This window comes from Cnephaeus nilssonii (genome assembly GCF_951640355.1).
Source record: "Cnephaeus nilssonii genome assembly, chromosome: 13".
Taxonomy (NCBI): domain Eukaryota; kingdom Metazoa; phylum Chordata; class Mammalia; order Chiroptera; family Vespertilionidae; genus Cnephaeus; species Cnephaeus nilssonii.
Genome location: NC_137084.1, coordinates 75,459,745 through 75,594,133, shown reverse-complemented (window position 1 = coordinate 75,594,133; position 134,389 = coordinate 75,459,745). Strand labels below are relative to the sequence as shown.

The 134,389-nt window shown below is 50.3% G+C and overlaps 2 protein-coding genes and 1 pseudogene across 3 annotated transcripts; 2 read left to right on the top strand and 1 right to left on the bottom strand.

Annotated features, from left to right (window-relative positions):
• The first annotated feature begins 18,833 nt into the window (after positions 1-18,833).
• Positions 18,834-32,107, top strand: ANKK1 (ankyrin repeat and kinase domain containing 1). Its single transcript, XM_079788644.1, has 8 exons — positions 18,834-19,049; positions 24,254-24,548; positions 26,989-27,140; positions 27,344-27,393; positions 28,065-28,220; positions 28,855-28,973; positions 29,562-29,598; positions 30,136-32,107. The coding sequence occupies exons 1-8, from the start codon at positions 18,868-18,870 to the stop codon at positions 31,437-31,439; spliced, it is 2,295 nt and encodes a 764-aa protein (XP_079644770.1). The 5' UTR covers positions 18,834-18,867; the 3' UTR covers positions 31,440-32,107.
• An 8,025-nt stretch (positions 32,108-40,132) lies between these two features.
• DRD2 (dopamine receptor D2) lies at positions 40,133-100,726 on the bottom strand (the record flags this gene model as incomplete). Its single annotated transcript, XM_079789522.1, has 8 exons — positions 100,488-100,726; positions 51,754-52,073; positions 46,771-46,880; positions 45,634-45,770; positions 44,248-44,438; positions 43,229-43,315; positions 41,476-41,803; positions 40,133-40,326 (listed from the first exon to the last, which is right to left on the bottom strand). Exons 2-8 carry the CDS (start codon positions 52,036-52,038, stop codon positions 40,133-40,135), a joined length of 1,332 nt encoding a protein of 443 aa, XP_079645648.1. The 5' UTR covers positions 52,039-52,073; positions 100,488-100,726.
• Positions 100,727-130,674: 29,948 nt separating this feature from the next.
• LOC307110349 (lysine-rich coiled-coil protein 1-like) lies at positions 130,675-131,592 on the top strand (annotated as a pseudogene). The gene has a single exon. The product of its transcript is annotated as a lysine-rich coiled-coil protein 1-like (transcript).
• Positions 131,593-134,389: the final 2,797 nt, after the last annotated feature.

The following is a 134,389-nucleotide window of genomic DNA, read 5'->3' as shown; positions in this document are numbered from 1 at the left end:
TGTACCTGAGCACTGTAGGGAAGGAGGCGGGACCTGTATGGTACAGTGAACACCAAGAGTCCCGGACCAAAGTCCCAAACACTTATGGTCTTATCCTACTACCTGGCAGCTGTGTGACTTTGGGCAAGTCACTTAACCTCTCTGAACTTTGGTAGCTGCTTCTGTTAAAACTAGAATAATACAGGTCCAACCTATCTCCTGTATTGCTGTGAAGATTAAACGACACTTTAGAAGTAAAGGAACTTTGGGAATCACCAAGTGCTACACAGATAGGACATATTGCCAGGCTCCATCTTGAGGCCAAGGGAGTTGACTGTGGTGTCAGCTGGATTGCATTTGAGTGGCCTGGGAAGGGGGAAAACACCGGTCCTTCAAGGAATCGGAGCTGGACAATTTTTGGACCCTGCTGGAAAGGAAATTTTCCTTCTGGATTTTGTTCATCATACCGAAGAAATGGTTTTTCACAAGTCAGGTGGCTCTTAGCTTATATTAGAAACTTTGCTCCTGAAGCCAAGATAGATCATTGGCACTTTGGGGGGCTGGAGTGAAATCAGTAGCCCCGAGACCCGCACTGTGGGCTCAGGGGACCACGTGGGGCTGGAGCAAGCTCATGGGCTCTGTGATAGTGCTGTCGCCCTGGCCCTGCATGGCAGGCAAGTGACAGGCCACAGGAGAGGCCAGCACCTGCCCACTCAGTCCCCTCACGCAGACACCTCTTGTCGCACTTGAAGAGGGTCCTGAATGGCAAAGGGAGACGGCTTGTTGCTAACAGAGCACAAGTAGGAAATTGGAGGCTGCAAGATGTGCTGTTTGGGGAGATAATCCAGTGGAGCTGTAAAAATGGAAAGGTGCCTGTGCACAACCAGCAGGCTGTCGCCTCGACTGGAAGTCCTGGCCCCGCCTCCCCCTCTTGAGCTGCACTCCTCCTCCCCGGCTCTTGAAAATGGCTATTACACATCTAATCTCTTCCCCGAAGAGTGGGGAATGTCACATTATGTTACTCTTTGCTTCAGAGTGCCCACCGAGAGCAGCAATGTTGTCTGGCTGCACCGGGGAGCTCCCTCCTCGCAGGTGGAAAGATGGTTTACATCCCGCTGTTCGCCTTCTCCAGTGCGGGGCCAGCCCTCCAAGTCTTGTTACCTCTAACACATGGGACACACAGGGCTCCTGGGCAGCATGGAAGAGCCACTTCCACATTGAAGACGGGGCTCACCGCTTTGTGCCAGGAGTCACTGCACCATCCTCCCACCTTTGGGGCCACGGCTTATTCCGGGAAAGCAGTCTACTGGTTCCACAAGCAAAGGAGCTGGGATTGCCCACCCTAAGGAGGCTGTAACTGAGACGAGGCTAACAGCCACCCTGAAGCCCCCGCAGAGGTGTGAAGGAACGGTGGTGACCAGCCACCTAGGCAATGCGGCATGGCAGTTTAGAGGACAGCAGGCAGCACCGAGGGTAGATGTTGGGAGAAAGTAGCAGGAAGGGGCAGGACATGCTACCCTGGGTCAGGACACTGTTGTCAGCCATTTCCCAGGGATCCATCTGTTAGGACAAGGCCAGATGACACTTAATCCTCCACAACATTTTCCAAAATACAGTCCCACTTTCTGAACGCCTTGACAATGCAGGCTCTCCAGAGGGCCCAGCCATTTACTCTCTTAGCCAATTCACTCCCAACTCACCCCTTCCCCAATGCCAGGGGCTCTCGGTCCTCAGGGGCTGCGGCCTGTGGGCTGCGGGCCTGCAGAGAGAGGCTGGGTCCTGCCCACGCCCTGAGCATGTGCTCCGCACGGGGCACAGTCACACATGCCTAGTGATCGTGCCGCACAAAGGCCCTGAAGGTAGGTGTCATCTCAGCTTTACTCGCCCAGTTCACAGGACCAATCCCGGGAAGCCAGGCTGACCCAGCCTGTGTTTAACCTGTAAAACATTCCTCCACTTACTACACGCGGCATTAGGAAGAGAGATCCAACTTCCTGAGCCTCAGTTTCCTTTCTTACGAAGTGGGAGCAATACTCCCTACCTATGGAGTTCTGTGGATTGGACATAACATATGAATCTCCTGGCATCGGTCACTGGAAAATTAGAAGGCATTAACCTAAGTGACTATTATTTTTAGGCAAGAAATTACCATGAACTCACTATCTGCCCCCTCCCACCTTACATTTCTGCTCATCCTCTTAACGCAGGCAAGGGCTTATCTGGCTGTTCCATCTGCCTTTCCCTCTTTCCTGTACCTGGTGGCAAACATGGGGATCCCTCAAGATCCAGCTGCCTGCCACCCAGCTGTCTGCCACCTACCTTCTCCTACTCCCTCTGACGCACCAGACCAGGCAGGTTGAAGTTCTGAGCACACCCAGGGCTCACCAGCGGGTGGCAGTGTGCCTGGCCAGGGGCCCTGTGACTGGCATTTACATCAGCAAGGCCTCGTGTGCAGTGGACTGGGAGCCAAACACTGAAGGGCCGTAGTTGCTAACGTCCATGCCCCAAAGTCCCCTCCCCAAACAGATGTTAGCTGTTTGTCCTCAATTTAAAACCAGGAAAACCTGTTGATTCCTAGGACTGCATCTCCAGTACACATACCTCAGGACATCTGCAGTTCTTTCTCATCAGGCCCCGGGGCAGAGGTTCCCCCCCACCCCCCCCCCAACCCAGTGCCCTGGAAAGGAGGCATATTAACAGCCAGACAGCTGGCAGGCACCTCATCCCCTCGGGCAGCTCCCAGGCCTACCACGGCAGTGAGTCCTGTTGGGGAAGTGCCGCGCTTCTGTCATCGGAAGCCTGCTGGGTGACTTTTTTAAAAACAAGACCTCAAATTTGATCTCAATTTCAAAACAGCAAAATAAAGAGTGGGTTCTCCCTGGAGGCATTCTGCCCCTGGGTCTGGTTTTGCCCTGGGCCAGGCTCAGATTCCTCTGGAGGCTCAGCTCTGGTGGGAGTGGGGAGGGGCCTTGGGTGCCAGCGGTGAGAGCGGCATCTGGGCTCCCGTCGCAGTGGGTTGAAAGGAGGTGCTCCGTGTGAGGTGCCGTCTGCCGGGTGAACCCCTTCAGCTCGGCCTGAGCAGCATGCCCCTCGTCACATGTCTGTCTCTGGCTTCACATTTGCACTTTAATCTTCAGTAGCCCCATCTGCTCACTTAGATCCCTCACTTTCCCTCGAGCCTGAGTCCATGCAGACACACACATGTATTTGCAGATGCATTTCCACGTAAAAACAGGTGAGTTCATGTGCAATGGGAGTTAGGCTAGATCAAAGCACAGATAATGAGAAATACTGGAGTGGGTGTTGAGGACGAAGTCTTCTAGAATGTCCAAGATGAAAATAATTGAGGGACCATCCAATTTCAGTATGTTTTATTGGAATCCATCTGATTTTATTTGCTAAATATAATGCAATGCTCAAAAATATGTAGTCTACACACCCCCACCTCCAATCCTATCTAATAATAGAGTAATATGCAAATTGACTGTCACTACAACACACAAGATGGCCACCCCCATGTGGTCAAAGATGGCTGCCCCCATGTGGTCAAATATGGCTGCCCCCATGTGGACACAAGATGGCTGGCAGGGGAGGGCAGTTGTGGGTGATCAGTCCAGCAGGGGAGGGCAGTTGGGGGACACCAAGCCTGCAGGGGAGGGCAGTTGGAGGGGATCAGGCCTGCAGGGGAGGACAGTTAGGGGCGACCACGCCTGCAGCGAAGGGCATTTGGGGGCTACCAGGCCAGCAGGGGAGGGCAGTTAGGGGCAACCAGGCTGGCAAGGGAGGGCAGTTAGGGGTTACTAGGCCAGCAGGGAGGGCAGTTAGGGGTGACCGGGCCGGCAGGGGAGGGGAGTTGGGGAGAACCAGGCCTAAAGGGGAGGGCAGTTGGGGGCAACCAGGCATGCAGGGGAGGGCAGTTGGGGGCAACCAGGCATGCAGGGGAGGGAAGTTAGGGGGGACCAGGCCTGCAGGAGAGGGCAGTTGGGGAGGGGGGGACCAGGCCTGCAGGGGAGGGCAGTTGGGGGCAATCGGGCTGACAGGGGAGCAGTTAGGCGTCGATCAGGCTGGCATGGGAGTGGTTAGGGTGTGATCAGGCAGGCAGGCAAGTGGTTGGGAACCAGCAGTCGGACATCCCTTGAGGGGTCCCAGATTGGAGTGGGTGCAGGCTGGGCTGAGGGACAGCCCCCCATGCACGAATTTCGTGCACTGGGTCTCTAGTTTATACATAAGGAAATCAAGACTGAAAGGCCAGGCGAGCTGTCTCCCAGGGTCAGAAGCTTCTGAACTAAGGGGGAGGAGAACTAGGGTCAGTTCTCAAGGCAGCCACTGGGAAGCAGTAAGTGCGGGGCTCAAAGCCCAGCTCCACCTCGTATGTCTCTGAGCCCCTTCCTTGCCTGGTCTATAAAAGGTGGGGTGGAGAAAGACAATACTTACTTCATGAGTTTGTCTTAAGGATTAAATGGGATGATTTCTGTGAAGCTCTCAGCTTCCTTCTGGGCACTTGTAGCCCCAGGAGACCGTGGCCACTGTGGTCCTTAGAGTGGAGTCCGCTGCTTCGCCAATGCCCCAGCTGGCCATCCCTGTGTGCTCTTCCCATAGTTCTTAAATATGGGGATTTTTATCAGGATTGGAAGGATCTGACTCTGCCAGAAGGTGGGGGATAGAGAAGTGGGCTCCCAAGTTCAATGCCATCCAGGATATAGACCGCCAGCAGAGGGCTGTGGAGTGTGGCAGGTGGGAGTCCTGGTGTGGTGGGGGGCATGCGCAGGAGAGCATGGAGGATTCAGACCCATGTTCACGGCACTTGGCACTGCGTTATCAATATCAGGGGAAATAAGAAAAAGACAGGCACCGGATTAGGCTAACTTGCATTATAGTAATAGCCTCTGGGCAGATCTCCCTGTCTCGCTCCGAAGTCTAAGCCATCCTGCACACTGAAGCCGGAATAATCCTCTTAGACACCACTTCCATTACGTCTCGCCTCTTCTGGGGCACCTGCTCGCAACTGCCAACAGGATAAAGGGCAGACTCCTCTGCTGGTGCGCATGTAGGTGGTATATTGTGTGTGGGGTGTGTGTGTATGTGTGTGTGTGAATGTGTGGGTGTGTGGTGTCGACGGCTAAAGGCACAGTGAGGGCATAGCGCTTTTTGAATTTTCTAAAATTTTGCTGATCAAACACTCACATTATCTTAAACTGCCATAAGAATTATGTTCATTCCTGGTACTGAGGAGGAGTAAGAGCTACGATCCATAAGTCTTAGGTATAATTTTAAATGAGCATATCTGTTATTACCCCTCAAATGTGAACAAAAGCACACATGCCTTTGCCCATCACCCATCCAGTGTGATCTCCGAGCCTCAGCTTGGGCAGCTTGGTTTCAGGGTCACGTTCTGCCGCACCTGAGCTAGCCAGCCTTCAGCACTGACCCTGGGTCCCCTGTCCTCGGGGGTCACCACAGCGCTCCAGCACCTCACGGAAGCCTGAGGCCCACTTGTGAGTGGTGGCTCCCACTGAGCCCCCTTTTCTAAGGCCAGCGCCCCATGTCTGCATGCGTCTGCTCACTCCCACCTGGTGCTCCGGCGCCTGCTGTCCTTCCTGCCTTCCCTCTCTTCACATCCTGCACATCCTCAGAGCCCCGACACAAGCAATGTGACTGTGCCTTTTATTACAGACTGACTAGGCTTCAGCCCCTGCCAGTGAAGTGGGCACTGCTGTTATTCTCCCTTTACACGAGGAAGCTGAGGAAGGAGGGGGAGCGACTGTGGGAAGATCTGCGCCGAGTCCACCTGGACACTCGTGCCCTCGGCATGAGCCTCTTCACCGCACGGCTCACCCTTCCTCTACGCCCACGCGGTGCCCTGCACTGGGAAACACTTCCTCAGTGTCTTCGTTTCTTCTCCACAACTAGAATTTACGTAGCTGTCCACATGACATCCACAGGACATGGGGTGGCATGGGCCCCTTCAGGCTTCTCCCGAGCAAATGTGGGCCAACGGGTCTCGTTCCAAGGCCCACCAGGCAGTCTGGTGTTTCCGGCACAGCCCTCGCCTTGCAGCCTGCCTCCGGGGGCGAGGTACCAGCCTCCCACAGAAGCCCTTCTTCAAAGGGCTTTCGTGTCAAGCACTCGGTTCCTGAGCACAACGCTGTCAGATCGGCATTATTATTTCCCATCGGAGAGACCCGAGGAACCAGGGCTGAGCCAGGACCAGAATCCAGCCCTTCCCCGCACCCCACTGCCCACTGCCCACTGCCCAGCCCCGTCTCTCCTGCCATTGATATTCTAGCCCAAACAGTGGCCCAGTGAAGTAGCCCGTTCTTCTCACCGGCTCCCTGAGCGTGAAGGGAAAAATGAAACTCTACCCCCTCTAAGGTTTTATCTGAAAGCCTTGCTAATCCAGCGGCAGCCTGTGAGATAACAGCTAAATCCCCCCGCTGCCAAGGATTACCTTCCCATCTGATCGGCAAGGCACATCCGAGGCCTGGTTGGAGGTGAGTGTGCGGACAGGTCATTTTCTCTGTGAAATTGGAGGTGCTCAGATTTCCAGACCCTGCTGTCCTCCCTCGGAATGGAGGGGGAGAGGAGCCCAGGGTCTGTTACATTAAGCAGCTCCTCAGTCAAGGTCACTTCAATGATAGCTTGATCCTAAAAAGCCCCTTATTCATTCAATAAATATTTATCAAGCACCTTCTGTGTGCCAAACACTGTGTTAGACAATATAAAAGGACTGTGGGGCCCTGGTCAGTGCTGCTCAGTGGTTAGAGCACCAGGCCCATGCACCGATGGGTCCCCGGTTCAATTCCTGGTCAAGGGCACTTACCTCGGTTGCAGCGTTCCATCCCTGGTCCCTGTTCAGGGTGCGTGCAGGAGGCAACCAATTGATGTGTCTCTATCACGTTGGTGTTCTCTCTCTCTGCCCTCGCTCCCTTGCACTCTCTCTCTAAAAAGCAATGGAAAAAAATATCCTTGGCTGAGGATTTACACACAAACAAGACTGTGGTGACATGGATACTGCCTCCCCGACTCCTATTATAGCAGTGGTAGGACATGATCAGGGTGAAAAACAAATCGGACACCAGAAAACTTCCACTTGGAGCTCACACGGCCTTAGCCGCTCACCTATGCACCCACATCAGGGATTCAGGAGCATCCACTGAGGCCAGAGGTCCCCGACCCCGGCCCTCGGATTAACGGGGCCATCACTCCGAAGGGCAGGTATGCCGGTGCCTGGTGCCTGCGAGAGCAGGGAAGCGCCTCGGAGTCTTGTCTTCTGTCGGCATTACAGAGTTTGTAAGTGGGGGGATCGGGTCTGAGGACACGGCCTCCCCTAAACGGTCTTCATTCCTACTGAACTCGGCGGGGACTTTCCTCCCAGGGGCAGGTTGGAAGCCACCAGCCTTGTTTGTCCAACCGGCAGAAGCAGCAACCCTCAGCGCACCGGCGCATCGCCTCTGACAACCACAGTTAGCCCTGGGCTCACCTCTCCGGGGGTGTCTGCTGGGGACCCCTGCCTGCGTTAACGTGCTGCCAGAGGCAGGCCCTCGTCCTGGGTGCGCCACACCTCCCTGGCTCCGGAGCAATAAAAAGCAATAAAGAAATATGTGTGTTTTTTCTTTTTCTCAGAACGAGTGAAGTCAAAATAAATTCAGATCAGGAACTGAAATGGGAATCGTGTTTTGAAATAAAGACTTTCAAGTAGCTGGACTGTTAGATGCTGTAGTCACTGATGAAAGTCACTGATGAAAGAAAACCAGTATCTGAGGGCTGACAGGGAAATGTCATTTGTTCCTCCACAGGAGGCTAGAGGACATGGCTCCGCGGGTTCTTTCCGAAGGGCACTCTTCAACCAGCAGGGACCAAGACTGGTCCCAGCCCTGCCCCGCCCTACTACCAACTCAGGCGGACCAGCTCACCCCTCGGGGTCTGGGCCTTTGGTTTCTATTACCTTGTAAACTGGACAATTGGTGTTTGCTTGTCCAGCACCCATTTCCCCTGTTCTAGTTGTGACGCCTCAATTTTTCTTGGGGTTCCCGGTGCAGGAGGCAACCTGCACTCATCCCCCCTGATTAAGATCACGTGATTCAGGTGCAGCTGACTCTACCCCTGGTTCCAGAGAGGAGCGTGAACTCCAAGACATGCCAATCACAGTACCGCCCCTCCCTTTCACCAGGGTGGTTGGCTCAGAGGAGGGCATGTGACCTGACGAGTGCCAGTCTGAGCTCCACCCAGCCTCGTGCCAGAGCGAAGGAGAGGAACCTTTTTTTTCACGGAGATTATCCAGAGGAGAGACATGAATTGGGAGCTGCGCTGGTGACGTTGCCATCTTCGAGGAGGGCTTCACTGAGAACGGAGTCAAAATAGAAAAAAGCAGAACCAACAGATGGAATTAAGGAGCGCCCTGACACCACTGAGCCCCAGATCCAGCTGTGACTCGGGCTGTCACTGGGTTTCCGGTGATGTGAGATGTCACTGGTACCCAAAGAGCCCTTGTCATAGTCCACACCCATTTATCTTGCTTACGTTCTATTCACCCTGAAAGTACCAGTTTAAATGTTAAGTGCGCCTTTCTTTCCACAACATAGTATCATCCTATATAATAAAACCCTAATATGCAATAGACTGAACCATGAAACAACCAGTTGCTATGATACACACTGACCACCAGGGGGCAGACGCTCAATGCAGGAGCTGCCCCCTGGTGGTCAGTGTGCTCCCACAGGGGGAGCGCCCTTCAGCCAGAAGCCAGGCTCTCGGCTGGCGAGCACAGCGGTGGTGGCAGAAGCCTCTCCCAACTCCGCTGCAGGCGAGTGGTAAGGAGGGAAGGGTCCCGGACTTCGAGATCCCTGGACTGCGAGAGGAATGTCTGACTGCAGGCTTGGGCCTGACCCCCAGGGGGATTGGGCCTAAGCTAGTAGGTGAACATCCCCTGAGGGGTCCCAGACTGCAAGAGGGCACAGGCCGGTCTGAGGGACCCCCCAGAGTGCACGAATGTTGTGCACCAAGCCTCTAACATATAATTATACTATATAAGTCAGATACCAGGATATATTGCTTAATGTTTGCATTTCCCAACAACATGTGAACTCTGTGATTTTTGTTTATTCTGATCACTGATTGACCAAGTACCTAGAAAAGTACTGACACAAAATAGGTGTTCAATAAACTTTTGTTGCTTGAATGATTAACATTTAGCAGAGAAAGACATTTAGGGGACTTTCACCTGCTCTAGCCTGGGATGAAGTCTGTTTACTCTCACCCATTTTAAACTCTCCATGCTCCCCACCATTCCTCAGTGATGGTAATGGTTTGGGCTAAAATACAATGAGTAACAGCTTTCATTTATTAAGTGCCCACTATGTGCCAGGCACTGGGGTAAGTGCTGGGCACACACAGAAGACAGTCTCTTCTTTCAAAGTATTCCTGGTCAAGACAGAGGGGCAGACACAGAGTCACTTATCCTTGGGCCCAGCACCATGTTTGCAGGGCAGAGACGGGGCCGCTAGCCCAGCAAGGACACAGGTCAGAGAGGCTGCCCTGGGAGGGCTGGTATCTGAGCTGTCCCTTCCTCACGCTGGAAGGCAGACACAGCAGAGATGGGTATGGGTTGTGGGGAGGGAGGGAGGATGGGGAGAGGTGATTGAAACCCAAGATTACACCAGAGGCTGGGGCAGGAAAGTGCTAATTCCCTCCTTCACGTGTTTTGTCTGGACTGACCTGCAGACAGCTCCATTCTCTGCGACCAGACCAGATTCTCTCTCACAAGGCCAGCAAATCTCTCTCTCTCTCTCTCTCTCTCTCTGTGTGTGTGTGTGTGTCTCTTTCTTCCTCCCTCCCCCCTCTTTTAAGTTTAAAGGCAAAGGACATTCACAGCCTCCGTTGGTTCTCTGTTTCCACATCACTCAATGCCACCATCTGGAAATACCCATAGGCTGTTGTCTGAACCAGTCACACTTTCTAGGAAAATCAGTCCTTGCACTCGATGCCCGCCATCCCCGGATACCTAGAAAGGGGACAAAGCTTCAGTTCTCGTCCGCAGTACCTCACCTCCCTCCACTCCAAATTGTTCCTGATTCAGGTCCCAGAACCAACCATCACTCCTCTCTCTCCAAGGTCATCCCTGAGGAAGTCCTTCAGGAGCGAGCAGACAGCTCAGAGCTGAAAAGGGGCCTCTTTCCCTGGCCTGAAACGCCAGCTGCTGGACACGCTGTGTGTCAAGTTTCCACACTCAGATGCAATGTTACCAGCACATATGGTTCCCCTCCTACTGGTGAAAAGGACTTTTCTTTCCAGCCAAAAAAGCCAAAAAAGAGACATGTCTACTGTGACTAATCTTGAAGTTTCTCCAGAAGTCAAATTTGATTGAGCTAATACGCACTTTCCACAGGCTCAGCCTGGGGCAGAGTCCTGAGGAGGGTAGAATTAGTCAAAGATCCACCTCAGCACCAGCCCACCCACCCTCACACCCACCTGAGGGGTCGATTGAGGGCAGGGAATTTCACCAAACATGTAGGCTGGTCCATAGTCCAGGGGACCCCCCTGCTTCCTTCTAGAGTGGAGGCCCACCACCACACCTGGATGAACCTCACAGTCTGAGGGGCCATATTGCAATGCTGAGAGTTTGTGCCTCAGCAAAAGCCAAGCCAGCTTCGAATCCTGGAGCGTTTAATTACCAGCTAAGTTACTTAGCTCCTCTAGGTCGGTAAAAAAGGGAATAATTATAGTAACTGCCTCCGAGGATTAGATTAAATGGCAGGTTGATCACTGCCAATGGAGTGGGCACAAAGCAGACTCAGCCAATGACAGGCTTATCCCCCAGGGAATATGGGTCTTTGGAAGTCCCTGAAGCTTAACTTTCAGAAAGCTTAACTGTCTAGAGGTCCTAGCAGCCTGGCCCTGGGGTGGAAGCGGGAACTGTAAGGGGAGAAACTCATGGAGACGAAAGAAGACCCTGCAGAAAGGTGGGAGGGACTGCAAAAATCAGCCTCCACCCCTTGAGTTTCACCTTCCCCTTCATTCATTCATTCATTCTTCATTCATTCATTCATTCATTCATACATTATCGAATATGACATGAGCTCCCTTCTACGTGTCAAGTGCTGAGGATGCAGCAATGAACACCACAGACTATGATTCCTGTCCAGGAGCCCACATTTGAGGTTTTTGGACATTTAAGAGCTGGGTCCTATGTTCATGCCTGGGCTCCATTCCCAGGAAGGGAATTGGTCTAGGGTGGGGAATGGGCCCTGATTTTAAAAATGTGGTCTTCACAACCACCAGATGGTGAACCAAAATCTTGTCTTGGTTTCTCTTAGTGTGCCCAAAGTAGTCTGACCAATTCCCCACCCTGAAACATAGACAGGAAGAAAGAACTTGACTAAGCAGTAAGGAAAAAAGAGAAATGAAATACAAGAAGCATGAAACCAGTCACATTGTCGAAGTCTGTTTTGTGTGTGTGTGTGTGTGTGTGTGTGTGTGTGTGTGTGTGTGTGTGTTTTCACACAGCGAGCAGGCTTCCAGTGCCTCCTGTCGCATGACCCAACAAAAATGCCTTTTAGTTTTTAGGTCCTTCCCTGTCCCAGCTGTTCCTGGCTCAGGCCCATCCAGGATGGGCCCAGAGGAAGAGGGAGGCTGGCTTGTCCCTGGTGCACAGCTCTGACCATTCTCAAGGTTGACATATGGGCTATTTTCCTGCCAGGTCCCCACTTAAGGGAGTCACAGCGTATGTCTTCACATCTCTCTTTCTAATGTGTCACTCACTTCAAAGGGATCACATTTACACATGAAAAAAAGTGTCGTTGTCACTTCTAGAGAAGGTGTTGGCCATGAATTCTCTGATTCATTGATGAGCCCTAGGCCTGAGGAGGCCCCCAGTACGACAGGTTCTCTAATGCCCTGCCCATGGCCAAGCTTTTTTTCTAAGCTGCTTGACAAAGAGACATGGAGGGTTCCTGGGACAGTTGGTTCCTATGTTGCTATGGACCCAAAGCCACGTCTGCAAAGCACCTGTGGCCATAATTCTGACGCTGAGAATTGTCTCTCCTGAAATACAGGGCTTCCATCTCTGGCTTCTTGACACTTAAGGTAGATTTTCTCAAAAGCCCTTCAGAGGGGAGCCAGTGCTGTATATCAGAGGGGAAGAATGCATAACCAGTCAAATTCAGAAATGCTCTTACTCCATTCTTGATACACTCCATTTTCACTCCACCTTGACCCTGAAAGGGCCTATTTTTCTGGAGTATTCAGGACCAAGTCCATCTGCCAGGTAGAAACAAATGACTATGCCAGGCACTACCCTCTGGGTGCATCAGCCCAGCAGCAGGCTCCTCAGGGATATCCTGAGGCTGCAGCGAAGCCACACCTCGCACCTCAGCTTTGCAGCTCAGCCCACACCTGTATGCCTGCTCAGCCTACACCTGTATGCCTGACCAGCCCACACCTGTATGCCTGCTCAGCCTACACCTGTATGCCTGTCCAGCCCACACCTGTATGCCTGCTCAGCCTACACCTGTATGCCTGTCCAGCCCACACCTGTATGCCTGCTCAGCCTACACCTGTATGCCTGTCCAGCCCACACCTGTATGCCTGCCCAGCCCACACCTGTATCCTGCTCAACCCACACCTGTATCCTGCTCAGTCTACACCTGTATGCCTGTCCAGCCCACACCTGTATGCCTGCTCAGCCTACACCTGTATGCCTGTCCAGCCCACACCTGTATGCCTGCTCAGCCCACACCTGTATGCCTGCCCAGCCCACACCTGTATCCTGCTCAACCCACACCTGTATCCTGCTCAGTCTACACCTGTATGCCTGTCCAGCCCACACCTGTATGCCTGCTCAGCCTACACCTGTATGCCTGCTCAGCCTACACCTGTATGCCTGTCCAGCCCACACCTGTATGCCTGCTCAGCCTACACCTGTATGCCTGTCCAGCCCACACCTGTATGCCTGCTCAGCCTACACCTGTATGCCTGTCCAGCCCACACCTGTATGCCTGCTCAGCCCACACCTGTATGCCTGTCCAGCCCACACCTGTATGCCTGACCAGCGCACACCTGTATGCCTGCTCAGCCTACACCTGTATGCCTGTCCAGCCCACACCTGTATGCCTGCTCAGCCTACACCTGTATGCCTGTCCAGCCCACACCTGTATGCTTGCCCAGCCCACACCTGTATGCCTGCCCAGCCCACACCTGTATGCCTGCCCAGTCCACATCTGTATGCCTGCCCAGCTCACACCTGTATGCCTGCCCAGCCCACACCTCTATGCCTGCCCAGCCCACACCTCTATGCCTGCCCAGCCCACACCTGTATCCTGCCCAGCCCACACCTCTATGCCTGCCCAGCCCACACCTCTATGCCTGCCCAGCCCACACCTCTATGCCTGCCCAGCCCACACCTGTATGCCTGTCCAGCCCACACCTGTATGCCTGCTCAGCCTACACCTGTATGCCTGTCCAGCCCACACCTGTATCCTGCCCAGCCCACACCTCTATGCCTGCCCAGCCCACACCTCTATGCCTGCCCAGCCCACACCTCTATGCCTGCCCAGCCCACACCTCTATGCCTGCCCAGCCCACACCTGTATGCCTGTCCAGCCCACACCTGTATGCCTGCTCAGCCTACACCTGTATGCCTGTCCAGCCCACACCTGTATGCCTGCCCAGCCCACACCTGTATGCCTGCCCAGCCCACACCTGTATGCCTGCCCAGTCCACATCTGTATGCCTGCCCAGCTCACACCTGTATGCCTGCCCAGCCCACACCTCTATGCCTGCCCAGCCCACACCTGTATCCTGCCCAGCCCACACCTCTATGCCTGCCCAGCCCACACCTCTATGCCTGCCCAGCCCACACCTCTATGCCTGCCCAGCCCACACCTCTATGCCTGCCCAGCCCACACCTCTATGCCTGCCCAGCCCACACCTGTATCCTGCCCAGCCCACACCTCTATGCCTGCCCAGCCCACACCTCTATGCCTGCCCAGCCCACACCTGTATGCCTGCCCAGCCCACACCTCTATGCCTGCCCAGCCCACACCTCTATGCCTGCCCAGCCCACACCTCTATGCCTGCCCAGCCCACACCTCTATGCCTGCCCAGCCCACACCTCTATGCCTGCCCAGCCCACACCTGTATCCTGCCCAGCCCACACCTCTATGCCTGCCCAGCCCACACCTCTATGCCTGCCCAGCCCACACCTGTATGCCTGCCCAGCCCACACCTCTATGCCTGCCCAGCCCACACCTCTATGCCTGCCCAGCCCACACCTGTATGCCTGTCCAGCCCACACCTGTATGCCTGCCCAGCCCACACCTCTATGCTGCCCAGCCAACACCTCTATGCCTGCCCAGCCCACACCTCTATGCCTGCCCAGCCCACACCTCTATGCCTGCCCAGCCCACACCTCTATGCCTGCCCAGCCCACACCTGTATGCCTGTCCAGCCCACACCTGTATGCCTGCACATCTCAGCTGCCAGCACACAATGCCATGAGCCTCAGTGTGGGACACTGGATAGAGAGAGCCCTGAAATGATTCTGAGAAAGGCAAGTTGATCTTTTTTCTGGCTTCCTCTGGATGGGCCAGGCATTCTCCTCAAGGCCTCTGTGCTGTAAGCTAGATTACTCCCTTTCACCTCTTATGGAAAGATTTTGCTTCTAGGAATGCAATATTGCCTGGAAATAACAAAAACAAGAAGGAGAAGAAGGGGAGTGGGGAAGAATACAAAATAGAATTAGGAGGAGGAGGAAGGGGAAGAGCAGGAGGTGGAAAGAAAAGGTGAGAAGAAAATTAGAGGAGGAGAAAGAGGACTTCACATGCATTTTAAAAAACTACTTTTGTTTTGAGCTAATGATAATAAACATGTAATTGTAAGAAATAATACAGAGACACCTGTACCCCTTACCCAGTTTCCCCCAGTGATAACATCACAATATCACAGCCAGGGAGTTGACAGTGATACAATTGGTGAACTTTATTCCTATTTCTCCAGTTTTACATGCACTCCTGTGTGTGTTGGGTAGTTCTATGCAGTTTTATCATGTGTGCATTCCTGTGACCACCACTGCAGAGCAGTTCCATCACGAGTAGCCATGGCCACTACTCACCTCTGGCAAGCACTAATGTGTGCTTCATCTTTATAAACTTGTCATTTCAAGAGGGTCATGTAAATGAAATCACAGAGTCGGTAGAGTCTTGAGGTTGGCTTTTTTCATTCAGTGTAAGTTTCTGGAGATTCATCCGAGTTGTTGCATGAACCTCTCGGAGTAGTGTTTTGTCGTATACATGCCCCACAGCTTGTTTGACCACCTGTTGAGGACATCTAAGCTGCTTTCAGATTTCAATTACAAATAAAATTGCTATGAGCATTGAAGGTAAGGTTTTTGTGTGAACGTAGGTTTTCATTTCATTAGATGCCCAGGAGTGCAGCCACTGGGTTGCATAGTAATGGTATGTTTGGTTTTATAAGAACTGCAGACTGTTTTCTAAAGGGGCTGTGCCAGTTTACATCCCCACCAGCAGTACATGAATAACCCAGTTTCTCTGCATCCTCACCAGCATTTGGCCCTGTCACTATCCTCCGCCCCCCCCCCCCCCCCCGCCCCAGCCATTCTGGTAGGTGTGTAGTGAAATCTCATTGTAGTGTCAATTTGCATTTCCTCAATGGTTAATGCTCTCTAACATCTTTTCCTGCACTCATTTGCTGCTTGTACATCCTCTTCAGTGAACTGTCTACGTAATTTTCTAATTGGATAGTTATTCTTTTTTACCATTGATTTGGTGATGGCTTTAAATATTCTCGAAAACTAGTGTCAAATATGTGGTTTGTGAATATTTTCTCTCTGTCTGAGTTTGGCTTTTCATCCTCTTTACAGGATCTGCCACAGAATAAACAAGTCAGTCATTTTTATCAATTTTTTCCTTACGGACTATGTTTTTGGCATTAAGCCTAAAAACTTTTTCCTAACACTACATCCAGAAGATTTTCTTCCACATTTTCCCCTAAAATTTTTATGGTTTTACATTTTGCATTAAAGTCCATGATTCATCTTGAGTTAATTTTCAGATAATATGTGAGGTTTAGGTTGTTTTTTTTGCTTGTTTATGAGTATTCATTTAGGTGCATTTTTAAAGGTTAATCCCTACAGCAACCTTTTGAAATGGGTATTATATTATCAGCCCATTGTACAGATGGAGACGCCCAGAGAGATTTGGCGATGTGACCAGGCCCCACAGTTAATGAGTGTTAGGGAAAAGCCCAACTGACTCACCTGCTTTGCATTTAGGCCCTGCCCCTCCTGCCCCTCCTGCCCCTCCTGCCCCCTGCCATCCCCTTCCCCCTGGAAGTCTTGCTTCCCAGATGTTCCAGGTTCCTGCACACATTCCTTCCTTCTGAGTCACCTTGTCTTCCCTGTCGGCTACCCGGGACGGAACCTGCCAGGGCTTGTCCAGGTGTCCTGTGACATGTTTGCAGAGAGGAGAATGGAGAGAAATTGGAAACTGTCCTGTGTGCAAAGACTTTGTCATTCTCGTTAGGGGAAAGGCTCACACTGGGTTTCAGCATCTTCCAGAGTATTGCAGAACTGCTTTACCAGCACTGGTCTGGGTGCAGCAGGTTGAAAATTTTAGGGTCCCCCCCCCAAACAATCACACACACGCACACACACATTCACACATGCACACACACTCATTTATTAAGTCTAAGTCCAGAACATTTCCATCCCCCAGCTGCCAAAATAAAATTCATTGATAGAGGTCAATAGGAAAGACTCAGAGCATCTTGAGGCAGAATTCCTGTGGCCAGAGAATATTCCTCGCCCCTCCCGGCAGTTTTGGTTTGTGGTCAGACTGTGCCCACCTCCTTCATTCCCGGTCATCCATACCCGTCCCCATTCACGTGTAGGAGCGGCGGTGGAAGGTGGAGCTCTCCTCTCCAGCTCTCGCCTCTCTACTCACTGGCCGTGGACTTCCCGGCCAGTCAGGACCTAGGAACCTCTGCACTCCCGGCCCTGGAAAGAAATTGGCAGCCTCTGGGTTGATCTCACTCTTCCCCAAATCCCTGAGCATCACGCGCTTATTAACGAGGGATCTAGGAAGCTTTTGCATCTGTGACCTTACACTCGGAAGGTCCCCTCTCCCTACCTCGGAAGGTTCCCTCTCCCTACAACTTCTCCCAGGGCTTGTCCAAAGACTACCAGGCTTTTGTCCTGGGCCACTTAGGAGAGAGAGAGAAAAAGAATGAGTCCAGTCTAATGACTCCAGTTTCTATAGGGATGTGAATATATCTATTTTCCCAGATTCTTCAGAAGCCTCAGGGTTGCTTGAACTCATAGGTGGTCTGTTTTAACAGGTGGACCAACAATAGCACGCCTGGGCCCTGTCTTCCCTCCACCTCTACCGTTGTAGAGTGTACCGCCCCAATCTCCATGCTCACTGCCCACCCCCCACCCCCCCGCAGCAAATCTCTTCGTCTCCCCGTCAGTAAGTGAGTAATGTCCTCTGTCATCTTCCAAACCTCCGAGGGGAGTGGGGAGGGTGAGAACAGTCAGGGCAGGCAGGGCTGCTCGAGGAGCAATAAGTCGCCGTGCCCGCCTTGCTGCAGCCAAAGCAAGCTGGGGGCCTCCCTCTGATATTGTTTGGGGTATGGCTCCTGCTCCAGATTCAGGTTCTATCACCTCCACCCTCTTTCAGGGAGCATGCATCTAACCCCCCTCCCACCCCCTTTCTTAAAAGGCTACCCCTTGCTTCCTATGCCTAACTCTTTCTATAGCAACCAAACAAACCTGGGTTTGAAACTCAACTACCACTTGCTAGCTATGGGGCCATGCACTGCTTACTGTTATCAAGCCCAGTTCCCACATCTGTAAACAGGGAGATCACATCTGTAAAGCATGTGCCATAGGCAAGATAGCTACTGCTTCCGGGACCAAGTTCATGCTCAGTCGTGGCCACATTGGTCCCTTTGACAACGGTCTCTGGGCCAGTCTTTGGTCCTTACTCTCCTTGTCAGAATTCATCCTGGAGGTGCCATGGAACCGCCAGCACACCCACTCCGTGACCTGGGAGCAGGGCAGGAACCGTGCTCCGCTGCTCCCTGAGCCTCATCTCTGGTCCCAGGCAGCCAACCATCCCCACTACCTGGGCCAAGGAGTCCACCTCCCCCATGGTCAACCCCAGACCAGGCACCCATCCCTCTGAGGTTGGGGTTGATAGCAGGGCCAGTTGGGGGAGCTCCCTGCAGACAGGCACCCTGCCTCTCACCCCACTGTTCTTGGTGACCCCTTCTTGGTGATCTTTAACACACCAACTCTGGTTAACAAAAAATAAAAGCCAACAACAGCAAAGAAAGCATTAACCGGTGGGGCCCACAGATTCAGAACAACAAAAGCCCATTGCAACTTTTTTACTCCATACTTGCTGGGGGAGGGGGGAGGGGGGAGGGGCGGGGCAAGCATCCACACTCAGATGGAGACCCCTAGCATAGTCCTGAATCCTCAGTATGCGTTGCCCTTAGAACTGGATCTCAATCAAATGGGCCCAGCTTCTCTGCCAGATTCCTGCTTCCAACTTCAGGACACCTCCTCTTCCAGCGCCCCCTTAACAGGGCGGGGGTGGGGGGTAGGTCTGAGGGAGAGGCAGGGGAATCACAGGTGGAACCTGAGGAAGGGTGCTGGCTGGAAAGGGTCTCTCGGGGTGCTCAGCAGGACATACCCTCTTCCCAGGCCTGGGTCATGCTGCCTGGGGCCTAGGGCTCAGGTTTGGGTTTTCCCCGCCCTTGCAGACAGGCTGGCTCCTCCTCGTGCGGAGGGAGGGAGGGCGGCTCTCCTCCCGGTCCCAGCCTCCGACCGAGCGGCGGGGAGCCCGGCCTGAAGTGCGGAGCGCGGGCCCCATGGCCCTGGGCGTGGAGCAGCGGCTGGGCAGCCTCGCAGTCTTCACCCGCGACGACTTCGAGGGCGACTGGCGCCCGGTGGCCGGCGGGGGTTTCGGCCAGGTGTTCCAGGCGCGGCACAGGCGCTGGCGGACTCAGTATGCCATCAAGTGCTCCCCCTGCCTCCTGCCAGACGCCACCAGGTACCTGTCGGCCGCCCTCCCCTTTCGCAGGAGGAACTGAGGGCAGGGGCGCCAGAGGGAGGGCCCTCTGGGTGAGGGGGGGATTGTCCCCTCGCCTTTCTGAACTCTAGCCAGTGGCCAGGCTCCCCAGGCTCAGCATGCGTTCGTCCTGTGACTGCATGCAGCTGGCACCACACCTGCTGGTGGAATCCAGAGGCCGCAGGGGAGCAGGAATTACCCCCCAAACTGGTCCTGCTCCTTCTTCCTAGCACCTTCTTCCTTCTGGGTGTCAGGGCGGTGAGGGCTGCTCTCAGTGACCTTCCGCCACCCTCCTACCACCCTCACCACCTCGGGGCGGCAGGGCTGGGCTGGCGGGGAGCTGTGCCCCGGCTCCGTGATGCTCAGTGAGGGAGGGAAGCAGTCCCCTCCCATGGCCATGCACCCGCCCAGGAGTGCAGGCTGGAGGAGGCCTGGGGGATGGCGACCCCGCCCAGGCCATTTGCTGGCTCTCACAGGTCCTGCTGGGAGGTCAGCCTGGATGCTGCCATGTCTGTCCTCGCCTTTGTCTCAGGCTCCTCCTCACGCTCACCACCTGCACCTCTTCCCACTGTGTCCACCATCTCTGCCTTCCCCTGAGATGGACTCCAGTCTCATTCCCACCTGACTTGCTGGTCCTGGCTGCGCACTTGTCCCCTGTGCAGCCATGAAAGAGACGCTCGGATGTGAAGTTTGAGCATGAAACCCATGTCTTTCTCCTAAGGCTCCTGGGCCTTCAACTCGAAGGCCTGGGAGGGAGCGCTCTTGTTGGCATCGTATTTGGATGCTCTTTGTTCTGTTCTCTGTACAAGCTCCCAAAACACAGCCTCAGGTCCCACACATTGAAGCCAGTCCCTTCCTAATTCCCAGACCCCCACCTGCTTCAAATGAGGTAGCTCCAGACTCACCCACCTTCTTCCCTTAACACCCGCCTGTTGCTTTGGAGTAGAGATAGATTATTCCAGGGTTTGTCCAAATCATCCTCAGCCTTTGAAGTAAAGACCAAAGGGAAACAGAGGGCATTGGCAGACTGCATTGTTAGACCCTGACAATAGCTTCTGTCACTTTCCTCCCAAGTCCCAGGAACTCCCTGGGTGGAACGGGCTGAGGGATTTGGTGGTAATTAATGCCTGCCATGCATGGAGTGCTATCCCAGGAGTTTTACCTGTATTACTTCACTGGATCCTCCTTTCGTCTCCTCATTCATTCATCCACTTGACGAATGCTTATTGCCCTACCATATGTCAGGCACTGTGCTAGACCCTGAGGTATAATGATGAATACAACAGATACAGCCCAGTTCTCCTAGAGAACAGCCTGGAGGGACAAAGATGTTAATCAGTTAACTGACATGTAAACCTAAGTGTGTGCTGTTGTGAGAAGTATTACAAGGAAGGAGAGATTTATGGTTCTACGAGAGCTTATTAATATAGCACTTGACTGAGATCAGAAAAAGGCTTTCCTGAGAGGCTACACTTGAGCTGATATGTGAAGGATGAGTATGAGTAAGTAGGTAAAGAGGAGAAAACTTTCCAGGAAGAAGTAACAAAGTGTGCAAAGGGCCCAGGGCAGGAGGGGAATACTGAGTAAAGGATGAGAAAGTGGCTGGAGCTGAGAGAGAGGGAGCAGTGGAGAGCTCCGAAAACTTTGCAGTCAGGTGGGGTGGTGGTGACAGGGAGGAACTGATCAGGATTGCAGTATGGAGAATGGATGGGAAGGTTAGAGTGGATGCTGGTCCAGTTAGGACACTGTTCTCATTGTTCAGACAGTGAGACCAACAATAGCATGCCTGGGCTTTGTCTGTTCCTCTGCTGCCACAATTAACACTGGTGTGTTGTGATTGAGTGAAAGGGAGAGATTATGCAATATTTAGGAGGTAAAAATCCACTCAACGTGGTGCTGGGTTGGCTATGGGGGCCCCACGAGGAAGGCAGTGTGAAGGCTAACTTGATGTCTGGCTTACCCAAAGGAACAAGGGTCCACTAGAACGTCTATTCTGTGAGAGAGAGGCTGTGTCTGTCCTGTTCCCCACTCTATCCCCAGTGCCGGGCACATCGTTGGTGTTCAGTCAGTATTTGTTGGACTATATTGTTGACAGTAAACAAGGGAAACATGAAAAGAGGCCCAGGTTTGGAGAGGAAGAGCTTGAGTTCCGTTTTGTACATGTCGAGAAGAATTGTCTTGTAGCCTTCAGTAAAGGTCTGAGCTAACGATATTAAAATGTGTGAGTCATTTGTTTAGCGTAATTGAAGCTAAGGATATGGATAACATTCATTCATGTTAAGCACTAAGTGAAGAAACCAAAATCTCTCCCTTCATGGAGTTTATATTCTAATGGAGGAAGATAATAAATATATAAATAAACAAACAAACATGCAAATAAGCAATAAATATGCAAATAAACAAATCAATGAATAATTTGATCTATAGCGCTTACAACCACCTGATATTATCTTGATTAAAACACCTAAGGAGAGTTGAGTAATCTGATCTTCCAAGAAAACATTTGATCTAGGAATATTAATTTGTTGGCCATCTGTGTATGGGGGATAAGGATTGCCAGAGTTGGGGTAGGGTTGCTATTTTATATAGATTTGGAACCCTTACTAATTAGGTACTATTTGAGTAGAGATTTGAAGCAAAGAAGGAGCAAGCCATGTGGCTTTTAGGGAGAGGTATTCCAGGCAGAGGGAACAGCAAGTGCAAAGGTCCTGAAGTGGGAACATGCTTGACACGGTGGAGGAGCCGCAAGAGGCCAACTTGGCAAGAGCAGAGTCAGGGAGGGATGATTCGTAGGAGATGAGATCAAGGATCTGTGTCTGGGGGCAGAACATATGGGGCTTCGTAGGCCACTTTAAGAACTTTAGCTTTTACTGTTATTGAGAAGAGGCCCCTGGAAGGTCCTGAGCAAAGTAGTGACATGCTCTGACTGACATTTTGAACATATCACTCTGGCTGCTGAGTTGAGAATAGATGGCGGAGGGTAAGGGAGAGAAGCAGAGAGGCCAGTTAGGAGGCTTGGGCCAGGATGCCAATGGGTAGAGGTGGTGAGAAATGATCAGATTCTTGCTATATTTTAAAGGTAGAACTGACAGGATGTGCTGAGGGACTGGTGTGGGATGGAAAGAAAGAGAGGATTCAAAGATGACACCAAGACTTTGAGGACTAGGAGGTGGAGGCCCCATTCACTGAGATGAGGGCGGAGCAAGAGTTCAGGCTCTGGTCACGTTAAGTGTCAAATACTCAATTGGAGATGCTAAGATTGCCTAGAGACAGAGTACAGAGTGAGAAGAAGAAGGGAGAGGGCCTGGGTCTGAGTATAAAAAGAAGCAGGAAGAGGTGACCAGAACAAGAGGCAGAAATCCTGCAGAATATTGGCACACAGCTGAAGTAAGTTAATATTTTGAGAAAAAAGAGTGAGAGATCTGACCCATAAACCAAGAACTGAACATTGTTCATAAGCTAAAATAATGTGGGGTCATTGGTAACCATAGCAACAGCTGTTCAGTGAAGTCCTGAGACCAGAAACAGGATGAAAGAGGGCGGTGGGAGATGAGAAAAAGAGCGAGACCACAGGCAAGGCCAAGGCTTTCAAGAAGCCCGGTGTCCAGGGGGAATTATGCAATTCCTATTGTTCCAGTTCACAGTCCAGTCACTGAGGTGCAGAGCTTGCCTGCTCAAGGCATGCAGAGAGCAAGTGATGGCACTGGGATTTGAATCAGGGCACAGTGCCCTCAGATCCCCAGCCTTTTCCCACTTCATGACAGATGTCTCAGTTCCTGTGAACTCGGAGGACACAAGGAAACAGATAAAAATATCACAGAGGTGAAGGGGAGCTCTCTGGAACCAGAGGGAAGGGGAGAGGAGAACCAGAGAACCACACTGGCCATCCAGCCCAGATTCCAGGAAGAGCAGGTGCCTTTTCCTGGAGATGTTTGGCTGGCTTCCCACGGGGGCCCCGCGAGCACATTGCCAGCAGCTTCCGACTGCAGTGCCAACACAGCTTTGCAAATACGCCACAGCTCTGATGTGAATTGTCTCATTGAAGAAGCAACCAAAATGTCATTTCTCCCTAACCCTCATCTTGCAATCCCCAAACAATTCATAGCAATTTGCATGTTCACTGCTCTGTGGACTCATTCAGTGAAAAGAGCGAGAGGGTTTGCAAATGCTTGTTTTCTAAGGCCTTCCCTTACTTCACTTCTGTTAGATTCAACAATGATGTATTGTGCTGTGCGTGGTAATGCGCTATGGGGAGCACCTACACGCATCATATTATAGTTTCTCCATAACATGGGATACCATGCAGCCATTGAAGTTCTTGCTTCAGTGGCGGCAGACAGAATAACAATGTAGGGAAGTGCTCAGGCTATGAGACCAGCCCACACCATGTGATGGAAAGGGAGAAAGAGGAGGAAGGAGTAAAAGGAGGGAGGAAGGGAAACAGAGACCTTGGAAATGTGTTGTAAAAGAATATACTAGAGTATTGACAGAGGCCAAATTTGGAAGGTTAGAATACTGACAATTTAATTTTTTTTCTTTATAACTCTCTGAATTACCTAGATTTTCTACAGGGTGTATGTATTACTTCCATAGTCAAATGGCAATAAAATATTTTAAAATGGAAGCAGGGGGCATAATATTGGTGCTCCAGGGACTTGCAGTCTACTGGGGGAGATATAAACCAGCGGCCAGAATAAATGGCAGGCTTTTTTGTTGTTAATCCTCACCTGAGGATATTTTTTTCCATTGATTTTTAGAGAGAGTGGAAGGGAGGGAGGAAAGGGGAGAGAAAGGGGAAAGAGAGAGTGAGAAACATTCATGCCAGAGATACACAGCCGGGGCTGGGGATCAAACCTGTAACCCAGGTAGGTGCCCTTGAGCGGGAGTCGAATCCACAACCCTTTGGTGCACATTCTGACGCTGTAATTACTAAGCAACACTGGCCAGGGCTACATTGCAAACTCCTTTACGTCCTGTCTTTTTTCCTGCTGGCCATCTAGAGCCTAATCTGTATGTCCTACTGGGCATCCTTCCAGGTCTCTCCTTCCTCCTATTCGACCTCATGAGCTCCCGAGGCTCCTCTGGGCCTGCACGGGCTGGCATCAAGCCTTGTTTGTGTGTTCTGCTAGCTGTTCTTGTAATTGATAGTCACCTCCTTTCATCTCTCACTCCATCCCCCTCCACAGCTCTGATGTGAATTGCCTCATTGAAGAAGCAACCAAAATGGAGAAGATCAAGTTTCAGCACATCGTGTCCATCTACGGGGTGTGCAAGCAGCCCCTGGGCATTGTGATGGAGTTCATGGCCAACGGATCCCTGGAGAAGATGCTGTGCACCCACAGCATCTCCTGGCAGCTCAAATTCCGCATCATCCATGAGACCAGCCTGGCCATGAACTTCCTCCACAGCATTAAGCCACCTCTGCTCCACCTGGACCTGAAGCCAGGCAATATCCTCCTGGATAGCAGCATGCATGTCAAGGTAATTGCCCTGGTCAACCTCTGCCCCCTTTTACTTTGGCGTCTCCTCCAGATGGGTAGGATGATCTACTTGTCTGACTGGCCTGTCAAGGGTTTTAAGTAGCTTCCTTCATGGATGAATACTGAAAGCAGCAATCACACCTAAACCAGTTGGATGAACAGTGGAACTGGCGCATGAAGCTGGGTATCAGGATGCCCGCAATACCCCTCTTTGGGTCTGTCTTCCAATTCTGATGTGGGAAGAAGAATCTCTGTCCTTCTCATGCTTTACGTCAGGTGGGGGTGTGTGTAAATGAGATGACCCTATAAAAGGTCATGATGGCCATTTTTTTCAGTTCCTAAAATATGCCACTCTTTTTCTGCCCCAGGACTTTTGCATGTTCTGTTCCCATTGTCAGGAACAGCACCCCACCCTCTTCTTTATGTAACAGAGGACTATTCATCTTTCCATTCTCAGCTTAAACATCGCCTCCTAAGGGAGGTTTTCCCTGATCCACCCTGCGGGCCCCTGTAAAATACCCTTATTACACCTCTGTCTCTTCATATTGCTAACCCCCATTGTAAATATACTGTATAATATATGTGACACTACTTCATTAGTGACTATACCCCTTTTCTGAATAGCCACTTGGGATAGTGGTGGGTGTGAGGGTTCTCATCTTTTCTATCTGCTGCCTTGACCTCAGTACCAGCCGAATTGGCACTCAGTGCCTGCTCACTCAACATATGAATGAATTAATGGATGGAAGTACCAGGTGTACCAGTTAATAATACGGAATTTTTTTCAATAGATGGAGTTACCCATATGTTGATATATATGCGATTTGATATGTTTGCTATTTTGTTGTATTGACAGCAAGCTTCAAAACTTTATATATCAAATTTTCTGAAGGTGTTAACATCATAGATATTTTTACACTTAAAAATGTCGAATTTCGTGCCCCCCCCCCCAAAAAAAAGAGCATTTGTGGGAAGTTTTAATTCGTTACTTTATTTTGGGGAAAAAAAAGTTATCGCATACTTCAGGAAGCTTATGGTGATCATGCTCCATCTCAAGATACTACTGAATGCTGGTTTAAACGGTTTAAAAGTGATGATTTCGATGTGAAAGAAAAAGAATGTCCAGGTCAACCAAAAAAGTTTGAAGACCAACAATTACAAGCATTATTGGATGAAGATGCATGTCAAACTCAAAAACAACTTGCAGATAGATTAAATGTTGCTCAGCAAACAATTTCTGATAGTTTACAAGCAATGGGAAAGATTTTAAAGGAAGGAAAATGGGTGCCACCTCAACTGAACGAAAGACAAATGGAAAACCGAAAAGTCATCAGTAAAATGTTGCTTCAATGGCATGAAAGAAAGTCTTTTTTGCATCGAATTGTGACTGGCGATGAAAAGTGGATTTATTTTGAGAATCCCAAATGCACAAAATCATGGGTTGATCCAGGTCAACCATCGACATTGACTGCAAGGCCAAATCGCTTTAGAAAGAAGACAATGCTCTGCTTTTGGTGGGATCAGGAAGGTGTGGTGTATTATGAACTTCTAAAACCAGGTGAAACCATTAATACTGATCTCTCCCGACAACAAATAATCACTTTGAACCACACTTTGATTGTGAAACGACCAGAATGTGCCAGAAGACACGGCAAAGTAATTTTGCTTCATGATGACACACCATCACACACTTCAAAACCAGTTAAAGACACATTAAAAGATCTTGCCTGGGAAGTATTAACCCACCCGCTGTATTCACCAGACCTTGCTCCTTCAGATTACCACTTGTTCTGATCGATGGCACACGCACTTTCTGAGCAGCACTTCAAAACATACGAAGAAGTGGAAAATGGGGTCTCTGAATGGTTTGCCTCAAAACAAGAAAAGTTCTATTGGGACGGTATCCTCAAATTACCTGAAAGATGGGGGACACGTGTAGCTAGCGATGGACATTACTTTGAATAAAGCACTTTCGATGTTTCTCTTGAAATTATCGTGTTTTCTTTGATTACAAAATCAGCATTATTAACCGGTACACCTGGTAAAGAGGGGGTACATATCCATGGTATAAATGCTTCAGGATCCGTGGAGATGGGATGGACAGAAGCTCACCAAAGAGCAACTTGATCCATAGTCCCTCTGGTTAAAGGCAGCACCTCCCAAGTACTTCCTATGGCAGGCGTTGTTCGAAGTGCTTTTTGCTTATGCACTCATTTAATGCTCACAATAGCACGATGAGTTAGTGCTCATATTATCTCAGTCTTATAGATGAGGAAACAGGCTCTGAAAAGATAAGAAACCTGCCTAAGGTCCTCCAGATCACTGTGGGAGAGCTGGGAACGAGCCGGCCCCTAGCCACTGCTCTGTGCTGGGAATTGGGGGAGAAACAGTTCTATGGAGACAAGACTGTTGCCCCTGTCCCCGCCCGGGCTTCCTCCCAGATTTCGGACTTCGGCTTGTCTAAATGGATGGAACAGTCAACCCGGATGCAGTACATCGAGAGGTCGGCTCTGCGGGGCACCCTCAGCTACATGCCCCCTGAGATGTTCCTGCAGAGTAACATGGCCCCAGGGCCCAAATACGATGTGTACAGGTGAGAGGGGGGCTGGCACCATCTCCAAACCCAGGAAGTAGCTTGTCACAGCCTTGCCTGGACCCGGGGCCCAAAGGACAGGGTGGGCCGGGGATGAGGTCTGCCCTCCTTCCCCCCGTGGGAGGGGGATGCATGGAGAGGATTTGCCTGGGATTGTGTGGTCTGTGCAGCCCCCTGACCAGGAACACTTTCCCCATCTGCAGCTTCGGGATTGTCATCTGGGACATCCTCACTCAAAAGAAACCATACTCAGGTAGCAGACGGCAGGGGGACCCTCAGATGGGGTCCTGGCAGGGGTTGTGGGAGGGCTGAGGGTTCATGGGAACAAGACCAGTGGCAGGTTTGTGTTGTGGGGAACTCTTCAGGGGTTCCCATCCACACCCACCTTCCTCCCTCCCCTACTTTCCAGAGCTCACCTTACCGTGAAAGGTGGGGTGAACGTCAGCCCAGTCCAGGCTTTCTGCTCTAATTCCTGTGCTCCTCCCTGCACCCCCCCCCCCCCCACTCCCACCCTGCTGCCGAGAATGTCAGGGAAACAGACTGTCAGGAAACTGGGGTAACCCAGCGGAGTTGAAAGTCAAGTTCACTGTTAGGCCTTTTGGCCAGCCCTGCTATCTTTGGACAGCAAAGGGTGGGGTCATGTCTGGTCTTGGGTGGGAGGTGGCTGAAGCTGGACCAGAGACTTAGAACCTTAAAGGAAGGTCTGGGATACTTAGGGAAACAGGACCCCTGGCACAATGAGGCTGGGTCCCCACTTCCCCCTCAGTGGCCCTGCAATCTAGCTGTTTACTCCCCATGCATTCATAGGGGCCCTGCTGGGTGCACCACCCTGTGGGGATCCTCACAGCCCCCCTCCTGCCCAGCTCCTCTGCTCCCCCAGCCCCCTTCCTTCCAGCACCCACACAGCCTGGGCTCCTCTCGCAGGCCTCAGTATGATGAACATCATCATCCGAGTGGCTGCGGGCATGAGGCCCTCCCTACAGTCTGTCTCCGATGAGTGGCCAGGGGAGGCCCAGCAGATGGGGGACCTGATGAAGCGCTGTTGGGACCAGGACCCCAAGAAGAGACCCTGCTTTCCAGGTTCTCACCTGCCTGGTCTGCCCAGGGAATGGGGAGTAGGGCGGGGCTGGGGCAGGAGGGGGCAGGAGAGGAAGTGGAGCCCCAGGCCACTCTGAAGGCTCTGCAGAGAGGCTTGGGGGGAGGGGGGGAGGGGGGGCGGGGCTGGGCAGCCTGCAGTGCTGGGAGGGGGTGGGGAGGCAGGGCAGCTGAGGACTTGGGGCGTGGGGGGCCTGACCTCTGGGAGCTGCCCTGAGCCTGTGGGAGGTGCGCAGAAGCCCTTGTTGCGGGAAGGCAGCTGGGGCTGGCTCTGCTGCTTCTGAGTTCTCGGGTACTGCTTACTGCCACCATGGTGAATGTTCGCAGACCAGGAGATCACTGAGAAAACGTGCACTTAGTGTGCATCTTCGAGATCACCTAGTCCTCCCCCCATTTTGTGAGAAAGGACTGACCCTCAGAGGGTAGTGACCGGCCACGTGGCCCCGCTGAGCAAGGCCGGGACCGATCTGTTCTGCCTCCGGGTGCACATGTGCGACGTGTGTGAGCCCAGGAACAGATGTGGGGGTGGGGGCACAGGAAACGTAGCGTATCCACAATGGGGGAGGACGACTAGTCTGCCTGTTGCTTCCTTCCTTTCTCTCTCTCCCTTGTGAAGCAGACATCACCGTCGAGACAGACCTGCTGCTGTCACTGCTCCAGAGCCCTGTGACCGACCCCGAGAGCGAGGCCCTGGCCAGGAAGGTGTCCTGCAAACCGTCTCTCCGCCGGCCCCCGGAGGTGGGTGCGGTGGCTGGGCGTGGTCTGCGGCAGGCCCTGGGGGTGCGTGCATAGGTGTGGCCCTCACAAGGCCGCCTGGCTGAGGGGGAAGTGGGGACCCAGCCTCATTGTGCCAGGGGTCCTGTTTCCCTAAGTATACCAAGGTTCTCTAGGGCTAGTGGTGGTCGTGGCTTCTCTCAAATGCGTGGGATGAAGCAGAGGCCTGTCCTGGAGAGGGAGACCTCAGCTCGCCCAGGCTTCCCCACCGTGGACATCAGCACCATCACTGTTCTCCTGTCCATTCCCTGACTTGCGAGCCAGCCATGGTTGGTGTAGGCTCCCGGCTGAACCCACACAGCCACCCTGCTTTCCATGTGGCCCAAGGGGAAGTCCAGGCCCTGGGCCACCTTTTTCCAGCAGGGTCTCCCTGATCAGGTTTTCCTTTAGACACAGCTGGTGTAGGAGTGGCTAGGAAGGATCTCTGAGGACCTGGGGGGATGTGAGTCCTACCCCTAAAGGAGAGTACTGGGGAGAGGGAAGGAGCGGAAGAGGGCCTGGGCCAGAACTGCCCTGCTGATCCACCCTGTGTCTCTGGTTCTCCCTCCCCAGGTCAGTGAGGAGGTCAGCCAGGAGCTCACAGACAGCGGTGAGTCCAGAATGCACATCGGGAGCCAGAGAATTCGCGGGGAGGAGAAAGTGGAATCAAACCACACCCTTTTCCCAGCCTCCCTGGCCCTCTCCCCCTCCCCAGGAATTAGAGAATGAAAAAAAAAAAAATGCCAATGTCTGGGCCACCTAGACTAATGAAATCAGAATCTCAGGGCGGTGGAAGAGGAGGGCCGGGGGTGGGGGGGATCTGTCCTCACAATGGTAGTATGAGGTGGGCATTTTTGTGTCCCCTTTAAGGAGCAGGACCTGGAGGCTCAGAGTCAGAGTTGGCTAAGGTCACGTGATGCTGAGGGGTGGGTCAGGATTTGCACCCAGGCCTTGCTGCCCGTTCTCAGGGGAAGAACTGCCAGAGTCCGTTCTCTAGCGCAGTGGACCCTGCACAGAGACCTGTGGTGTCAGGAAAGCCGCTTCTCCGGCCTCTGTTCCCCGGGCGGTACTTCAGGAGGCAGGGGGTGGCCGCGATGACCTCTGGGCAGGTCAAGGTCCTTTTCAACCCCACCTCTCTCCCCAGCAGACTCGGGAGGCCACTTGCAGCGGGTCCTGCAGCTCTCGGACAGCGGGAGCCTGGTCCCCAGCGATGAGGAGTTGTGCATCTATGAGAACAAGGTCACCCCCCTCCACTTCCTGGTGGCGCAGGGCCGCGTGGAGCAGGTGAGGCTGCTGCTGGCCCATGAGGTCGACGTGGACTGCCAAACGGCCTGCGGCTACACGCCCCTCCTCATCGCCGCCCAGGACCAGCAGCCTGAGCTGTGCGCCCTGCTCCTGGACCACGGGGCCGACGCCAACCTGGCCGATGAGGACGGCTGGACTCCGCTGCACTTCACAGCCCAGAATGGGGACGACCGGACCGCCCGCCTGCTCCTGGACCACGGGGCCCGCGTGGATGCCCAGGAACATGAGGGGTGGACCCCATTCCACCTGGCTGCACAGAACAACTTTGAAAATGTGGCACGACTTCTGGTCTCCCGACAAGCTGACCCCAACCTGCGTGAGGCTGAGGGCAAGACTCCTCTCCACGTGGCCGCCTACTTTGGCCATGTCACCCTGGTCAAGCTGCTGACAGGCCAGGGGGCTGAGTTAGATGCTCAGCAGAGAAACCTGCGGACACCCCTGCACCTGGCCGTGGAGCGAGGCAAAGTGAGGGCCATCCAACACCTGTTGAAGAGTGGGGCGGCCCCTGATGCCCTTGACCGGAATGGCTACAGCCCACTGCACACCGCAGCCGCCAGGGGCAGGTACCTTATCTGCAAGATGCTGCTCAGGTATGGGGCCAGCCTCCAGCTGCCCACCCAGCAGGGCTGGACACCCCTGCATCTGGCAGCCTACAAGGGCCACCTGGAGATCATCCACCTGCTGGCTGAAAGCCATGCAGACTTAGGGGCTCCTGGCAGCATGAACTGGACCCCCCTGCACCTGGCTGCCCGCCACGGGGAGGAGGAGGTAGTGGCAGCGCTGCTGCGCTGCGGGGCTGACCCCAATGCTGCCGAGCAGTCAGGCTGGACGCCCCTCCACCTGGCGGTCCAGAGGGGCACCTTCCTGAGCGTCACCCACCTCCTGGAGCACCACGCAGATGTCCATGCCCGCAGCAAGGGAGGCTGGACCCCCGCCCACCTGGCCGCCCTGAAGGGCAACATGGCTATCCTCAAAGCGCTGGTCAGAGCTGGTGCCCAGCTGGACATCCAGGCTGGGGAGGGCTGCACACCCCGGCAGCTGGCCCTCCGGAGCCAAAAGCAGAGCGTCGCCGCCTTCCTGGAGGGCAAGGAGCCCTCGCTGGCCGTTGTGGGCAGTGCTGAGCCTGGAGACCAGACCGAAGAATAGACCACCTGGGCTCCTCACCGGAAGGACGAGGGGTTGGTGAAGTGCACCGGGCTCTGGCAGGGGCCCTTCCCTGTACTTGCCACCTAGTCGCCTGCGTGATGGAGGGACAGGGAGAGGCACACTGAGGTTGCAGCTGGGAACGGGCCTGGCTTGGAGAAGTCCTTCAACACCTCCCCCAAGTGCGAGTCCAACAGACCCAGCCTCCTCCTCCCCCTGTACCTGGATTCAAGCCCCAAAGTGAATTCCCTTCTCATTCTCAAGGCTCGTGCCACCTTTAGCCAGCTGCCCCTGGGCTCACAGGGCCCTTTGCATCCCAGGAGCCCTCTCTGAGGACGAAGGCACAGGGGAGACAGAAGTGCTCCCCCAGCTCAGGTCTGTGTGACTTGGCCCCTTACCTGGGTGGGGCCAGGAGATCCAGACACCCGCGCTTCGTACAAGGGCGGGAGCTAAAAGCCCAGAGGACATTCTGCTCATCATGTACCGCCCAGCCAGCCCTGCTGCTGCACTGACCACACCTTCGCGGTGGCCTGGCCGCAGTGCCTGCGTCTCCCACACAGGCTCTTGGGGGGAAGGAAGGTGGTGCTCCAACTTCCCACGAGGGATCCTGTGTGGACGCTCGGTCCCTGGTCTCCCTGACCACCCTTCGCTGTGTCCACTTACGTGGCTCAGTTCAAACCCTGAAGTCAATAAAGCTGTGATTTGAGTCCCCCTTAGAGATAGACGGGCCTGTGGAGCCTGGCTGCATAGAGACCAGTAGTGTTAGATGGGGTGTATGTGTGCATGTGTGTAAGATCCATGTGTGTGAGTTCACACAGGGAGGCGCAGGCGGCAGGAGAAGGGGGTGCTGGGGAGGAGGAGGTTATCTGGGTTCCATGGCGCTTGCCGGGCGGGCCTTTCCTGTCCAGCAGCCCCTGAGAGCTCTCCTGTGACCACAGCTTAGCCACCCTCAGCTGGCCGGGCCTGGCCTGCTGGTTATGGGGCAGGTTGGGACGGGGTTGGGGCTGCTCACACCAACCTTGTGTGACCGAACCCTGGCTCAGCGGTCGGCTGGCATCTGCTTCCTCTCTGGCTCTGCCAGGGCTGGCAACCCTTGGAAGGGGGTGGAGGGGGGCTGTGGTGGGGGCAGGACAGGTGACCGAGGGGTCCCACCTGCCCCTCTCGACCTGTCCACACTGCTGGAGCAGCCCCTCCAACTCAAGGGTGTTTCGTGGTTGTCAGAGAAAAGGAACCTTCTGCCCCAACTAATGGCCAGCTCCATCCTCAGCCAGTCGCCAGCCCCACCTTTGCATGCCACCCTCCCCGGCTGCGTGCAGCGCCCTTAGCTGGCAGCCTTACCTCAGTGTGGCGTGAGGGAGACACCTGTTGCCCATGTACATGCCAAGCTCATGAGTCATTTTCAGCAGAGCTGGGAGCATTGTGTCTCCCATCCTGTGGTCCCTGGATTGTGGCGCCAGCTCGTGGGCCCTGGACACTTCACCCCACCATGCTGCAGAGACCCCCGGCAGCTCTGAGCTGGGGTGTACCCTAACACAGTGGTTGTAAATCAAGCCCTAGGGCACTAGAATCTCCCAGGGGAAGAGTGTGAGGGGGTTGTTAGAGCGGCTTATTAAATATCTGGTGCTACCCAGAATCTCCAGGACAGCACCCAGGCGTTAGCGGGAGAGCAGCCAGGGCTGAGAACATCCACCAGGGGGCGTCCTGTGGCTTGTCTCTGTGCCATTCCTTAGGGATCCAGGAAGACAGACACTGGCCAGCAGCGCGGGGCAGCAGCCTTTTCCTCTCCTGGTTGGATGAGTGGGGAGTCCTGAGGATGGGGGCAGGGGGCACTCAGCAGACTGTCCCATCCTCCTGCTCCTTGCTAGCCTCCTGGCCCATTCTTGTTCTCCCTGAGACTAAGCCTTAGGCAAAACTTGTAGTTAAAAATGTCCCGAAAGTTTTGTCTTTCCTAGAACATGCTGGAGTGGAAGAGGGAAGGGGCGGGGGATCAGTGCTGTTTGCTTCTTGTGCCCTGAGGTCTGGGTCTGGCTCCAAGTCTGTGGTTGGGAACGAACCAGAGAAGGGATGTGGGCTCCATATCCACGCCAGGGGAGCCCAGAGCGATAGTGTCTGTCTTATTCTATTGGAAAGAGTTTGAGGAAAAACCTTGAAAAAAGGAGTTAGAAGAGTTAGGTGATCCTTTTGCACCTATTGCCCTATGAATGTTAGGGATCTCACGAGATTCAGACAAGACTCTCTGTAGGAATCATTTCAAGTCTGAGGATCCCAGGGTCCAGGTTGAGGTCCTAAGACCCTGACTTCCTCTACATCCTTCCTCCAAGAGATAACTGAGCTGGGGGTTTTAGACGGGCTCCGGCCAGCACAGCCCTTCATCACCTGCTAGCACCTTCTTGTCTCTTTCGAGCCACCCCTTTCCGGGCAGACCCAGCATCTACCTTGAGTCCAGACACAGACACACAGCATCCACCCTGCACCCACTTCAACAGCTGCCTTCTAGCAGTTTCCTAGGGATGTTTAGAATTGGATGTTAGTGAGGCCCTTGAAATTCCCAATGAGAGGGTATGTAGTTGAATTTCAAACCCCGTTTAGGGAGATTGGGGTTGAGGAGGATAGGAACGCCTCAATTTCCACTTGGATGTGCTATTAACCTTTTAAGCTCTCCGTGTCCCAAACTGAGCATCCCCTTGCCCTCCACCAGCCTGCTCCTCACCCTTCCTCCCTCCCATTAGTGAAGGCTCCTAAACTCGTAGCCTAGGAGTTATTCTAGACCAGCCTGCCCCACAGAACTCCCTGGGAAGATGGAAACGCTCTGTCTGAAGCTGTCCAGAGGACAGCCACCAGGTCCCGGTGCTGTTGTGAGAATTTCTAATGTGGCTGGTGCGACTGAAGGAACATATTTTCCACTTCAGTAGGTTAAATGTAAGCATCCACAGGACAGTCTATACTCTCCAAGGTCCAACGTGCCTGTCCCCACCTGGGAAGCCGTCTCTGACTGCTGGTCACTCTGTATATACGCCCCCCGCAGGGAGGTTCAGAGAGCGCCTTCCTTCTGGGGATGGGCCCATCCCTGCCTGTGTTTATTTCTGCATCCCAGCCCTCTAGGTATGCCATCCGGGCTTACTGAATCCAATTAGGGCTGTGGGTTGTTGCTGTAAAGTAAGGGACAGAGGGTAGTTGCTAAGCTGGCCTGAGGCTGGGGAGGGAAGCTCTGGGAAGTGGGAAGATACAGGCTTTGAAGACCTGGATGCAAATCCTGCTGTGCCACCTGCTAGTGTGACCTCAAGTTGCTGAAACTTTCTGAGCCTGGTGCACAGCCACACCATGTGCTTCTCTCACTGGTGGTGGTCACAGCAGAATCAGATGCCTTGTGGGTCGGAAGGGGGAGCAGTTAGCAAGCACTCAACATATTCGTTTCTTGCAGTTTCTCCCAAGTCAGAGGAATTTTTCTCTTGGAGGGGGGCGCCGACAGGCCAGCTTTTGGGAGCCTTTTGGCGGGTGCTCAGAGGAGCCACTGCTATTTTCCTTTGCTGGCCCACCCAGGGGAGGAAGGGGCAGTGAGCTGCAGGCAGCACTGACACCTCCTGGGGCACACCTAAAGGAGCATCCGGTCAGCTGCAGGGCGGGGAGCCCCACTGTGGGCCGTGCCCGCGGCCACGTAGCCTCAGTGACCATCCATAGATGGGATTACCCTAAGCTCTGAGAGCCAGCCAGTAAGCAAAGCAAGGGAGCCATGTCTGCAGCCACCACGGAGGGAGGGTCCAGGGCTGGTGTTGTCCCTACTCCGCCTTCAGCTGGGCAGAGGCAGTGAGGGCTCAGCCTGCCCGGAGAAGGGCAGGGAGATAATACAGAGGTGGGCACAAACAGGCTTACAATTGTTTGTATGGGAAATAACACAATAATTAATCAATAATAATACAAGAATAAACCCTGTGTTTCAAGTACTCACAACTGTAAACCTACTGTTGTCCACCGCAGTACAGAAGCTGCGGGAGGGGTAGACCTGAGCGTGGATGCGGGGCAGGGCAGGGCCGGGGCAGGTCGGCTTTTCGGGCTCTGGGTCACCGAGCAGCACTAGACCTGGCACGTGTCTCCTCCAGGCAGTGTCCTCCCCTCTTGCCCGCCCCAGGCTTTCCCAGCCCTGGACGAGGCCCGGAGCCCGGCCTCCGCAGACTGCGTTCTCACGGGGCGGACGTGGCGGGATGTTTGGAGTTGAGTCTGGTCAGAAAAACCCAGAAGGTGTGCTGCCCGAGCTTTGTTCCTACAGAATCCCAGCCCCTCCCCGTACCTGACCCGTCCCTCACTTCACCTGCAGCATCTGCCCCCAGGTGCCAGGTAGGCTGCCTCCCTCCCTCCAGCCCCACGCACATCGCCAGGTCTCGGGACAAGCCAGGTGCGGAGGGGGGAGAGCCCACGCCAGGGCCGTGGCCCTGCAGCGCTGCCAGTGGACGGTGGACACAAGGCCCCCCCCCCGCCCCCCCGCCGCCCTCCAGGCCGCATGCTCTGCCCGCAGCTCACACCCAGCTTTACTGCCAAGTGGCAGCTGGGATAGGAGAGGGAGTGGGAAAGTGTTCTTACCACACACACCCTTCTCCCTGACCCCAGAACCCCAAAAAGCCAGGGTGGGACTCACCTCGGAAGATGGTCTTCTCCCTCGCCACCAGCTTCCCCCGGACCCCCCAGGACCAGAGCCAGGGCAGCTGGTTGGCAGAGACCTTCAGGAACAGGTGCCCTGACTCGCCTCTGGCTGCTGAAAACACACTAGACGCTGTGCCCCTGCCAAGCAACCCCCCCCCCACACACACACACACTCATTTGCTCTAGCAGCTAGTCACAGGCACCCCAAGGATGGCGCCCTAAAAGCCTAGTCTGGAATGGGTTTCTTTCTCTACCTCCCTTTTTAAAAATGCTCTGTCCATACAAGCCTCCTCCCACTTTGCTCAGGGCTGGTCAGGAAGTGGGTGGAATGGACAATGTAAGACAATAGTCAGAAGACTGGGTTCAAAGGCCAGCCTGCCACCCAGGCCACCACCCTCTGTCACGGGAGCATATGGACCGTCCCCTGGGGGCGTGAGGAGACGGGTCACGTGGGGCCAGGCCCACCATGGCCCCGCCTAGCTGGGAGTCAAGGCCACAGACACAGCCTGGGCCCTGGGGCTGGAAGGGCAGGCGGCGGTGGGCCACAGGCTGGGCCATGGCCTCCCTGGGACAGGGATGGTGTGGGAAGGGATCAGAGAGGTGGGCACATGTCCAATGTCCCCACGGCAGGCCAGTCCTCAACCTCCTGGCTGCTGGCAATTGGCTGCCCCTGTCCTCGGGCCACCAGGAAGCAGGGTCAGCAGTCGCTTCTCTCAGGGGCCTACTGATCTGCCATTCAGGAAGTCCTCCAATTTCCTACCTACTTGCTCCAGGCCAAGGCCCACCAGGGCTGCTGCATCCCACGGCATCGTCGCCACTCGGTAAACAGTGCCCTGGCGCTGGGTCTCCACACCCAGCCAGCGCTCTGCCCGGGGATGTGGAGCTCTGCCTGTTACCTCGTGATTCATGCCCATTGTCCACTGTCCCGTGAGCTTCCAGAAGGCAGGGATCCTGTCCACCTTCTTCACCGTTTTATTCTCAGCACCTTGCTCAGGGCCTGGAGCACAATGGTGGCTCAATAAACACTCGCTAAGACAACAGCTGGGTGGATGGATGGATGAAGTGAAAGAGTTTTTCCTGCACTATTTGCCTTCTCAATGCCCAGGACATCTCCCCAGCCCCTGGCCACCTGGGACTCCTCAAAACCCACCAGGGGAAGAATAAGAGCCAAAGCTTTGCAGACATGCAGCCACATGCGGGCACCTGAGAGGACACACGCGGATGTCCCGCTGTGTCTGAGCAGAGGCGTGTTCCTTGCCGTGCTCTTGGGGAGGTGGAGGAACTGCACCTGCTATCAAGGCAGATGGAGGATTCTTTGAGTAAAAGTCATTCTATTGAAAAGACAGGCACAGGGAAAAGCAGAGAGAGGAGGAAGTCTGAGCTCTGTAGTCTGCCCAGCCTCCAGCTCCCTTTCCACCCTTGCTGTCAAGGCAAAGGGGCCATGTCAGGGCCTCCTGGGAAAGAGCCAGAACCTGGGCCACCCCCTTCCACTTTGGCGTTCCTGGGCCCCACACTCATTCCTTTGCCCCCGAAGTACTGAGGAGGGAGGGAATGGGGCCCAGCCCTCCCCCTGCCCACTCTAGCTGTCAATCTGCTGTCTGGCAGAGACTTGAAGCTTCATGACAGCTGTAGGCACTTTCCTGTCCCTCCTCCCGCCCATGCCTGCCCTATTCCCCTCTCCTCCCTGCCACAGCCCCTCCAAGCTGCTCTGAGGTGGCCTCCCTCCCCTCTCCTTCTCTCAGTCCTTTCCTCCTTCTCTCCCTTCTCTCCCTCCCTCCCTCTCTCCCTCCCTCCCTCCCTTCCTTCCTTCCTTCCTTCCTTCCTTCCTTCCTTCCTTCCTTCCTTCCTTCCTCCCTCCCTCCCTCCCTCCCTCCCTCCCTTCCTTCCTTCCCATTTTCTCTCCCTCCCTTTGTCATCTCTTCCAATAACCACATCTGATAAACCTATATGATCTCATAAGATTTCTAATGACAAGATGAGCTTTTAATCTCCATCCAGGTCAAGATCTTTTATGGACTGAGTGTGTGGTGTGGGTGAGCCTGTGCTGTGTATGTTGGCTATGGTGTGGGTGAGCGTGTGCTGTGTGTATGTTGGCAATGGTGTGGGGATCAGCAGCTGAGAGGTTCTTGGTGCTTCTAGCCCCCTTGGGGGTCTGGTGCCTCCCCCAGAAGGTGGGCACTGGGTTATTGAACCCCCAGCAAGATGAGGGGCCTGTTTTGCCCACCTCTGAGATCCGGGTGCTCCTGGGGACAGGAGCTTCTCCCAGAGCTCAGGGCTACGTTCAGGTTCAAGGAGAAGATCCAAGTCCATCATTAAGTGTTCAGGGCAAATTAAGTGCTCCGAACTTCAGTGCTAAAAATATTGTATTTAGCATGCAAATTATGCCCTGACAGCTCCCCGAGCTTGGCCGTGGGTGCCGGCATCTTGTTTGTCATCACTGCCATTATTCTCAAGGTGGTAAGAATATTTCTCCTTCGTGGGGCTGTTTCTCTCGCTGGGTCATGGCCCCAGAAGGCTCGGAGCTGTGATTGAATTTGAGGCAGAGGGGAGGGACCAGGCCATGTCCTTCAGGGCCTCCCTGCTTCCTGAACCTGCTCTAAACGGGGTCCTGATGTGACCTGGAAGACAGGCAAGGGGCAGACACAGCACAGCGGCACCGCGAAGGCCACCTTCTCCACGGAGCCTCTGCCCTGGTGGGCGAGGGCTGAGGGTCAGACCTTCAAGGGTGCTGGGCCCTAGAGCGGGGGAATGGGATATGGGGACAGCCTGGCTTCCCTCTGGCAGCCCCTGTCACTCTGTCAATTAGGGGAGCCCACGGTGTGCTTGGGATTCCCACTGGAAATGTTCTTGCCTTCATCTTGGTGGACAGCTGAGGTCAGGGCCACCCAGTAGCAGGACGGAGAGCACTCAGGCGGCTTGAGAGGAGAAGGCCGGAGGAGGGGAGACACAGTCACACATCTCCCTGTCCTGCTGGGGCCTCTTCCTTTCTCCTTCCCCCACCCTTTCCTGGAGGGTGTGCAGGGTGCCTCTCCACCCTCCCCGCACAGACCTGGGGCTTGGCTGCATCTGAGGCAAAGGACAAGGTGGCGCCTTGCCCGTTGGCACCGTGCCCGTCCCCACAAGGGGCCGCCAGGTGACTTGTCAAAGTTTTATTCGTTTGGAGCATGTGTAGTGATGTTACAGAGCCTGGGGCCGGGGGCTCCCCCAACTGCAGCTTCCCGTCCTCCCTCAGCAGGGCCAGGCCAGGGCTCCTCCCTCAGCAGGGCTCCTCCGAGGCCCAGGCAGTGCGAGGGAAGGGGAAGGGAAAAGAAGAGGCAAAGGAAAAGGAAAGTGGTTTTGTGACATAGTATGGCAGGAGGCAGCCCCCAAAGAACCGCAGACACCCCAATCCAGGCCCCAGACACAGTCACGGCCATGTTCCCCCTGCTCCAGGCTGGCCAAACATTTGCTACAAGAAGTTCACCTGAGTCCCTCAGGAGGCGGCAGGGTGGGCTTAGGGGTGGTCTCTTAGGGAAGTAGAGGCTCCTGTTGGGCTAGAGAGTGAAGATTTTTGGCTTGGGCTTCCCTGGGGTTCACTCTGTGGTCTGGTATTTACAGGGGTCTCCCCAGAAAGAGGTTAGCGGGGGCCTTGGCAAGAGCCCTGGTGTGGACCTTGTGGGTATGGAGCGTCCATGCCTCCCCACCGTCCCCTCCAGCACAAACCTGTGGAGACCAGGCTGAGCCCAACAGAGGGCGCAGCCTCGAGCCTGACTCTGGCCCCTGCAACACCAGCTCCCGAGAAAGGCCAGAGGGGGCCGCCGTGTCTTTGGTGCCAAGAAGGGTCTGGAAGTGGGAGGGGAGCTCTGTGAGCTGCCACTGAGCCACCGGGTCCAGCCCAAGGGCTGGCACCACCCCTGGCTCTCTACACTACCCTGGCAGAGTGAGGGTATTCCGACAGTGTGGGGCGTGGTGCCAAGCTAACACTACAGGGCCTGCCAGGCAAAGGGAAGTCCACCCCACACCCTCCCGCCCAGGGCTCCTAGGGACTGTGGCTGGCACCGGGCAGGGAGGTGGGCAGCGGGTCAGCAGTGGAGGAGCTTCATGAAGGCCTTGCGGAACTCGATGTTAAAGGTCGTGTAGATGATGGGGTTCACGGCGCTGTTGACATAGCCCAGCCACGTGAAGGCGCTGTACAGGACAGGTGGGATGTTGCAGTCACAGTGAATGTTCAGGATGTGTGTGATGAAGAAGGGCAGCCAGCAGATGATGAACACGCCTGGGGGAGAGGGCGGGGTCAGGCTGGCCCAGGGCAGGGAGAAGCTGGCTGGGAGGGCCCGCACGCAATGGGCACCTGGACTGCATGCTGCAGGCCCCAGCCCGGACTGATGTCCGGCCCACCCACTCTGGGAGGGATCCTGATGTCAAGGCATCGTGTGCACAGGATGCCTTGCTGGGATATTGGGGACCCCTTGGAGGGAGAGGTGCCTGTGAGGGCAGGACTGCCGGGCAGAGACCCTGTGGACTGGAGCAGAGGGTCCAGCTGGAACCCTGCTCAGTCGCTCCCAGAGGCATGATCGACCTGCGGTGACCCTGTGCCCTCATTTGTGAAATGAGGATAGTTACACCTGCCCCACGCACATCTCAGAGCTGCTGGTGGGCGTGGAGGTGTCACACACTAGCTGGGTGCTACCTGGAAGACAGGGCACATCAGTCCCTCCTGTTCCCAGTCATCCACATCAGTCCTGCCCAGATTTTTTACCTTTATCATCTGGTTTTCCAAGGGACTTTCCTTTGAAAGCACTGCTTTGCAGACAGGACCCGCTGACAGCCATGCCCTCATTCGGATCGGGCTCTCTCACAGCCCTTTTTTAAATTATTTACAACTTTTGTCCCTTAGGGTCTTGGTTAAGCTCAGGGGGACTGATTTTCCTAATTCCTCAGGAATAGCAATATTAACAAAGATCATAATGGTAACGCCTGTGTGCTCTGTTGCACACTTTATAAAATGCTTTCCCCACCGTCTACCATTGATGACCACACAGCCTTGAGAAGTAATCTACTCGACTGATGGGACTAGAGGGGAAGTGGCTTGCCAGGGTTATGAGGTTCTGGGTTATGATGGTAGACTAGTCAAGTTCACATGCTCTTGAGTCAGACTCCCTAAGGTTAATTGTGGGTCCTCGTTGGTCAAGTTATAGGACCACTCCGAACCTCAATTGCCCCATCTGTAAGCTGAGCATAATTATGGAGTCTACCTAATAGGGTGAATCCACAGGCTTGGCCTGGACCTGAGAAAGTGCCAGTCCCATGACTCGCCAATGCTGGCTGGGAAGAGGATAGCAGGTAATGGAACCTGCAGTAAGGAGTCCCTCCCTCGTCCAGGGCTGGGCAGAGCTGGGTGTGGCCGGCAGCAGGGCCGACTCACCAAGCACGATGGCGAGCATCTGGGTGGCTTTCCTCTCCTTCTGCTGCGAGAGCTTCCTGCGGCTCAGGGTCTTAAGCGAGGTCCGGGTTTTGCCGTTGGGCATGGACTGGATCTCAAAGATCTTGGCAATCTTGGGGTGGTCTGTGGCATGCCCATTCTTCTCGGGTTTGGCGGAGCTGTCAGGAGTGCCGTGGAGGCTGTGGTGGGACGCGTCGGGGAGGGTCAGCTGGTGGTGGCTGGGCGGGATGGGGCTGTACCGGGTCCTCTCGGGTGGGCTGGTGCTGGAGAGCATCTCCATCTCCAGCTCCTGGGCTCGGCGCGCAGCCTCCTGCACCAGGCAGAGAGCTCGGGTCAAGCTAGGCAAGTCTCAAGCAGGAGCCACCCAGCCGCAGCTGGCCTACCTGGCCCCACCTGGCCTCGACAGGCCTCCCGGCTCTTCCCTACCTCCCTCTTCAGATCACTCAGAGGCAGGGGCTGTCTGGGTACAGGACCCAGGACTCACAGCAGTCCCTGCCTGTGCGGTCATCTGGGCCCCTATCCCAGAGCAATCCTTATGCATCCTCAGTAGCCCCATAACCGTTTGGGGTGGGGTTACTACCCAGGCACTTCTCTTTTATTCACTTAGCAATACTTACTGAGCACCTGCTAAGTGCTGGGTGCTGAGCTGGCTGCTGGGGATAAACTGCTGATGGATGCCCGGGGCCTGCCCACAGGAGCTCATGCTCAAACTGCAAGAGGGCACTGCTGTGCTCCCTGCAGGCTCACCTGCAGCACCTGCAGCAGCACTCACACGGCTCCATTTCTCTTAGGCCCCCACACCCTCCCTGCTGGGCTGGGCTGGAGGGCCTCCCAGGTTCTCCCTGAGGTTCCCTGTTCTAGGCCTCAGGTTCTCCGCCTGAACTGCTGCAATGCAGTCTCACTGTGTGCCCAGGTGGTATAACTGGGATGCTGCCTCGGCCCCATCCTGAGTCCCTGTGCTCTGAGTCCTGCTCTTGCTGTGCAGGTAAGTGGTGGGGGCCCTGCTTCCTGAGGTCACCTGGCCTGGACTCCACATGTGGCCCTCGGTGGGTTCCCGGGACCACTCCAGGAACGAGACACCTGCTGCTTGGACCCTGGTGCTACTACCACTGGGGTTTGCTGTGATTCTGCACCTCTGGGCTCTCCTTAGAGGCCGCACTTCACACCAGCCCTACAGCTGCTCGGCCCCCTCCTCCCCCAGCGCCTGCTCCAGAACCTGGGGCAGCTCACGCAAGTGCAAAGCACAGCGGAGGCGTGGGTTCCAGAGTCACAGGAGTCTGGGCTCAGTTATGTGCTCTCTCACTAACTACCCAGCTTTTGGGGAGTTACCCAACCTCTCGGAGCCTCTGTTTCCTCTTCTGTAAAATGAAGGTGGACGTGATCAATAAAACTTACCTCCCAGGGTTGCTGTGAGGATTTGATGAGATAATAGGAACATGGCAGGTGTTCAATGAATGGTAATAGCCATTCTTATTATTTTTATCTTGTTATTAAGGCCAAGTCCTTTCTCCCAAACATTTTCTTGTGTTAGGAGACCTCTCTGGACCTTGCAGACTTGAGCTTCCCTGCTCATGCCTGTAGTGAGGTGTGTGTGGTGAGTCGGGCCTCCTTCCTTGAGGGATCCAAGGAGGTGCTTATCCCTTTGAGCAGTTGAGGAGGTTTCTGAGAATCATGGCAGATGGATTTCCCTAGAGGCGGGAAGGCCTGGCTGTGGGTCCCTGGCCTAAGCACTTACCATTCTTCGCCTGCTCACAGGGAAACTGCCATTAGACTTCATGATAACGGTGCAGAGTTTCATGTCCTCGGGGTGAGTGCAGCTGCCCTGTGGAGTGAGCCAGCACACTGGTCATCACGGGGAGGAGGGCGGGCACAGAGACCCAGTGCTGGGTAGTCAGGCTGGGCACAGGGGCTCAGAAGAGGGCAGGGAACAGGAGGCTAGGGGCCTGAAGAAGCAATCAAGGTCAGGAGGCAAGAGGTGGGCAGGACGAGGGACAAACGAGCCCTGACTTTTATGGAGCACCTGCCAAGGGTCAGGCGGCATGCTAGGCAGGCTCACATCTCTCTCACACTGAATCCTCAAGTCATCCTTGTGAGGTCGGTATTATGATTCCCATTTAACAGATGAGGAAACTGAGGCTCAGAGAAATTAAGCAAGTTGCCCAAGGTCACTCAGCAAAAGTGGCAGCGCCAGGATTTGAACCTGATGTGTCTAACCCCAAAGCTCTTGTTCCTTCCATGCCCACATAATGTCTTCCTCAGGGCGGGCTGAGCAGAGAGAATTCACAAAAAATGGGGGAAGGGTGGTTAAAGTGGGACAGAATAGAGAAGTAGGCAACACCAGGGGAGGAAGGAGGAGTTGTGCATAGAAAGGAGGACGGAGAGTGTGGGAAGTAAGGAGATGGGGTGGAGATATCAGCAGGAGGGAAAGGGAGACAGAGGGATCAGAGTGGGGAAAGGAGAAGTGAAGAAAAGAGGAGAGGAGAGGAGCCCAGGAGGGTGCCAAGGGCTGCTGTGTTCACACAAGGATCTCCAAGCAAAGACTTCTCCCAGGTCATCCCTTCCACCCTCCCACCTCCTACTCCTGGAGATCCAAGTCCCTCCACTGAGGTCCAAGTCTTTGAGGTCCAAGCCTGCTCGGAGCTCCCCATCCTGGACTCCCTCCTGCTGCAGTGTCCCAGGTCCCCACTGAGCACTAGATGACCCACCTCAGTGATGGTTAAGTGGGGACCTTGGAGGGGAGGGGGATCTTGGGACCTTGAGTGGGGCCTTCATGTTGGCCCTGAAAGCCCGGCTGCTGCGCTTGGTGTTGACCCGCTTCCGGCGCCTCCGGAGGACTATGTAGATCTTGATGTAGACCAGCAGGGTGACAATGAAGGGCACGTAGAAGGAGACGACGGAGGAGTAGACCACGAAGGCAGGGTTGGCGATGATGCACTCACTCTGTTCTGGAGGAGGGAGAGCCCCGGGGGGGGGGGGCGGTTAGCAAGCCCAGGGGCCAGAGTGTGGCCCCTCCACCAAAGGGGCAGGGCACAGGTGCAGGGACTAGACTAGACTTGTACGGTAGCCTGGAAGGGCCAGATGCAAGCAAATGCGCAGCCTAAGTCAGAGCATTAAAAACACAACCGTGAGCACAAAGCTAAGCTGTGATCGACGCTTCCCATTTTTTCCATTAATATTCCATTACTACATCGGCATTAGTTCTGCCACCTATGAGCACACAAGTGGAGCCAGGATGTTTGGAAAAAATGCCCAAAGAAATTTATTTTAAGAGAGTAAGCTATTATTTCAGCCTTTCCTGTATGCTGGGGGGAGGTCTGGAACCTTTCAATTTTAGGGGCAAGGTAACTGGGTTCTGTTTGCTGAACGCACCTGTGTTCCCACTCCCTCCAGGTCTAGTAGATGTCTGTCCGCTATCTCAGGGCCTCTCCAGATTAATCCGAGCATATTGAGGCCTGTTCCCGCTTCTTGCAATTCCCACAAGAGTAAGATTTGTACCAAGGTTTCATGGCTTCATTGTGCACTATTGTCCTGCAGTGCCCTCCACAGGCACCCCTGCATTGCTCTGGCCTCCCTGACGGGAGTGAGCTTGAGGCCACATCAGCAGGCAGGCACGGTGCCTCTTCTGCCTGAGATGCTCCGGCTGCCTCGAGAAGGGCAGGCCATGGTGTGCCAGCCTCCCGCTTGTTTCTACCTTTCCTGCCCCCGGTGGACGAGGCCTGGCCTGAGCTCAGCTGGCCCTGGGGCTGCAGCCTCACTACACAAATACCATTGCCAGGGGTGACGAGGCCCAGTAGCCTCACACATGTGCACACACACGCAACAGGAACACACATGCAGTTTGTGAGGCTATCTGGCCTGCTTACGTCTAATAAACAAAGTTGAAAATGGCCAGATATCCTCCTGAATCATTATTCCCACCCCTCTCCCAACTCCATGGTGCCCCAGATCATTCATTACTCCTTTCTGGCCCAACCAGGTACCACATGGAGTCAGGCTTGGCCCAGGAGACCCACCCTGGCCTTAATCCAGGGTGGCAATCGGGCCCCCATGGGTCTCCACCACATCTGTGCTGGGGACTCAGCTCCCATGGGATCCTGCGCTGAGGCCAGCTGAGCCCTTGGCAGGCAGAGCAGGGCTCACCTGTGTTGTTGAGTCCAAAGAGCAGCGGACAAGAGATGGTGAAGGACAGGACCCAGACGATGGCAATCATGACGGTGACTCGGCGCTTGGAGCTGTAGCGTGTGTTGTAGAGCATGGGCATGGCCACAGCCGTGTACCTGCAAGGGAACCGGGGAAGGGGGGACCCCTCACTCCACAACATGCACAACCAGAGACACCCACTCTTTGGGGGTGGACAACTGGTCCCCCTCCATGAAGCCCACCTATTTGCTCTAAAATCAACCCTCCTTCTTGTCCCCAATTCAGACAGCGAGGACAATGTTGCTGCCCAATTGACTGCTTGATGACTAACTGGCTACCATTAATCCTGGGCCATCTTTTACCCCAGGCCCTCCACTTGGATCTCATGGCCTGGGTCTTTGTGCCTTTGAGACCCCACCTATTCCACCTGTGCTGAGCCCACTGGAGGTAGAAGTGTTTGTTGATGGACTGGTAGCCAGAATCCTAGAGCAAGGGTTAAGCCCATTCAGCAGAAAACAATAACAAAAGGAATCATGTATGAACCCTCACATTCCTCTACCAGTACAGGAAGTGCTGGGTAGAGGAATTAGCTTGTTTCATCTTCCAATAATCCTAAAAGCGAATCGGGCCGGGGCTATGGGAGCCCACGTGGCCTGTGTGTACGAATCAGTGAAAGGCTCCAAGGATACAGCTCAGCAAGGTGAGCACAGCCTGGGCCCCCGGGGCATGTGCCCTGTGCTGGACGTAAATGCATAACAGACACCATGCCTCCTGGGTAGGTGTCGTCACCCTTGTGTCTGAACAATGAAACTAGGGTTCTGAGAACCTCCATAATCTGCCCAAGGTCACCAAGTAGAAAGTGATAGAATTGGGGCTCCAGTCAGAATCAACTGCTTTTCCCATGTACCAGTCTGGATAGTCTTAGAAGCATCACTGTCCGTAAGATGTACTTTCCTAGTCAGACACCCATGCACCTACACATATGTGCTTGTGTGTATACACACATATATACACATAGGCACACATGCACACAAGCACACTGACTCACAGGCACAAAGCCAGCCACATGGCATCATAGACAGAGCCTGACTCTGAAGGCAAGGTGGGGCAGCCTGAAGGTGGAAGGCCTGGGCTCACCTGTCGATGCTGATGGCACACAGGTTCAGGATGCTTGCTGTGCACATCATGACGTCCAGAGTGACAAAGATGTCACAGTGAATCCTGCTGAATCTCCACTCGCCCACCACCTGCGGACAAAGCAGCATGATGGTGAGAGAAGAGGGAGATTAGCTCGGGCTCGGTAGCTCAGCTCTCCTGGATGAGGCCAGGCCACGGCACAGATGGCAGCTGGGGGGCCTGTGGTCTCTGCCTGGGGTCTGGGCACGAAGAGGGGCAACAAAGGGAGTCATGCCCATGATGTCCAAGGCCCTTGGCCCTGGCCCCTCTCCTAGACACATAAAGCCACTTTGTGCCAAGAACTAAGCTAGAAGAAAGATGACCAGCAGACACTGAGTGCTCCAACTTTTTATCTGTAAAATATTTGTGTGGTCACCTGCGACCCCCATTTTACCAACAAGGAGACCAAGCCTCAGAAAAGGGGGGTGACTTGCCCAGGACACTCGGCTCAGCGTCTGGTCCTGCTCTGGCCCCTGTGTCTGAGGGACCAGGTGGCTCCTTCAGTGCCCACAATGGTGTGGGGCACAGGGTAGGAACCCAGTAAGTGCCTGCTAGTAACAATGGCGAAGACAATGACCTGATGAAACAGGGACGACATTTCTGCTCCTTGTTATACCTGCAGAATGAAAGAAGGAAAGTCTGTGCTAGGCTGTTAGGAACCCCAGAGTGGGCTGGGAGGGGCGGTAAGGATATAGCCTTGGAATGATGGGATAGGAGGAGTCCAGCTACTTGCAGGAGCATTTTGCCTCCCTCCCCTACCCCCACCGCACACACTCATACCCCCCTACACACACACACACACACACACACACACACACACACGCACGCACACGCACACACTCCCATACCCCCTGCACATCCACACCCCACACCTCCGTTTATATACAGGTCCCCACGTTCACACAGCAGGCTGGCCCTGGCAACTTTGAAGTCTGGAGCAGCCCCCTCCCCGTCCCTGCGCAGAGTCAGGACAGGAGATGCACCTGGGCCTCTACCAACAGGAGAAAAGAGGAGCAGGGAAGCCCGCTCAGGTGACGGTGACACGGGCAGGGCAGTGCCCACGCTGTGCTCACAGCACAGCCGGCTAATTATAACCCTGCTCGTTCTCGGCGCTGCCCTCTTCTCTGCTCTCAGGCAGAAAACCAAGTGTTGGCATTTAAGCTCAGGGCCGGGCAGTGCAGCTGCTGTGGTGGAGTGTGGAGACAGGAAGCCTCTGGTGGCACTGCCCCCTCTCAGGCTCTTGGAGGGCGCATTCCAGAGCCCCTCCCAGGTCACAGTACAGGGGTCCCTGTGCCTCAGATGCAGCGCTGACCAGGCGGGCAGGGGCTGAATGCCCTGTGGGGGAGGAGGGGATGGAAGGGCTTCCCTGGCATAAATGAAGCCTACCTTTTGGCATCTCTGGGAGAGTTGCAGACTCCCCTGTCCACGTGCGCACCCCCACCTGCAGCCTCTCCTGCACTAGGATTTCAGGGCTGTTCTCACGCCCCTGGGACCTAGTCTGGACCTTCTACATCCGCCCTGCTTCCTTCTTTCCTGTAGACCCTTAGTGTGTGCCAGGCTCTGTCCTGGACTCTGGTGAACAGGACACTGGTGAACAGGACTGACAAGTCCCTGCCTCCAGGAGCTCGGGCTCCCCGCCCCCACTGGTCTCTCTGGAGGAAACCAGGGCAGCTTTCCTCCCAGTTTCAGGAGTAACTGCTGGAGAAGGCAGTCAGGGCAGCTGACTCAGACGCTCAGGGGATGTGTTGGTACCCACTGTCTCTAGAACACCTACTGTGGGCATGTACGTTAGCTCCTAGGAAAGGGGGAGGGAGCTGGGCTTTCACCACTCAGGTGTGGAGCTGGGGGCAGAGGCAGATCCGTGGTAGCAGAGCCTGTGCTCTCTCCTAAGCTGTCTTGGGAGGCCCAGCAGGCTTGTCCACAGAGGAGACAATTACATAAAAGGTACTAAATTAACCAAGTGTGAAAGGACAGGTTCTAATTGCAAAGGTTCTCGTTGGGGCCCAACAGGAAAATGGACTTGTCCAAAGTCGCCTTGTGATTTAGAAGCAGAGAGAGGATCGGACCCCAGGCTTCTCTCTGCACCTTTGGCCACCACTCACTGATTCTTGCTCACAGGAAGCGGAGACCTGCGGGATGGGCCTTGAGCTGGCTGGCTAAATCCTAACAACTAGCACATATTAGGCACTCACTGTGTCAGGCACTGTTCCGAACACTCACACTCCTACCCGTGGCATGTGACAGCAAGCCTCTGAAGCTCATGACATGGCTGCCACACCTCAAAGCCTCCAGCACCCTCCCTGCAGAGCCTGGGGTGCAGGCCCCACTCCCTCCCCTGGATGATTCTCTGACAGCATCCCTTCTTTCTGCACCACATCCTTGTCCCCACACACCAAGTCATATGCCCCTGCGGCGTTCCCACATCTCCTGTGGGGACAGCTCTATTTGTCACATCCACCAGACTGCTCATACATGTTGAATGAGTGACTAACCAGCCCTGCGATCTGAGTCTGCTCCCTTCTCAGTGTCACCTGCTTACCGGGAACACCCACAGGGAGCCCCCCTCAGAGGCTGAGGCCAGGGGACAGTGCAGACAGCCGCTCCCTTCCCTCGGGAGCCCTCCAGGGGAAAGTGGCCACGTCGGGGATGGAGCCTAGTCTTCCCACTCCAACCCCAGGGTGCTTTCCATGCGCCAAGTGGAACAGACGATGCACAGGCAGTTCCACATCAGACACATGCTGACACGGCAGGCTACTGGAGGCACTTACTACCGCTGGGAATGGGGCGAGATGGAAAGTTCCAGACAACAGAGGGTGCAGTACGTGGTTGCAAGAATCCTTGGACAGAATGTTGGGGTAGAGAGAGACTTCACTTGGGACATTCTCGAGGGACAATAAGTAGCTGAGACCATGTCCTGTGAGTAGGGCTCCCTGTCCTGTGAGTAGGGCTCTTGTTTTGGGGAAGACTGTGAGAAGCCATTCTCCACCCTGCCCCTGAAACTCCGCGCTTTCCCTTTAAACAGTGGTGAACAGGCATGTTTAACCTATCTGTTCAGGGACTCAGAGATCGCTAGGAGCCCAGTACAGCCCGTGTGGAGAGTCGGCTCTCCCCTAGAGTGTGGTGGGGTGGTGGGTCTGAAGCCCAGAACACATGCCCATAGCCCCGGGCAGAGCACACCTCACTCTGGGAAGAGGGTGCCTCTTGCCTGGCACGGGTGGGTCCCCTGTCTGGGGAGGTGCTGATATCTATGGCCATTTCGTTTGAATACCACTGACACGGCTGACTCATACACAGTGCTTATTACGTGCGGCTTCCATGATAAGCACCTTTTCTATATTACTTCATCCGATTCTCAAACAACGCTATGCGATAGATACTATTGTTATCGCCATTCTATAGGCAAGAAGACTGACACACAGAGAGGTCATTTTCCCTGGTGGCCCGAGGCCGGGCCTCCCCTGAGCGCGAGCAGGAGGGGACAGGCCTGTGAAGTAAGGAGGGCTCCTCGGGGACAGGACCCCTGACAGACGCGGGGGCCTCATACACTGGGGTCGCGGAGGAATGAGCCCTGGCCTGTGGCACCCCTCTTTCCCTCTGTTGTTTTGTCTTATGTGTGTTTCCTTTTGGCTCTTCCTTAGCACTCCCTCGGGCACTCTAGGAAGCTCCAGCTGTTTGGACTGTGCTGAGGACCCCAGGAGTGACGGTGGTGCAGCGAGCCCTGGGAGAGGAGTGCGCTTTGACCGGCCTCTTCCCTCCCCTCACCCTCTCAGCTGCTTCTACTGATGCCCTCTTCTCCCTCAAACTTGCCAAGGGCTCATGTTTTCTTGAAAGAAGGGCTTGCCCCCTGGCCCAGGTAACTCCCTCTCTAGCCCGGGGCCGGAAGGAAACAGCTCCGTCATGGTCATGGCCAGCACTGGCTCTTTCCTGACCGCCTGGCCAGATGCCTATGCACCCAGACTCCACCCAGAACCCCTGGTGGAGACAGGGGCAGGACCCAGATTGTGCCCACTCACAGCCCCCAGGCCCTCCATATCTGCCCGCCAGCTTGGAAAAGCACCCACCGGGAGGTGGGTCCCCTTAGGGACTTCTTATAGTGCTTCTCCCTGTGCTATGTGATCTGGGTGAAGACAGACACCTTCTCAAAGCTTCTGTTTCCTCTCTAAAGTGAGAGAGCAGCATCGGCTCCCAGGACCAGCATGAGTACTTGGGAGTCTGGGTCTGAACATGCGTGCGTGGTGCCTGGACCACAGCCGGCTGCCCACTCACCATGCTGAGGCACAGAGCTGGGCTCTGTCCCGGCCGAGCAGCAGGGAGGACTCTGGAGCTAAAACCAACCATTAGAAGTTAATAGAGAAATCCTCCAGCCTCAGAATGTTAAGTATTGTATCCAACAATTTTCCTGAGGAAGGGGCTGCAGCCAGTTCCCAGAGGCCTCAAACTTGGGGAAGAGGGAAGGGAGGAGGAGAGCAGCAGCCCCCACTTTTGAAGCGGGAAAGAGGAATGGAGCGTTCAGGCCTGGAAGCAGGAACATGTCCGTCCTTGGGGGCTCTCATCAATGACTCCCATTTCCAGCAGGGCCGATGAACGTTCTGGGGGTCAGACAGAGTGCCGGCTGGGCCCGCCAAGAGGCCACCTGACTTCTGTGAAATGGCGATAATACATTGGTCTCTCGGGGCTGCAGTGAGGACACTATTAGAAAATGCTGTGAATAAAGGAGTTAACACTCGGTCTGGCACTGAGTAAGGACTCTGTAACTGGTAATTGGGATGTTTAAGAAGACAATCTACCCATTTCATGAGAGAAAAACTGAGGCCAGAGTGGAGAGGAGACCATCTGAGAGAGCACCAGGCAACTTGTGGGTAGAAAGCAGTGAGGAGCCTGGACTGGCGCCCCAGCGCGGTGTTCTCTGGAGAAGGTGCTGAGTGAGGCAGGGCCCAGACCTACCTCCAGGTAGACAACCCAGGGCATGACGAGCGTGGCTACGAGGAGGTCGGCGACGGCGAGGCTGACGATCAGGTAGTTGGTGGTGGTCTGCAGTGCCTTCTCGCGGGACACGGCCATGCACACCAGCACGTTGCCAAAGACGATGATGAAGATGAGCAGGGTGAGCAGCATGGCATAGTAGTTGTAGGGGGGCTTGTCGGCCTTCCCCGCAGACCCGTTGAAGGGCCGGCTCCAGTTCTGGCTCTCCAGGTCGTCATCGTACCAGGACAGGTTCAGTGGATCCATTGGGGCAGCAGGGCCACCGGGTGGCCAAGCTCTGACTGGGAGAAACAGACACAGGGAGTGAGCAGGAGGCCCTCCCAAAGCAGGCTGCCTCCCAGGGAGGCCTCTGGGGCTAAAACCATTAGAAGTTAATAGAGAAATCCTCCAGCCTCAGAATGTTAAGTGTTGTATCCAACAATTTTCTTAAAACATGGCGGCCTGCTGCCACGACTCTGCTAGCAAGTTCTTGCAGACGGTAAAATAAATGAGCCAGTATAATTTTTGAAGAAGTATAATAACATAAATGAGCTTGAGAAGAGCTGACCACTCATTATTCATTTATTCAACAAACACATATGAAGCGCATCCCATACAGCACACACCTAAGGCAAGTTAGTGAGGAGTCCTGGCTTCTAATGTTAGGAATAGAAATATGCATTCCTGCCCTAACCGGTTTGGCTCAGTGGATAGAGCGTTGGCCTGCGGACTGAAAGGTCCCAGGTTCGATTCCGGTCAAGGGCATGTACCTTGGTTGTGGGCACATCCCCAGTAGAAGGTGTGCAGGAGGCAGCCGATCAATGTTTCTCTCTCATTGATGTTTCTAACTCTCTATCCTTCTCCCTTCCTGTCTGTAAAAAATCAATAAAATATTTAAAAAAAAAGAAATATGCATTCCTTCATTCTTGCTTCTGTAAATATTTACGGAGCATTGCTCTACATAGTGCTAGAGACATAGGCAGGAGCAAAATATACATGGCTCTCCAGCTCACAGTCTAAAAGAAACAATGGCCAATTAATCACCCAATTAAATCTGTGAGTGGTGGGCTCTAGGAAATGGAATGGGGGAGAGACACCTAGCCTAGTTTAGAGATTTAACAAAGGCTTTCCAGAGGAAGTGGTGTTCAACAGACACCTGAAGGTGTGTAGGAATTAGCCAGGTAAAGCGTTGGGAGTCAGGGGAGGGTCTAGACATAGGAGTCAGTGGACAGAGCTAGAGAGCACGTGTCAGCCTGGGAGCTCCTGAAAGGCCGGGCGCAGAGGGCTGCCCGGTGCGTTAGTGGTCAGGGCTGCTGCCTGTGGAGGAGAGCGTGGCGGGAAGTGAGGTGTGGCTATAACTCAGGTGAGAGAGGTGCTGGTGCAGGTGAAAGTAGTGGGGATGAGACTGCAGAGAAGTGTTCAGCATCAGGCGCTAACCTGGAGGCAGAGTCATGGCATTTGGTCACGGGGTAGATGTGGGTGAGGGCCCCGGGGGCAAGCAGGGAGGGAGCTGTCGAGGATAACTCTGGATCTCCCCATTGGGTCTGGGCGCCGGCGGCGCTGTCCCTGAGGAATGGGAGCAGCGGCTCCGAGGCAGTCGGAGGGCTGATGAGCTTGACAGCCTGTGTTTCGGTTGTGACTGAAACATAATGCACACATAATAGAGCTGGCTTTCCTGCTAACAAAAGTGTTCCTATTTCACACAATGGAATTAAATTTATCAGTATTTCAAGGCATTCCGCACCAAGCACCATGATTTCCAGGTGCTATGGAAATCACTCATGCCATCTGGATGAACACAGTACCGGGTCCAAGTCAGGGCGGAGGCGCAGCAGCCACTGCAGTCAGGGAGACCCCATCTCTAACCTGGGAGAAGGGTCTGCCCACCTCTATGCCCTTGAGACTTGCCCAGAAGTGAGGAAGCAGGACTGGACAGAGAGGCTGGGCTGCTCTGCAGCCACACCAACGGCCTCAGGTGTCCCCCTCAAGGAGCCTGTGAAGTTGCCTGAATTAGGGCAACAGGGTCAGGCCTTTGTCTCCTCTCATCACTGTGCGCTGTCCCCGGGAAAGGGTGTGGGCTTGAGACAGGCATCTCTCTTCAATCACCAAGAAGGTGGGCCCGGCCGCGCACTGTCCACCGTCGACACGCCCAGTGTGGGGAAGGAGTGCGGTAGCTGCACGGGGGATGAGCTAACGTGGATGAGCTAACATGGGTGCACACCAGCACCCACCGCAGTCCAGAAATCCCAGAGGACGTGCACATGGGCACGGCTGGGTGTTCATGGGAAGCTTCCTGGAGGGGGTAAACTTAAACTGGGACTTCAAATTATGGGTACAGTTTAGATGGCAAATATGAGATTGTCAGTCAGGGAGGGCTGGGGAGCACACATTCCACTCTCTGCTGCTAATGCCGCAGGGCAACGGGGAGTCCCCGCCCCCGAGGCCGGAAAATGGTTCACTGTTGCAGTAAATTTCCTAATTTACTATTTATTCTCAATTGTTCTAGTTGCTTTTTACTGATACAAATGTAATATATTCACATTATAGAAAGAATGGGGCCCTAGCCGGTTTGGCTCACTGGCTAGAGCAGGCATCCTCAAACTACGGCCCGCGGGCCACATGCGGGTGTTTTTGCCATTTTGTTTTTTTACTTCAAAATAAGATATGTGCAGTGTGCATAGGAATTTGTTCATAGTTTTTTTAAAACTATAGTCCGGCCCTCCAACGGTCTGAGGGACAGTGAACTGGCCCCTGTTTAAAAAGTTTGAGGACCCCTGGGCTAGAGCATCAGCCTGGGGACTGAAGGGTCTCAGGTTTGATTCCGGTCAAGGACATGTACATCCCCAGCAGGGGTTGTGCATGAGGCAGCTGATCTATGCTTCTTTCTCATCAATGTTTCTAACTCCCTATCCCCCTCCCTTCTTCTCTGTAAAAAAATCAATAAAATATATTTTAAAAAATGGTTGTAACATTGTAATGCTGGTTTTACCCTAAAAAAAAAGAAGAATGTAAAATGCCTAAATGCCTATAGACCCTATTAACATCTTGGTACAGGCTCGTCTTCCAGCCCCAGTCCCTCCCGTGTCCTCAGCACCCTCCCTACCTGCCGCTGACATTTCACATTTCTCACAAGCAGGGCTGCCTGGCTGTCTCTCAAACCGGATCACGCTGAGCAGGCATTCAAACCTCAGCAAATCCACCCCCACCAGTAAGGTGCCCTAGCATGAGAGGCACTGGGATAACATAGGGGCTGAAGACCAAAAACCTGGTTCAAATCCCAGCTCTACCCTTGTGAGCTCTGGCGTCTTGGCCAGATTATTTGGCTTTCCTGAGCCTCAGTTTTCTCATCTATAAAATGGAGAGAGCAATTATTGTTGTGAGGGTTAAGTAAGGTGACGCATGTGTGACCAGCACAAGTAATCCTCAAGGAAGGTTAACTTTAAAAACCAAACCAAGCAAAAAGATGAAAAGAAACAAGTAATAAGGCTTATTTCCCCTCGGGAGGGAGTAAGGGGGAAAAAAAGTCAAGTTTGTTCCTAAACCATGGGTGCAGGATAAAGGTGAGTGACCCTTGGGGTGGGGTGGCAGCTGGCCTGGAAGATCCAGCACTCCCAGCCCACCTGCTATATAGTCAGCAACTGTAATACCAATTGTCATATTTCCTAGGCTCCAATACAGAACGCATGAACACAAACAGCAGTGTGGTGATTGCCAGAGGGAAGCCGGGGGGCTGGGGTTGGGGGAGGGCGGGGAAGAAGAAGGCCTAATATACAGTGATAGGAGGAGATGTGACTTTGGGTGGTGGGCACACAGTGCAATATACAGATCTTGCAACACCTGAAACCTATATGTTCATGCTGACCAATGTCACCCCAATCGGTTTAATAAATAAATACTTTTTAAAAGACAGAATTCAATGTAATATGCACCATTGTTTCATGTGCCACTAGGAAATAAAAAATGCCATTAAACCCCAACACAGCTCTCAGATGGGGTCAAGTGTAAAATGAATTCTGATTTCAGAGACATTAAAATGCTGGTGGGGTGTGTGTCAACTTGGGATGAATGAAAAACAGTGACCTCCTGGCATTTTACTACTGGCATTTTCCCTCAGATACCTGCCCTTGCCCTGCCCCTCAAGCTTCTCCATCCAGGTGAATATTGCCTCTGGCAGCAGGGGAGAGCACCAGGTAACCTGGCCTGGTCCTGGCTCCACAGAAGCCAGGTGAAGTCAACACCCCCCTTGTGTAGGTGGGGAGCGCCAAGGCCACACAGCAGCCGCACCCTGGATTTGCCAGGTGGTCCAAATGTCCTGTGGGGTTTTTTTCTGGTTTGTTTTTGTTTTAAATGAAGATTGGCTGAATATATAACCCAAGATGAATTATTCTTAACAGTCATAACACTTTTCAGATAAGTAAGATCCCAGTATTTTACTTTGTTGTTGTTGTCAGAGCAAGTATTTCGATTTGGTGTTATGAAAATACCAACTTCCATACATCATCCACCTTCATCTTCCTCCCAGGTGGCTCCTGCTTCACGTGGAAAAGCTCTAAATCACAGTCCCCAATCATTGAGCATTTAGCTAGCCGCCAAGTGTGTACATGGTCACTGCCATTTCTTAGCATTTGCTAATTTAGCTATGCAGTCCTATCTCCTGGGAAAGGAATGGGTGATCTAATTCTGCTGCTGTGGACACCCCCAAATTCATATTTTGGAGCTCTAACTTGCCCTCTTCCAAGGCGATGGTATTTGGAGGTAGGGACTTTGGGAGGCGGTTAGGCTAGATGAGATCCTCGTGATGAGATGCATGTCCTCATAAGAAGAGACGCAGGAGAGCTTGCTCTCCCTGTATCTGCCACATGAGCACAGAGTGAGAGACAGCCATACATGCCGGGAAGAGTCCTCCCCAGAAACAGGTCAGGACCTCAGCCGTCCAGCCCCCAGACATGTCTACTGTTTCAGCCACTCGGCCTATGATATTTCAAGATGGCAGCCTGAGCTGTCAAAGACGCCTGCGGATTCCAGGCTCCCTCTAGCAGGGGCTGCCTCTCCCCCAAGGTCCCATCCTCATCTTCCCTCTGCAGCAAAGCGGGCAGCTGCTGCTCCCACCTCCCCTTCCCCAGGCCATGCTCACAGATGGGCTCCAGGCTCTGCTTTCTCTGCTGCTCTGGTGTGTGGGACACAGGCAGGAGCCAGGAATACGGGAAACTCCATTTGTGGGTGGCCTGCAAGCCTCAGGCCATCAAAGTACCTGGCCCTCACCTGCCTCCAGTACTCATCGCCCTGCCCCAGCTCAGAAGGGCAAGGGTCTACTGAAAAATCTTCCAGAATCATCCACTCCAGTGGTCAGTACCCTCCATCAAGTCCTCCCTCACACCCGGCCCACCTCCAGCCTGCTGTGGTCGTTGTGTCCTTAGAGCCTACACAGCAGCTTTACAGCAAGGTGTCTGCAATGAACCGAGGAGTGTGGGGATACCGGGGCATGTGGAATGTGGAGCTACGTTTCCAGGCTCCTCTGCCATTTACCCTTAGTGCCTTACAGATGGCCAGTTTTCAGTGTGTGCCCAACTTGAGAATTTGCTAGCTCTGGGGCTGGGATGGGGTAGGGAAGTAGATGTTGCAGCGAGGAGGCGGGCTGCTCTCCCCGTCACACCCAGCCTGCAAATAGAAACGGCTTCTCCCGAGTATGCTGGACGAAAACTCCTTTCAAGCTCCACAGTTCGAGGCTGACCACTAACGCTGGCATTTTCTCTCAGAAAAACTTGGAGGCTATTGTCACCCTTGGGCCCCAGCCTGGTGGGGTGGGGACAAAAGGGCCCATCTCTTAGGGCAGCCTGGAGCCCTGGAGGAAAGCTGGCTGGTCCCAGAGGAGAGAGGAGAGGATTCCATTGATCTGGTTGCAATTTGATTCCATCCTCCAGCAAGACTCTGGGGCCCAGGGCCCAGAGGTGGGGCTGAGGCACCCTCAGCACAGCATAAACTCAAGCAACCTGGTTCCTGTGTGCTGCCTCCTCTGGAAGTTTGGCATTTGAAGGAATCAAATTGTCTAATTAAAACTGAACAATCCCTTATCAGGCTGGATGGCGGGTGAGACACTGCTGTCTCAAACACATCATTTTCCCTTCTTTTCTGAGACTTGAAGCATTTGAGTGAAAAAGGAAGGGGGTTAACATTTGCATTTCAAAAGCCATTTGTTGGAGAGACCTCATTTGGATGGGAATTGGGACTAAGTGGGTAAGGGCTCCTGCTAGGACCCCCTAATTCAAGCCACGTCTGCTCCTCCAGTCAAAGGTCCAGGCTGTGACTTGAGGATGGGCCCTTCCCCAGCTCCCCCTGCAGCTTTAGAAAGAAAGAGTGGGAGGGGAGAGGAGAGAGGAGGAAGCATCATGTTCCTTCCTACTCCAAAGGGAAAAGGAGAAGAGTCACTGAACAATGCCTCACTTACTGTCCCGGAGGGCTGCCCCAGCAGGGGACAGAGGAATGCGGACCTTGGGACTCAGGGTCCTAGAGCTCTAGGCTGGGCAGCCACAGGGAGAGCCCCTGAGCCCAGGCCTTGGGAAGGCCTCTGTGGTGGGCAGACAGGGACAGCCCCATCTTATCTCCATGGTAAGACCTCCAAGCGCTGGGGCTGGGGCTAGAAGGGATGGTGAGGAAGGGTCTGTGGGGAGGAGGAAGAATGGAGAGGAATGTTGGGATGGAGAATAGGGGAGGCTGAGGAGTAGGGGTGGGGCAATGGACACTGTCACTTCTAGGATGCATCCTCCATCTCCTGGCCCTGAACATCTTTCCCAGCGTCCCAAGCCAAACACGCAGGCAAGTGGGGTGGTGAAGCTAGGCATCTGGCTCACGCACAGGCAAGGTCCTGCTCCCAGAAATTCCTTGGCTCCAAAAGTTCAGGAGATGGTGGGGATACCCCTCCCCTACACTGCTATGGACAGATGTGGACTAGTGGGAAAACTTGCCCTCCAATGGCCTGGGAGTGGGTGGGGGCTGAGGGGGTGAGTGGGAAGGACTAACACCATCCCCACTTGATGCCTCCTACAGGCATAGTAAGCCCACTAGTGCAACCTGGAGTTCTACAGGGCAGCCAATCAGCAGCAGAGCTATGTTATTTGTGGGGAAATTATCTGGGTTTCCTCAGAAAGTGTAAAACAGCTTGGATGAATCTCTTCCATTCTTGTTCTCTGGCTGTGTCTAGCCCCACCCAGCTGGAACCAGGAGGATGGGCACTGTGAGGATCCACCCCAACCACCATGCACAAGCTGCTGTGCAGGTGCTGATCACATGAAATGAAATTTGCCTTACTTAGCAGGGTGGTAGTTGCCGAGATCTCCCTTTGGATATGCTGTTTGTGAAGCTAATTGAATCCTGCTCTGATATTGTCTGAAGCTGGCCACTGGGTATTTTGGTTCTGGATCCTCACAGTCAGCCACCATGAGGGTTGACACCATGCATAAATGGGCCAATAGCAATCAAGATTCAATTACATCAAGAATACACTGGAAGGGCCTGGCCCAGTGTGGCTCAGTGGCTGTGCATTAACCATGAATCAGGAGGTCATGGTTCAATTCCCGGTCAGTGCACATACCCAAGTTACAGGCTCGATCGTCAGTAGGGGGTGTGCAGAAGGAAGCTGACTGATGATTCTTTCTCATCATTGATGTTTCTATCTCTCTCCTCCTCTCCCTTCCTCTCTCTGAAATCAATAAAAAAACATTTGAAAAAATCTTTAAAAAAATACACTGGAAGGAATTAAAAGTAGGTTGGATGAAGCAGAAGATTGAATCAGTGATTTGAAAGACAGGTAGAAAAACACCCAATCAGAGCAGCAAAAAGAAAAAAAGAAGTTAAAAAGATGCGGATAGTTTAAGGGACTTCTACAACAACATGAAACATAGCAACATTATAGAGGTACCAAAAAAAAAAAAAGAAGGGAGAAAGCAAGGGATTGAGAACCTATTTGAAAAAATAATGGCTGAAAACTTCTCTAATCTGGTGAAGGAAGAGGACACACAAGTCCAAAAAGCAAAGAGAGTCCTCAACAAGATGAACCAAAACAGGCCCATACCAAGACTCATCATAATTAAAATGGCAAAGGTTAAAGACAAAAAGAGAATCTTAAAGCAGCAAGAGAGAGACAATTAATTACAAAGAAGCTCCCATAAGACTTCAGGCTGATTTCTCAACAGAAACATTTAAGGCTAAAAAGGATTGGCATGAAATATTCAAAGTGATTAAAAGAAAGAACCTACAACCAAGACTATTCTACCCAGCAAGGCTATCATTTAAAATTGATGGAGAAATAAAGAGCTTCCCAGGTAAGAAAAAGCTAAAGGATTTTATTAACACCAAACAGTATTGCAAAAAAAATGTTAAACGTTCTTTTTGAGGAAGAAGTAGAAAGAGAATGGAAGGAGAAGGAGGAGGAGGAATAAAAAAGAAAAACAACAACAAAGGAATAAAGTCATAAAGAATAAAATAACAACAAATACATAACCATTAATAATCACTTTAAATGTAAATGGCTTAAATGCTCTAATAAAAAAAAACATAGAGTAGCTGAATGGATAACAAAACAAGACCTATATATATGTTATCTAGAAGGGACCCACCTCAGAATAAAAGATACACACAGAAAAAGGAAAGGGGTGGAAAAATAAATTTCATGGAAATGACAAAAAAAGCTTTATCTGTTATTATAGCCTTTATTTTAAAGTCCATTTTGTCTATGGACTAAAGACAAAATGGACTTTAAAATAAAGGCTATAATAAGAAGTAAAGGACACTAAATAATTATGAAGGGAGCAATTCAACAAGAGGATATAACCTTGCAAACATTTATGCTCTCAGCATAGAAGAACCTAAATATATAAAGTAAATATTGATGGACATAAAAGGAGAGATTGATAGTAATACATTTGTAGTTGTGGATTTTAACATCCCATTGGTATCAATGGATAGATCTTCCAGACAGAACATTTAAAACACACACACACACACACACACACACACACACGCACACACACACACACACAAATACAGTAGCCTTAAGTAAACACTACATCAGATGGATTTGATATCTTCAGAGCATTAACCCCAAAGAAATACACATTCTTTTCAATTATCTATCCATGGAATATTTTCTAGGATATACCACATGTTAGGACACAAAACAGTTCTCAATAAATTTAAGAATGAAATCATATCAAGCATCTTCTATGACCATAATAGTATGAAACTAGAAATCAATCACAAGAAAAAAACTGAAAAACACACAAAGACATGGAGGCTAAATAACATGCTACTAAACAACGAATGGGTTAAGAATGAGATCAAGAAAGAAATCAAAAGATACCTTGAAACAAATGAAAATGAGAACACAACAACCCAAAATCTACAGGACATAGTAAAAGCAGTCCAAGAGGAAAATTCATAGCATCACAGGCCTACCTCAAGGAACAAGAAAAATATCAAATAAACAATCTACCTTTACATTTAAAGGAACTATAAAAAGAACACAAAAGCAAAGACCAAGCTGAGTAAAAGAAAGGAAATAATAAAGATCATAGCAGAAATAAACCAAATAGAGTCTAGAAAAATATACATAAAATCAATGAAACCAAGAGCTGGTTCTTTGAAAAGATAAACAAGACTGACAAACCTTTAACTTATCAAGAAAAAAAGAGGGAGGACCCAAATAAATAAAATCAGAAATGAAAGAGAAGTAACAACTGACACCAAAGAAATGCAAAGGATTGTAAGAAAATATTATAACTATATGCCAACAAATTGGACAATCTGGAAGAAATGGGTAAATCCTTAGAAATATACAATCTTCCAAAAAGCTATCAGGAAGAATCAGAAAATCTGATCAGGTTACAACTAATGAAATTGAAGCAGTAATCAAAAAATTCCCAACAAACAAAAATCCTGGACCAGATGGTAGCTTCACCAAATAATTTTACCAAACATTAAAAGAACTAAAACTTATCCTTCTCAAACTATTCCAAAAAATTCAAGAGAAGCAAAGACTCCCAGGCTCATTTTACAAGGCCAGCATTATCCTAAGTTCAAAACCAGATAAAGAAACTAAAAAAAAAAAAAAAAAGAATTACAGGCCAATATCCCTGATAAATGTAGATGCTAAAATCCTCAACAAAATAGTAACAAACTGAATGCAGCAATACATTTAAAAAATCATATACCAAGTAAGATTCATTCCAAGGAGGTGAGGTTGGTACAATATCCACAAATCAATAAACGTGATATACTACTTAAACAAAATGAAGGAGCCTTGACCGGTTTGGCTCAGTGGATAGAGCATCAGCCTATGGACTGAAGGGTCCCGGGTTTGATTCCAGTCAAGGGCATGTATCTTGGTTGCGGGCATATCCCCAGTAGGGGGTGTGCAGGAGGCAGCTGATCGGTGTTTCTCTCTCATTGATGTTTCTAACTCTCTATCTCTCTCCCTTCCTCTCTGTAAGAAATCAATAATAAATAAATAAATAAATAAATAAATAAATAAATAAATAAATAAGTTTATTTAAAAAAAATGAAGGCTAAAAATCACATGCTCATATCAATAGATGCAGAAAAAGAATTTTATAAAATCCAGCACCCATTTATGATAAAAAACTTTGAGCAAAGTGCAACTATAGGGAACATATATCAACATATTAAAGGCCATATATGACAAACCCACAGTCAACATCAGACTCAATGGGCAACCCTGTAAGTATTTCCCTTAAGATCAGGAACAAGACAGGTATGTCCACTTTCACCACTCTTATTCAACAGAGTACTAGAAGCCCTAGACACACCAATCAGACAAGAAGAAGAAATAAAAGGCATCCAAATTGGAAAGGAAGAAGTAAAACTGTCATTATTTTCAGATGACATGATACTGTATATAGAGAACCCTATAGACTCCACAAAAACAAACAAAGCAAATAAAAAAACCCTATTAGAACTAATAAATGAGTTCAGTAAAGTAGCAGTATCTATATATATATATAAAAGCCTAATATGCAAAGTGTCCCCTCAGGAGTTTGACCAACCATGAGTTTGATCACTCGCTATGACGTGCACTGACCACCAGGGGGCATCTCAGAATGAAGAAAGGCCCGGGCTGGCAGTTGGCAGCTGGGAAAGGGAGGCTCTGGCTGGCAGCTGGCAGCCACTAGGGACCCTACCCATGCACGAATTTTGTGCACTGGGTCTTTAGTATAAAATAAATACCCAGAAATCAGTTGCTTTTTAGACACTCATAGTAAACTATCACAAATGCAAACTAAGAAAACAATCCCATTTACAACTGCATAAAAAAATACCTAGCAATAAACTTATCCAAGGATGTAAAAAACCTGTACTCAGAAAATTATAAGACAAGAAAGAAATTGAAGAAGATACAAAAAAGTGGAAATATATACCATGTTCATGGCTAGGAAGAATCAACATCATCCATACTACCCAAAGCAATTACCTATAGTAATCAAAACAGCCTGTTACTGGCATAAAAACAGACACATAGGTCAATCTAATAGCTTAGAGGTCCCAGAAATAAACCCACACCTTTATGGAAAATTAATATTTGACAAAAGAGGCAAAAACATACAATGCGGTAAAGACAGTGAATTCAATAAATGTTTTTTGGGAAAATTTTACAGATACATGCAAAAAAAGTGAAACTAGACCACTTTTTTATACCATACACAAGAATAAACTCAAAAGGGATTAAAGACTGAAATGTCAGGCTTGAAACCATAAAAATCCTAGAAGAAAACATAGTCAGTAAATCTTGGACATCTTTCATATATGCCCAATATTTTTTCTGATATCTACTTAAGCAAGAGAAATAAACAAAAAAAGCAAATTGACTACATAAAAAAATTTTTACACAGCAAAGGGAACCATCAACAGAATGAAAAGACAACCCAATGAATGGGAGAACACATTCACAAGTGATACATCTGATAAGGGGTTAAATCCAAAAATTTTAAAGAACTCATACAACTCAACACCAAAAAAACAAACAATACAATTTAAAAATGGGCAAAGATCTGAATAGACACTTTTTGAAAGAGAATATACAGATGGCCAATCGATATATGAATAGATGCTCCATGTCACTAATCAGAGAGAAATACAAATTAAAACTACAATGAGATATCACCTCACACCTGTCAGAAGGGCTATCACCAATAAATCAACAATTAGTGGCGAGGATGTGGAAAAAAGGGAGCTCTGGTGCACTACTGGTGGGAATACAGATTGGTGCAGCCACTGTGGAAAGCAGCATGGAGTTTCCTCAAAAAATTAAAAATGGAACTGCCTTATGACCCAGCGATTCCACTTCTGGGAATTTCTCTGAAGAAACCTGAAACACTAATTGGAAAGAATCTATGCACCCCTATGTTCATTACAGCATTATTTACAATAGCCAACATTTGGAAGCAGCCCAAGTCCCCATCAGTTGATGAGTGGATAAACATGCATGTCTCATTTAAACAATGGCATGTTATTCAGCTGTTAGAAAGGAAGAACTCTCATCTTTTGAGACAGCCTGGATGGACCTGGAGAGCATTATATTAAATGAAATAAACTAGTCAGAGAAGAGCAATCTATAATAATAAAAGCGTAATATGCTAATTAGACCAGATGTCCTTCCGGACAACCTTTGGGATGAAGCCAGGGCTGTGAGGGTCCTGGGTGCCCGAGGGAAGCCCGGGTCCCAGGTGCCAGAGGGAAGCCCGGGTCCCGGGTGTCAGAGGGAAGCCAGTGCTGGCAGCTGGGGGAAGGAAGGCCTACTCTTGCACGAATTTCGTGCATCGGACCTCTAGTACCATATGATTTCACTTATATGTGGAATCAAATGAACAAATAAACTGAAAAACAACAACAAACAAAATAGAAACAGACTCATAGATACAGAGAACAGACTAATAACTATTAGAGGGGAGGGTGGTTGGGAGCTGGGTGAAAGGGTAAAGGGATTAAGAAAAAAAAACACACCTCACAGATACGAACAACAGTATGGTGACTACCAGAGGGAAAGTTGGAGGGGGGCGGGCAGGTGGGAGGAGGTAGAAGAGGGTAAAGGAGGCAGATAAATGGTGATGGAAGGAGACTTAACTTTGGGTGGTGAACACACAATGCAATGTACAGATGATACAAAATTGTATACTTGAAGCCTATATAATCTTATTAACCCATGTCATCTCAATAAAAAGAAGAGAATCATACCTATCTTAGCGTCTTATGATCTTCTCACTTCCCAGCACGGCAGTGGTAGATGCTCAATAAATGAGAGGCATCCCTGGGAGCGAGTATCTCCCCCAAGTGTGAAGGAGCCAGTCCCAGGGCTTTTTCTACCCTGGTTGTTGTTTCTCGCCCTGGACCCATTCAAAGGATACCAGAACCTCCTCTGAGATCTCCACCTGGACCGTTGGTCCCAGTCATGGTGATAACTGGGGTTGGATTCCCCGCTGGTTAGGGTCCCTCCAGGAGTTCTCCAGGTGGACCATCACTGGGGCACGCAGGGGTACAGGCATGGAAAGAGAAAGATAGTGCACGCGTGTGAAGGGGAGTATCGGCGTGTGGGGAGGTGGGGAGATAAGCTGAGTTCCCTGGGAAGGGAAGCACAGGGCTGGTGAGGATGGCTCCTGCGCTCCTGGAAAGCCTGGGACAGGGCTTCACAGCTTCTAGATTAGCACCCCACGGTGGGTGTGAAGTCGCAGGCAGCAGGCAAGGTGGCCCAGAGCCATCTTCTCACTCCCCACCAACCAGCAGCTATAGACCATACCCAGACTCCCAGCTCATCTACTAGTAAGGAGCTGCAGGGGAGGGTGGGGATGTCCCAGGGAGGGCAGGGGCACCACAGCTCCCCCTCCAGCTGTGGAAAGGGGACCCTGCCTGAGGACTTGTCTGGGAACTGGGAGGCCAGCGGTGAGCATGGCTGGGGCCTCCTCACCCCTGCTGCTTTCCTCCTGGACACCTGCTGTTTCTGCCACGCCCAGGGGGCCAGGCGGTCCTGGGAGTGTGGACTGCCTCGACTGCCAAGGACTTCAGAGCTTCATGGCCTCGTCCCAGGCCTCCCTCAGGTCCTCAGGACCCCGGGGGTCTACCGTGGGGTGAGACAGGGTCTGGGGCTGCAAGAGGGAGTGTCTGCCTGACAGCCCATCCCTGTGGATTTTGATGGCTCCATAAAAATGTCTCCTTGCAAACTGTCAAAGTGTCACAAATTAATTAACTGTTAGCTAGAGTGACTCAGTGGGGAGGAGGTGGGGGAGTGCTGCTGAGCAGGGTGGTGGCGGTACTGTTCTCTGCGTGCACTGCCTTTTGATTAAAAATCCTCGCTTCTCAGCACTGTGCCAGGGCAGGGGCAGCTCACATGTGTGTGAAGCAGAAAGTTGGCTGGTGGGAAGCAGGGTGGAGGGCGTGGGGCCCCGGGCCCTCCCAGAGGAAGGGAACACAGTGGGGATAAGCAAGCAGCTAGAAATTACTCAGGAGATCTAAATTCAGAGCAGAGCCCACAGCCTGGTACTGTTTTCTTCTATCCTTTCCCTGTCTCACCCTCCCTCCTCAATTTCCCCCAGAAAGAAAGGAATCACGAAATCGGGCTTGGTTTGCCCTGGAGCCAGGCCAGGTCACTAGCCCAGGAGGCAGGCACACTTCGCCACCATCCTCGCCCGCAGGAGCCGGTGGGAGGAGGGCTGGGTCTCGGAACAGCCTCCTTGACCTTTACTTTAATTTCAGGAAGGAATTGAGAAAACATGCTCTTGAAAGTCAAGAGGGAGACAAATCCTGAACCTTATTGCTCTAGAAGAAGGAAAAACAATCCTCACTATTTAGCCGAAAATTGCTCTGCTTTATGAAAACACGTCCCTGTTCATAAAAAACGAGAGAACCCCATCCAGATAACAGCCACTATCCCCCATCCTGCTGCCTGACCTCTCCCCATGTCAGCCAGTCCCCCGGCTTTGCCAGGCTGGCACTGGGCATGTATCCTTCCCACAGAGGTGAAAGGAGGGGCCGAGGTTTCACCTGAGGACCCCAGCACAAGTACCTATTTGGTGTGGTACCCCAAAGACAAAGTGAAAGCAAAACTTCACAGGAACGCAATCAGCAAAATCCAGATGTGCAAAACGCTTCAGGACTAACGACCTGGTTTCTTCTAAACATAAACTGCACAGAAACAAAAAAAGAGGTGGAGGGAAGGGGAGGGGATTTATAACAAAAGCAACTTAAAAGCCACATCAGCCAACTGCAACGTGCGGATCTGATTTAAATCCTGATTCACAGAGACCAGCTTTTTAAAGGTCTTTGACACTCATAAGACAATGGAAAATTTCAAGAGTAGATTGCTGATATTAAAGAATTACTGTCTAGGTGTGGTAGTGACATTCTAGTTAAATTTTGAAGAATCCTTATTGTTTAGAGATACTCACTGAAACATTTACAGATAAAGTTACACGATGTCTGTGATTTCGTTGGAAAGAATATGGAGGGGGTATAGAGGAAAAAAATTGGCCACAAGGTGCTGGTGGCTGAAGCTGGGTGATGATCCACTGAGATCCACTGCACTAATCTTTCTAATGTTATAGATGTGTCAAATTTTCTATAACAAATTAAAAAAAAATGGCTCATGTCTCATGTGCTCTTTAACCCTTGCAGTCTCCCTCCCAAATATAAATGCGAGCCAGACTTCGGCCGCCTTCCTGACCCGTCGCCTCAGTATAACTACTGGCTTCCTTCCTCTCTTGCCCGTCGGCCAGACAGACTGTCCCTTCACCCCTGTGGCTCTGCCCAGTACAGCTGGAGTTCGGGACCCTTTCTCAAAGACAGGACGGCTTCGGTCTAAGGGGCCATTGCCCCCTTTCACAGAGGTCAGTGGCTCAGCTGGTAGGGACAGGAGGTGGCGAGGGTGACTCCCACTCTAATGACAAAAGTAACAGCTGCTAAGCTCCTAGTCTATCCCAGTCACAGTGTGAAACACTGTGCAATATTATTTCCTTCAATCTGCACAACAGCCCTATGAGATATTATTTCCATGTTAAAGATGAAGAAACAGGAACAGAGAGGGTGAGCAACCTGCCCAAGTTCACCAGTGCAGTGGGTTCTGAACACAGGTCTGTCTGCCTCCAGAGCCCAGACTCTTCCTTGCGCCCACAGTAGAGTCCGGGTCTGCAGAGGACCTGGGAGGAGGAGAGGTAAGATCAGAAACCAGGCCTCAGGTGCCTTTATCTCAGCTCCACAATGGTTCCACCAAGGCCACGTCCAGGGCCTTGCCCATCCAGGCCGTTAGGTCTCAGACTGGAGTCCACAGGGCCCCCAGTAGAACCCCTCACAGACTTATAAAGAGGGAAGTTGGGGTACAGGCCACACCTGAGTTTCCTCAGAGTCCTGAGCGCCATTAGGCAACTGGGTGTTTACAGAAAATGACATTCGGAGTGTCCAGGGCGACAGGCTGCCCGGGTGAAATGAGCTCTGAGGACAGGACGTGCTGGATTTGGGGTAGAGCAGAATGTGGGCGACCACGGGGGTCTCACCTCACCCTGGCTCAGCCCAGGGGCTGCCTGGGGGCTCGTCCCTTCCGACCAGTTCAGCCCACCCTCCCCTGCTGTCTCTGCATCTGCTTTCCTTCCATGGGGTGTGGACACCAACAGGGGTAGCACTATGGGCCTGGGCACCTTGCCTGCCTGAGCTCCTGGCACCTCACTCAACATGGGCACAGCCACGGAGGGAACAGGGAGGCCGCTTCCCTGACCCAGGACAGGCTGGGGACCATGGACAGAGCCCCTAACTTCCTCTCCCACATGTTGCAAGTCATAGGCAACTACAATGATGGGCCCAGAGTCCTGAGAGCTGTGTGCTCACTGGGACTGCATGCTCTTGCCCCTTCACATCCCTGTCCCCAACATCTGAGGTTTTTCTAAGCAGTGATGACCAGAAAATAAAAAAGAGCAGCTTCCTTCTATCCTGGGAACTGAGGGGGAGGAGTCAGTGTGGCCTGGTTTTTTAAATCAGGCTGCACCTTGGGTTTCAGTCTCAGCTCCAACACTGGCTAACAGTGTGGCCTTGACAGTGGGATCGCTCTGGGCCTCAGTCTTCTCATCTGTAAAATGGACACAGGAGCTCCATCTTCACTGATGTGGTTGTCAAATTAACTTAGAAAATGAAAATGAAGGGGCCAGTACCGCCAGATGCTCAATAAATGGCAGCTGGTATCATCAAGAGGGATGCCCCGGCTGCCAGGGAGCTGGAGCTGAGCCATGTGAGGGTCCCAGCTAAAGGCCTGAGCTGCGTGAGGGGCCCTGAAAGAAAGAGACCCCCCTGTTTTCTGTGGCCCCCAGTCCTCTGCACACTTCAGAGAGACTCAGCCATGCCCAACATGTAGTTCCCACCTGCCAGCCCTGAGCTCAAGCCCTGAGGTGTGGGGACACCCGCAGGTGACCTTGGTTAAAGTATCCATGCAGATTTGTAGCAACCTTGACTCTTCCCTCTAAATCTCCACCAAAAGAAGCCCCGCTTGGCCTACAGCCTCCCTGGTAAAGTCTGATGAAACACCAGCTATAAGAGTCTCTAGTCTTGAAGGCAGAGGGAGGCCAGGCACACTATCAGACCTGGAGGGACTATGTGAGCTATCGTCAGCACTGCATTATTTCATCTAATATCTGCTGCCTGCCAGCGGATGCCTGGCATGCAAAGGATGATCCAGCCCCCTTGGATGAGCCACTTCTCTGATTATCAATTTATTCATTAATAATTAGCAATAACTTAATAATGACAGTAGTCAGACTAATTTCAGAGAGTGGAGGAAGAATAAAATAAAATGATACATCTCAAAGTATCTTGCAAGCTCTAAAGTCCTAGAGGAAGGTTAGGACTTTAGACCTTCCTTTGGCCGTCTATAAACTGATCATACCTCCTTCTCGCTAAGGAGAATCAGCCGGGGAGGTGTTTGCTACCATTCCATCTGTTTGCAGTGTCCTTTGGTACCCGCTGCTTCTGTGTCTGGCCCACCTCTCCGAGTGTCTGACGGGCAGAGGTTGTGTTAACCCTGCTGTGTAGCCTTAGCATCTGCTGGGAAGGCTCCTGGTTGGGTAAACATCGCTGAGTGCTGGTGATGTTGGTGGACTCTGGGAGCAGTAGTGCTGGTCTGCACAGCTCTGAAGCCGGCGAGACTGCCTTCCTCGGGGGCTACTTTGAAGGCTAACGAGATACACTACGCCCTTAGTCTAGTCTCTGGCCTAGAGCAGGCACTCGGCTGTTCATATTCTCTTGATCGCTAACCTGGAAAATGTAAAATATTCCATTTTACTCTGGGAAGAACGCTTAAAGAAGATATCACCTGATCTCTTTCTTTTATAGATTAAAAACGAAGACCCAGAAAAGTGAAAGGACTCGCCCAAGTTCACAGAGATGATTGCTTCCAGAATCGCAATTAAGGCCTCTGGATGGGTCACTGCTTTACCCTGCACGGCTCCCTGTCTGGCTAATAGAAAGGCCTCAGTCAATGGCAGGTATTAGCCACCAACACGGTCACTATCATTATCATCATCATCTGCATTTTCAAACGTATTAAGCCAGCTCAAGGAGAAGGGTCTGGAGGCTCCACGGCATCTCTCCTGAGTCTCACCCAACTTCTCACGGACCCCATCTCCCCCACTCCTGTCCTTAGCAGAGCGAGGCAACAGCTGGCATTCGGAACCTGCTACCCCCACCAGCCTGTTCCCTTCCTGGCAACGACCCTGTTCTTTCTAAGGGCCGCTTTGCAAGCCCGACACCTCTCCGCTCTCCTCTGGACCCTGGTGAAGCCATGCACATCACAGAGTACGTGCTCGTAGGTGGTGGCCAGATGTTCAGGGCGGAGCCCAGGGCCACGGGGGCTGGTAGATTTCTTTGTAGAATTTTGTTTCTGGAGATGATTTCTTTGGGAGGTTTTCTGTCTCATTCTTCCCCAGGAGCCTAGGGGATGGCTGAACCTCGGGATGTGTTGTTAGCAACCTGACACATCAGCCAGGAAGACAGCAGCAGAGGCAAACCATCCAAATCCTGGAGAGCTGCGTTCAGGCAAAGGAGGCAGCGTATTCCCAGCAGGACAGCGGCGGGGCTAGAGGATGCTGGAGGGACCCGGGACCCTGCTCGCCCCAGGCCCTCCTGTGATAGCTGCTGCCCCAGCTCTCCCACCTACGCAGTGGAGGCAAGGGCGAGGGAGGGACGGAGCCAAACAGGCGCCCTTCAGAACACCGCGAAGGTAGCTCCTCTCGTCGGAGCTGCCACCCTGGCTTCCGATCCCGAGAATTTCTGAGGCAGAACATAAACACTCCGGTCTTATCTGGGGACTCCTGGGACACGGATGAGCTAGGTTTTCGGAGCCTGTCATGGCAAACAGCATAATGTCGCTAATCACGCTTCCTCTGCGCCCACCCAGTTTGATAAACCAGCCTCTGCCGCACTAAGTGAAGATGAATTAGCTGTAATGAGGCTGTGACAGCTCCCGAGGCACAGGCTGACGGAGCGCTTTGGCAGGAGGGAGGGGAAGCTCTTCTCAGGGATCATCAGTTCGAGCTGCCAAGTTTGTGCAAATAACCCACCGAGGCCAAGGCACCGTGCTTTCCCCTGCGGCTCATGCCCCCTCACACAGCCCCCATCCGAGAAGTTTAAGCCGAGGTGATTCTGACAAACTGAGCTGGCTGTCTTCCCATAACAAGGCACATGCCTTAGGCCCAAGGAGTAACCGCTCTGGGCAGGCCAGAACGTGGAATCTATCCATCTTACCACATGGGAAATGCAAGCTGGCAATGGCAGGCTGGTAAGTCTTATTTGCAAGGTTGCCTGCTACCTAGGCAAATCTCCGCCAGCCCAGCAAGGAGACCCAGCACTGATTGGCTAATCCCTGTCATACCAGCGGCAAACTGGCAGCTACAGGCCACGGCTGCCTTACAGATATGTGCTGTTGGGTTCACAGAGCGTTGTTGAAAGATTGCTATTGCCACTCAGCCGGTGTGGCTCAGTGGTTGAGCAGCGACCTAAGAACCAGGAAGTCACCATTCCATTCCCAGTCAGGGCACATGCCCAGGATGCGGGCTTGATCCCCAGTATGGAGGAATCCAGGAGGCAGCAGATCAATGATTCTCTCTCATCATTGAGGTTTGTATCTTTCCTGCTCCCTTCCTCTCTGAAATCAATGAAAATATTCAAAAAAATTACTATTAACAGTATTTAAAATTTGAAGATTTTACATTAAAATGCAGATGTCTAGCTTCTCTTATAAAAAGAATGACATGGTTTTGGAAACACTGGGTCAGCATTTTTTTTTTTTTTTTTTTTACTATATCTTATTGATATTTTACAGAGAGGAAGGGAGAGGGAGTTAGAAACATCGATGAGAGAAACATCGATCAGCTGCCTCCTGCCCACCCCCTACTGGGGCTGTGCCCACAACCAAGGTACATGTCCTTGACCGGAATTGAACCTGGGATCCTTGTGTCCGCAGCCCGATGCTCTATCCACTGAGCCAAACCGGTTAGGGCTGGGTCAGCATTCCTGCAAGGCAACACCAAGCAGGAGCCAAGTGGAGGCAGCCCTCTTTACATGGGGACACACTGACTGGAGATGGTAGAGGCCTCCCTCCCAGAGGAGGTGCAGCTGGTGGGGAAGAGGCTGTGCCTGCACTCGAGGATGGAAGAAGAGGAAGGAGCTACAGCTCTACCCTGTGTTCCCCACCCGGTTGCCTCAGTTTGAAAGGAGCAAGGCCCCAAGGCAAAGTCCCCTTCCTCCTGTCACCCATTCAGCCCCAGCCGTTGGGGCACAGTGCCCTCAAGTTTGCCACGGTCCCCACCAATCCTTATAGCCCTACACCCAACTGCTTCCACTCAATTTACATCCACTGCCAGGCCCCAGAGCATACTTACGTTTGAGTCCCCTGTTTTATAACCGTGCCTGGCATAATGGAGTAGTTCCTGTGTTGCTGAACTACCAAGGTGTGTCTGAACGAGGCTCTCACATCTTACCCGAAGCTCACCATCAAGGCTGGTGGTGGCAGGAAGATGGCACCGCCGGCTGAGGAGGCTTTAGGAAGCGCTGGGCCTTTGGGGCAAATAGGTTTTTCTCCCACTCCCAGCCCTGTCGGTGGACTCAGCCCTCTTTCTGGAGGCCCCTGTCCTACTGTTCTGAAGCTGAGGCTCCCTTGCAGCCCTTTATGCCCGGCTGATAGTCCAAGTGACATAGTGAAAACAAGCCTCTCTCCCCCAAAGGTGCCTTCGCTTTAGACTTTCTGTGACTGATCATCTAATTACATTTGTGGCTCAGGAAGTAACCATCTCTTCAGCAACTGGGGTGTGCACCCCAGATTGAAACAAAGCATTCCATCTTCCTGTCAGGAGACAGACGGAGGTCTGGAGGTCACCGCACGCACCAGCCTGATAAGCAGGGCTACTATGACGCCCTTTTCATTGCTTTCCTACTCTGCACAGACCTTCCTTATCTTGTAATTTGAACAAATATACCAGGGTGTACTTGATGGAGGAGAGGCCCAAGAATCCTGTCCCCATGGGATGTGGTGATAACATAAACAGGTAAACCCAGATGCTGCTGGTACCTTCTGCTTCTATTTCAGAGAATACCAACATCTTGGCTTTTTTAAGAGGATGATGCTCAGTGGTCTCTGCCACTTCCAAATTCCTTTCTCACTTATGGTCTCTATTGCCGCTGCCTCCAAGAAGTCTTCCATGATTTCATCCAGAACAACTACTTGTTTATTCAGTCTCACAGCACACTATTTGTTCTTAGCGCTTGTGATATCAAAACCTGCAAGTCTGTCTCCTCCCATCTCCTATGCCTTTTCATGGCAAGGTCTGCATCCTGTTCCTCTCTTTATCCTCCAGCATATGACACATGCTAGGCAGAGAGTGGGAGCTCAGCAAATAACAACCAACTGAGATGGAAGATCATATGCTTCGAAAGTACTTCAGCCCTGGCCGGTTTGGCTCAGTGGTTGGAGTGTCAGCCCACAGACCAAAGGGTTGTGGGGATCCCTGGCCGGGTCGAGCAAGTACAGAAGGCAACTAATTGATCTCTCTCTCTCTCTCTCTCTCTCTCTCTCTCTCTCTCTCTCTCTCCCCCCCTCCCCCCACCCCCCTCGTTCCTCCCTTCCACTCTCTTCTCTGAAAAATCAATGGAAAAAATATCCTCGGGTGAGGATTAACAAAAAAAAAAAAAAAAGAGCACTTCAGTGCCCTCCATGTTGTTGGCACATTGGATCATTGGATTGATCACTGCTCTCTGATCATCCTCTCAGGAAAGCATGATGGCCAATGCCCCTGGCACACGGCATAGCATGCTCACTCTTCTGCTGAGCCCTGCCCATTTGCCTGGCACCCCTGGAGAGCTGTGTGCTTACCAATCAGCTGGATTGCTCCCAAGCCTGTCCACGCTAGTTCTTGTAATTGTCATTAATCTAGCTCACTACTTCATAAGTGACAAAATATGAACACCAAATTGAAATATGGGCTTCATAAAAACTAAGCTGAATGCAATGGGGAAATTTTTTGATAAAGAAAGCTCACTAGAAAGAAACAAAAATCCTGACTAGTTGTATGTGAATGAGATAACTGAAAATCCTGATACTCTAGGAGCCTACATCTACACTGTTTAATAAGTTTAAGTCTTTGCTCTGCTTTAAGCAAACATAGTCGAGGCTGTATACACAGCATTGTGTGGACACATGCAAACAAGATGAGGCCAAACTCCAACTGGTAAACCTGTACTCAAAGGAAAGACCCGAGACATACACAAAAAATTTGTTTTATCCATAGAAAGATGAAACAAAATGTTTGAAGTATCATTTTTTAATGAGTGTTCTCTTTAATAAGCGTTTTCAGCTGGCCTATCAACCATCCCGGACAAGAGGCCCGCGTGTTAGCTTTGTCTGCATGTGTTTGATCTCGCCAGGGCTGTTTGTTCTTTGAGAAAGTAACATGCCTTGTGCTTCTACACCCGGTATGCCTGCCCTTTGCACTGCGTGGGCCTCCTGCAAACGTGCCTCACGGCGATGGTGAGTGCTCATTCCTTCAGCACGATCCCGAGCCCCCGTCATGTGCAGCCCTGGCTAGAAATGGGGGAGACAGCACATGAGAGGCAAGCCCCGTTCTCATGGAGTTTGCTGTTCAGAGAGAGTGACTCTCCACAGCTGAGGCCCAGACATGAGCACAAGCTGGACAGAAAGAGGACACGCCTTGACGAAGGAGGGGTGACAAGGCTAGTGTGGAGCACTGAACAGGCTAACTGCCCACCACTTAGTAGCTGGATGGGATCCTCCCCTCCACTGGGCAGTTTGGGCAGCAGCCAAGGCTCTGGGAGTCTAGAGAAATATAAGCATGAAAGTATGTCAATGAGACTACAGGACCCTGTGCTGCCCACTCATCACAGGCATCCCCCAATCTGCAAGTCCCTGACCAGAACTCTCCAAGGGTCCCGAAGTCATGACAGGCCAGGAAAGACTACGGAACTATCACACGTTAGAGGAGACTAAGATGTGACAAGTGAACACAATGCGGACACTGCATTAGATCCTGTAGCAGAGAAGGACAGTAGTGAACAGATGGAAAAATCCAAAGAAAACCTGCCATTTAGTTAATAGTACTGAACAAACTCTGCTTTCTTGGTTTTGAAAATGCACCACCGTTATGTAAATATCATTAATCCTTTTAGGGCAGAGGAAGCCAGTAAGTCTAAGGTGGTCCAGATCCCAGCTCAGCTGCAAGCTCAGGGGAGGCCTGAGGCCTGGCGTGTCCGCTGCGGAGCTCCCTTCCACTGGGCGGGGAGGCCCTGCTCATGCACCACAATGCCAGGCCCTCTCCTGGGTGCTGCACCCGGTCACTGCCAAGCCTCACAACAGCCCAGGGTCAGTTCAGCGACCCTATTTGACAATACAGGCTGATGCACGTAGTTGTGGAAACAAGAAAAAGAAACCAGGAGCATTTATCACGCTGCTGGGTGAAGACACGTGCGGCCTCCCGTAGAAGAAGGTGCGTGTCCCCACCTGCAATTCCACGGAGGAACTTGGTGACCACACGCCTAGTAAATGGCAGATCTGGGTTCTAACCCAGGCCCCCTTACTCTCCAAAGCCATGTTCTCGTTGCCATCATCACAGCCCGCTTCCCTGGGCGTGGCCTCCTGGTAATGGACCAAACAGAAAGAAGTCCCACTGAGATGTAGTCCTACTGGCACGTTAGGAACCGGAAGTCCGGCAGATGAAGATGACATGTCACCTACAGTGAGGCCCCGTTCTCTGTTTCCAAAATGGAAGGAGGTTGCATGGAACCAGCCACACTTGCCCATCTGCCTGCCTGCCTGCCTGCCTGCCTGCAACACGTGCCGACGGGCTGGTGGGACAGATCCTAACGGGCCAGCGCAGATCTCATCCGCAGCCTTGACAGGCAGGGCTCGAACTGGGCAGAGGAGAGAATTGCAAAACACCAAGCAGGTGCAGGTCTGCGCCGAAGCCCTCAGAGCACTGGGGACAGATCCAGGAGCACATCACATCCCCAGTTCCTCTTCAGCCTCCAAAGATAGCAGCTCCCTACCCCCCAGTCTGGACTGAAGGAGGCGTGGGGTGAGATCGGGAGACCATTGCTCTGCATGGTGCTTTCGGCTCCACCGCACCCAGGTCTGTCCCCGCTGTTGCTGCACTGGCAATGGCACGGGCTCCATGATGGTTTTTAAATCATAAACTCTCCCACTCCTGCACCTTTCCTGCTTGCTCCCCGGGTCTTCTATGGAATTGGTATTTCTGACACATCCTTATTGCACAGAATGCCTGGCATGGGTGGATGGAAGCAGCTGTGAGAACAGCTTTCATACCACCCTCTGAAGGAAAAAAGATAGAAAAGGTGATACTTGTTCCAACACATACAGCTGGCAAGTCAGCGGGTAAAGCTGCTGTTCAGCTTGCAGAGGAGCGAGGGCCAGCAGGCTCCCTGGGCGACAGGGAGTGAGGGCGGAGCTCTGGGACTGAGTGCACAGGGCGCAGGAAGGACGGAGCAGGGAAGAGTTCTGTGCCAGTGGCCCCGGGTCCAGCCCAGCTCTGCCTTGCATCTCCAGCTGTGTGACCTCAAGCAAGTCCCTTCCTCCCAGCGCCCGCCCACCCCCCCTGCCCCACGTGATCTCCAGCCGCCGTGCTGAGGCCAGTGTGGAGGGAGGGTGCTCACAGTGCCGGGCATCCTCCCTTGTAGTCTGGGAACAACTGTCTGCTGTGGTTCCTTTCCATTAACGCAGAGGTCTGTGGCTGGGTGAGGCTAAGACCCCCCCCCTCAAAAAAAAAAGGACTCTGAGGGGTTTGTGGGGTGGGTCCCAGCAACAGAGAATACGCTTAGAGGACCTGCAGGCTGAGGAGTCCTCATCGCTCTGTGAGATGGAGCCAGAGCCAGGGTGGGCGAGTCCCCAGGGCGAGGAGCTTCGAGACAGGAGACTCCAACATCTTCTGACACCCTTTTCCCGTCCTGATGACGTCTGGGGTCCAGAGGTCAGTAGAGCACCCAAGCCTTGAGGGGAGCCCAGAGCCATGGGTGGCAGGTCCAGCTTCAGCCTGGGGCAGCCCAGCCTCAGAGGCAACCAGCGCCCTCTCCAGTCCAGATGAGCTGGGCCTGGGGACCACGCCCCGTGCCCTGGGAGCTCCCTGACTATTCCTGGACCCAGGACTCCTGGCGTCCTCTCAGCCGCTCCCCACTCCAAGCCCAGGAGTCCCCGCCACACATTTCCCCTCTGGAGGAGCGCCTCAGTAATGGCAGCGTGGCACTCCGGTCCCGGCCCAGCCACAGAGAAGGAGCTGGGGAAGGCAGAACCAGAGGGCCTGGTGACGCTGTCCTCACCGAGGGCAAGGGCAAAGCAGTCTGCCCTTTCCTTCTTCAGGCTGGCCCCGCTTCCCAGAGAAGGCTGGGTTCGGAATCCATTCGCTTCTCCTGAGGTGAGGGGGGCAGAGGGTAGGGGAGCTCTCCTGCCAATTCCGAAGGAGCTGTGCCTGGCGTGGCCTGTGCGGTGAGACCAGGTGCCCAGCCCGGAGCCTGGATGGCCAGGATGTGAGGGGTCAGGGGGACTGGAACTCGGAGCCTCTCGTTCCCCTCCTGCACACAGCCCCACTTCCTGCCCATCCTACACGAGACTCTAAGTCCACCTCCAAAGCCACGGCTTTAGGCTTGGCCATCCATCACCTTGCTCAAAATACCTTCCCCGACTTCCTCGAAGGACAGGATCTAAGTTCTTTGCTCTCTGCCTTTGACCTTCCGAAAGTACACCTGTGGCTCTCCTGCAGGAAGGCTGCACTCCAGCGAGAGCTGAACTAGTCCTACCTCCTCGCTTTGCTTCATCCTCCCACTCCCTTAACTTCAAACGTAGTCATTTCTCCACCTGCCCCCATTCCCAGCTGTCCAAACCCTACTCATCTCGGAGGGTTCTCCCTCAGGGATTCTCTTAGAAGAGACCTTCCCCAACTGTCTGAGCTCATCGGCCCCACTTCCCTCTGACATTCATGACTAATTCTCATTATAACGCTGAGGAGCATCCCAGATCCCTGGGGAAGGAGAGCACCTGAGACCCCTGGGCGGGTGGGCAGGTGAGACAGGAAGGGCTTAGCTCTCACTAGGTGTAGGCAAGGCAGGCACCTGTGCTATGCAAATGGGCTGGGAAGGACAGGTGCCCTTCCAACAGGCAGGGAGCACAGTGGGCCAAGGGCAGGTCTTGGAAAGCAACATACTTCTGCCACTAAGTACACCCCCCCCCGCCCCCCCCCATAGGTACTCAGTCAAACTTGCTGGAGGAAGGACTGCTGTGCCAGGGGGAGGCTGGTTCAAGATCTGAAGCTGGAGTAATCATCGTTGAGGAAAGAGTAGAACTGGCTTTATATCTAACAAGTGAAGATGCTCAGACCCACCAGATGGGTCTTCCAAGAACTGGAGCCAGAGAGAAGTGAAAAGTCACTCTGGAGTCAGAGTGAGAGGGCTGAAGTGCAGGAGGGAATCTGGGGAGAGGCGTACCCCAGTGGGGAGGTCTGACTGCTCCCTGAGCTGCTGCTCACGCTGGCACCATCCCCGTTCCTTGCACTTGTCACGCTGCAAGGTGAAGAGTTCACATGGCATGCACCTATCCCCAGCACCTGGCCCCTGGAGGCACCTCAGTAAACAGATGCACGAGGGAGGTGGTGGTGGGCAGGAAATTGGGGGAAATGTGCCCCAGTTAAAGGAGGTCCCTCAGTCTACTGCTGCCACGTGAGAGTGTGCCAACTTCTGGGGCTTCAAAAGAAGACAGAAATGTGGACTTTTGCCTGAAATCCCCTCATTTTAAAATTCAGGCAACTAATTCTCACACTGTTTAAGCCAAAGCACTTCGATGGGTCAGACCCAGCTTATGTCCTCCACTCACAGCATCGAAAACACCAACGCTTGGTTAAAGATGCTGAGTTCTTCCCAGCAGCCCTCTGACCACGCAGGAGGGTTCCTACTCCCTCTTTAAGAGCTGAGGAAGATGGCCCAACAGCCTTTTTAATGTGCCCAAGGTCACTCCGCTAATCTAATTAGTCGTGAAGGCAGATTCAGGACTCACATCTCAACACTCTTCTCACAGGCTCCTGCCCAACCCACAGTCTCAGGCCCTGACGGCAGCAGAGCCCACGCAGCATCGGAAGAGTCTGGCTCTCGGAGACCTGTGGCAGCCGCTGGTGGAGCCTACCTGGGCTGTGTAAGCGGAAGAGTGCTGGGTGAAGTAAACAGAAGTCTAACTTAAATCACCAAAACAGAGGTCATAACCCCTCAATCAATTCCCAGACTTGAGCCAATTTACAGACTAGAATCCTTTGAATGAAGTGGGGAGGCTGGGTCCCCTTCAAGAAGAACGTCCTACACTGCCAAAAATTTATACCGTTCATCTCTCTCCCAGACTTCCCCAAAGGGACTGACGGCCTTTTACCAGGGTGACCATGCGCTGGAGAAAAAGAAATAATCTGATTTTTTAGGGATAACTGGATGCTGGCTTAGAACTGACACTAATTCCAGGGGGGGCCAAACACCACTGTGATCAGCAGTCCTAGTAGGGGCTCACAGAGGCAGGTGATCAAGGGGTTTGAGCTGGGTTCTCATCATGATGGGCCCAACCAATGGGTCCCTGAACCAATCCTGTGGTCATTTCCCCAGTTCCGGAATGCATAATTAGACTGGACATACTCAGCAACTGGCAGAATCTCCCAACGCACAGGATCCTCTGAGCTTTAAGAAAATGTATCCAAAACGTGGAAGTAAGGCACCAAGGCTACCTACAGCCCATCTCTAGGGGAAGGCACTTAGTTTATTTACTATCTACTATCCAAATGGGCCCACCCGAAAGAGATGTTAACAGGGACAGCATTGATAATATGCTGTGAATGACTTCTATCCAGGAGGGAAGACAATCCCAAACTTCATCGTTTTATCTAATTTAGCAATCTTATTCTAGCTTTCTTCCTTTCTTCCAATGATACATACAAGTATCCTCTTTTGAACCTAGCTTTGTCATCTCACTGGTCCTCTCATTAATGAGTTAAATAAATCTTTCACGTGTAATTGAGAAATACTTTTTTAACCTTTTGAAAATTACTACTTTAACAGTTTACATGACTAAAAAATAAACACTCTGCCCAGCCAATGTAGCTCAGTTGGTTGGAGCATCATCCCATGCACTGAAAGGTTGCAGGTTGGATCTCTGGTGGGGGCACATACAGAAGGCAATTGATCTCTCTCTCTCTCTCTCTCTCTCTCTCTCTCTCTCTCTCTCTCCCCCCCCCCCCCCTTCATCTCCCTAAGTACGTCCTCAGGTGAGGCTTATAAAAAAAAGAAAAAAGGAAAATCCAACAGGGGGGATGGGTCAAGAGGCCAAGTGAACTCCACTGTCTCATTCTTCTCCCCTCACCTGGCTCCCGCCAGCCCAATGCACTAGGCCAGTGGTCGGCAAACTGCGGCTCACGAGCCACATGCGGCTGGCGAGCCGTGGTTTGCCTCTCTGTTGACTAATGAGTTTGCCGACCACTGCACTAGGCTCACACCAGCCTGTCTGTAGGACAAGTTATGCAGTCCCTCATCCAATGGTGATTCAGGCTCAGCCATGTGGTTACACCACTGCCCTTAAGGTGAGAGGTGGCTAACTCCAGATCATACATGGGAGGCAGGTTCTTTCCAGGTAATCGAAAGCATTACCACCTCTGCAGGAGCCAGAGATGAAGACCCTGAGAAAGGCCAGTGCCATCTGGGCAGCCTAGGGGCCGGTGGATCCTTTATCTAAATAACAAATAAACACACAGGAGAAGCAGTAGCAGCTGCCAAGCGCTTCTCCTGTGGTCTCCACAAGATGGGTGAGCTTGCCTACAAGTTATCCCTTGCTTTCCACTCTGGGGATCAGGAGGCAGGACCACTGGTGTGCGTGTGTGTGTGTGTGTGTGTGTGTGTGTGTGTGTGTGTGTTTGATGGGTATAGAGTCGCAGCGTTGCAACCTGAGAAAGTTCTGGAGAGCTGTCACACAACAGTGCGAACACAATTAACACTGCTGAACTGCATGCTCCCAAAGGGTTAAGATGGTAACTTAAAAAATGAAGAAAAAGAAATTATTGGTGGTCCCAAATGGAACTCATCTTCTTGTCTCTCCCTCTCCCCCAAAGAATGACTGAAGCACAGAGCCCTCTGGGGCCTCATGAGGCAGCTTCTCTGGGAAGCCACCCAGTCAGGAGACTAACCTCCAAGGATTCAACCAGCCCCAGAGGTGACTGTTGTCCAGATTCTCCCATGAAGAAAACTGAGACACACAAAATACCTGTACTAGTAACGTGCCCAAGTCTCCATGGCTAAGTACGACAGGGCCAAGCAGTTTTATAAGAATTCTAAAAATGGATGCATTTACTGAACAAATATGCATCTGTGCCTATTGTGTGCAAAGCTGGTTGCTAGGCCTCACGGTGACAGGGAGATAACACACCTTCCTTCTAAAAGCTCCTACAGTAGGTGGAGCAGGGAGCTGCTGGGAAGGTCAGAGGGAAGAATCCCAACTGCGTTTGAATCCCAACTGTGCATGTCCTTGGACCAGTCACTCTTCCTCTGTGAGGCTCAGTAACACATCCATAAAATAGAGATGGTATCTCTTCCCAGGGTGGGTTGGGCTATGAAAGGATATGTGCCTAGTAAGGAGATTTGCCTGATGCAATGAATCTTCATTGACTCATTCAACTGTAGAAAGCCACAGTGAAACAGAGAGAAGGGGAACTCCCAGCAGTAAAAACAATGGCCCTGTTCCGCACAGCACTTCTTGGACCAGATGTCTCTGTCTGTGTCTAGGCAGGGAACTTGTTTAATCTACAGGGTGGAGAGTGCTGCTACTTTCAGAGTTGGAAGAGTACAACAGAACTGGCTCTCAGCAGCTCCAGCTTCATTGGCTCCAACACCTCCTGCCCCTCCTCCAGGCTCTGATATAACTGACTTCCCCAAGAAGGGAACAGCTGGAATCCCCCATCATCACCACCACCCCCAGAACCAGGACCACAGCAGTGGGACTTTGCTGGAACAAAATCTGCATTTGCATCTAAATGAAAAGGGGAAGAGGGAAGCCCAGGGCTCTGTTGCCCATGAATGAAATCACGGTCCATGTAAGATTTCCATTTGTTTGCTTTCTGCAGCTTCTGCTAGAGCTGCCCTGAACTCGCGCTGCACTGCAAGATCCAGGCCTCAGAAATATCTAATTTGGAAATTATGAGCTGTTCAAGTGTCTCCAGGCTGCTGGCTTGATGCTGGTCCTGGTCCCATGCTGGTCCTGGTCCCCATCCAAGTGGCTGATGGGTTTTGTCACCTTGATCCTGCTCATTAGAGCCAGGCCAGTGACTGCCCCAGCCCTGGAAGCTCAAATGAACAGCAGCCTCTGGTTCCCAGGGCTGCTCACTGGGCACAGGGCAGGGCAGGCCAGGACCAGCCTGGGCTGGGGAGCGACACCAGAGACCTGTGCGCTCCCAGGCCCTGTGAGTGGCCGGTGATGAGGAGGCAAGACCTTATAAAAGGGATTAAAAGGGCAGAGCAAAATGCAAAGATTTCTTAGCAACCCTTGGGGCACCCAGCCAGCTGGTAACACAGCCAAGATCTGCAATTAGAAAAAACAACCGCCTGAGGCCATAGCTCAGCAGTTAAATGTTGTCTAACCTGAGCATTTAGCAATTTTTGTAAATAAACACACACACATCCCTGTAACACACACATAGCATTACTTTTTAAATTAGAAAATGGTTTTCCAGGCTTTCTATTTTGATAAATGCTTCTCTCACCAATTTCCTTATTCCCTGCCTGGACTCTGCTCCCTGCATTGTCATCTCTGAACCACATCGGTGACACAGAAGGCCAGGTGGAGGCCCACAGATACCCCCAGGAGAAAATGAGGAAAGTGTCTACTGCTTTCCACTCAATGTCTGCTAATGTGGAAACATAGCCCTTCATGGGTTTTGATGAAGAGGCCACGAGGGTCACAACAGGTTTACTGCTTCCTCCAAGTGTATGAGCCAAGAGTAATGCACTGATGTGTTTGAAAGGACATGAATCAGTTATGACCTAGAAAAAAGTGTTGGTCCATCACAACCTCACAACCTATGCTGTTCAGATACCACCAGAAACAAGCACTGATAGTGTGTGTGTGTGTGTGTGTGTGTGTGTGTGTGTGTATGCGTGCACATGTGAGTTAGCATTTATTGAATGCCCACTCTTGTGCATAGCACTGTGGACAATGTTTAAGTATTTAAAAGCAGTCTCCACCATGGCCATTTGGCTCAGTGGATCAAATATTGGCCTGAGGACTGAAGGGTTTCAGGTTTGATTCCAGTTAAGGGCACCAGGCAGGTACCTTGGTTGCAGGCTCGATCCCCAGCCCCAGTCTGGGGACATGCAAGAAGCAACCAGTAAATGTGTCTCTCGCACATCAATGTTTCTCTCTCTCTCTCTGTCTCTCCCCCTCCCTTCTACTCTCTCTAGAAATCAATGGAAAAATATCCTTGAGGGAGGATTAACACAAAAAAATAAATAAATAAAAGTAGGTTCCAACTTATCCAAGTTCTAAATTTTGGGGATATACACATTCCTTCACTCATCCGTTCACTCCACATGTGTTCGGGGTCTACTGTGCACTAAGCAACAAGAATAGGAAGATGCCCTACCTTTCATTGCTGTCACAAAATTAAAGATGATACACATCATCTCTAATATAGTATAGCCAGCATTTTAAAATAGATATTATTCACTTGGGTACATTGAATGCTACTGTACCCAAGAAGGTATCTGATTGTGAAATTAACACCTTCAAAGTAGACGTTTTAAAGCAACATTTGTGATTTTCAATTGCAGCTCCGGGTGAAGGGAGGTACAACAAGAGCAGATGTTGATGGTCAGTCTGTTCCCACTGAAAGGGACCTCATCCAATCCAATCCCATTGTCTTAGAAATAGGAATCAGAGGATGGGAGGTTAAATATCCCTAGACCCTCAATTAGGGTTAACAAACTTTAGTCAGGGACCCCTGAGCACTCTTCCCAGCTGGGCCTCATCTTCCAGCCCTGTCTTAGCAAGAATCCCACTGAGTTTAGAGAGAATGCTCACCCTTGGTACCTGATCCCACTGGCCTGCCTTCAGCAAGAACCTTTGAAGTTCATTTAACAAGAACCCCCTTACCCATGATGTCTCCTCACAGTAATTTTCCATCCACTGACCCACTCATTCTGCTCACTGGTTACAAATCCCTGGCTGGCTCAGTGTATTCAGAGCGGAGGCTCTCTCTCTCCCCTATTATGACAGTCTGGACGCAGATCTCAATAGTCATGAATACGTTTTCCTTAGTGTTTGTGAAAATGAAAGAACATTTTTTTTTAACAGAGTGATGGTGCTGAGGCTGGACCCCAAGTCTCCCAACTCTCTAGACCCCCATAAAGGCCCATGTGAGTCTAGTCTGCATAGGGAAAAAGTCCAGCAAAATGGCAGCGTGCCAAATCTCCCAGACACTGGGTAGTGGGCGCCCAGGAGCAGTGTCATGGCCTGGCAGAAATATACTGGATTCTGGCTCTGTGTTTTATTTCGTCACTTTTTGTGTCCTTTCTGTAAGTTTTGCCTGGGTCTCTGTGTCTGGGGGCCTAAAACTCAGAGGCTCTGAGCACCATCACACTGACAGTCTTCAGACCAGTTGCTCGTTGTGACCATTATTACAGTCCATGCAGCCAGGCTCTCCCAGGGCTGAGGCAGCCAGTGCTGTTTGCTGAGAGCCCTGCGCCCACCCAGCTGGCACTGGTGCCCCCTGCACCATCCAGGCCTTCCTCAGCCTCATGGAGCATGTGACGCTCACAGGCAGACACTTGAATGGAAGAAGAAATGTCCATTGTCTGGTGAAACAGAGACAGGCAAGGACTTACAGGGGAGGACTGTGGGACTCCCCAGCTGGGTGGGTTTCCTGGGCTACAGAGGCCTGAGTTCTGCCCCAAGCTGGCCTGTCCATGATTCCCACCTAAGGAGGTCCCGAGCTGCCAGCCTCCAAACGCCCCCTAAGGACAGAGACTCCACCTGCTATTCAAGAGTTCCTGGCTCCTTTTCTGAACCAAAGGGTGTCCAGATGCCTTCAGCCCCACCCCTCCTCACTGCCAGCCTTGGTGGGGGCACGTCCCTGGCCTGTTGGAGCTTCACTGCTCAGAACAGGCCCGTGGACACTGCTGGTCGCCTGTGCTCCTGCCCTTGCCCTTTTCCTCCTCTTCCCTCTACCTGGTCTACCAGGACCATGGATTCCTGGGGCTATGTCTCCATTATGACCGTGGAGACAGAGTGGGAAGATGCTGTGGATGGCAGGTAACTGCCCAGGGATAAAGAGGCAGGTGCCAGAGAGGCTGGGAGGAGGTGCAGGCCCCAAGCCAAGCCCCAGATTGAGCATCAAAGGCCTTGAGTCCCAAAGCTGGGCTGAGAGAACAGCTTGGAAATCCTCCAGGCCTCCTTCCCTGACACCCCTGCACCTGTTACAGTGAGGGGTACACTTTTCTCTCTGGGCTCACTCGGGTCATTTAACACATAATTCCTGAGCACTCGCTATGGATCAGGTCATTAAAGACCAGCATCCACATCGGAAAGCTCGGAATGATAGGCTCAGACCGCCCTGCCCCACTAGGAGATGCCAGAGGCAACCCCATATTGCCGTGTTGGCTGCTAAGGCAGAACCCCCGGACGGTGAATCTCAAGGCTGTGGATTCTTCAGTTGCAGGCGTGTGATCCATGCCAAAGGTCCGGAAAGTTCCCAGCACCATCAGCATCTCCTTGAGGACTGGCCAACTGGGCAAACTTAGGATGGGGCTCCCTTGGGATTTACAACAGAGTCAGTCCCTGCTAGCTTCTGTCTGTGAGGCCCTCGCTCTTCCCCTTCTCTACAGGAAGAGCCTACACCCCCCCCTTCCTCTACCCCCAGCAAAGCTGAACTCAGGGTCAGGAGCTGTGAAGCCCTCCTCATCCTGCCTCCACTCCCTCCAAACAGGGCGCAGCAGTACAGTGACTTCTGGGGACACACTGTGCAAAGTCAAGCCCTGTCCAGACGCAGGGGTTGTTATTATTATTGCTCTTCCCCTGTGGGGACCATGGGTCCTACTGCGGACTGAGTATATGGGAGAGCATCGCTGTGTGTGAGGTACATTGAGTGTCAGAGATTTGGATTTGGGTCCTGACTCTGCCCTCCCTCTTCCCCCCTAGAGACCTTCATAGTTCTCTTGGCCTACTGGGGCCTCGGTGTTCTCATCTGTGAAATGAGAGTATTGGACTGAGGATCTGACACAGAGGAGGCATTAATAAAGGCTGGCGGAATGAATGCTGAGTGAAATAGTACAAATCCCTGCATCCCTAACGACTATGGAGGGCCCTTTGTATGAGCACCCAGCTTCTGCCTTCACTGGACCGGAGCCCACATGCTGCAGGAACCCGGGTTCCCATGGACCTCCCCTTTCTGAACACTCATCCCTTCATCCCCTCTCTTTCTCCAAACTCCCCTCCCCTTCCCTCTTCCTAACCATGCTGCCAGCAGGTCAGTGAATCCCCTTTAATCCCGAGCTACCAGACATACTAATTGCTTTCTTTCTTGTCCTGATTTGCCTTCTAATGCAGGAGACAAGGCTTCAATTAGATAAGCAGGCAGCTGTTCCGAGAACAGGTGACTGGGAGGGAAATGGTCCTGCCCGGGAAGAGGCCAAGGATGTCTACAGGGACCAAGGACCAGCGAGGCAGGCAGCTCCACACAGCGTCCACACACACACACACACACACACACACACACACACACACACCACCCCAAGCCGCCAAATTCATGAACACCCAGAACCTAAAAATGTGACATTATTTGGAAATAGAGTGTTTGCAGATAAGATTAAGAGTAAATTATTAAATACAGTAGTTAAGGATTGAGATTGGATCACACTGGATTAGGGTGGGTCCTAAGTCCAATACCTGGTATCCTTCTGAGGAGGAGACAGACACAGGGAGACAGAGCCGATGTGAGGACGGAGGCAGAGACTGCGTTACCCCAGGAGCCAGGAGAAGCTGGAAGAGGCCGGGGGAGTCTAGCACCTTTGGAGGGAGCACAGCTCTGCTGGCATCTGGATTTCAGAAGTCCAGCCTCCAGAACTGAGAGGGAATAAGTTCGTTGTTTTAAGCCACCAGTTTGTGGTGCTTTGTTAGAGCTGCCCTACGAAACGAACATTCCTCAAGCTTACATGATCCTACAGTGTGTGAGGGTCACAGCTGTGCGCTCTGCAGCGAGGTCTGCCCCTCCCCCGCTCCCTCTGGGGTGCAGGGAATCTGAGCAGTTTCACAGCCACCTGTCTCCACGCGCTTTACTATCACATGTAGGAGCCAAGCCAACACGCTTGGGAAGGAAGGCAGTAGCCGTTGGCTTTCTCCAGGCTGACTGCCATCCAGTTCCTTCAGGAGGTGGCACCAGACCCACTGAGAAGTGGTGTATCAGCTTTGGAGAAAATCTCAGCCTGCTCTGCAAGGGGACAGTACTCATTCATTCATTCATTCATTGCAGCAGTTATTTATTGACAGCCTACTACTTGCCAAGCATGTGCTCAGTGTAGGGCTGGGGAATTACCCTTTCTCCCGCCCCCTCCTTGCTGCCCATGGTCAGATCTGACTGATGCGTTATCAGTGCACCTTATAATCAGTGACAATAACACAGCATCCAGAGGGCTTTGGCATGGCATTTGCTGTACTGAGCACTAACTTGCCTACAATCTGCTTTTCTGTGAGAAATGGGAAAAGTAGGACCAACTTGGTCTACTTTTCACTTCACTTTATCTTCATTTATCTGTATTTCCCTCGCCACAGAGTTGAGCGGAGTAATAAAAGTCACCAAATCAGCAATTTTAACCTAGAAACGGGGAGAAAGGGCAAGAGGATGATGTTTGGAGCTGGTTAAATTTAGGAAACTTTGGGTAAAGCTATCTGAAGCTAAGTAGTGTGGCAAACACCATCCTGGCTATCAGGCATGGTGTGGGGCAGTGGTTTGGTATAGTGGGAAGTGGCTAGGTCATGGGCCCAGGGTCTGGGTCTGATCCTTTTAAGCTGCCATGAGACTAGATATATTGCTCATGCTCTGGGCACATTTTCTTGTCTACGCATGAGGAGTTAGTTAGTCTACGTACCTAAGGTGCTCACAGCCTTGACATGCTGGGCTCCCTCCAGTCTAAATCACTTGCTAGAGGAACTTTCTAGCCTGCCTTAATAATGTCGAGTTTTTTAAGGATAAGCAGAAGACACTGTGTCCTCCTGTCTTATTATTGTGTGTGTGCGTGGGGGGGGGGGGGGCGGGGGGGGAGGGGGGGAGGTGTCTCCTAATCACAGTCCCACCGAGTACAGTGCAGAGGGCTGGTACCTAGCCTGAAGAGGTAAGGACTCCACTCCCATCTTCAAGGAGTTTACCACCTAGTAGGGAAATAGACAATCATAATATGGTTTGGTAAATCCTATATTTCCAGGTTTGGAAATAGAGAGGAGGGGGTCCCTAGCCAGGCTGGTGGCACAATATAGTGGGAAAATCAGGGAAGGTTCCCTGGAAGAAGTGATGTCTGTGCTCAGTTTTAAAGGCTGGTTAGAAGTTAGCTTTTAATGTCAAGGACTGAAGCATTAAGGAAGGTTGCCCTGGCTGGTTTGGCTCATTTGGTTGGAGCATCGTCACAGGCACCAGAAGGTTGCCAGTTCAATTCCCAGTCAGGGCAGTTGATCCATGTTTCTCTCAACATTGAAGTATCTCTCTCTAAAATCAATATAAGAACATTTTTAAAAAGAATTAAGACAGAGAAAACAACATATTCTTTTTTAAATTTTTATTTATTGATTAGAGAGAGAAAAGAGAAACATTGATTTGTTGATCCCCGCTTATTTATGCATTCAGTGGTTGATTCTTGTATGTGCCCTGACTGGGGATCAAACCCAAAACCTTGGCCTATCTGGGCAATGCTCTAACCAGCTGAGCTACCTGGCCAGAGTGAGAAAACAACATATTCAAAGGTTGGCCATGTTATATAGTAGGCGCAGAGGAACAATAAATGTCAACTGATCCATTTTCTTTCCTCTTCCTGTAACCTCCACTCCTTGCATCTCTCATTCACATCTTTACATCCACTTGCCACCCTCTTTTTGTCTTCCTTCTCCCCTTTCTCTTCCAGTCTCTGCAGCTAAGGAAAGGAATGTGATCTAGTGAGTTAGTTCATGAGCCTGTGAGGGAGCAGAAGAGACCAGTGTGGTGGGATCTGAAAGGGGTGTGTGCTGTGTCACAGAAGTGGGCTCCTCCACGCCCAGCCTCGACTTAAAGCACCACTTCTGCAGCCCTCCAGGAGACTGACCCTCCATCCCATCCCGGTCTCATTACTATCTCCCCTACCTTCGGGCAAAGACTCTGTTCTTTCAAGGTGCATGCCATCCATCCATGTCCCCCATCCCTCTGGGTCACAGTCACCCGTAGATTCCTAGTCACTTCCCTCTTTCACTGAAGACTTTGGCACCTCGTCCTGCCATTGATTTGGGTGAAGTTAGCTTCTAACACCTTGGCCTCTCAACTCCTGATCCTCTCATTTCTAAGTACCCTCCACTTCAATCTCCTGTTCCCATGATTGCACTCCTAGTTCATAGGTAGATGCTCAACCACTGAGACACACCAGCAGGCCTCTGTGATTTTTTTTTTTTAAGTAAAAATGAGTTCCGGCTGGTGTGGCTCAGTTGGTTGGAATGTTGTCCCATAAACCAAAAGGTCACCAGTTCAGTTCTTGGTCAGGGCATATACCCAGTCGAGGAGCATACAGGAAGCAACTAATTGATGTTTCTCTCTCTTGCCGATTTCTCTCTCTCTCTCTCTCTCTCTCTCTCTCACTGCCCCCCCCTCCCTTCCCTGTCTCTAAAATCAACAGTAACACATATCCTCAGTGAGGATTTTTTAAAAATGAATAAATATAAAAATGCAGTCAATTGACTTATTCTCCTACTTAAAGCCTAGCCCTTCATTATACTATCCCCACCTCAAACTCTTCTCTTAGCACTTAGTTTATGTGCCTTCCTTGAATCCTCTCTGCTCCACCCTGAGGCTGGTGACAGCAGCATGTGGTGGAAAGAGCCCAGGGGCAGAAGTCAGTTCTAGTGCAGCCGGCCACTCTCTTGCTATGTGACAATGGGCTCTTCCAAGGGTAACCCTCTCTGAGTCATGTCCCACCTTGTCTAATTTCCTCATCTGCAATGCCTTTTTTCCCTCCAGAGGAGAGAAAATAAAATTTGGAAAGGATCTGTAGACATTTCTATGCCTCCCAGTAGCTTACTATGTGTCAGGTACCAGGCTAAACACTTGATATGCAAAACCCTATGAAGTAAGTGCCATGGTTATCTCTATTTTATGGAGGAAAAACCCTGAATTTCAAAGTGGTTATGGCAACTTGATTGAGGTCACAGAGCTGGTTCCTGGCAGATCACACACCTGAGCCTACATTAGTCTGGCTTCCAAGTTCATCCTCTGAATCACTTTGTTATACTGGGCAGGGGATGGGAGTCAAATTTTTTAGAATTGATTTTGAGAAAGATAGGTTCAAATTGTTATTACTTTTAAAGAGTATTAGGTAAGTAATGCTTATCTGTATCTTAACTAGGGATCAGCCCAGTTCCCTTAACTTTAAATCCAAGATTCAAAACTAACCACCTAGGAATCAAAAGACGGCCCTCAACATCTGCCCCATCCTGTTTGTCTTCAGGTCCCCAGGCTGATCTGGACCAACACATCTGTATATGTTTCCTTGACAACTCTCCCAACACCTTCTCTATGGGAGTGTCTGACTGAAACAGGATCTAAGCCCTATGCAACTGTGAAGGATTTCCAGCCAAACTATAATGTAGGGAAGCAGAGAGTGCTAACTGAAGATGAAAGGAAGGTCTGAGCATCTTGCTGACGCACTCAACCTGTAGAGGACACCCCAGCCACTTCCAGACACTCTTGCTGGGCTTCAAGTAAGCACAGCCATGGAGAAGTAAGCCATCACTCACCTCTTCACTCACCCACTTACTCAACAGTTTAAGTGACTACCAAGTGCTTAGCATCATCTTTGGTTACAATAGGTTCTGGGGACATATGAAACAGACTCTGCATCAAGGAGTTCTCATCTAGTGAGGAAGACAGACATGCACAATTGAAAGATCATCATTATGCAATAAGATGGTCCTATAGGAGCCCTGGCCAGGTGGCTCACTTGGTTGGAGAGCCATGCCTACACCAAAAGGTGACGGGTTTGATTCCCCATCAGGGCGCATACGTAGGTTGCAGGTTCGGGGCACGTATGGGAGGCAACTGATTAATGTTTTTCTCTCACGTTGATCTCTCTCTCTCTCTCTCTCTCTCTCTCTCTCTCTCTCTCTCTCAAATCAATTTTAAAAACCAATATCCTAGGGTGAGGATAAAAAAGAAAAAAGATGGTTATATAAGAAAGAAGCACAAGAGTTGTTGTAAGGCAATAACTGCAGTACTTCCTACTTCTGTGAGCCTGAGCAAGTTTCACTGAAGTAGGAAGTACTGCAGTTATTTCCACAGAAGTAGGAAGTACTGAAGTTATTGCCTCAGGCTCACAGAAGAAGGAAGTACTGCAGTTATTGCCTCAGTGGCCACATCTGCAAAATAGGGGCTATAATAGGGGTTGTAATGACCAAAGGAGATAGTGTATGTGAAAGTGATTTACAAATCCAAGAGATTACTATTGCCTCATGGGTTTTGAAAATTAAAAGGGAATTCCAAATGCAGAGTGCTATTATTGTTCCATAGGGATAAGAATTCAAATGCTTTCAAATGCATGCAGACCCATGATGCCCTCTGCCTGCATGTTCTTCCCTCTGATAGCTCTGTACAGCTCACTCTCACAATCCTCTAAGTCTTTCCTCAAATGTCACTTCCTCATTGAGATCTATCCCACCCACCCTATTTAATAACACAAACTTCCTCTCTTTCACCCCTCAGCATTCCACATCATCTAACTCTAACAGATGTTTTTCTTTCCCACGTACTATTTGCCAACTAATATACGTCAGCAAATTACTGTAATTTACTTTTATATTTATTTTTACCATTTTTCTCCTCCACTGGAATGTAAGTTCCCAGAGAGCAGGGATCTTTGTTTTGTTTACTGACATATTTGTAACCAGGAAGAATGACTAGTACATAGTAGGTACTCAATAATATTTACACAATTAAATAATTAAACACAAGATGCATATTGAATGGTTAGCATGCCAGAAGATATTCAGAGAAGAATGAGTACAGGAAAGAATACAGAAATCAGTAGCCTGGTCTGGAAAGATGGTGGCCGAGAGGTTCATGACCATAGTGTGTGAAACTAGAGGCCCGGTGCACGAAATTTGTGCACAAGGGGATGGGGTGTCCCTCAGCCCAGCCTGCACCCTCTCCAATCTGGGACCCTTCGAGGGATGTCTGACTGCCCATTTAGGCCCGGATCGGGATCGGGCCTAAACGGGCAGTCAGACATCCCTCTCAGAATCCAGGACTGCTGGCTCCCAACTGCTCACCTGTCTGCCTTCCTGATTGCCCCTAACCACTTCTGCCTGCCAGCCTGATCACCCCCTAACCACTCCCCTGCCAGCCTGATTGATGCCTAACTGCTCCCCTGCCAGCCTGTTTGCCCCTAACTGCCCTCCCCTGCAGGCCTGGTCACCCCTAACTGCCCTCCCCTGCAGGCCTGGTCCCCCCCAACTACCCTTCCCTGCAGGCCCGGTTGCCCCCAACTTCCCTCCTCTGCCAGCCTGGTCACCCATAATTGCCCTCCCTTGCAGGCTTGATTGCCCCCAACTGCCCTCCCTTGCAGGCCTGGTCCCTCCCAACTGCCCTCCCCTGCTGGCCATCTTGTGGCGGTCATCTTGTGTCCACATGGGGTCAGCCATCTTTGACCACATGGGGGCATCCATCTTGTGTGTTGGAGTGATGGTCAATTTTCATATTACTCTTTTATTAGATAGGATTGCAAAATAAATGATCCCAAACCTAGTCTCTTAAAACAACAAAAATTTATTATCTCGCAGTTCCTCTGGGTTAGGAATTCCAACAGCTCAGTTGGGTGGTTCCAGCTCTGGGTCTTTCAAAAGGCTGTAGCTAAGACCTTAGCGGTGGCCACAATCATTTAAAGGCTTGTCCAGGGAGGAAAGATATGCTCCCAAGATGGTCCATTCACGTGGCTGTTGGCAGGAGATCCCAGTTACTTGCAGGGAAGACCTTTCTAGAGAACTGCTTGAGTTTCTTCATGACATGGCAGCTGGCTTTCCCAGAATGAGTGATCCAAGAAAGAACAGGGTGGAAGTCATGATATCCTCTATAACTTATCTTTAGAAGTCACCATCTGTCATGTAGGCATTATTGTACACAGGTCTTCACTATTTAATGGAGAAGGAGGTCAGGAGTGTTGAGGGCCATCTTGGAGGCTGGCCACCACAGAATGTTACTAAGGAAGGATTCAGAATGTGTGGAAGGCAGCATGAGTCTCTGGAAAGCAGTCTTTGCCTCCCACCACCTCCCTCCAGCTCACCAGAGAAGACTTTGGCGAAAGGGCTGATTTTATGCCAATAGTCATCCAGAGTGACCCAGGCCTTCACCTATGTGTATAATGTATATCACTCAAGGAAAGATGTGTATGGAAATATCTTTGTTTCTTGGGACCCTGGGTGCTAGTTTCTGCTTGTCAATACACTTCTCTTGTTGACTCTGCCATAAATGATTGTAAGAACTGAGGGAGCTCTGAGTCCAAGAAGGAATAACCACGTGACCCAAGGAAGATGGCCAGGAAACAGAACACCTGCCATGCCCTCAGAAATCTTCCACCTTCACTGAACAGCAAGCCTGATTAAGTGGTCAGAAGCAGCTGCATCAATTGGGGAAGAGTCCTCCTCAAGGAAGGATTCACAGAAAAAGAAAAAGGTGAAAGTCAGTAATAACTTTCAGAGTAGAAGTATCCTAGAAACAATTGTGTTACATCCCTTTCTCAGGCAGGACCATACTTCACCCCCCAAAAAATGGGTGCATTTACTCCTGCCATCAATGGACCCCAAAGGTGTATTCCTGCCAGCTTTGGGGATCTTCTAGTGTGAGGTTCGTTGGCCCTTTCAACAGAGGGAGAAGACAGAAGTCTCCCAATCCTTGTGCACCAGTATGTTCTCCTTCTTTCTCATTTTAATAAAATGTGGCCTGTGCAGAGTGCATCACAGCATGTGTCAATGCCAATCAAGAAGGCTCCAACCCTGAGGAAGTAGATGGAGAAACTGGATAACTGGGAAGAAAAAATGAGGCTGTGCAAAGCCATCACCATTAAGACCAATATCTCTTCCTGGCTTGCATGTGGTAAGATGGGAGTTCAGCTGAACCTAACTCAAAGAGATGACAAGCAACCTGAACCCCTCTCACCCGAGATGAGTAAGAGTTTCTGACAGGTGAGTACCAAAGAGTTGTGGTGCAGATAAGTGGAGAGTGTAATAAATGTCAGCTTGGATTCTGTAAAAGTTTTAAAAATGCTCTTAACTTCAGAGATGTGAAATCAGGTGCTGAACTAGTGCAAAAGGAAAACAGCTAAAAATGTTCCCTCTGGAGTTTCTTAATAACCATCATTAGCGTTAACATTTATGAGGTGCTTAGCCAGGGACTCTCAAATCTCTTGTATCTGTTGGCTTACTACTATAACATAATGAGGTAAGTATTACCATCCTCACTTATAGATGAGAAGCCCAAGATGATAGGGGTTAACCAACTTGCTTAAGGTAGCAAACTGGTAAATATTAAAGTTGGGATTCAGATTCTGGCCATCTAACTCCAGAGCCCACAGGCTTAACTATCTCTCTGTGTTGTTTTTAAACAGTTTAAATAAGGGACTGAATGCTGGTAAATGTCATTTATAAAACTTGTGGTGAGGTTAGAAGTCTGCTAGCTTAGTTGACCCTGCCTCCCTCTTGTGCCTGCCTCCCTCCCTCCCCTCTGTGCACACTGCTTGCTGAGGTTCTCCCCAGTGCATTTCTTCCAAAGGTGCCCAGATCCAGGTGCAGAACCACACTTCTTAGATGGTCCTCAACTTTAAGAATCTCAAGAAGTATATTTCATCCATCCTTCCCCCTCTGCTGTCTCCTTCTCCTTTCCTGGTATCACATGCAAAGTTCACTGTCACTTCCGTGTTTCAAGAAAGTTCCTTCTTCTCCCTATTCTTCTCCCTTTCTTATTCTGGGTGCCACTTACATAGGTCAGAGAGCTATTGCTTTAGCATTATCTGACTGTGACTCTCACCCTGCATTTAACCCTGTGGCCTTGTGCAAGCCACTTATCTCTCGATGCCCATGCTTCTTCCTGTGTAGAGTAGGGATAATAATGGTGCCTACATAGAGTGTTGCGGAATCAAGAGTTGAAATAAAAAGCACATTTCAAGTGCTCAGCACACTGCCCTGCACATAGCAAGAGCGCGCTAAGATGGTGAGACCAGTGATGGAGGGACTGGTGAGCAGTACCACTTGTCAAAAGCAGCCCTTCTAAGGAAGTCTGTGAGCAAACCACTTTCCCAGACCAAGAGTTCCTGGAGAATTGCTAGTGATATTGCTGCCTGGGGTAGCAGGAAGAAGAGGAGGCAATTAGACAGCACGTAACAAAAACAACTTCATTTCTCACGCCTTTCCCTGCTGAGCCACTTGGAATCCAAGCAATAACAGCAAAGTGGGATAGGGACAAGAAGCCCCGTGACCAATGGGCAGGCCTTAGGACTCACTCTGGCTCCCCAGCATCTGCAGGGGGTGTCCTTGGGGCCATGGCTGCTGTTTGGCACACTGAGCTGCACCTTGAGTTGGAGGTCAGGGCTGGCGGGGGCCTATAGACAGGACCCCAGGAGCTGATACTGCTTAACTTCACTCACCATCCTGTCTGGGAGTAGGCTGGCATGACTCAGAGGGCTCCAGGGAAAGCCTGGTGCTACCTGTATCTCCTCCCCATCACTGCAGAAAGCAAAGAGTTTGCCATCTCCTCCTAGAAAAAGCAAGGATCCCTATAGATGCCATCAGATGACAAAGTTGCCAAACTACACTAAGCCAATGCCTTATAAGTGCATACCTAACGTCAACCACTTACAAGGCCCCCAAGAGTCCACCTCTGAGCTCCCACCTTCGTACACTCTCACACTCTCTGATGCCCTGTGGCCTCTGGGTCTCAGACTCTGGGACACTGCAGCAGCACATCCTCTTCCATCCAGAGGGATGGGCCTCTGCTCCTCCACAGAGAAATATTCCCATGACTCCTAGGGAGAGAGGAGGCTACACCCTCCCAGGGGACATCCCAGCTGCCAAGGGTGTTGATTTAACCAATTTATCAAATTGAAGTGAAAGGAGAAAGAAGTGGAAATGTGTGCAGATAGAAGGACAAGTTCTCTCCTTTCTCTGGACCCAAAAAGGAACAAACCAAGTGGCTAATCTTATAGTTCCTCCACCCACAGTACTGACACTATAATCAAGCTATTTTCCAAGCCCGTGCATTTAGATAATGTGATTCTATTGTTTAAAAAAAAATAAAAAAGAAATCTTCAAATACGTCGGTGGCGGCTACAGGTAAGAGGCAGGATGTATTAACATTGGATTCCAACACTATTAGAGTAATTTAAAAGGCTGGAGCTATCAGTCTCTTGCCCAGAACTGGCGAATAAGCAACCTGCACAGCCTGAGTGTCTCCATTTAGTATCCTGGAGAGCTGGAGAGCTCATACGTAACCCTAAGGCCAAATCATTGGTCCTCCCAGGGCTGTAAGATGCCCTGTGGGTGTGGGTGAGGGAAATGTCTTGCTGGGGTTCAGCTAAATGAGAGGCCACATCCAAGGGAGGGCATCTGCTAGGAAGCTGAACCAAACTGTGCCCTTCCTTCTGTATGTGGTTTACAAGCACTTCCTAGATGCAAGATGCTCTCTTGCTAAGCAGAGCTCCTGATAGGATGGAGACGTTTTGATTGCTGAGCCCAATCCTGGTGCTCTGGAACTAGAGAGAGTACGCCACTCCTTTTTGGGAGAACTTGAATAATAGGAGAGGGACCACCATATTTCTGGGCTAAAGGAAAAGCTTCCCTGTTTAGGGTCTGGGGCATCCAGGATGACCTCTGAGGAGCCCAAATAATCTAAGATAACTACAACTGACCAGGCAGCCATTCTAAGTTATTTTCAAGACCTCAACTCTTAGGTTACTGTGACCTGTGACATAAAATCTGGTGCTTGGGGTCCTGGCGTTATAAAACCTCCACTTGGATCCTGCCTTCCCTGCCTAGGTGCTGAGACACTCACTGCTGGAGATGCATAGGTATTAAGCCCTAAGGAAGAAAGAAATGGAGGGTGGCAGGTCAGAAAATATGAGTCACTGGAAAAGGTGGGGTTAGCTCAAGGAGTCTCATCATTCTCATTCTCCACCTCCCCTGCCCATGCCATCTTCACAGCCATGCTTCTTCAACACCAAAATGAGACTTCCCGTTTGTGGGGGAGATGGAGACAGCTGTTTCCAGGCTGAGCCCACATGCTTTTCCCCTTACACATGTTTACTCAGAGAACGGTGATCTCAGGCCTGTCTAAATTCAGCAGATCAATCCCTGGTATATATGAGGTCATATTTTTTATGAGCCCCTATGCCCCCTTTGTTTTCTCTGGTTTAGAAAGAGAAACAGGAGGGTTTCTATCAAGTTCAGACTTGCCTGCATCATTGCATGTTCTAGGTAAAAGTAATGTAACCTTGCATGTGAAGGGAGAAGACTGACTATCCCACAAGTAATGTTACTGGACTTATTCACCCCTATGAGCTTCCTAGCTTATAGACCAAATCAATACAGTCAATATGTCACTGCCAGCAGGGCACGAGTGGCTACCAGCCCCGGGGGACATAACGTGCTACTAAGCTGAACTAATCACTCCTTGGTATTTCAGGAGCAGTTGAGTTAGCAGATCACAGCACATACACAATGAAAGACAATTCACTCAGAAGGGGTGGGGAGGTAGGTGGAACACATCAGGTTGGCCCCAGAGGGGGACAGGTCAATCTGAAGCCATACTGGAGATTCTTAGAGAAGTTAAAAAAAAATCTGTTGTAGAAAGAAGAAAGGTCCAGGAAAATCCTGGGGGGGAGAAGATTGGGCTGCAACCTTTATTGCAACAAAGGGATTTAATCATGGGGGGTGGTCCCTCCATCAACAACAGTCTCACACCTGAGAAATTTAACATGTATAACTGCAGGAAGCAAGGAGGAGGTCAATGAAAGACCTTAATCATGTTTCTTCCAGTCAACGGAGTTAGAACTTTTATGAGAGGTGATTTCTTAACCCAATGTACGTATGAATCACCCAGATATAGAATTAATATATACAGCACATTCCTGGGTCTCAGCTTGAGATTCTCATTCAGCAGTTCTTCTGGGAAGAACCAAAAATATGCATCTTAACCAGGTTTCCAGGTGATTTAGATGCAAGGAGTTCATTAAAACAAACCCAAAAAAATGACCTTGGAGAAATGCCCGAGACCTCTACAGTAAACCAGAACCCCCCATTACCAGGCACCTTTCATCCCCAGTTTGTGCAGGAAAGGTAGAAGGAATTCAGAAGCTCTTCAGGAGAACAAGGCTGGGGCTACCATCACCCTTACTTTACTCTAAATCTAACCCTCTTCCTTGTCAGATGTTTGATTTCAGAGATAGCATCACACCACCACCCCCAATCACATGCCAGGAATTTTGAACTCTAAGCAGAGAAGTCAAAGGCAGGGGACTGGGACCCAGCAAACCACTCACTGATTCTCTTGCAATTGGTCACATTTATCGTGGCCTCTCTCTCTCTCTCTCTCTCTCTCTCTCTCTCTCTCTCTCTCTCTTCTTCACCGAACAGTAAGAATGGGGATAAAGATGAGAAGAATGATTTCTTTTTCAAGTGGTCCTAATTCCACAGGATGAATCAGGGATGCGCAGATTATTTGCATCCAAAGGAAGAAGAATCACTGAAAACCTAGTTTCTGGGGAGAATCTAAGATTAGCCTGAAAGGTTTGTAGCCTGGTCACAATCTATAAGTAGTTGGATCTGCAGAAGAAACTGCAAAGATCCACAAAGTGTCTTGCATCTCACCAACCTCAGGAGCTTCCAGCACAAAAAGTACTGGGGTACCAGGTGGGGCAACAGTGACTCGCTCAGACAGCTTTCCCTATGGCTGAGACAAGGACCTGTCCCCACGGAGCTGCAGTGCTATGACTTGTGTCCATGACGAAGCCTGCTGTGTACATGCACACACGGCTTCTTACCTCTGCTCTTCAAGAGGAAGCGCACACGGGCTGCCAGCCTCAGACAGGGAGAGGGACAGGCTCTGTCTGGCGCTTAGAGCTGCCTGCCTCCTTCCTCCGCACCCCATCCTACCTGGCTCCTGGTCCATTCCAGAGTCAGACAGTCACTCTCCGCTACTGCCCCACCATCATACCCATTCTCAAGTCTAGATGGGTCTGAAATCTCAGCCTCCCTCCTCAACTGGATCTCCAACAGGGAGATGGCTAAGGAGAGCGTTGATTCAGCACCAAGGACAGCGGCACATTAGAAAGCAGGAGAGGAAAGCCAGAACCCGCCTCTCCCCAGCCCTTGGCTTCGGTCCTTGGAAACTGAAAAGTCTCAGGTCGCACAAATGCAGCCTTGCAAAAATAACCCTCCTCCTTCCGTGGCGGTCGGAACCTCTGGCCGGGCGCCCTAGGGTGCCGGGCGGAAAGTGCCCTCCAGAGATCGCCGACAGGCGGCCGCCCTCCGAAGCTGCGGCTCGGCGGGGCTCGCTCCGGTTGTCTGCGGGGAAGCTGCCCCAGCCCCGCCCGCTCGTGCCTACGGCGATTCCCGCCCGGGCGACGCGAAAGATGCCGAGAGGGAGGGACAGGGGACGGCAGCCGCTGCGTTCCCGTTGCCCCCGGCCCCTCTCCGCGCCCCCCCCCCTCCCCTCCCCGCAAGCGTCTCGAAGGAAAGTCCGTGGAGAGCCCTACGGCAGGCAGAGCAGTCCTGGGCAGACCGCGTCAAAGTGGCCAAACTTCTGGCTGAGCTGCACCGGCCTCCCAGCTCCCTCCTCCTCCCCCTGCGACCGGACTCGGCCCGGGGCCGCCGGTCACTCCATCCTGCTGGCACTTACCTTCAAGCCATAAGGCGCACTGGGGCAGAGACGGAGCGGGCGCAGGCTGCTCGAGGCTTCCGTCTCCCGCCGCATCCACCCTCGGCCGCCCCTCCGGCAGCCGTCTGGGCCGCCGCTTTCCTCGGCGGGTTCTCGGCTCCCGGCCCCTCCGCGCTGATCAGTGCCCCGGCGGGCAGCCGCTGGATGGGCTCCGGCCTTCCGGGAGCAATGGACCGGCCGCGGCGGGGAGGGGCACCGGTTTGGGCGTGCGGCGCAGGACCAGGCGTGGAGGCCGCGCGGTGCGCGCCGAGGGCCGCCAGCTCCGGCTCTGATCCTAGACAGCTCCGCTGCGCCCGAGCGCCAGGAACGCGGGAGGGCGGGGCGGGGCCGCCAGGGCCACAGGCGCCCTGAGCCCCGCCCCTGGGACAGGCCCCGCCTTGCCCTACTGTGCGCGCCTGTCCAGGCTCCCAGTGCCAGGGCTTGGTGGGAGCGGCTTAGGGTCGGGGATGCAGTCTTCCCTGGCTTTGAGGCAGGTCGGAGCCAGGCAGGAACTGAGCGGTTGCCTACACATTGGGCTCCCCCCAGACCCTGTTGCTGTGACAAGTGGCATCATCGCAGGCTTATCTGTTTCCTCCTTTGAGAAGTCAGAGAACAAGGACTGGTGGGGCCGGGAGGCACCACCATCCAGGGAGTCACGGAAGAGGAGAGGTCCAAGGTCCGTTTTCTTTTTTTATATAGAAAGTCCTTTTTTTCTTTCTAGTAATGTAATTACTTTTTTCCCTTCTTTTTTTTTTTAAATATATTTTTACTAGAGGCCCGATGCATGAAATTCATGCACAGGGGGTGGGGGGGTGGGGGGGGTTGTTCCTCAGCCCAGCCTGCACCCTCTCCAATCTGGGACATCTCTCTCACAATCCAGGACTGCTGGTTCCCAACTGCTCACCTGCCTGCCTTCCTGATTGCTCCTAACTGCTTCTTCCTGCCAGCCTGATCACCCCCTAACCACTCCCCTATCAGCCTGATTGATGCCTAACTGCTCCCCTGCCAGCCTATTTGCCCCTAACTGCCCTCCCCTGCAGGCCTGGTCACCCCTAACTGCCCTCTCCTGCAGGTCTGGTCCCTCCCAACTGCTCTCCCCTGCAGGCCTGGGTCCCCCGCAACTGCCCTTCCCTGCAGGCCTGGTTGCCCCCAACTTCCCTCCCTTGCAGGCCTGGTCCCTCCCAACTGGCCTGATCCTGCCTTGCCCTGCTGGCCTGATCGCCCACAACTGCCCTCCCTTGCAGGCCTGGTTCCTCCCAACTGCCCTCCCCTGCTGGCCATCTTGTGCCGGCCATCTTGTGTCCACATGGGGGCAGGATCTTTGACCACATGGGGGCAGCCATCTTGTGTGTTGGAGTGATGGTCAATCTGCATATTACTCTTTTATTAGATAGGATTGATTTCAGAGAGGAAGGGAGGAGAGAGAAACATCAATGATGAGAGAGAATCATTGATCCTGCATGCCCCAAACGGGGGATCAAGCCTGTAACCTGGGCATATGCCCTGACCAGAAATCAAACTGTGACCTCCTGGTTCATAGGTCATCACTCAACCACTGAGCCAAGCTGGCTGGGCCAAGGTCTGTTTTCTGACCTCTGCTCTTGGAAACCCTGTGGTCAACCCCCTTTTGATGCTTGATTCTTCCTGGCGAAAGCCTGCTTGGAGTTGACCTGAAACAAAAATTCAAAAAGGGGACTCTGGAGTTCCAGCTCAACTTTGACTCCAAATGGAGGTGGGGGTGGGGAGGAAAGGAGATTGGTGTCCTCTGCCCAGGGTCCTTTGGGCTGCAAAGAAATCTCCTTCCTCTCCTATTATCTCCCCTCCCCCCATTCCCTTTCCTCTTTAGAAATTAGTATAGACTGTCCTCCCTTTGCTGGGCTCTATGTCAGATTCTGGGATCACAGCGAGGAATAAAACCAGGCCCTTGCTCTGATGTCCTGCCAATCCAGAGTGCAGACCTCCAGGAAATAGTGTAACATACCACAGCACCGATGGCTCAAACGGATACTGTGGAGCACAAAAGAAAGACACCTCACAGGGGGCTGCCCGCTGGAGAAGCCCAGCTCCACAGGGGAGAAGGCAGCACAGCATTCCAGGCACAGGGAACAGCGTGGGAGGACTGACCCTGCATGCCAGGGAGTCAGTCCATCATGGCTGGAGTCAAGCCACTCCAGGCCAGAAAGATTAAGTTTGCATTTCCTCCATTGACCCACACAATTATGGAAAATTGAGTTGGAAAGGACCTTGGCACTCATCTAATTTCCACTTTCATTGCTCTAGAAGGGGGAACCAAGGCCCAGAGAATTGGAGTGACCTTCCAGATCTCACAGAGATCAGCACTGGACCATTTGCCCAAGCAAAGACCAGCACTTCTCTCAAATACAGTGCCTTTTGGAGGAAGTTGGGGCAGGAGTAAGTAGACATGGTGTGCCTCTTCCCCTACCCCTTGCCTTTGGAACTATGGTGTGGATCTGGACTGTCCCCGCCCAGTGCCCCCCCCCCCACCCCCACCCCACTTGCAAGCTTCATAGGGAGATTTTACAACAATCAGGAATCCTAACATTTTGACGTATTTGCTTTCAAAGCAATGAAACATTACAGACATAGTTGGAACCCCAGTGCTCCTCCTCATCTACTTAGGCCATTCTTTCCAGGTTTAATCCACTTAAGGAGGATTTGGTGCCTTCTAGCTCAGCACCTCCGCATGGGCCCAGGGCAGAGCCACCCAGCAGATAAGCCACCCCTCTTCTGACTAATCAGAGGACTTGGATTGGTGTCCTGCTTCTGTCACCTACCAGTTGTGTGACCTTGGCTAAATTGTTTCATCTCTCTGAGCCTCAGATTCCCCATCTTTTAATTGGGTCTGAAAATACCTTTCTCTCTGGCTTCATTGAAGGTAATAGATGAGTAAGTGTTAGACAAATTGTAGCCTGGCTGCTCTGAGTAGGGGGAGGGTAGCTTGCTCATTCAAGTCTCAGAAGAGAGAGCAAGATGTGACCTCGGTGGGCTCTACTGACCCAAGAATCCTGTGGCTCTGTGCTGTCTTTTTAACCCGATCTTGCAGGGCTGAGTGGATTGCAAGCCGGCTGTGAGGGACATGGAGGGATCTTTCGTTTTCAATTAGCAAACGCCTCCCTCTTTAAACAAGCAAGACAGCAAACAAATTACTGACTGGTGACCGGGAGCATCTGCAGACAGCAGACAACTGCACAGGAGGCTCCCAGCTTCCCGGGCAGGCAGGGCCCTCTAGAGGTCATTCGGTGCCTCCCAGCCTCCAGGCAGAATGGCACTGGGTCCAAGTAGGCCAGGTTGGACCAGGGTGAGATTTTTCCCTGGTAGCTTTTCTCTTTGAGTTTCTCATCTGTATGTCCCAGAGTATGTGTCTGAATTTTTATTACTATCCTCTGTATCGTTGAAACTGGTAAGAAATGATTAGTAATGGGTATTAGGGATAGACGATGGTTCAAGGCAGGCGGCAGTTTTCTTGGGCTATGGAAATTAGGAAACAAGGACTGAGCCAACAGAGAATAAGGCATATCTAGAACTTCCTTTTGTGCTCCAAGAACTGCCTCCAAGCTGGGCAGCGAGGTATGGCTGGAGCTTGTCAAAATCTGATGCATCCACAGAGGGAGAGGCAGGCTGTCACGGTCCTCCCTCTGAAGGTCACTCCACAGGAAAGGAGGGAAATGCCCTGGTTGGAGGGGTCAGAAGCAGAGCAGGATGAGGGAAGCAGCGCCATCCAGGCAGGACTCTGTTCAAGTCCAAACTCCACAACCTGGAAAGTTCTAAATGTCTCTGAGCCTGTTTCCTCAGTTGTAAAATGGGAATAGAGACCCACACAGCTGGGTTAGGTGTGAAGGACGAGCAACACATCTGGGTGCTCGAGGCATTTGGTGCGTTTTCCCCTCTTACAGAAAGCTTCAGCTGGAGGAGCGCTGAGGGAAGCACAGACACCCTCCCTGTGGTGTTCCAAGTCCAGACTCCACACCTGCTTTGTGGATGAAAACGGAGCCCCTGCTTTCAAGCTCTGGGGATCTTTTTTTTTCTTCTTTTCTGTCTTTTGCCATTTTGTTCTTATCCCATTTGCAAATGACTCTGAGAATGCTAAGGTGGCAGTCCTGAGCCAGAGGAGGTGTGGACAAGGGCAAATGAACATGTACTACTTATACGTTATTATTTCTACCAAAGTGCAGAAAACCATTGAAAGATGCAGAATTCGTGGTCACTGATGTTGCTGAGCAAGCCACAGCACGTCAGCATAATCTAGTGATGGACTGAAGGTAGGTTAGGCTAGTCCTCCCGATTGAGGGTCAGGGTACTCTCTCTGACCAAGATTGAAGAGTGGAGAGACTTACCTGATAGCTTTCACATCTGCCCATGCAATCGCCCTTAAAGAATGACTCCTCACTGGTGGGCCCTAATGCGCTGCACTACATCAGTGTGAAAGGGACATGTGTAGGTGTTCTTTGCATCCTACTAGTTTGGAACAATAAAGAATACAGGTGTGACCCACTTTATGAAAATTCTATTATACAATTCTTCAGCGTTACAAAACAGAAAAATTTAAGTGCAGTTTTACAAATTTATTTAATCGCTTGATAGAAGAGATCATAAAAATATACACTTTGTTTGCACATCCATGTTCATAGCACCCATGTTCACAGTGTCCAAAAGGTAGAAGCAACCCAAGTGTCCATCAATGGGTAAATGGATAAATAACGTGTGGTATATACAGACAATGGTATCCCATTCAGCTTTTTAAAGGAATATCTGTCACATGCTGCAAGATGGATGACCTTGAGGACATTATGCTCAGTGAAATAATCCAGTCACAAAAGGACAAATACTGTACGATTCCACCTACATGAAGTACCTAGGAGAGCCAGAGAGTGCAGTGGGTTGCCCAGGGCTAGAAGGAGGGGTGAATGGGGAGTTAATGTTTAGCAGGTACAGAGTTTCAATTTGGGAAAAATGGAAAAGTTTTGGAGATGATGGTGATGATAGTTGCAGAACAATGTGAAGGTACTTAATGCCCCTGATCTGTACACTTAAAAAGGTTAAGATAGTAAGTTATACCATGTGTATTTTACTACAATACAAGTGTATCAACCTCGGTTTCAGTCCCCACTGCATTTGCCATATATGTGAAAACAAAAGAGAAATTACTAGGTAAGTAGGTGGAAAGTGGTTGAATTTAGAAAATAGTCAACATATATAACTTCTGAAGTTGCATTTAGTAAAGTATGAACAGTATGTGCTGCCTAGGATTTTTTCAGCCCTGTCTATGGCTAATAAAGCACTTGCTCATCTGTGATCTTATTTACTTCCAATAGCCTGGGAGGTCAAGAATGTCATTAATTCGTGTGCCCCTGGATCCGGGTGAGGCTGGGACACAGGCCCGGGAGAGGCCACGCGCCCCTGGGTCCGGGTGAGGCCACGCGCCCCTGGGTCCAGGTGAAGCTGACTCCTGGGTCTGGGCGAGGCTGTGTGCCCCTGGATCCGGGGGAGGCTGGGTCCCGGGTCCGGGTGAGGCCGTGGGCCCTTGGATCCGGGTGAAGCCGTGCCCCTGGGTCCGGCCGAGACCAAACCAGAGGGAGTCGGACCTGCATTACCACCATTTGTCCACCATCCAGAGCTGAGGGGTCAGTGCCGACATGTACTCATAAGGAACTGGTGGACATTGATATTGGGTCTCAAAAGAACTGTTGGTCCAGAAAGAAACTCACTACAGACTGATTCATTTGCCTGTCAGCATAACTATTATTGCTCGTCGCACATTCAATTCTTAAAAGTATATCTCTAGTGACACATGATTTCGCTCATCTAGGGGAAATGATGAACAACATAGACTGATGAACAAGAACAGAACCAGAAACAAGGAGGCATTGATCGGACTATCGGGCCTCAGAGGGAGGATAGGGGAGGGTGGGGGGAGGGGGGAGAGATCAACCAAAGGTCTTGTGTGCATGCATATGAGCCTAATCAATGGTTAAGTTCAACAGGGGGTTGGGGCATCCATGGGGAGGGGTGTGGGATGGGAATGGGGGGATGAGGACAAATATGTGACACCTTAATCAATAAAGAAATTTAAAAAAAAAAAAAGAATGTCATTAATTTGGGAGAGCACTGGGAAGGCGATTAAAGGACTCTCCCTCCCAGAAGGTGGGACCACAATGAAACCAGGATGTTTTTGATGGTCCGCAAATGCAAGGACCATTCAGCCACTCAGGTTGGAATGGAGTTGTGCAGTTCAGAGAACACTCACTAGTGAAGAAAGGCTCAACCCAAGCTTCCTTTCTTGAGGGTGAGCAAGTCAGGACCAGAGTTCTGTAAACCAGCCAGCAGCACCCGGATTCTTTCCCTCACAGCCTGCTCCTCCGCACATTTCCCCATCGCTAAGGACTGTCCCAGCTGCTCACACCTTTGCTGCCTTCAACGCAGTTACGACCAGTCAGGGATCCTGGATGTAAGAAACAATCTGGGCAGTTTGGGCAGAAAAGGAATTCATTGAAAGTGTTTTCAGAGCTTACAGCGTCACAGGGGAGATGAGAGAACCAGTCTTGCAAAGCAGGAACAGAAGAGTCTGAAGCTGTTAGGACTTCACCAAGTCAAACCTACGCAGCACTCCAGCGAGCACTTGGTTGTTGCAGGCAAAGGCAGGGCATCAGGTGGCATGACCACCGCTGCTGGCGTCAGCCGGTGGCACCCCCTGCAGCTCTGTTATGCTGCTTCTGGGAATTGAAAGTTAGGGTTACTTGTGCTGCCCCCGGAATAGCTGCTCTGCTGTCCCTGCTTTCCTGACTCACCAGCACTTGAGTGAAAACCCGTGGTATCTGCTTCTCCCTGAACTAACTGAGAAAGAGCCACACAGTGAGGAGTTCCCAGCTTAGGAAGGAATGAAGGCTGCAGAATCAAACAAAAACAATAACTCACTACATGCAGATCCAAAAGAAAAAAAATCATTCTACCCCTTCTATTCCACTTTCTGAACACCACAAACCTGTCCTCTCTCCACCCTCATTGCCACTACTCCAGTCCTGGTGTCACCATCATCGTCTCAGGCAGATAATGGCGCGCCTCCCTGTCTCTACCTCCAGCCCACCTTCCATACAAGAATGTTTCTAATACAAAATCTGATCGTGTCACGCCTGCTGAAAACCCTCCAAAGCCTTTCCGTTGCCTTTGAGATAAACTCTAATCTTGTTAAAATGGATTAAATGTCTGCCACATCTGTCCCTTTCTTCTCTCAGCCTGTCTCTGCTAGTGTCCCCTCTGCAGTGAATGAATCAATAAATGAATAAATGAGTTTGGAAAGGGTCCCAGCGATGATCTACTCCAGCATTTCCCAAATGTCAGTCCTTGGATTGGATGCAATAGAAACACCTGGAAAAACTAAGAAAAAGATGTAGATTTGGGAGCCCCATGCTAGATCTGCTAGGTCAGAATTTAGGGGGCAGGCCTTGGAGTTCTCTCTTTCTAAAAGCTGATTGACCAATGGTTCTGAGCCCAGCCAGGTGGGGAAAACCTAACCTAATCCATACCTCTCATTTTACATATGTGGGGTGAGACCCAGAGCAGTTAAAGACTCGGTGTATATAAATCAAGTTTGGTGGTATAATGGTGCAAAACTGTGAGCAAAGTTAACGTGACACATTTAGTGCTATTCATGTCATTATTGTGCCACATGGTAATTAGGCATCAATAGTGGGTAAGTTATCCAGAGGGAGGACTATTATTACAGTTATAGAAACCAAGAATTTTGGGTCAACTTGGGAAGAGGGAAAGGAGCCATTGAAAAAGATTGGGATGCTGTTCTGAGGCCCCATAGAGGGCCTCCAGGTCTGTCGTCTGGGTTCCAACAGGCCTGATGACAGGAAGGTCTGCCCGAAGCCTTGCAGAGTCAGGTGGGAGCTGCCTCCAAAGCAGGTAAGCCCTTAGATAAGGCTGGAGGAAGACAAAACAGCACCCAGCCCCATTTTCCAGGGAGGGAGGGACTGGACTGGGTAGGGCAGCATGGGAAGGGGGAGGGAAAAAAAATTGTAGAAGGACTTCCACTGTAGGAACAAACTGAAGGCTGGGATTTAAAGAATTCTCCTTTCCTCCCTAATTTCAAAGAGAATCATCTTCCTCACACATTGTGCCCATTGTGCTGTGGATACAGGTTCCAGGCCCACACTCAGGGCTGTGTCCCATCTGCACCCTTTGTCTGAAATGCCTGACCATGGCCCACACATCTCTATATGTCTGACGCCCACTGATCTTTCCATGCCCGGCTCAAATAGTTGTGCTTCATAGGCCTTTCTTGATTTCCCACACCCAACCCAGATATAATACCCTTCCCCAGTCTTAATAAAGCCAAGCTCCTCTTTGTGGCATTCATGGCTTCATTATTTGTATTCTTCTTTTACTTTTTGAGTAAAAAGTGATGTCCTCTGTCTCACAGTCCCCCTCTCCAGCCCCCTGCACAAAACCTATCACAAGGCAGACTTTCAACAATTGCTTTCTAAATCTCCCCAATTAATAATCCATTTGGTTTACTCCCAACTTAAAGTGAGTTGGTTTATTTCAATTGCTTTCCAGTTTCCTAGCTGAGAGGCTCTGGTAGTGTAGATGTTTTGATGAGGGAGAGACAGGGAAAGTTAGAGGCGGGGAAGAGAAAGGTCCTGGTGTCCAGAATCTGGACAAAGGGGTGTCTGGATGGGTGGGCCAAACTGTCTCAGGGCTTTTGAGAGAATAGTTTGGTGTTGTTAGATATCTTGACACTGAGGCACCAGGCTATAGGAAGAAGCAGAGCAGGAGGGAGGGAGAGAGGGAGGGAGGGAAGGAGGGAGGGAGGGAGGGAGGGAGGGAGGGAGGGAGGGAGGGAGGGAGGGAGGAAGAAGAAGAAGAAGAAGAAGAAGAAGAAGAAGAAGAAGAAGAAGAAGAAGAAGAAGAAGAAGAAGAAGAAAAAGAAGAAAAATAGTAGTGATGAGACCAAAGCTTAGCTGGTCCCTCTTTATACTTTGACATACTCTTGTTTTGAGCATAATCCCTTCTCTTCCACAAAGAGATAGTACAGAAAGGAGCCACCCACCAGTCATTCAGCTCCAACTGAATTCATGGCCAGCTTGGGCTAGAGGAGAAAATCACACAAGTCCAGGAGCAGGAACTTCTTTCTCTATGTTCCTGACCTTCCCACAGAGTCAGGAGACTGGCTTTCCTATTTGACTCCCCTTCCCCCAATTTGATCACATAGTTGCTACTGGGGTCTGTGCTGGGAAGGCCAAACTCATGAAGGGCTCCAAAAGTTGTATGTTATTGCCTGACTTTGTGACCTTGAACAAGTTGCTTAACTCTTAGTTTCCATATCTGTAAAATTGACATAACAATTTATTTTTAAAAGTTGTTGTGAGGATTAAATGTGATTCTCTCTATGGAATGCCTGGCCATTGGAAGTGCTACATAACTGGGATTGACGCCTGTTAGTGATGTGCTTGACCTCTGAGGCAGGTAGACTCATCTCCCACACAGTCCTCAGGATCACCTATGACTGACACAGGAGGGAGCAACAGAGTCTCATTTTCCAGGCCTTGCCCTTTGGGAACTTCCAATCTGGACAGAGAGAGGACACAGACCAAGTGCACAGTTTCATAGTCATGGGCTGCTTTCAATGGAAAAATCTTCCCCTCATAGTTGGATAACTCACGGCAACCAATCTATGAGGTCATCTGACTTCAAAAGTTCTTTCTCATCTGAGACAATAATGATGATCTGGACCAATTAGATTTTCTCTATTAGGAATCTGATATATGAGATTCTCTAGAAAGAATATTTTCATTGGGTAGGAGTAGAAACTGATGCAAACAGAGACCATGAGCAACTATAAGTAAGTGATAATTTATGCATAAACTAAATTATAAGTAAGCAGAAGGTATGAGTAGAGTGAGGGGTTGGTCTACCGCCTGAGAAGTAGATAAACACAAAGAAGCAGACATGTGGAGTAGAAAACACTTTAGTGACAATGAGAACTGCTGAGGGTGACGATCTATCCTGATCACGAGAGCCACATGGGATTGACTCAGTCTTCCGGTTTTGATCTCTGCAAAATCCAGTTCAACTTCAGTTCCTGTTCTTCTTCAAGGTTCTTCTTTCTTGGTACTATGTGGTTGAGATTTCGAATTGCCTTGTTTCTACGTTTCTCCTTATAATTCTTCTTTCCTCACCCAAAACATATGCATAGGTGACCCAAGAAAGCCTCCAATCCTTTCCATCAGTAGAGCCTAATACACCCACCCTGAACTGGGACCTGGTTCTGAACAATGGTTTCCTTCCTTCTCTCCAAGACCCAGGCCCTATCCTGCTGCCCAGATCTGGTGCTCTAAGCTGGGATCCCTGACTTGATAACCTGGGGCTCTTTCTAGACCTCCCCCATATCCATCAACTCAAGGTCAAGACCTGGAAAGGGTAAATGAGATGACAGGACACTAGGACTCTAGAGGGACATGCAGCGATCTACTTAAATCTGATAGGATACTGAAATCAAAGGCAGGAGAAGACCTTGCAATTCCTGCTGACTACTTCCTGGTCTTCTTCCATCCACACCCCTGAACTGTCTCTTCTCTGCTTCTCCAGCTCCATGGCTCTTCTCCATTTTCCTATCAGATTTAAGATGATCATTGCCCTCAGGACTCTTGGCATCTAGGCTACTCTGAACCCCACCTTTCTTTTTGGTATGGAGAGTACCCTCCTCCCCTCAAATTAAAACAGAATAAGTTGGCGTTTTTCAGCTTTAGAAAACTAGAAGAAAACCCAACCAACCTACATGGAAAATAATGAAAAGGTCAAGTAAGCCACATTCTGTTTGTCTAGCACACATTTTCATCCTAGGGCTACCAAAGCCTCACCTCAGGTCACCTTGGCTGGCTCACCTTGGCTGATACAGGTTTGAATTTGTATCCAGGTTGAGCCTGATTCAGGGACTCTTGGTTGCTGCCACAATTGGCTACCTTGCCTCTCTTTATGGGGCCTCCCTTCAAATCTGGCTGGATCACTTTTTGACACATTTGCCACTCTCATCACTGTAAGTCCTGGCCCCTGGACCTCTTTATACAGGCTCATTGTCATTGTCTTTTTCTACCAGGTCAGTTTCTAAGATGTTGAGAAACCTACCCTTGCCCCTGACCCAAGATTAAACGTGTTGATCATTATTTGTGAAAGAAGGACACAATGCTTCCCTGGGACTAACTGTGCTGGAGGCACTGTGGTTCACACTTTGACATTTATTTAATCCTTCACCAGCCTTCAAATCTCACAGACGGTGAAGTGAGCTCAGGAACTGCTTGAAGAGGGAGAAACTGGATGCAGGGCTAGGTACCTCAAACTCCAAACCCAGTTCTTTGTCATTCACGTGTTCCTGCGGCATCTACACTGGGATGGCAAAGACTGACTTAGGGGGTGGCCTGCAGTGCTGTGGTGAGGAGGATTATGAGGCTGCATCTATGCTCAGGCGGGGAGAGTATCATGATAAATTAGATATGTCTGCCATGGGAACAACTACAGGGAGTAACAGGCAGTACATATGCCATATATTTGCTGCCCTTGGTCCAAGCCATTCTTGTGGCAGCCACATGGTCTTAGCAGCAGGCACCATTATGGCCAGAACCTCTCTGCTTTACATCAGTCTCCCACCATATGGAGGAACATGCCTCTTCTAAACCAGGATTCAAGTAACAACTCTGCTACTTACTAGCCACATGATCTTAGGCCAGTTACTGCACTTATCTGAACTTCAATTTCTTTGTCAGTATATACTTAACTTCATGAGGTTTTAGTACGTATGAATTAGCATGATGTTTGTAGAGTTCCTGGTATAATGCTTTACACACAATAAGCATCTGACAAATAGTAGCAGCAGTAAATGTTGTTGTTGGCCATCATTCTATTAATCCCTATTGCCCACACTGTTGTACACACTAATTTCCTGTTTCTATGACCTGCCAAGGCAAGAAGTGCCCAGTCTTCCCAGCTGGCTCACACTCTTCTTCAAGTGCCATCGGACATGTGACAGTCAGTACTGGTTCTGTGTTTACCATGAAGTCCCATTACTCTCCAGTCTACTGTTGGGCGTTTCAAATCCTCCCTATGGGCTCCCCCTTGTTAGTGTGATTATGTGTCCTAATTGTTTCATTAAGCTTTTTCATGGAGATGCTAGTATTTAAACACCTGGTAGAACATGGAAGCTAATTGTCATCTTAATTGAGAGGATGACCTGGTAAATAATATGTGTAATTTAATTATCAAGGTAAACTCCATAAAGATTAATGAGAAATCAAAACTCGTAACCAAAGGTTTTGAAATTTCTGGGCAGGTAATTCCCAAGGTTGGAAGCAATAGGGGTCAGATTATTGTGGCATCGCAGGCTACTGACCCTTTCCCTAGCCAGGACCAGAAAATAAGAGCTGTAGCTCTTTCCAGTGGAGGAGAAGGTGGCTCATGGACCCAGTACTTTCTTCTGATATAATTCTTTTTATTAAGCATTTCTTAGGGCCTTGTGCTTTTCTAGTGAGTTAGGACTGCCTCATCCTCCAAGGACATCTATTGTTTTCCCCAGACCTAGCAACTAAGTCTCCCGGCTTTGGATTCCCTCTTTCCAGAAACACCTGGTACCTTCTTTCCCCAAGAGGCCCAGGCATGCCTCACACCCACGCTGTCTTTCCCCTGGGCATGTGTCTGCTCTCCCACTACTGTGGGCTTCCCCCTCTGCAGAACGAACACTTCAGTAAACAAACTTCCTGTTTCCTCAGACTCTTCAACTGCATAGCTTTCTCTCTTGCTAACTGGAACTTGGCTCTTTCCCAAAAATGTTGCTTTCCCTGCAGGCTTCTCTATTAGGAATTGCTCTTTCTTCCATAACCCAGAAATGTCTGTCAGAAGTTGGAGATGGTGCCCTAACTGGTTTGGCTAAGTGGATAGAGCATTGGCCTGCAGACTCAAGGGTCCCAGGTTCGATTCCAGTCAAGGGCATGTACCTTGGTTGCAGGCGCATACCCAATAGGGAGTGTGCAGGAGGCAGCTGATAGATGTTTCTCTCTCATCGATGTTTCTAACTCTCTATTCTTCTCCCTTCCTCTCTGTAAAAAATTAATAAAATATATTTAAAAAGAAAAGAAGTTGGAAATGGCTTACTCCATGCTCCCTGATACTGCTTTCAGAAAAGGTGCCTCTAATCCCATGCAAAGCCCTGCCTCCCTGAGGTTTGTGTCCCAACCTCTCCTTAAACCCTGCCTTCTCCAGGTTCCCTGTGACATCCATCCTCACTCTGCTGCTCCACACTGGGTGATTTTATCATCTGCATGTGCCGGACGTTGGGGCGTCATTTAATGCTGGTGATCTTGATCTTGATCCGGCATCTAGAAGGGTTCTGGAATCTGGAGAGGGGGCCATGCATAGATTAAATAGGAGTACAGAGACGAAACATAATTTTGAAAGGCATTATAGGGAGTCAGAGAAGACATAGCTAAAGGAACTAAGATCTCCTTGTCTCAGGACCCCTTGCTTTTTATTAACACAATTTGTCCTAAGGCAAGGTGGAGATATACACATCAAAGGGTAGGGTTAGAAACAGAGTTCATTGTCAGATTGGGGAATTGCCTTCGGCTGTTCAGGTGTTTGGCCAGTAGGAGGCAATAACATGTAGATTAAGATGCCCTGAGCTGTCTGGCAGCAAGCAATCATTTTATGCATCCTTTTCAGGTTTGGGGAAATGTCTTTAGCCATTCCCAACAGGCGATAACATATGTGACTCAGCCCTTGTTGAGTCACCAAATTCCATCAACCTTTCGATGAAACTCTTGCAATTATGACATGCTGGAACTGGCTTCTGGCATGTGGGCAGAGTGTTTTTCCCTTACATATCAATGTTGAGATTGAGATTATCATGTGACTTGTTTTGGATAATGGAATGTGGACAAAAGTGACAACGTGCCTGTTCTGAGCCAAAGCCTTAAGAGACCTTGCATGTTTCTGATCCTCCCTCTTCAGCCTGGGCCAACACCATGAGAGGAACATGCGTTGGCTAACCCACTGGCCCAAGGAGGATGAAAGGCACATGGAGCAGACCCAGATATGCAGACGTGCAACATGTTGCCGAGCCAACCTGCAGACACATGAGCGAATCAAATAACTGCTTATTCTCACTGGAAGCCACTGAAACTGGAAGTTGTTTCTTATGCAACAGCCACGTTTGACTAACGCAGTCTCCTTTATCTTAATATCCTTCATTCCAGATATTTCCCATCAATATTTAAATATAGTTAAGTCTCTCCCATCTTACAAAATAAACCCCCAATCCCACCAGTGTCCTCTTCTAGCTATTGCCCTTCTCCACCATTCTCTTCTTAGGTAAGATTCTTGAAGAAGTAACTCTTCTCACTGTCTCCAAGACTCACCTCCCATTCTTGCTTCATTTTCCTGTAGTCTGGCTCTGTTCCCACTGCTCCCTGAAACTGCTCTTGCCAGAGTCACCATTTTTCAGCAAGTCCTTACTGAGCACCTGCTCTATGCTCTGATTGGACATTGGGATACAAATATGAAAAGATTGGCATGGAGCTCATGGGCTGGGGCACATAGACAAGTTTAAGGCGATTACCACCCAGTGTAATTATAGCTGTGCAGGGGTTATGAAGAGAGCACGTGGGAGGGTGCAAACCCAGACCTAGAGGTCAGGGAAGTAGCTCTGCAGGAGGTGACATCAAATTGGAAAAATAGCAAGGAGGACTTAGCCAGACAAGGAAGGGGAGGAAGTTCCAACTAATTGGGGAAAACGTGGTATTTTTAAAGGTACAAATCCCATCAAATCAATGCCTTGCTTAAAGTCTTCAAAAGTCCCCTTTGTATCCATGCAATCAAAGAAGGGCAGGTTCTTGTTCATAATTTTGTCCCCACAGGCTCACAGTAAGAATTTGATAAATATTTTGGTAATACAAAAGAATTAACGAGACATTCATAGGTGAAACATAAGAGGCACAGTTTGCTAAATTCTCTAGAAGGCTATTGTTGATTACTGAATGCTGTAACAAGACTAGCATTAATGTGATGTCTAGTTTACTGTTGACTGCATGGTTGGTGCTTAATAAATGCTTGTTGAATATACATATGTTTGGTAATTTAAGGGACCTAAATTATAATATGTTGTAACCCTCACAATATCTAAGAGAGAGAAAAAATTCTTAAAGGTCAAGCAAATTTCCCAAGATCACCCAACTAGCAAGTCATGAGTGACAGTTGGATGTCAGGGCTTCCAGTGACAAAGTCTATGCTCTTCCCATGAAACACGTTCAGGCCAGTTTTATGTAAATTGTAGCATTGGAGAGGCCTTTTCACAGGTGAGACGTAAGCTGGGCTGTGACGGGCCAGTAGACCAAAAGTTGTTCAGAGGAGGAATTCTTGCTCAGAGGACCAGGAGTGGAAAAGGCGACAGAAGGGAGATTGGCATGCTTCAGACACGCTGGTGGACTCACATCTGAGGGGCAGTTTGAGTTAACAGCTGACTCTGAAGAGCTCTCCTCTAACCCTAATATTTGAGCATCATATGGTTTCTGATTACACACATCCCAGGCAAAAAGGAAACGTGATCACTAACACGAGGCTTGTCATCAAAGAGGAGACAGTACATGACAGCTGTGCAAGCCTCCATAAGACATTGGTATATACTCATGATGCTAGATGTGTGTGTGCAGGTTCCAAAGTGGGCCACCCACCAGGACCAGCAAAAGCTGCCTATTTCCTAGACAAAGCTGTGTGAACCACTGGAATTGGTAAGGCCTTGAGTGAACTTAAGTGTAGTTATAAGCTAATCTGCTTGCAAATTCTTCAATGGGCATAAAGTCTGTTCTGCAAGATGATTGAATTCTAGAATCCGTTGTGCAATATCACGCCTGTGGTTCACACTGTACTGTGCACTTAAAATTTTGTTACAAGAACAGATTTCATGTTGTGTTTCTCACACACACACACACACACACACACACACACACACACACACACACCACAAAAAAGGCACAAGGAACCTTTTGGAGGTGATGGATATATTTATTACCTTGATAGTTTTGTGGGTATAGGCTCATGTCCAAACTCATCAAATTATGTGCATTAAATATATGAAGTGTTTGTATATGAATTATACCTCAAAAAATAAAAAGAAACTAGAGAATGTAGCTTTATTAGACAAAGACCAAAGCTGAGGTAGAAGCAGAGTTGGAGACATCTCTGAGACGCCGGTGCTGCCTGGGCCCGCACTCTGCCATGGTGGGAGTGGCATGTGCATGTGGTGCACAGTCTGATGAGCACTAAGGTGGAAGCTCATAAATGTTAAAATCGATATTCCATGTCAGTTGCATTTACACAGACTTCCCCTTCTCAATTTTGAATAATTTATTTGTTTAACCAAGATTTTCCTGTCACTAGGTTTTTTAAGCTTACATTTCAGAGATTTTATGTCTTATAATTTTCACTTCTTCTTTATTACCCAGCAGTACTTGCACACAGATAAACAACAGTAGAAACTACAGCTGAGCAAACAGCAAATAATAAAATTCACCTGCAACCTTAGCACTCAGAGGTAAGTATTGTTAATATTTTTGCAGAATCTTTGTATAATCTATATTTTATTTGTTTTTGTTAATCCTTACCTGAGGACATTTTTTCCCATTGATTTTTAGAGAGAGTGGAAGGGAGGGAGAGAGAGAGAGCGAGAAACATCCATGTGTGAGGGATACATCAACTGATTGCTCCTGCACTCGCTTGGACCAGGGTCAGGAATCAAACCTACAGCTGAGGTATGTGCCCTTGACCAGAGTCAGTCCTCAGGCCTGTGCTCTAGCCATTTAGCCACACCGGATAGGGCTTTGTAAAAATTTTTAAATAAAAATAAGACCATATTCTACATACTATTTTATATCCTGATTTTTATTTGATAGTATAACATTGAACATCTCTTTGTGTCAATAAATTCAGAGCAGAGCAGTGTTCTATTGTATTGGTGTCACTGGGAACCTACTGTTTGACATCGCAGTTGTCTCCAGACTTCAGGTATCACAATTATACACGAGGCTTTGGTGAGTCTTTGTGTGCGTCTTGAATTATTTCCTTAGGGTCCCTTGCCTCCCCTTAAAAGAATCCCCCCTTATCATCTTCCCACTCTTGCTTCTTTTTCTGGCCAAACTGAACTTCTTCAGGCTCCTTAAGCACAGCAGGCTCTGTCCATGCAATTCTGCCTCTGCGCTCTTATACACACGCTCCCTCAACCTGCAATCTCATGCCTAGCTAATCCCTATTCACCTTTCAAACATCACCATCTCAGACGAGCCTCCCTGACACCCCACCATCACCGTTATCACCACAGACAGGCTCAGCTGTCCCTCTCATGGTGGCCACCGTCGCCTGCCCTTCGTTCTACTAGAGCAGGAGTCAGGCTACCATGTAATGTCCTGTTTTCCTGTCTATCCCCTTCACCAAGTTGTAATGTCCACAGGATAAGATCATGTCTGTCTTGGTCAGCATACCTGGAACAGTGCCCAGCACATATTGGTGCTCCATAAAAATCTGTAGAACAATGCCCTGGCCAGTGTGGCTCAGTTGGTCGGGCATCGTCCTGTGCGCCAAATGTTGCTGGTTTGATTCCAGGTCAGGGCACGTGCCCAGATTGTGGGTTCAGTCCCTGGTCAGGGTGGGTATGGGAGGCAACCCATTGATGTTTCTCTCTCTCCCTTCCTCTCTCTATAAAATCAATAAAATCATATTTTAAAACTTTTTAAAAAATCTGTTGAATACAGAATAAATATATTCCTAAGAATAAAACGGCTGTGTCAATGGCATGGACTTTTTAAGGCTTATGATACATTATTCCCAAATCGTTCCCTCAAAATGCCTTCCCAATTTCCCTCTGCTCCCATAGTGTGTGTGTGAACATGCTCATTTCCTCATGTCCTGGATGGCCTTGCAAAAAATGTTGAGGTTTCTGTCCATGGGGCTTTACTTAGGGAGCGTTGACTGAAATGATGTGCAGTGGATTATTGAAGAGTCTCAACTCAGTGGGGTATAAACAAGAAAGTTAATTTTTTCCAGTCACTGCTTTCTTCTGTGTTCTGTAGAATCCCTTTTCCCTGTCATTTCATGACATTTTGGGTAGAAAGTAATGTTCTTGTCACTTTCAGTTATTAAAATCCCAGTCCAGTCCATTCAAAGTTCTTCCTTCCCTGAAGCCTCCGGAGGATTATGGCTCCAGGGACCGAGGTGGAAGGGGCAGTGTGCTCTCTTCTTTCACTTCTGCTCCTCCTCCTTCCTCTCCGGGTCTAGCTCTCTAGACTTTGGGCAGGCGGGAGGCATCTCACCATAGCAGAGGGGCAGTGATGGTGAGGAGGCATCCCCGATCTTGGCCTGATTCATTCTGCTCCCACATGAGGCTAGTGACCCTGCTGAAGTGACAGTCGCCACGTGGAAGGTGAGGTCATGTTTTGGAACAATGTCCAACTCAGCCTGATCACCTCTCACTCAAGGACCCACTCAGAGAGGAGGTGGCAAAGTCCCCCTTCAATCTGGGCCATGATCCCTAACCTTCCTTGGGTGGAGGCACCCCTACTTGTTGTGGCAACAGTCTGCGTAGCCCACAGTTCTTGACCCTCCTCAGCCCATATCCTTTAGGTGGGACCACAGGAAAGGCTGGAGACTTCTTTGTTTTCCAAGCGCTGATGGGAACTGGGATGGGGGTACCTCCAGCCCTTCCTTCCAGGCCCTCTACAGTCCCTTCTCCCTCCACTGACATGGGCCACCTCCATAGGCCTTTTATGGATCTATCCAGATCAGAAGTGGCCATGGTCTCTGTGATCACATATGTCTTGTCATATGGCCAGGATGCATTGACCCTGTCCCAGGGCAGCTCTCTGTAGAATGCAGAGCTCCTCCATGCCTCTTGTCTACTGCTTTGGTTTGGACCGTGGTCACAATTCTGGGACACCAGACAAATCCTCATCATAACATTGCTGTAGATGTACCCAGACATAGCCCCCAAGAGCATTTTTATAATAAATGCAGAACCAGATTGCACATGTCTGTTTCTCGTATCAGCACTGGATAAATGCGGAGGGCAAGACCAGGCCATTTGGAATTAAAGGGAAAATAGCCCCACAGAGCAAGAGAAACAGAGCCCAGAGCCCTACGATGTGGGAGTGGAGGAGAGCAGAGGGTGCATCAGAAGGAGAGTAGACGGTCTTGTGCCTCCAGGGGCTTTAGAGTCAGGAGACCTCCCTGTCCAGTCTTGCCCGTTGCCAGGGACAATCAGGTCATGAGAAGCAGAGAGTTGGGGAGAAAGGGACCTTAGTGAAACCTTCTCAACTTCCCTGGATCCTTCAAATGCAAATGTCACATCCAATTGAGCTGATGCTCTGGCTGGAGCCCCTCCCTCCCACTGGCACTGGCCATAATAATCCATATGGTTACTTCCCAGTGCCTGCGCTTTTACAGGCTGAGTGGTAAGTGCAGCAGTGGCCACGCAGTGGGAGAGGCTGGCCAGGGATTGTTGTCAGCCCCCAGCATCCATGAGAAAAGGAAGTTTGGTCTCACTGAAGCAATCATGGTGAGAAGGGCCCTCTCCCTCCAAGCTCTCTCGCGTGGTCTGTGGAAATAAGATCCTCAATATTGCAATTGCAGTCAGAATGTTGGGAGCCTTGAAATTCATTAGTCTCAACTTCCCTGGCATTGATATCTTGTTTAGTGATTAGCTTACCAGAGCCCCTGATGGCATAATCGCTCCATTTACATAATTAAGACATAAATCTTGAACCTGGGTGGTAGCCAGAACACTAAGGACACTGGACACCAAAGGCAGCAGATGCTTCAAAGCTCATGGCCACAGTTCCACACTCCCACCAGCTGATCTCATTTACCTCGGTGACTTCAATGGGCTGACAGCGTCTCCTTAGAAACATATTTTTGAAGATTCGTGCCAAGGAGATCAATCCACTTAAACTAGGCTAATAGAGAGGCTGTAATGGTCTTAAAACGTGCTCACAATTTCTTGCTTTTAAGGAATAGAATGTGGTGGAAGTGATGGTGTGTGACTTCCAGAGCTAGTTTATAACACTTGTGCTTCTCTCTCCCTCCTTCTCCCGCCCTCCCCCCCCCCTCTCTCTGTCTCTCTCCCTTCCCGCCCCCCCCCCTGCTCTGGGAAACCCAACCACCATGTGGTGATGCTACTCAAACAGCCTGTGGAGAGTCCACACTGGGGGAGAAACTAAGGCCTTTTGTCAGGGACTGGCACCAGCTATCCAGCCACCTGAGTGAGCCACCTTGGAAGTGGATCCTCCACCCTCAGACAGGCATCCGATGATGCAGCTCTGCCTGATGTCTTGATGAGCATCTCAAGACTAAGCCCCTCCCAAGTTCCTGACTTACAGAAACGGTGAGGAGCACGATGTTTATTATGGTTTAAGCCATGGAGTTCTGGGTAACTTGTCACCCCAATAAACAACTTGTACAGAGAGCACTTCTCTCCTCAGTGCTGCTTCTTCAGGTAAGAAATGGTCTGACATCAAGACCCAAACAGCTAAACATGTTTATATTTTGTGACCCAGCAATTTCTCTTGTAAGAATTTACCTTATAAAATATATTTTAAATGTAGAGTCACAAATTTGCCAAATACTTGTATAAGTGTGTTCGTTGCAACACCCTTAGTAATAGTGAAACTGAAAGACATTTAACATTTTCATCAACAGATTCCAATTAAATAAATTATGGAGAAAAGCTGAATAATTCCATGTAAACATTAAATAAATTAAACTAGCCCTGGCTGGTTTGGCTCAGTGGATAGAGCATTGACCTGCGGACTGAAGGGTCCCAGGTTCGATTCCGGTCAAGGGCATGTACCTTGGTTGCGGGCACATCCCCAGTAGGGAGTGTGCAGGAGGCAGCTGATTGATGTTTCTCTCCCATCAATGTTTCTGACTCTCTATCCCTCTCCCTTCCTCTCTGTAGAAAAAAAAAAAAAAGAAAGAAAAGAAATTGAACTAGTAGTAACAAAAAACTCCACATACTTCTGCATGTAAAACTCCAAATCCAGATGGTTTCACCAGAGTTTATGGAAGAAATGCTTGAATATTTATACAAATAATGATGAGGAATAAAGAAGTAAGACAACAATTCCCAACGTAAATATTACCTTTTTTTCAAAAAATGTTTTTTTATTGATTTTAGAGAGAGGAAGGGAGACAGGGAGAGAAACAATGATGTGAGAGAGAAACATCAATTGGGGGATTGAGTTCACAACCTGGGCATGTGCCCTGACCAGGAATTGAACCAGCAACCCTTTGGTGCATGGGATCATGCTCAACCAACTAAGCCACACAGCAAGTACCTTTAAGTATATAATTTGATATCAAAATCCGACAGAAATGTTAGAAGAAAGGAAAAGTATAAGCAAATCTCACATTTTCAAAAATGTTAGAAACCAAACCTAAATTTATAGAAAGGTATATAACATGAAAAGTTGTGTTTAATGCAAAAATGCAAGCTAATTTACTTTATTAACAGGATAAGGGGGAAAATCATGATAATCACAATAGATGTGGAAGAATAATTTAAGTGAATAGACATAAAGTGCTTTCTTTTATTATTATATAAGACCTTTATTAATAGACTAGGGGCTCAGTGCACTAATTTGTGCACCTTGAAAGGAACTGTGGGCCACAAGGATGCAATGGGCACAGGGGCGGGTCTCAGTCCATCCTCCACACCCCAGCCTGGCCCCTCCTGCTGCGGCCCTCTGTCTGCCGGCAGCCCTGCTCCCACCACTGCTGGCACCTGCTGACGGCACTGAGCCATTGGGGCTGGCACCAGCAGCGGGTGCAAAAAGCAGCAGTGGTGCGAGCACCTGGCAGGACCACGGCATGCAGGAGCAAATAATTTTCAGTAACCACCAGAGCCTTACCTCGTTGACAGCAACCAGTGCCTTGTCTTGGTCTGGTGCCCCTGCTCACCTGCTCCACCATCCCACTGCAGCTGACGCCCGCCATGTTCCGCACACCCCCTGGTGGTCAGCGCATGTCATAGTGACTGGTTGTTTGGTTGTTCCACCATTCTGTCTATTTGCATATTAGCCTTTTGTTATATAGGATGATTGCAATTTATTGGCTTTTTAAAAAAAATCATGTTGTAAACTTTTATTACAAACTAGAGGCCCAGTGCACAAATTAGTGCATGGGTGAGATCCCTCGGGGTGGCCTGCGGGGATTGGGCCCCAGCTCACACCCCCAAGCTCGCAGCCCCAGTTTGTGCCCCCAGTCTTGTGGTCCCACAGCCCCGCCTGGAACCCCTGCAGGCTCTCCTGGAACCCTGCCGGGCCTGGAACCACCCTCTCACCTGCTCCACCATCCCACCTGTGATAATCGATCAGGACAGGGCCCCCCGCCCAGCTCCCTCAGCACCTGCAAGCCAGGCGACAGTCCATCCCCTGCCACTGCCACTTGTTGCCGTCTGTGGGGCGATCAGCAGGGTGATTGGGCCCCCACGAGCACCTGCCTTGGCCTGGCGCCACCTGCTCACCTGCTCCACCATCCTGCCGCAGTCCAGCTCTTGTCAGGGCCAATTGGGGCTAGCAACACCTCCACTGCCACCCGCAGCCAGCGCCATGTTGCCAATGCCCACCATGTTCTGTGCCACCCCCTGGTGGTCACTGCACATCATAGCAATTGGTCGAACTCCTGTTCAAAATCTCAGTCGAACAATTTGCATATTAGGCTTTTCTTATATAGGATTAGAAATGTAGTTCTTAAAAATCTCAACTTGGCTAGATATCAAACCATTTAAAAACCATTAAGGATATATAGAGAAAAAGCTGGCTAAAAAACCGCCAAACATGTTTGTCCATTTGTCATTACCAAAAAGATGTGTTTAGATCAAAATAATAAAAAGCCCAAGCTGCATAGATATTGCAGATAGTTTTAGTTATCTGGGTAACAGGCAAAAGCAAGGGCTTAAGGTCTTCAGCTCCAATATTTTGTTCATTTCTTATCGCTGGAATTTTAGGTCCATTAATTCTTTTTTTTTTAATTTCTTTATTGATTATGGTATCACATAATTGTCCTCATCCCCCTATTCCCATCCCAAACCCCTCCCCACATATGCCCCCACCCCGCTGTTGTCCATGACCACTGGTTAGGCTTATATTCATGCATACAAGTCCTTTGGTTGATCTCTCCCCCTTTCCCCCACCCTCCCCTGCCTTCCCTCTGAGGTTCGACAGTCTGATCGGTGCTTCCCTGTCACTGGGTCTGTTTTTGTTCTTCAGTTTATGTTGTTCATTATTTCCCTTAGATGCGTGAGATCATATGATACAAGAAATACACTTATAAGAACCGAAAATGAGATAAGCCATAATGGTTATGCTGAGAGGCAAATGAATCAGTCTGTAGTTAGTTTCTTTCTGGGAGGTCCATTAATTCTTGTTGGGTGACTTAATCAAATAATAGTAGAGATGGTAAACTGGCATTTACTCAGCCCCACCCTCCTCAGCCTTGGGAGAAGACCAATTCTCAGCTGGTGGATGGGCTGCTTTTGTCTTTGCCATCTTATGGTGTAAGGTTTTCAGGCATCTGCAAAAGTACTGACGTTGAAGTGGCTGCTGAACTTGGGTCTACTCCCCTTGACTTTCCTTATTGTCCACACTGCCGTCCTCTCTAGGCTGTCTTCAGCAAGGTGGGCCCCTGCAGAATGGTAGTCTATATCAAGATACATATTCTATCTTAGTGATCTACCTCGCCCCCCTGCACCTGGTTGTCAGTACCTCCCACCCTTTCTTGCACAAGAGGATTGAAATATTGTGGTGATGCCCATAGAGTCTCCACTTGTAGTTAGGCTGATGCTGTGGCCTGCAGTGAGGCCAGAACTGTTGGATCTGCCTTTAGGAGTACTCTGCTATCCCTCATTCTTGCCCCTATTCTCACTGCTCTGGTCATTCTTCTGGTAATTGCACAGAGGACCCATACCACATGCATGGCATCTATAATGGTTACCTTCTGCTGCTTACTGCCTGCCTTGCACTGGAAATCCACCATGAACCGCAACATTTGCTGCCTCTGCACCCTTTTCTCCTTCAACAACATCAAACTCCACCGTCTCTCTGCTTCCTACATTGTGCAGGTACTTCCTAGGGTTACTTATGCAATCTAGTCTTTAGCTAAAGTTTAGCAGATTTGCTGAATGCAAAGCTAATATTTCTTAAATGATGTTTTTGTATGTCAGGCACTAACAGAAAAAAATTATAAAAAACATTTTATAGTAACATCAAAAAATATCAAGTACTTAGGAATTCAACTTTCTTGCATTAAGGTGCTAATAAAGAGTTTTGCAAAAATGTACATGTATAGCAATCTCTATGCATCAGATCTTCAAATGAAATTTGAGATAATTAACATCTTTATAATATTGAGTCTTCTAATCTATGAATTCAACATACCTCTCCATCTATTTAAGTCTTATTCAATGTCCTTTAATAAAAGTAGAGTTTTTCTTGTAGAAATCTTGCTCTTCTTAGATATTTCCTAAGTACTTGACTTTTTTTGATATTATACAGAATATTAAAAAGACATGTACTCAAGGGTCATGATTTAATACAATGCATAATTTTCCTACTTAATGAAGGACATTCTTAAATGGAACTGGCATGTTTTAAACTGTGGTACATCGTGGTGAATACAACAATGATTTCTAGTACCATCTGTTGCCAATGCCAGGATTCGCATTTATACAGTTGTGACCTCATGAATTCCTAAAAAGGTCATGGAGATTCCTTGGAGCAGCAAACTACACTGCTATAGAAGATGCATGCCCCCGGGTACCAGTAACGTCTATAGAAATATTTTCAGAGCATTGCTTATAGTAGTCCCAAAATAGACATAACCCCAAAGTCCTTCAACTGTAAAATCTTACCTTATAATAGACAAATATGCAAATTGATCGCATCTTCGCTATGCCCAAGCCACGCCCACCAACCAACCCAGGCCCACCAACCATGCCCACCAGGAAACCGTTGCAGGGACGTTGGGGTGTGGCAGAGCCCAAGGCCGGGAAAGCCTCGGGCGGAGGCTTTCCCGGCCTTGGGCACCAGCAGGGAGCCTGCAGGGATCGCAGGCAATGACCAGGGGGTCGGCTCCTACCATCCGTAGCAGGGACGCTGGGTGCGGCCGAGCCCAAGGCCACCGCCCGGGGCCAAGCCCCGACCCTGAAAGAAGGCAGAAGGCGGTGGCCACAGCCAAGGCCTGGGTCCCTGGTGCTGGCAGAAAACTGGTGCAGGCAGCCAGGTGAATGAAGGTCTATTGCACGAATCTTCGTGCAAACGGGCTACTAGTGAATAATAAACTATACTCATTAGTGGAATACTATAGCATTGAAAATGAAATACCTATAGCTACATGAAACAGTTTGCCACACCCAAGGCACCCACACTGGTAGCAGGTGGAGGATGCATGTGAGAGCTCAGGGATTGAGAAAGAGAATGGGTTTTAATCACCTTAGAACCTAGCAAGAGCCAAGGTTCCAGAAACAGAGATTTGGATTTCCATTTCCTTGGGCCTGGGGAGAAAATGGAAATTTTCTCATTTTCAGAGAGGTGGAGGAAACTTAGCCAACAGGAGGCCATGAACCTGCTGGGAAGAGGTTCTAACTGCCTGTTTTGTGTAGGTCTAAAAGGGATCTGCCTGATCCTTGAACTAGTGGTTCAGAGGTTCTGGGATCAGCACTGATGGAATTTCACCAAGCACCATCTATGGATTGACTAAGAAAGAAATATCCTCCTCATGCCTGAACAGAGAAGTAGTACTTGCCAGTTCAATCACAGCTGTTTCGAAAAAAGCTGAAATTATGGTGTGTTTCATCAAGTATCAATGTGCCACCATGCATAGCAACTCAAGCAGCCTGCCCTATCCGGGGCTCTACTTAATGATACGATCACTGAAGTATCCAGGGAGATATGAACTAAGGTCTGAAATTTACTTTGAAATGCATAAAAAAATAAGTAGATGTTATGGGTTGAATTAGACCCCATCAAAATCCACATGTTAAAGCCCCTCTGAAGTGACCTTACCTGAAGACAGGGTCATTACAGAGCTCATACAGTTAAAATTAGGTCATCAGGGTGGGTGAAATCCGGTATGACAGGTGTCCTCATGAAGGGGACAAATTTGGACACAGACACACATGAAGGATGTCAATGTGAAGAGGCACAGGGAGAAGACAGCCATCTACAAGCCATGGAGAGAGGCCTGGGACAGGTCCTTTCCTCACAGCCCTTACAGGAACCAATTATGTTGACATCTTGACCTCAGACTTCCAGCCTCCAGAGCTGTGAGACAATACGTGTCTGTAGTTTAAGCATCAAAAAATGTTCACTTAGAACAAAGAAAAGTCAACTTTGTTACAAGTAGCAGTTCAATTCCTAGAAATCCAATGACTAGATAATTCCACAGAAAATATCAAATGAGCAATCTCCACAGTAACAATAGCAGTTAACACACAGCACATCTCTACATGTTGACTTGGAAATTCCACTTTGGAGATACTGTCTTATAAAAATAATACCAATGTATAAGTATATATGTGCTTATTTCACTTTTGGTTGTAATGACATAAAATTAGAACACACCTGACTGTCCACCTCAAGACACATCATACTTAAAATGCCAAAGGTCAGAGACAAAAAGAGAAGTTTAAAAGAAGCAAGAGAAAAGCAGTTAGTTAGCTACAAGGGAGCTTCCATATGTTTGTCAGCTGATTTTTCAACTTGGCAGGTCAGAATGGACTGGCAAGAAATATACAAAGTGATGAAGAGCAAGGACCTACAACCAAGATTACTCTACCCAGCAAAGCTATCATTTAAAATTGAAGGTCAGGTAAAGAACTTCCCAGACAAGAAAAACCTAAAGAAGTTCATCACCACCAAACCAGTATCACATGAAATGTTAAAGGGTCTTCTTTAAGAAGAAAAAGGAGAAGAGAAAAGATAAAAAATATGAACAATGAAAAGGCAATAAATACATATCTATCAGCAACTGAATCTAAAAAACAAATAATCAGAACAGAAACAGACTCATAGATATAGAGAATATTTTGATAGTAGCCAGATAGGGATGGTAAAAAAGGTGAAGGGATTATGAAGTACAAATTGGTAGTTACAGAATAGTGATGGGGATATAAAGTACAGCATAGGGAATATAGTCAATAATATTGTAGTAACTATGTATAGTGTCAGATAGATATAAGATTTATCAGCATGATCAGTTAGCAAGTTATATAATGTCTAACCACTGGATTGTACACCTGAAGTTCATATAATATTGTATGTCAACTGTAATTGAAAAATAAAAAATAATTTAAAGTAAAAAAAACAACAACAAAGAAACAAGGAAGGAACCTAGAGTCAGGCCAGGAAGGCAAACTGAAGGAATGAAATGTGCTCACTAGTTCCTCCTGACAGCTGACCAACAGTGGGAATGAGAACAGAACTGGGGTTCAGAATGGTGAAGAAACTGGGATTAGTTCATAAAAAATCCTGATCTTAGAGGGCCAGGAGAACAAGAAACAGCAGGTGGGTGTGCAAATATGAAGATTCCAGAATCAGAATAGCCTGGGTTTGAAAATTCTGGCTGTTTCACTACCTGTGAGGGTGGGCAGATGCCTCATTCTATCTTGTCTTGTCAAATGGAAATAATGATCTTCACCTTCTAGGTTTGATGAAAGGAGCAAAGGAATGATGTATATAAAATATATACTGTAGATGCTCAACAGTGACAAGTGTTATTATTAGCATCTCTGTGTACATATACCCATTCACAGCAGGTGCTCAGCAACGATGACCATCATCATTAGTGCAGTGTTTTTCTAGTTTTCCCTGGAGATGAAAAGGGAGAGAGAAGCTTGCTTCTGTCCTCTTTGCTTTCTGTCCCACAAACCCTTGTGCTTCATCTTTTATTGTTTCTGCATGCAGCTGAGGAATGCATCCCTTAGACAGCTTAAATGGCAGGAAGCCAGGAAAAGAACCCATCACAACAGTGTCCTGATAATAACTAATCTTGATTCACATATGCATCTGACTCAAGTGTGCACTGTGCCAATGGAGACATCAGGATCTGGGAACCAAGTTTCAGCATCTGGTCCAGAGTTAGATTGTGGTGTGTGTGTGTGTGTGTGTGTGTGTGTGTGTGTGTGTGTGAGAGAGAGAGAGAGAGAGAGAGAGAGAGAGAGAGAGAGAAATGCCGTGGTTACTGTGGCTATTGCTCATTTAATATTTTCTGTGGAATTATCTAGTCATTGAATTTCTAGGAATTGAGCTGCTATTTGTAACTAAGTTGACTTTTCTTTGTTCTGAATGAACATTTTTTAATGCTCTCTTTCCCTCCTAACATTTTTTCAAAATTTCAAATATACACCAAAGTTGAAAGAATTTTACAGTGAACACCCATAAGTTCAGCACCTCAATTCTACCTATCTTCAACATTTTACTATACTTATTTTTATTATGTATCATCTATCTATCTAAACCTCTAATCATCCATCAATCCAACTGCATTAGTTTCCCAGTACTGCTGCAGCAAAGTACCACAGATCAGGTGGCTTAAACCACAGACATGCACTGTCTCACAGCTCTGGAGGCTGGAAGTCTGAGATCAAAGAGTCAGCAGGGTTGGTTCCTGTGAGGGCTGTGAAGGAAGGACCTGTTCCAGGCCTTTCTCCGTGGCTTGTAGATGGCTGTCTTCTCCCTGGGCCTCTTCACATTGTCATCTTACATGTATGTCTGTGCCCAAATTTCCCTCAATTTTTTTAAAAAAATGTATTTTTACTGATTTCAGAGAGGAAGGGAGAGAGAGAGAGAGCTAGAAACATAAATGATAACAGACCTCATTCACACCCCACACTGGAGATCAAGCCCACAACCCGGGCATATGCCCTGACCAGGTGTTAAACCTTGACCTCCTAGTTCATAAGTCGACACCCAATCACTGAGCCATGCTGGCTGGGCCAAATTTTCTTCTTTTATAAAGACACCAATCATATTGGATTTGCCCCCCCCCCCCTCCCTCACCACCAATGACCTGATTTTAACTGTATGACCTCTGTAATGACTCTGTCTTCAGATATTGTCACTTCAAAGGCACTTGTAACATGTGGATTTTGGTGGGATATAACTCAACCCATAGCATCTACTTACGTTTTGATGCATTTCAAAGTAAATTTCAGACCTTAGTTCACATCCCCCTGGATACTTCAGTGATCATATCATTAAGTAGAGCTCTATATCTGTTTATAGCTTTTTAATGTAAAATTTGCATATAATAAAAGATTCAAATAAAAGGGACAGAAAGTGGGAGAGAAGGCTGGTTTGTTTCACACATAGGTAGAGTTAAGAAGGAGGCAATATCACGATATTCAAAATGTTATTCACGAAAATCAAAGTGATGATCCTTGGGTTCATGTAGTTCAGTCCTAGAGGCATTTACATCAGACACCAGCTCTGAGAGGCTGTATGGCTGCTGTCATCCACCTGTATCCCACAGGCTGACCTGGTTGGATGGGCGAAGCAGCAGGGGAGGGTAGAGCCTGGGAATCAGAGCGGTTGTTTGTGGATCCCCTCACCTATAGGATGAGCTACCCTAACCACCCCAGAAAGAAGAAAGCCTCCTGTATTTTAAAGACCCTTGAAACCTCTTCCCTACTGCTTGCCACCCTGTCTCTTTCAAAAGGACAACTTTATCCCTCACATGCTCACAGTCTTTATGGTCAGAGAAGTCTTCCCTGGGTCATGGTGTCAGCGACAGCCAGTCAGCTGCTGCTGGTAGCAGCAACTTCCCCTCAGGAATCCTGGTCTCCGCCTCCTCCTCCCACCCTGCCTGCTCAGTGGTGGAGCTGTCGTCCCTGCCTCTCTGTCACCTCCACCTGGACCTATCCCCCGGCCAGAGGCTTGGCAGGGAGAGCGACAGTAGTTGTAGATGCAGGCCCCTGCCCCTCAAATGCTCCCCAGTTGTTGCACAGTCTCACTGTTTGGGGAAAGTTTATGCTAGAAAACTAAAGGCAATTAACTTGTGCATATGATCAGATTTCTCCACCAAGTTCTCAGCCTGATAAGGAAAATCCCTTGTTGCCAACCTAATGGAGCATTCAAAGAAGACATCTGACTCTTTTCAAGATGAACTTGAAGATTATATCACAGTGCAGAAAGCCAGAGGCTTAGAACCAAAGACTTGTTTCAGACAGATGAGAGAGGGCTATTTGGAAACCTGTAGGTACAAAGAAGAGGTTGATTTCAGACCCAGGTACAGAATGTTTGATCAAAGACTCCCAACTGAAACCATCCAGACCCACCCAAGACCATGCAATATTTCACAAACTGGAAAACCAGTTACCTCAGTGCCTACCAGCTCATGACAGCAGGCTGAGAGTAGACTCCCCGAGCTACTGTCAATTCACCAGGCACTGTTTCTCAGAAAAACCAGCACCCCTGAACTGTAGTCAGAAAGAGTATAATTACAGCTCATACAGTATAGAATCTAGAGTTTGCAAGCACCTCTCAGAAAACAGTACCAATGCCCATAAAGCCAGTCACAAATGGATACAGCAGAAGAGAAAACAGCACCCAGAAGAAGGCAGCGAGAAATCAAGGAAAAGCAGTCCAAGCAAAGAGGAAAAAAAATGTGACTAAATAGATTTAGACAAACACAAGAGCACCCAAAACAGCAAAACAGAGGTAGAAACAGGATTAGTACAAAAAAGCTTAAGAATTGAAGGGAGAGAAAAAGAGGAGATGTAGCCTCTAAGAAAGAGGATCATATGCATAGAAGAGAGAAAAAGGAACAAGGCAACGAAAGGGCAGAGGAGGAAATGCTCTGGGACCAGTCTATCCTGGGCTTTTGAAGCTCTTGAGTTGATTCTCCTGAGGTTAAACTGAAAAATCATTGAGGCGCCTGGTTTTATGATGTTCATGTTCATGGCACTTTTCTCATGGAAACAGGCACTTTCACTTCTAACAAAGGCCAGGGGAACAGGGAGTATTTAGGCCTTGGCTGGGTAGCTCAGTTGGTTGGAATGTGGTCTCAATAAGCCAAGCTTTCAGGTTCCATCCCTGTCAGGGCCCATATGGGAAGCAACCAATGAATGCACAAATAGGTGCAGCAACAAATTGATCTCTCTCTCTCTCTCTCTCTCTCTCTCTCTCTCCCTTCTTCTCTCTCTCTCTTCCTTCCTCTCTCTCTCTCAAATAAATAAATAAATTTTAAAACAAGAAAAGTCTTTTCTGACGTTCACTGGCCATTGTACTGCTCTGTTAAACTCTCTTTCCTTGATAGGAGCAGGAAACAGGAAGGCACCCTTCTCTGAATAAAGCACTCCTAACAGGACTGCAGGACACCTCTTCAGCTTTCCATGTAAAAGTCCCAACCTCAGAGGGTGCCTAACAGCTCTGCCCTAAACACGAGCAAGCGGCCTGTCCTGCCCCAGCCTTACCCTACCCTTCCATCCACTACCTCCCACAGAGGAGGGAGAACAGACAGCATCTGCTGCAGGACTCAAGTCTGTGTTACCAGCCGCAGTGGCCTTGGAGGGTGGTTATTGAAAGCATCCCTCTCCTTGAAAGCCGGCCAGCTCTTTAGGCTGAGCCACTTCCTTCCCATTACCCAATGCTGAAGTTGAAGTTTGATTTTATGTCCATTGGAGGAATTCTGCCTCCACAGCTTTACCATTCAAGGCTGCTGCCCTGGGTTGGCCCTTCCCATTATGTCTATTGCATAACAAGCTCCTTTGTTCCTGGCTAAGTGTCAATATTACTCAAATGTGACAACGCTCCCTCTGTTCTCCTCCGGACACATCAGCGTCAGCCTTTCCATACCACCCCACCATGCAAACCAAATCAGCAGGAGCCTGCTGGAAATTGATTTGTGATGCTGGAGATACTTGCTCTGGATGCTAAAGAAATGCCTATTATTGGCACCTTCTCTTGACTGTTTCAATATTGCTGAAGGCCCTGTTGCTTTGTCAGCCCCACAAGTAATGAGCTGTTACGCGTTACCTACTTCTGCCAATTGCATGGTCATTTCTGGACTCACTTAAGTTTCCCTGGAGCTATAGATTGCCAAGCTAGGAGTAACCTGAAGAGGTCATTGGGTCTACCCTCCTCCAACTTCCTGGCTAACTGAACCACCTATCTATCCACTGTCCAAGAGAAGGGGGCATCTATTATCCCTTCAATCCTCATAAGATCCCCAATGAATGAGGTGTTCCATTCCCATTTCACAGACTTAAAAAAGAATGTTTGAAAGGAACACAAGGCTAGTAAATGGTGAACTGGCTAGGAATCCAGATTTAAGAGTAATTTTATTCCCCCAGACTAGCCCTGAAGATTTAGAGAAAACAGTTCAAGGTCATCTTCTCTTCCTCTGCTTTTCAGCTACCCTTGACAAAGAGGAATAGGGCTTGAACAGAGAGCTTTGGTCACAGAAACCACCAGAATCTCAAGTCTTACCTCTGTGGAGCAAAAAGGGAAGGGGGCTGGGAGCGGGGCAGTAAGCATGACTGATTTGAGCTAGCAGCAAATCCTCAAGACTGTGTTGAGAGCACAGTCCCTGAAGCCAGGGCTTTTCTTCACTACCCTCGATGGGGAAGGAAAAGAGAGGCACTGTGATGTGCAGACTCACTGGTCCCCAGCCCGAGCTGCAGTATCCCATTGAGGTCTCCTGACAGAGCGGCCGCCAGGCTGCGGAGCCTGGGTTACAGGTGGGGGACTGCAGGACTTCCTTGGAGAAGTCGCTGGATGCCCCCAGGACTGTGCCCATCCTTTGCCTGCCTCTTTCTGTGAGACAAGGCTCTCTGAGTTTGAGGAGCAGGGCTGCCTTTCTAAGCTGGAGTACAGGGGGTAACCTCCCCCATTTTGATTCCCAACTCCCAAACATCCCTGCTAATGCCTTATGGGACATATGAATTTGGGGGTGGGCTTGGCTGTGTCTTAGTCCATTCGGGCTGCTATAACAGAATACCACAGGCTGGGTGGCTTATCAACAACAGAAATTTATTTCTTATAGTTCCAGAGACCATAAGTTTAAGACTATAGTGCCTTTTTGTTGGGTTCTGGTGAGAGCTTACTCCCAGATTTCAGATAGCCAACTTCTTCTATCCTCGTGTGGCAGAAAGAGAGCGAGGAAGCAAGTTCTCTCCTGACTCTTAAAAGGACAATAATCCCATTCAGGAGGACTCCACCCTCATGAGTTCATTTAACCCTAACTACCTCCCCAAACCCCCACCTTCTAATATCATCACATTGGGCGGTAGGGGTTCAACACTGAATTTGGGGAGAACACAAATATTCGGTCTACCACAGCTGGAAGGTTTTTTACTTTCCTTTTGTGTTTTCTGCTTGCCACAAGAGCTATTCCCTTAGCCAGGCTCTCTCATTGTGTTTGGAGAGGTAAGCTCATCTGAAAAACATTGGAGGTTGTGTCCCCAGGCTTTGCATCCACTCTGTGCCCCTCCTCCCACCCACCAAAGGGTGCCTCAGTCTGTGGCTTGGGAAAAGCATAAAACCAGCTGGGCTACCAGGACATAGAGAAGGCAGAGTACAAGGGGAGGTGGAGACCCGAGGGTGAGGGATGGGAGAGAGAAAGGCAGGAGAAAGAGGAAGCTAGAGGAAAGAGTGGGGGAGGAAAGAGTGGGGGAGGAAAGAGAGGAAGTGGAAAGACAGAAGAGGGGGAGGACAATAGAAGCAAGGAAGGAATAGAGGGGGAGAAAGGCGGAGATGATAGCAAGTGCTTGCTATGGGAACCCCATCCATTGGTTGCGGGCCACACTGTGTGTTTCTGGGCTGCTGCTCGCTCAGGCC

Bases quoted from the DNA above. Each gene is read 5' to 3' on its own strand.
- ANKK1 (XM_079788644.1), top strand. From the start codon at position 18,868: ATGGCCCTGGGCGTGGAGCAGCGGCTGGGCAGCCTCGCAGTCTTCACC. The intron at 19,050-24,253 runs GTACCTGTCGGC...CCCCCTCCACAG, and splicing joins CTCCTGCCAGACGCCACCAG to CTCTGATGTGAATTGCCTCA. The intron at 28,974-29,561 runs GTGGGTGCGGTG...CTCCCTCCCCAG, and splicing joins CTCTCCGCCGGCCCCCGGAG to GTCAGTGAGGAGGTCAGCCA.